This window comes from Aedes albopictus, chromosome 3 (assembly GCF_035046485.1).
Source record: "Aedes albopictus strain Foshan chromosome 3, AalbF5, whole genome shotgun sequence".
Lineage (NCBI taxonomy): Eukaryota > Metazoa > Arthropoda > Insecta > Diptera > Culicidae > Aedes > Aedes albopictus.
The window spans coordinates 268,038,566-268,182,744 of NC_085138.1; the positions used below are offsets into that span (position 1 = coordinate 268,038,566).

The 144,179-nt window shown below is 39.5% G+C and overlaps 9 protein-coding genes across 9 annotated transcripts in view; 3 read left to right on the forward strand and 6 right to left on the reverse strand.

Annotated features, from left to right (window-relative positions):
- The window catches only part of LOC115257573 (general odorant-binding protein 56d-like), a 19,452-nt gene extending 1,847 nt beyond the window's left edge, over window positions 1-17,605 (reverse strand). Inside the window, exons 1-4 of the mRNA XM_029857348.2 lie at window positions 17,321-17,605; window positions 16,993-17,109; window positions 2,389-2,496; window positions 1-2,305 (exon numbers count right to left, since the gene is read on the reverse strand). The exon at window positions 1-2,305 is cut by the window's left edge and continues 1,847 nt beyond it. Coding sequence (XP_029713208.1) covers window positions 2,183-2,305; window positions 2,389-2,496; window positions 16,993-17,109; window positions 17,321-17,383 — 411 coding nt within the window. The 5' untranslated portion in view covers window positions 17,384-17,605 and the 3' untranslated portion in view covers window positions 1-2,182. The remainder of the gene's footprint in view (window positions 2,306-2,388; window positions 2,497-16,992; window positions 17,110-17,320) is intronic.
- An 8,307-nt stretch (window positions 17,606-25,912) lies between these two features.
- On the reverse strand, window positions 25,913-26,682 carry LOC115257738 (general odorant-binding protein 56d). The gene is made up of 3 exons (XM_029857640.2): window positions 26,455-26,682; window positions 26,271-26,387; window positions 25,913-26,205 (listed from the first exon to the last, which is right to left on the reverse strand). Exons 1-3 carry the CDS (start codon window positions 26,548-26,550, stop codon window positions 25,969-25,971), a joined length of 450 nt encoding a protein of 149 aa, XP_029713500.1. The 5' UTR covers window positions 26,551-26,682; the 3' UTR covers window positions 25,913-25,968.
- A 7,365-nt stretch (window positions 26,683-34,047) lies between these two features.
- On the reverse strand, window positions 34,048-35,212 carry LOC109416726 (general odorant-binding protein 56a-like). Its single transcript, XM_019690778.3, has 2 exons — window positions 35,128-35,212; window positions 34,048-35,069 (listed from the first exon to the last, which is right to left on the reverse strand). The coding sequence occupies exons 1-2, from the start codon at window positions 35,176-35,178 to the stop codon at window positions 34,719-34,721; spliced, it is 402 nt and encodes a 133-aa protein (XP_019546323.1). The 5' UTR covers window positions 35,179-35,212; the 3' UTR covers window positions 34,048-34,718.
- Window positions 35,213-43,694: 8,482 nt separating this feature from the next.
- Window positions 43,695-44,385, forward strand: LOC109403386 (general odorant-binding protein 56a). Its single transcript, XM_019676201.3, has 2 exons — window positions 43,695-43,817; window positions 43,880-44,385. Exons 1-2 carry the CDS (start codon window positions 43,767-43,769, stop codon window positions 44,228-44,230), a joined length of 402 nt encoding a protein of 133 aa, XP_019531746.3. The 5' UTR covers window positions 43,695-43,766; the 3' UTR covers window positions 44,231-44,385.
- A 2,122-nt stretch (window positions 44,386-46,507) lies between these two features.
- Window positions 46,508-47,141, reverse strand: LOC115257490 (general odorant-binding protein 56d). Its single transcript, XM_029857132.2, has 2 exons — window positions 46,985-47,141; window positions 46,508-46,922 (listed from the first exon to the last, which is right to left on the reverse strand). Exons 1-2 carry the CDS (start codon window positions 47,033-47,035, stop codon window positions 46,575-46,577), a joined length of 399 nt encoding a protein of 132 aa, XP_029712992.1. The 5' UTR covers window positions 47,036-47,141; the 3' UTR covers window positions 46,508-46,574.
- A 14,228-nt stretch (window positions 47,142-61,369) lies between these two features.
- On the forward strand, window positions 61,370-62,217 carry LOC109403420 (general odorant-binding protein 56d). Its single transcript, XM_019676248.3, has 3 exons — window positions 61,370-61,529; window positions 61,592-61,735; window positions 61,825-62,217. The coding sequence occupies exons 1-3, from the start codon at window positions 61,473-61,475 to the stop codon at window positions 62,035-62,037; spliced, it is 414 nt and encodes a 137-aa protein (XP_019531793.3). The 5' UTR covers window positions 61,370-61,472; the 3' UTR covers window positions 62,038-62,217.
- An 18,293-nt stretch (window positions 62,218-80,510) lies between these two features.
- LOC109416738 (general odorant-binding protein 56d) lies at window positions 80,511-81,341 on the reverse strand. Its single transcript, XM_019690788.3, has 2 exons — window positions 81,015-81,341; window positions 80,511-80,954 (listed from the first exon to the last, which is right to left on the reverse strand). The coding sequence occupies exons 1-2, from the start codon at window positions 81,063-81,065 to the stop codon at window positions 80,610-80,612; spliced, it is 396 nt and encodes a 131-aa protein (XP_019546333.1). The 5' UTR covers window positions 81,066-81,341; the 3' UTR covers window positions 80,511-80,609.
- A 43,003-nt stretch (window positions 81,342-124,344) lies between these two features.
- Window positions 124,345-126,953, forward strand: LOC109416739 (general odorant-binding protein 56d). Its single transcript, XM_019690789.3, has 3 exons — window positions 124,345-126,350; window positions 126,470-126,601; window positions 126,666-126,953. Exons 1-3 carry the CDS (start codon window positions 126,294-126,296, stop codon window positions 126,888-126,890), a joined length of 414 nt encoding a protein of 137 aa, XP_019546334.3. The 5' UTR covers window positions 124,345-126,293; the 3' UTR covers window positions 126,891-126,953.
- Window positions 126,954-133,433: 6,480 nt separating this feature from the next.
- On the reverse strand, window positions 133,434-135,133 carry LOC109416740 (general odorant-binding protein 56d). Its single transcript, XM_019690791.3, has 2 exons — window positions 134,947-135,133; window positions 133,434-134,868 (listed from the first exon to the last, which is right to left on the reverse strand). The coding sequence occupies exons 1-2, from the start codon at window positions 135,001-135,003 to the stop codon at window positions 134,527-134,529; spliced, it is 399 nt and encodes a 132-aa protein (XP_019546336.2). The 5' UTR covers window positions 135,004-135,133; the 3' UTR covers window positions 133,434-134,526.
- Window positions 135,134-144,179: the final 9,046 nt, after the last annotated feature.

Sequence of the window (144,179 nt, forward strand, 5' to 3'; positions counted from 1 at the left end):
TTCAGACGTCCATGAAACACGCAAATATAGTTTCAACTTCTTCATCACGTGAACATTGGGATGAAAAAATGTTTCAAGATAAAAAAAAAGTAAAACGGAACTAACCTATCAACTTGCGGGGGTATGTTCGATATTTTTGCTCTACAGCATTCCGCGTTCCTCATAAGACGTGTTTTAAAAATAGAGTGACTATGAATCCGTAATTTATTTTTTCCTAAATTATTGTGAACATTGGAAAAGACCTATTATCGAGGACCGATGATGCCATGGACATAAAAAACAACACATCTTCAACCATGAAATTTCTTCATATGCTGATTGATAAAGTATGGGGCTGTCCATAAACCACGTGGTCATGAGGGGGGGGGGGGGTTCGGCCAATGACCATTTTGTATGGACGAAAGAAAAAAATTGTATGGACAAATGACCACGCGGGGGGGGGGGGGGTTGAGAAGTCCCAAAAAAATGACCACGTGGTTTATGGACAGCCCCTTCCTATTTACCAGCCTTACAAAATTACCACACGTACTCTGCATGAGCTTTTTCAGTTATAAGCTAAGCGAATTGGCCAATTGACCTTTTTTGCATTAATATATCTGAGGGCCCATTTAACCAAAACGGTAAACCAGTTGGTATTTTAGAAGACCATACTCAGGATGACGGGTTCTGTTTTCTGTCGATTAGTACGGCCCCAGGTTTTTTTTCGATGAAAATTACATGCGTTTTCTTGGAACTGGGGTATCTTGGGGGCTACAACACAATATAGGAATGCAAGAATGGTCAATTTGAAAGTTTGCTGATTTTATCCAGAAATATCAGCCACCTGCATCTGTAGGGATTCAAATTATGAATTTTCCCATTAGTATAGAATTTTGTCATTGGTTCAAATCAATCTATAGTGTTATTATGGTATCAATAAATAAATAAATAAATAAATTTATAAATAATTAACTTTATAAATAAATTAATACGTATAACAAAATAAAAGTGCAGTCCTAATTACGTCCTATAGACTGTTTCAGAAATTATAAATACACTAACGATAACCTGCCATTTCATTTTGAGCACATTATCCAAAAAAGTTTCTTCTAGCTCTAATAGTGAACATGCTAACGAAGCAAATAATACCAATTTTGTTGATGTTTCTGGTAAAAGTTAAAAAATAGGGCTCTGTAAACAAGATGATCAAAATTTGAAGTTGCACAAAGTGGTCAAAAAATGTAGCATAATAGTAAAGAAAAAAATCTCACAGATAAAATATTTGATTTCCAAACACAACAAAAACTGCTGTATCGATAATAAAAGATATTTCTCGATTGGTAATAGTAAGTTTTACTGGAATACTTGATCAAGAACCACCATTACGGGCCTTCTCAAAACAAAAATTTGTGTTTCAAATTTCTCAACAACACCAGTAGCAACAAACGTTAAGCAAACGAATGTCTTAATTACTGCTTACTGCATTCGTTTTTATGGTATGACAAGCTTTGCCATCTGAAGGATCGAATGAGCTGAAAAAATAAGTTTGTTTAGATCAAATGCGTTCAGGAAAGCTCAGAAACTGTGTGGTAGTTCTTATGTTCCGTAGAAAACCTTAAAAAATGAGAAACTTGATCTCCGAAAAAATGTTGTGGAAATGCCTTTATCGATTTTTCCCAAATTTTGATCAAGGCATTCCTTAGACAACTTGTTGAGAAAGCGAATGTGATAAAAATTTAGATAATTTTTGGTATTTAGTGATAAATAATGTTGAAATCATTAAAAAACACCTTTGTGCAAATGCAAATTTGAAAAATTTAGTTATTTGTTAGAGAACTCGACTATTCTTTAAGATATCAACACAATTGAAAGGAAATATAAAAATATGGAGTATAATATGCTATACTCTAAAAGAAGTAGGTTAAAATCATTGTAACAGTTCATTTAATTTACTAAACAAAGTGTATTTATAATTTCTGAAACAGTCTATATTTGAAAATCCTCATATTTCTTGAAAACGATACGTAATTCACGAACCGCACCTAGCCTATACGCTAAACTGACACACTTAAGATCCGCAAAATCCAAAAGCTCACATTCGATGGGCAGTATCCAAAAAAAATAACACAGCCGGCATGAAACGGCACTCTTGCGCACTCGATTCTCATTGCATTGCTTACTCGGCTTATCGCTTGCTTGCTCGCTAGAAATTACTTTCGACCCATTCGGCCACCGCCGTCTCGTGTATGCACTGGTACATTTCGAATCCGGTCACGCACACCGTCGTTCCGAATTTGTCCACACAGTTATCGTACACGTACTGGGCCTGGAAGAAGCAAACGCGTGAGAGAGCGAACGGAACACAGGAGGTCAATTGGTCTGCTGCAAATTTCACCGAAGGATACTTACACCCTCGGGCTCCAGATAGCGCCCGGCAAAACCGATGATCAACGTTTTGTTGTAGCTGAAGTCATCGAACATGAAGCCGGATCGTTTCATCAAGCACTCGGTGAAGCACTGCAATGGGGAATATGGTAATGGGGTAATAAGTTGGATGTTCGACAGGTTCAATTAATAGGGGCTTCAGTTAACCAAAATGTTGGAGGTCAGCTATTCAGCAGAAGCTAGCAAAAGGTGTTGGGCGTGGGTCTATTGAAACTGATCTGCGGCTTATTGACGCAGAGAATAAAAATTGTTTGAATTTATTTCTCTACACGAATTGATCAAAATTTTCTTAGAACATTTCCATCATTTCTTAACCAATTGATTTCTATCGATTATTGCCCTTGTAAGAATGAGGTCAGCGCCGTTAATGACATTACTACACCGTGTCCAATAAGTTCTCATACAAAATACAAATTTAGAAAATATCATCCTATTTCACATCTGTGATGCACATTTTTAAAATGAATGCATATGTTGAAGGGCTACATAATACTGATTAAATTATTATTATTATCTTTATTATCGAGATTTTCAGCCAAGGTCTGGTTCATCTCCGACTTATTAAGGACAAACTTCTTGAAATCCCGCTTCAACAGTGCATCAGAACTTTATACGCACAAATCTCAAGAAGAAAGCTTCAAACAGCAGTGCATTTCTGTTCTTGCTCACTTGTAATAAGCTTAAAATAAGAAGCTCAGGTGCGCTGGTTTTGTTTACGAAGAGATTTGTGCGCTCGAAATCGTGAGTAGGTACCAAAGTCGGCCATTGTGGCGGCCATTTTGGGATTCCAACATGTCTGTCCTTAAATAAAGCATACATATGCTGTACTTGATCAGTGTTACATTTCTTTTCAATGAACAAATTTCAAAGCATAATCCTAATTACACATGTGAAATGAATTCAATTTATGAAGTATGATAACTTATTGGGTACAGTGTAAATGGGAAACTTTTGAACCGTGTCTAATCAAGGGGCTGTTGCTCTACAAATTGTGTGGTCGTCAATGCTTAAAAGTATTCATGCGTAACTTTAATTAAAATTATCAAAAAATCGAAAAAAAAACAATAAATTTAATTGATTGATTTACATACGTAGTATTCTTACATCCCTCTGATATAAAAAATGGGCAGTTCGCCAAAAATTCAACAGTTAGTACAAAATTATGTACCGTAATCCGGGGTCAAATTGATCACCTTAAAACAACTTTTGCGGATAACATCAGTGCCTGTTCAAATATTGCCAAAAGAATTTGTGTAAAACCAGTACCTAGTGGAACTCCATGGGGCTTTAGGACATTTGGTCGAATGACGTTTGGTCGAATGACATTTGGTCGAAAGTACATTTGGTCGAACGGACATTTGGTCGAATGGACATTCGGTCGAAACCCATTTTTTGGAAGAAGAAGCATATGACATTTAGTCGAATGAACAATTCGTAGAATGGACATTTGGTCGAAAGGCACTAACTGATGAAGAGTTTTGAATGGAAAATATTTTTTTGCAATTTCTCATCGTAATAGGCTGTTTTACCTCATGCAAATCTGACAGGAAAAGGCCAACTTTCCCACACCAAATTAACAGTGCTGTAATGGTTCATTACAGCACTGATTTGCGTTGCGTAATGAACCATTACAGCACTATTTTCAGTTTTGGTCAACTTTTTGATGCTTTCTGGACGCAGTATTGAAAAATTGTAACAACTGCACAGTTTAACCTATTATGATCAGATTTTCCTAAGCATTGGCTATGAACATCTGTGCGCAGTTTGATGAAAAAGTTTTGTTGGAAACTATCCTTAAGGGTAATTTATGAAATTGCAAAAAACGTTGTACGCAACTCGGTGCAGAACTCGATTTTTCCAGCACTCGTCGTAATTATCCAACTCGGCAAGCCTGTACGACTCGTGCTGTAAAAATCGTCATTCTGCACCTTGTTGCGTAAACTACTATTATAGATTTATATGTTACTGAACTTATTCGGTTGAAAGTACGTTTGGTCGAATGGACGTTAAGTCGTATAGTAATATAATTTTGTTTAATTATATCAAACATAAAAAAGCAAACATTGTAGTGCAGTGTAGGTTTCGGCTCTTCTTTCCAGTTTCACCATTTCATTGCGTTTTTGTGTATAACATACTGGCTTTTCCATCAAATATTTTCCTTCTTTTCAACATATGCTGTTCTTTCAAGTGTATAATTTGTGCTGAGAGTGAAGAGTGGTTGTGATATTTTCATCTATGATTTTTCCTTCTTTTGAACATAGGATATTCTTTCATAATTCGTATTTGTACTATGTTTGAATCTTATGGCTGCTGTCTTTTTATCATGAAATTTTCCTTCTTTGAAACATAGGCTATTCTTTCACGTTTATTTATTTCATTGCGTTTTCCTGTACCAACTACTGAATGTTTCAGAAGCAATTTCTCCATTTGAATACAAGCAGTTCTTCCTTTCGATATTTGGATGTTATAGCTGCAGACTTTTTCATCGGATATTTTTCCTTCTTTTAAGGACAGATTGGTTAGGATCCCAAAATGGCCGACTTTGGCACTTACTCGCGACTTCGAGCGTACAAATCTCTTCGTAAACAAAACCAGCGCACCTGATCTTCTTGTTTCAAGCTTATTATAAGTGAGCAAAAACAGCATTATAAAATGCACTGTTGTTTGAAGCTTGCTTCTTGAGAATTGTGCGTCTGAAGTTCTGATGCACTGTTGAAGTGTTTCAAGACGTTTGTCCTTAAACATAGGCTATTCTTTGACGCAGTGTTGCATATGAACTGAACGCGAGCCAAAATAGTTATGTATGCAACAAGTTGCAAAATGATGATTTTTTTTTCAGCACGAGTCGTACATTAATTTAACGAGGCTTGCATGTTCTATAACATATAAATAATTATGATACCGAAATCTATAATATTATTTTCCACTCACATCTCTTTTCATCAGTTAGTGCCTTTCGACTAGATGTCCATTCGACTAAATGTCATATGCTTCTTTTTCAAAAAAATGGCTTTCGACCAAATGTCCATTCGACCAAATGTCCGTTCGACCAAATGTACTTTCGACCAGATGTCATTCGACCAAACGTCATTCGTCTAAATGTCTTTCGACCAAATATCCTAGATCCACTCCATGGCACCATGTGAAAGAATTTTGTTCAACAAATTTAAACTTTAAGTTAAATAACTTCAAATATCAAAATATTAGAAATGCCACTTTGGGGCGAAATTGAAAATTTCCTTCACCGCTTAATTTTGCTCTTCTAAAACCGAATAACGAGTCTAAAATCTTACAACTAGTGAATTTAATACTTTAAATGTAAAATTAAATTTTGAAATTTCCCCTTAAACGCCTAAAGGTAGGCAATTTCATTTGAAATAAAAGATTTCTATCACAATAAATGACTATTTCTTCATAAAATGAACTTTTTATAACTATTTCATGTTCTGATTAACTGCATAACATCCCAACCAAGGCTCCACAAAAATGTTAAAACAGAGAATTTACGGCAAGTCCTATTAGCAATCGATTGTTTAGCAGTAATGATTTCAGCTAAATGAGAAATACATTGCAAAATTGAATAAAAATAAGGCAAAACTAACTTTTTTTCTAAAAAATTAAAAGTCTACACTCATCTCTAGACATCTACGAATCAGATGACGTAAAAAGTTTAAGATTATTACGACGCTTAAGAGTTCCTAGTATGGAATTACAATGTAGTACCCGAGTGATCAATTTCACCCCGCTGATCAATTTGACCCCGGTTTACGGTATTAATTTGTTTTTTCGTGCATAATTGCACGGTAGCTTTCTCTGGTGTGATAAATCTGCCTATGAGAGAAAATCCCTGAAAAAAAAAATTAAATTAATTCACGGCAGCAGAATAATATACAGTGACTAGATCCAATAATTTTATTTCTTGTTGAAGGAAGTTCAATTCCATTGAAGTTTCAGAGGCATGCCAAGACATTTCGGGTGGATTCAGAAGATTTCAGGGAATCCGAAGTGGTTTCCGGAGATTTTAGGATGCTCTCAATGAAGTTTCAGGGATGTTTCAAAGGAGTTTCAAGGTTTTCATGTGGTTGCCGAGGGATTCTAGTAAGGGACCATTCATATACCACGTAGAGTTTTTGGGGAAAGGCGGGGTCTGACCAAAGTCTACGCTCCTTGCAAATATCAAAATTTTTGTATGGACGAAAGTCAAGGGGGGGGTTCTGAGAAGGCAAAAATTTGGTCTACGTGGTTTATAAACAGCCCCTAATAGAGTTATTTATGGGGCTTTCAAGAAAGTTGCAAGGGGTTTTCCAGAAGGCTACAAGGCGTAAAAACATGAAGCATTTGAAGGCAAAATGCGTTTAATTGACGGAAAGAGAGAATTATGAAATGAAATTTTATGAAAATATTATCACTTGTTTTGGTGATAAAGTTGTGGTGAAGAAGATGATGATAAAGTTGTGAAAAACAGATCCGGTTAGGGTAGCACTTCTAATCAACTTTAACCACAGAGAACAGACGAACATGCTCGAACAAAATTGCTTGAAAATCTTGTGTAAAGAATAATCAAGCGCAGTAGCGACATCAGCGGTGACTTTCTCACCTAAAAACTCCTTCCGACACCATGATGGCGCTAAATTAAGAAATATTTCACTGGCGCATCTTTAACCTTCTTCGTGCATTAGCTTGCGCTCACCTCGCTGACTTAGTGCACTTTTAGGGGTCATAATGACCCCAATACACGACGAGGGTTAACTATTCCTACTCAGAGATTAAGCTGTATTTGCTCAAATAACAAGATGTGTATGATTATTTCACTAAGTTAGCAAATTCACACATTCTCTGGATGGAACTAAATTGGGGTGCACACTTGGCGACACTAGCGTAAAAAAGATAAAACATCGGAGAATTTGCACCGCGATTCGAAATGTGACAGCGCCACGTAATGGCCACATTGACAGTAATTTCAAAACAACCGTTGCAATTCTTTACACATCTGCACTTCATGAGCTTAGACGTCTGTTCTCTGTGCTTTAACTTTCAATTCCGCAGAATCATAACATGTTCAGTGGCTCAGTTGGTTAAAACATCGGGCTAGCGATGTGAAGAAGTGAGTTTGAATCCCTAGGACACAGAGAACAGACATTGAAGCTCGAACAAAGTTTCGTTGAAAACATGTGTAAAGAGGTTATCGCTTTCAGTGTGCTTTCAGTCTTTGGAGAAATAACTCAAAAACGGATTCTTGCAATATTGCGCCTTCTTCAAGGTATTAACTATACTCCGTTCTATCGTGATTATGAGCCCACAGCATTGGTCACATTTGTTCCAGACGTAACGTCACAGAGAACAGACGTCCAAGCTCATGAGGTGTGTTTGTGTAAAACATTGCAACGGTTGTTTTGAAATGACTGGGAATGTGGCCATTACGCGGCACTGTCGCATTTCGAATCGGAACACACATTTGCCGTTATTTTACCTTTTGGCGCTAGTGTCGCCAAGTGTGTACCCTGATTTATGTAGTTATATTATTGCTAAATTGGTGAAATTACAATACGCTTAGGGACTGTCCATAAACCACGTGGTTATTTTTTTGGGACTTCTCAACCACCACCCCCCCCCCCCCCCCCCCCCCCCCGCGTGGTCATTAATCCATACAAATTTTTTTATTCGTCCATACAAAATGGTCATTGGCCGAACCCCCCCCCCCCCCCCTCATGACCACGTGGTTTATGGACAGCCCCTTATTGTTATTTGAGCAAATACAACTCTGCCTCTGAGTAGGATAATTTATAGGTACGCTTGTGAAATAATTCATAGGTTAGCGCCATCATGGCGTCGAAACGAGTTTTAGGTGGGAAAGTCACCGTCGATGTGGCTACTGTGCTTGTTTTTACACAAGATTTTTAGGAAATTTTGTTCGAGCATGTTCGTCTATTCTCTGTGGTAACGTATCGTCTGCCGCAGGCGGCGGCGTTCCGTTGAATGAAATAACCGGAAAACTCTCCGGGACGCAGAACAACGATGCAGTTGGCCGTTTTGGTACCTTTTACTTAATTCAATCATCAACAGTCGAAATTAGAAGAATATGTGTAAAGAATTGAAGTGTATCCCACAACATTACCAACGGAGGCTGCCCAACTCAATAATTTGTTTTGACTACGCGATGGCGTTGTTATTCGTTGGAATGCATTAGCACATAAAGCGACGCCAGTGATAAAATGCCACAAACGGCAAATTCGACCATTTCTGTACTCTGTTGCATTGACGTAGTCATTTCAATCGGCAAACTAGGGGTAGAGTAAGGCCAAATACGGAAAAGAAACTTGACGGCCCCAACGCTTATCCTCGTGGAGTAGAGTAAGGTGGGGCAAAAGTTCGACCCTAGTTGTAAATTCAATTTTTTTCAAGAAATCCAAGCAGATAAATATAAATAAATACCGTGTGGTGATTCTGCCATCCATGAGCTAAAATTATGCTGAACAAAGTTACGCCAAATGTCTTTTCAATTTTGAGTTACAACACTTTATGTATGTGTGTGTCTAATTCGAACTCTTGCCCCACCAATGGGGCAAAAGTTCGAATCTAGTATTTGTGGTATTTTGCTAACCGTAGCACACTATTTCGACACTTTGGTAATTGAAATACCTAAAACCAATTAATATTTGATGTTGAAACCGGAATACACCCCAAAGTTCGATCTGGATTTTACCCAAAATCAGGGTTAAATTTACTTCACCAAAAATCAGTAGTTTTCCGCCAAATTCAGATAAAACAACATTTTTTTCCAACTTTGATCGAATTTTCTCACTAATTTCATAATTTTTAGAGATAATATGGACATTTTGTAGAATTTTAGGTTTTTACCTAAAGTTGCCACATGACTCGAACTCTTGCCCCACTATGTGTAAAATATGGTTTCCAAATATTTTTTGCAAAAAGTTATACATGCTAAAGCATCTTCAAAATATACCTAGTTACGCCCCAAAATAAAATATCGAATTCGATTTCATTACAATTCCATTCCATGCGTTGAAAGGACCATCGCATATTACAATTTTTTGATCAAAAACCAACATTTTGTCATAACTTTTCGTAATATCGATCAATTTTCATAATTTTTGGAGAGAAAGATTATTTTTCAAAAAGGCTTCGAACAACCTTGACACCAGAAAGATATAGTTTGAATTGAGCTCAAAAACTTCAAAAGAAACTCTTGCCCCACTCGAACTTTTGCCCCACTTTACTCTATCCCTGATGCACTCCTACTCAACGTGGAAGCGATACTTGTCCAAATTTCAATGAGAACTTCTTAATCTTCCAACGATCTCAAAAGTTTAATCAGGATGTCTGCCGTCATATTTTCTGTAGCACAGTGTTTCAGGTTGAATTTGCCAGATGAATACAGGTCCTTCGTGTAGTGCACTCGAGCATCGAGGTGTTTAGATTTCTGCTTTTGGTAGTCGAAACGAAGTCCAAACAGCTTCTCCTTCTAGAACAATGTTTCCCAAACTTTTAGGAGGTATCGCCCCCTTACAGCTTCAAAAAAATATTTTCGCCCCCCTAGGTGAGATTTTATTTTTTCTATAGTAGAAGGCTGAAACTGTGCTTAGCTTAAGTCTTTCAAAGCGCTACTGTGGCAAATCTAGCAGTGCCATTCAGTGTATCTAAATCTGTGTCACTCTCATTTTCATTAAATTGTTTTGTAAATGCGTTGATTTTCCGCATTTGAATCGTATTTACAAAAATATTGAAATCGTGCTTATCCCTACTTCTTAAACCGTTGTTAATTGAACATTTATTATTCGAAAAAGAACGGACTGTGAACACATATGAACACTCGATATTCCCAACCAGATGTTTTATCATTGTTCTTAAAAGGACTTTTTCAACAAATGAGATTCAATGTTTGGTCAGAAGTAGTCAAATAAGACTAGTGGAGAATTTGAAAACAATTACAAAAATATGTTATGTAAAAAAGTACATCTCAGAAAAACATCGGTATGTTGCTAAGGGCTGAAAATCTCGATAATAAAGAAATATAATAATAATAAATATCGGTGTATTTTCAAATGTAGTTACGTTTCTCCAAATCCACATTCAGATTCAAATCAACGAGCTTCGTATAAATTTGAACACTTTCTGTGTTTTGAATAAATTATCAAATCAGTAAATATGCAGCATTCATGACTAGATTTGAATGAAATTATAGGCTGAATTTTTGGAATATTTTCAAATTAACTTTCAGTAAAGTTTTGAATTCCTCCGAGAAGCTTCACTGAAATATTTTCAAACACAGTAGTTTGTAAACACTGTGACACGACTTTCATCAGAAAAGTGTTCTGAAATTCGTCTGATCCTCATCTTTTTGCTTGAAAATTCCATGAATAAGTCTGCCTACGAGTTGAAACGCAATTTTTCTCATCAAATCGCGAAAAAAACTATGATCATTTCATAATTTTGACAAAAACTAATCACGATTAACGAATGTTCATTATAGGCGTTTCCAAATATTTTTTTATTTAGATTTCCAGAATCACACAAACGCTTCAGAAATACGTGTAGCAGTCTTTTCTAGCAATTTTGCCAAAGAGTTCACATACATACCATAAATTCTATAAAATTAAGTCGATGCTTATGTTTAATAGTAACAGCATTTTTTTATTATCCTAGACAAAACTTGAACTGTAAGCTTGAATGTCAGGAGTTTTTATGATTACGTTGACATTCTCGACTTGTAATTCAATACTTTTGATGTTTGAAAAAATCGCCCCCTATTTAGTATTTTCGCCCCCCAATTTTGATTTCTCAAATTTTCGCCTGGGCCTGATTTTCGCCCCCAAGGGGGCGATTTCGCCCACATTGGGAATCACTGTTCTAGAATATCACTAGCATTGAGTTAGGAACAATGGAACAATCATAACTGCATCGACTGTTGTACAGCCTCCAACAGAGATCTGCCTCAATCGTTCACATGACAACGATTCCCTGCTTTCGACTCGTATATGATAACGTCGCTCCTTCTGAGCTGTACAGGAACCCGGAACCACAGAATCACACCAACAATTGTTCTCGCTCTTCTTTCGTTCCCAGTCTTAATCCGTCTTGGCTCCGTCCAATCTACAGTGCTCGTAATACTCGCTGTTTTTCCTGGAGATTCTTTTTGTTGGGTTTTAACTTGAAATAGTTGGTGTCCCGGGGATAATTTGAGCCTTTTGCTTATGCCTGAACCTTGTTTCGAACCTCCTGAAAAAAATCCTGAGACAGATTATATAACAGCCATAACTGTTTTGTACGATTCGCCATCTACATAGACATCAAGAATCATCCAGGCACTTCTAGAATAAACGAGTGTCAGGTTGGAACGGTTCGAAATCCAAATATTTCAAAATTGTAGTCATGGTCCTGTGCCACCCCCTTGCGGCCTATTGTGGGTCGGATGGTGATTCCGTCTTCAACGCTTTTACATCAGCAGCAACAGCACCTTCTGACAGCTAACTTCTACCAGCAACTGACATTTAACGAACTCAACAGCAGGGATGGCAAAAATACTTTTTTCTCTTTTCCGTTCATCGATACTGGCAGTAAAATAAAAACAAAACAACGGCAGCACCAATACCATCAGACGCCGCGCCGACAGCAGTCAAGCAGATGCTTGATGGTTTTCGCTTCCCCACGAAAATATTTATGAGCAGTCATGCAGAGGCGGGTGATTGCGAAAAATGTCAAATATTTTCAACTGCTAATAACTCACTTGTTTAAATCAATAATTTTAATCGATTTGCACAAATAGCTAGAGCACACTCCTAGCTTTGTGATGCATGTAAAGAAATTTGTCTAGAAGCGGTTTGAAACGCGGAAAAATGCGAAAACGGGAGAGACAGAAATTTGTGTCATCGTTGTGCTCGAGTACTGGCGCTCTCGCGCTTGGAAACCGTTTCGAGGAAGAAGGCTGCAGGAACAAAAATGTCATGACATTTATTTTTCGAACAGTTTGAGTTTGCCTGGGCCTATGATGTTCGTGTGGAAAAATGTCAAATGTACAGCCGGTAACCGTTTTTTCCAGTACATTTCTCATCCCTGCTCAACAGTCAGTTCATTGCCCGATCGTTGTTCGAGGGCCCAACGTAAGGCTCCAGTCCAGACGTAAGCCTCGATCCCGATGTCAGTAAACCGGTGAATACTGCTGTTCCTTATCGCCCCTTTCCGTTAGTTGGAGATGAGTTTCAATAAATTCACCGGCGAGCCCTTAACGTGAAAGTATTTGAGGAATGTCGATGCTTCTTTCGTCATAGTACACCGCCGCACCAAGCGCTAGACTTGGTTTCTGCTTTTGTCCATTCCTGTTGATGGACCAAGGACAGAGTAATACAAACACGCAGCGGATTCGTGCACCTCATGGCGGGCTCCAAACACATTTCACCGTTGCTTTGGTCTCCTGTATTTACGTTCTCCACGCCATTCAGGTACTTATCGAAGTGCTAATTCCACCTTCTGATCAGAAAACATCCATCTGTCATGAGGCTCTTTTTCTTATTTCTGCACATTTTGGTTTGTTTGTGACACGTAGCCGTTGCACGATGCGTTCTTCTCTTGTTTCTTGAGAACGGCACAGCTATTTCTTCTCTTCGCATGTTACTTCTTCCGCCGGCGTTTTTTTCTTGTTTCTCTGCACGTATGCTGAATATCCGGTTGCTTCAGTTTCTTTAGGTTGTACCGAGGCTGTCTCCGATAGCGTACGTTGTTGATGCTTGGGCGAAGCTTGGTCAGCACCAGGTAGTGGTCGAAGTCGAAGTTTGCACCACGATAAATCTTGACGACAGAGACGTGCCGTGCCATCCATTCATCAGAACGTGGTCAATTTGCGATTCTGTCTACTGTGGTTTTCTCTAGGTGTAGTAGGAGTGAGGTTCTACGAATATACTGGGACTCCCAGTCTGGAAGGCGCCAAAATCGTTGAGCCATAGGCTGTTTTCGTACATCAATGGACGCTGAACTCCAATCATCGGTGGAATTCAGACCGGCCTACCCGATCATTCAGGTCTTTTATGATGTAGAGTGCGTCCTTGTTGTCATCAGTGCTTCTGGAGTGTGTAGTATGTTGATTATGCTTAAGTTGCAGAATTGGCTCTTATCTTGATGGCACAAATGTCCCAAATGGAGGATAACGTGCCTCTGGAGCCGGCCTTCTGATACCTGGCTCTTGATCTTGATCATCAACCTAAACATTATTTCGTCGAATAGCTTCAACCGATCACGCCTCTCTCACACTTAGAAATTCTGAAATTTCCACGAAACGGAATTACCAAAAAACGTAAACGTTTCAAGACTGAATCACAAATAGGACTCAATTTTACGCGCATCATGTAAGTGCTGGTTGGTTGCGTTAGATGTCAACAAATCCGTTTCACTAGAAACGTAGAGTCGGTACCACATTCATCAGCCACCCCCTAACTCGGTGAAATAGCCGAGAGGTAAGAAATGTGACTCACGATCAGCAGATCCAGTGTTCGAATCCCCATGCGTGACAATATTTTACTTTTCTATGTTTTATCTGTCAAATCGGTTCTAGCGATTGCTAGACGCTAAGAAAAAATAAGTTTTATTTTGGGGTGTCTTGAAAGACGTAAATGTACATGTTAGAACCTCTAAATTTGTGTTTTTGATGATGCTCGTATATGTCAGGTTCAGGACACCTAAATTCACATGATATTTTCTAGGTGTGAGTACATATAGCCTATTACGATATAAGCTCTTCTCAGTCCGCGTAGGTATGTTGTCACAGCTGTGGTAGATGGTTCGCACCATAGAATCTGTCCAACACACCTCTTGCAGCGCTAATACGATGCCAAACGTGCGGTCCTTCAGTATACCGTCCAGTATGCAGCTGTCCTCGATGAAATTGAGGGATTCGCAGACCCACCGAGTTTCCAATTGCACGTATTTTTTGTCGTCGTTGGGTATTACTCTTCATTGCAAATGATTTTTATGCCTGGCTGATGGACTGGATACCAATATCGGACGTTGACCAGTTCCGTGAAATATTACATACGAGGTGGAAACTTTTAGTACCTACCAAAAATGTCATCCTTCGGAGAAAAAATTTACCATACAACATGGTTCTGACTAGCGGAGAAATCTTCATAAATTTCATATTTGAGGCATAAATAATCTGATAACTTTATATTGCGTAAATTTACATATATATATATCTTATAAGATTCCGTCTTCGTGTTCTTCGTATTGCATTTAAACATATTTTTTTCAGAATTTCCATCACTTTTATACTTTGTTGATGAGTTTTTTTTATTGGGCATCAATGAAAGTAAGCAAACTCTGCGTTTTGGCAGCTTCTTAAAGGAAGAATCTTCGTGCCTGCACACCTAGAAAATATCATGTAAATTTAGGTGTCCTGAACCTGACATATACGAGCATCATCAAAAACACAAATTTAGAGGTTCTAACATGTAAATGGGCCCATGTATCCGAGGCGGTAAACGCACGGGTATTCAGCATGACCATGCTGAGGGTGACGGGTTCGATTCCCGGTCGGTCCAGGATCTTTTCGTAAAAGGAAATTTCCTTGACTTCCTTGGGCATAGAGTATCTTCGTGCCTGCCACACGATATACACATGCAAAATGGTCATTGGCAGAGGAAGCTCTCAGTTAATAACTGTGGAAGTGCTCATTGAACACTAAGCTGAGAAGCAGGCTTTGTCCCAATGAGGACGTTACGCCAAGAAGAGAGAAGAGAGAGAACATGTAAATTTACGTCTTTCAAGACACCCCAAAATAAAACTTATTTTTTCTTAGCGTCTAGCAATCGCTAGAACCGATTTGACAGATAAAACATAGAAAAGTAAAATAATGTCACGCATGGGGATTCGAACACTGGATCTGCTGATCGTGAGTCACATCTCTTACCTCTCGGCTATTTCACCGAGTTAGGAGGTGGCTGATGAATGTGGTACCGATTCTACGTTTCTAGTGAAACGGATTTGTTGACATCTAACGCAACCATCCAAGGATGGAAATCTAGTGATCATGATCAGATTTCGAATGTGTCGCGGTCGAACGGCATCGCGCGATCATAGCAACAACGATAACATTTTGTCGTCAAGCGTCCTAACAAACTACGGTCCGAGAAGAATGATTCGCTCTGCATGTGCGGGCGCGATGCGATCGTTATATGAGATCGAAATGATAAATTATAGATTTCATTCAGTTTTTGAGCATTCTTGGTGATTTAACTTTCAGATATTATTTATGAATGTATTATTTCGAACCATGAATGCGGCTTTCGGGTGCATAAGTGGCATACAATATGATGAATAAAATTTATCACGACTTGTAACATGATCCGATAACGGGTCATCACGCGATAAAGCGCGCATCAGATGCTTTGATTGTTCTGTGATATGAGCACGGTGTGAGGCGTCGGCATCATGCTACTGCAAGAACAAGGCTATCTTGGATTATTCATATCCTGTATCATTTATCGCTTGAACTGATTTTCTACCATCCTTGCAACCATCCAGCACTTACATGATGCGCGTAAAATTGAGTCCTATTTGTGATTCAGTCTTGAAACGTTTACGTTTTTTGGTAATTCCGTTTCGTGGAAATTTCAGAATTTCTAAGTGTGTGCCACACGATTTACGAATACAAAATGTTCATTGGCAGAGAACATGAGAGGCTCTGCCTGGATGTGTTTATAGAACACCAAACTTAGAAGCAGGTGTTTCCCCAGGCGCAAAAGTAGAAGAATCCACAAATATATCGAAATTTTGCTGCGGGTTATGCGTATCAAGCCCGTGCACAAGGGTTAAACACCCTCCCCCGCCCCCCACCCATTATCAACGCTTCATACAGTAGGCGCCCCTCCGCCTTTTGCCGAAATTGGGTAAAACCCTCCCTTGGCGCCACTTCTGTGCACGGGCCTGGTGCGTATTAATCAGTCAGACTGTTTGAATTATAAATAGGCACCAATCTTAATGCAAAATACAGATAAGTGTTTACTTATGGATTATTCATGGAATATACGTCACGCCTAGTCAAAGTTTTTTTTTAATATCACGTAACTTTTTTTCGGTTTATCACTCCCATTACCTAACTATAAACAAACATGACGTAGGCACTTAAGAAAGATGCGTCGAAACTCGCCGGAAAGAAGCGATCAATCTAAAATTTCGGTGAGTCATTTGGTGCTATGGAAAATCCAATATCAAATATTCGAAGACTGATTCGAAAGTTTTAAATGCTCAAACTCAATCAGCCTTTCAAACACTGTGCAACGCGTGCAATTCCCAAACAAGTAGAGATGTTACTATGATCATCCTCGCTTGATGTTACCGTTTCAACCGATAAACTATGTCAGTTGAACATTTCTTTTACGCCCGCCAATTTGGAAGTTTCCATCAACACTCAAACACATGGCTAGTAGCTTCACCCACGCCGCTCCAATCACTCCAACAACCGGTTGATTTATAGATTATTACTGCTTCTGCCCATAGCCTAAGGTCAACGTCTGGGGCTGATCAATCAAGTAATTAAGCATGAAAAATGAGTTCTGGCACCTCTATCAGGGGATCACGTTCGCTGAAATCGCCGTACTTGAGCGAAACGACCACATCCATATCCATCTCGAACTCCTTCGTACACTCGTCGATGGCGCCTTTGAAATCTTGCGCGCACTGGAAAACGAACACGATTTTATAATTAGAACAGGAAGCACTTCACTCGCATATCTAATGTTAAATAGAATCCAGTCTGCCAATGTGGGCACCGGAGGCGCGTGTGAACCGATGATAATTGCTAGGCTTGAACGCCGTGGCGCGTCACACTTGGCACTTCATGTGTCTCTACACGCAATAACCTAGTAAAAAGAAGGGGCCTATCACTCACGCCTGGACCGATCGACGACGCAAGCAGTAGCAACGCAACTCCGGACGCAACAAGTGACTTCATGTTTGCTTATTTTTTTGCACTTTCACTCTTTGTCGCGCATCGACTAAACTGACCCACAAACCGCGTCTGACTAGTTCACCGAGTTTGATCGAGTACGCAGATCGTCGCCAGCAACCGGTCGGAAGCTTGTCTCCGTTCAACTGTTCACCGTGGACTGTTAGGCTCAAAATTTCATCGAATATATAAGTTTGTTTATTTGCTCTCTTTCTCTTCAGCTTCACCCCGTGAATTTTTTCTCTTTGTTTTGATCCCGCAGACCATTTCTCCTCCGGGCAGACGGACGGAGAAGTGTTTTGCTTTCGCCGGAACAGGTCCGCCGCATCGACCTGATCGGTTAGTCGGCTAGGTGAGAATGTGAATCAGGTGAAACAAAAAGTTCAACCGTTGGATGAGCTCGATCGTGAACAGATTATCTAATCAGCTACGGTCAGCCGACTGTCTGAAATTTGTGTTTTGTTTGCCCCCCCAAATGGTGCCCATGGTGCTACAACCCTGGACACTGATATTGGTTGAAAGGTGCGAGCTGCCCAAAACCGCGCCGATACTTTTTCGCTTATGATGGGTTGATGGGTTTTTGATCGGTTGAAAATAAAAAATGATAATGCGTTGTTCTTTTTTTAGTTTCAGTATGGATGAATGTTAAAAATAACGGAGCTTTTGAGGTATCAAGGAGAATGGGATAAAAAAAAACTTCTTTACAATAATTTAGTTTTTTTACATATATTTATGATCTGTAGAAATACACTGTGGGTCTATAGTAGACTAGGTCAACAAGGTCGATTTGACCCGATGAGTTCGACTCCCGGTCGGTCTGTCCAGGAACTTATCGTATTGTGAATATTCTCAACTTTCTTTAACGTGCAGCTCTAGGATCATCCGCAGGTTAAAAAAAAAGACACGGACACGTTTAGTACTTCCAGTGAGTTATTCGCCCTTTGAAGGAAGCACGACACTAGACAACGGACTAGCAGGCAACGCCCAGTGGCACAGCCGAAAACTTTTCCTTCCTGACAGCTGCGGCGGGAATCGAACCCACGCTCCTAGCACGATGCGACTGAATGCTTGGTGACACTAGTCGCACGACCACGAAGCCACAAGGTTAAACATTTGATCTGTCGTTGATCGACCCTCACGAATACTAGCCTGGTATTCGCCGACTAAGGACTCCTCAAGAGGTTTTTTTTTCTTCTAAACCATAGGGGGAAAAATCTGCTCAACAAACACCCTAACAGGAAGGTGTGGCAACGACGACGGACAGGCTGTGGAACCTCCAACCAACGCTAGGTGAGGTCAAGATAACCATTAGAGTACTGATGAACAAAAAAGTAAGATGCGTGCCTTAAAGGTTTTATCGACCGAAGTGCCTCAATAAAACTAACGCTATCCGAGAAGATGAATAAATGGTCTGCGAGTATGTTGGAAATCATCCCCAAAGCGAAGTCGATTGCTGCCAGCTCAGCAACATAAACATAAGTTTCTTATAGTTTTCAGAAGACGGTAGAATTTTCTTTGAAGACACCGAAGCCAGTGGATCCATTAATGCGAGACCCATCATCGAAGAATCTCTTACAGGAATTGACATTTTGGTACTTTTCGTTAAAAAATGCGTGGAATAGATGCACACCAAAGTTGATCTGGTATTCCATAAATAGCTTGTGTCATGGATAGATCGTTTCAACAGAGGAACTGCCATTGGTAAAGTGTTCACGAGGAGGATTAAAATCTGGGAGGCTTATGTCAGATGACATGTAGAAAAGATAGATTTTCATAAATTTCGGCTGAGGGTCAGTCTGAACATTTCTTCAAAGTTTTCAATAATTAGTGTGTTGTGCACTCTCAACTTGATGAGTAACCTAAGCGAGAGTTCCCAAAAGCGGTTCTGGAGAGGTTTCCTCCCTGCCAGCACCAGAGATAGGGTGCGACTTAAAACTCTTTGTGCACCGCAAATGCTGCTTCGAAACACCACAACAAATTAGAGGGAGGCGAGTACGTGCAATCGGTTGTGTGTTGTACACTTTCTTTGCCGTGCGCTGACGGTCTCCTGTCTCTCGCACTCTGTCGTACACAATCTCTCTGTGTTTGTCACTCGACACTTAACACAGTGTTTCGAAACGATCAAGCGATCCATCGCTTATAAGTCCATGACAAGCTTAACAACTTTGCCGAAAACACCAACTTTCTAATTATTTTATTAAGTGTTTTTTTTTCTGTATATTGAAAGTACCAAACAAATGCCAAGCACCCTCTCCATAGAGCTAGTACTGCTGTGTCTCAGGCACATTTACGAGAGATCTCACTCATACGTCTCTGTCTATCGTCAAAAACTGGAGACGAGTACTTCAGATTGTGTGAAGCACAATCCCTGGCCAGCTCCTCTAAGCTCGCATTATGCGTTGAGTGGATGCAGCCACGGGCAATATGCAAACAACGGACTTCTGGACGGAGTAAGACCGGTGGGTCACTGGATCAAGTCGGGTAAAAAAAGACCAAGTAGGATTTGCACTCCCATAACTTTATTCTTAACGAAGTATTTCAATGGGAGTTTACATTGAAAATTACCAGTTGGTTTTCAAGATGTGAACTCTATAAAACGAGAGATGGTGTCTGGGTCCACAAGATTCTACGTCCCAGGTCCTTTGAACCTGGGACGATTTTCGGCTTGGCAGTCGCAATTGCAATCAAACGATCAGATAGTCTCCTTCATCCGACGTTTCGATGTTTATTACATCTTCTTCAGGGAATTACAAGTGTTAATCGCTTTCGTTCTGAAAAGCTTTGTGAAAGCATAATCCGTCTAAAACATTTTTTTAAAACGTTGGGATCCACTTCTAGAACACTAATAATATTCGCAGAATACGGTTTGCGCTTCTAACAACAACTTTCCTTTGAATACAATTCAAATTTTATATTCCAGACACGGTGACGTTTGTTTCACTTTGCACTTCATCCCAGCAAGCTGCTTGCTTGGAAGCAGATTTTAGGATAGTATTTTCTAGTATTTCCTAGTGTCAAAGTATACCAGAAGAAGTTTAGAGTTGCAGGCCCCTTGGGAGTTTATATGATTTGTTGCCTAATGATAGTTGAAGTTGCTACAGGTTCGAATTTGAGATTTTTCGATAGATTTCTTGTGAGTTCTTGGGATATTCAACATTTCTGAACCATCCAAGTCTACATTTACGTCAGTTTTCGGAGATATCTTTAGGATATGGGTCGGTCTTGTACTACTGTTCATATTTTCTGACTACAAAACATGATTACTCGAAATATCTTCTACGCATTATTGTAAATTGTTTTTATCGATCTTATTTGCACCAATACTTAAAAATCTGCACATTGTTTGTTATATCAACGACCCAAGTAACACACATGTTATAATAAAGTTACAACAGCGCAAGTTTTGGTTATATAGAAGTTTATTTTACGTAATTCTAACACTGTGTTGAAATAACGTAAAATAAACTTCTATACAACCAAAAATTGCGCTGTCGTAACTTTATTATAACATGTGTGTTGCTTGGGGAACTGCAGAAGTCTTCTGATTGAAGTCATGCTTTGACTTCAGAACACCGGCAAGCGAAAAAAAACGATTAGCTCCAGAAACTAATACTGCATCGAACAGGAGTAAGTACATTTTTCGACAAGATTCCTGAGTACCCGGGATGGCCTGATTAAAGTCTGACCTTGAGTTCCTTGAGCTGTGGATAAACCGTAATCACATGTTTAATCTATGCGGAACCCCTGTGCACTACATAATCGCATATTCTGTCATGTGTCAATAAAAAGGTCTCTCTCGCGAATCTCCCAAGAAGATTTGATGACCTAAGCGAAGTCATGCGTTGACTTCAGAGAACCGTACATTCTGATAAAAAATGGACTGCTGACGATTGTTTGAGTTTTTTGTTTTATTTTGAAGTTGGAGACAAACGGGTTAAGTAAGTAACAAATACGAAGTCCAGTCAGTTTGGTTAGCGTCGATCGGTTATGCAGATGCTGGAGGCATGTGAATTAGATTTGGTTTTCCGCATTTCATTGTGCCATCTAGCTTAAAAGGAGAGAGTCTCCATTTCTCGCGCTTAGTATCATACGGGCGTATCTACAATGATCGATTTCTCTTCATCGATTTTCTCTTCGGTTAATAACTTGGCCGGCAACTCATTTTACGTTGTTTTTGTTATTCTAGATGCTAGTCCTAGTCGTCCTTCACCGAAATACACCGAAAGATCATCCGAAAATTGGTCGTATTTTCCGGAATAAAAGAATTTTAAAGGGCAAAATAGGCGATTTTGGGCTATTTTGACTGCTTTTTTTTTTCAACTAATCAAGGGATAAATTGATCAATTTACATCTAAATTAACGACTTATGGGAAATATTTCGTTTTAACAAATCGAATTTGATAGTTTTAAGCGATTTATGTTAGGTATGATATTTCTCATACAAGCCACCCTCCAAAAGTTGCATGCAAGTTTACATACTGGCATAAAATGCTTAAATCTATCAAATTTGATTAGGTGAAACGAAATATTTTGCATGAGTCATTAATTTAGATGTTAATTGACCAATTTATCCTTTGACTGCTTAAAAAATATATTTCCATACTCAATGGCTTGCTTTTCTTCTAGGTTAGGAAAATTCGGCTTATCAGTCCTTGCGGTAAAAAAAAAGCCCAAAATCGCATATTTTGCTTTATAAGTTGAGGTACAGCTCAAAATTGTGACGTGCTGGAGCAAATCTGAGTCCGGATTCAGATTCAGCGGCCCAAAATCTATCTGAGACACATAAGATTGCTCTTGAGACAAACAAAATATTGTGCTGTGTCATTGTAGATGCGCATGTATGATACTAAACTCGAGATTTGTTCGTGCCGTGCGTCGTCGTTTCGCGTATGCGGAGAGACAGTTTTTATGTGAGATTTGCTATATGTATACCAGATGCCACTCAGTTCCTCCTAATTTTGTTCTCCAGTGAACAAAAGGATGAATATTTATTGGTGAACTCGTTCCGTTTTCCAAATAACACTATATACTGAATTTAAAACAATATGTGTTTGTATATATCACGCTTAAAGCACCGACGAACCGACGTGACAGTGGTGCTTCAAAACTGTCCCCCCTAAATTTAACGGTCGACCAGCAAAGCGAGCGAACGCTTCTGTCAAATCAGCGCAGGCACGAACCTTTTCCTATATGAATACACAGGGGTTTGGAGTCAAGCTATCAAAACAACGCGAATCGTTATAGAGGAGGCAGTAGTGTTCGGCTATTTTTCATCATGGCGTCGGGGACAACAAATTTGAATTAATTGTTCTAGCTGTCACGTCGGTTCGTCGGTGCTTAAGGACAAACGTCTTGAAATCCCGCTTCAAGCTTGCATCTAAACTTCAGACGCACAAATCTCAAGAAGCAAGCTTCAAACAACAATGCATTTTATTATTCTGTTCTTGCTCACTTGTAATTAGCTTAAAATAAAAAGCTCAAATGCGCTGGTTTTGTTTACGAAGAGATTTGTGCCCTCAAAATCGTGAGTAGGTGCCAAAGTCGGCCATTGTGGCCGCCATTTTGGGATTCTAACAAGTCTGTCCTTAAAGTTCTTTGTACAGAGATATGCGACATGCGCGTATTTCAGAATATGCACAGGACTGTGCAAATTTTGAGCGCGATCAGCAAAGCCTACACTTTGCTTATGCAAATGATGATGCATTATCATTTCAGATCTGCAGATCCCTCGAAAAACTTTTTCGAATATTGCAAAGCGACCCACAACGAAAGTAGCAGACCGATATGTCAGCTTGTTGAACTGATTTGACGTTTGGTGGTTTAATTGGCAAAACACACACCAGTTTGATTTTACTCAAACTAATGGTGAGTGGAGCCAATGTTGGACAAACCGGGTTACACAAGCATACAGTCAGGTCTTTTTAACGCGGTTTCTATTTACGCGGCCGCTTAATTGAAAACTCCATACATTTTTTTCATCTTCTTATTTTAGCATGGGCTGCAAAACGATGAGTCGATAAGGAGAGCGTGCAACATTAGCGTGGTTCAAAAAATCGTTTTTGCTCCACACCGCTTATTCGATTCGTGACCAGATTCTATGCCTTCTCACAAAATTTGAACTCATTTGGTTGAAAATTGAGAGTGCACAAGCCCTTCAAAGTTTGTATGGGAATTACTATGGGAAAACGATGTTTTTCATTCAATCGACCGTAGTATTTTCTCAAGTGCCCTAGAGCGTTAGTTGACCCTTGTTACGTCTAGGCTACTCTATCAGCTACAACTTTGCTGAAGACTCTATTCAAATCGCATGCCTTATTAATTAGTTATCGATTTTTATCCAGAATCTAAATCTTTACTCATGATGTTTAAACTATTCGGTGGGCATCACTGCATTTTGCAGCGAAACATAGTAGCCATGATTTCAGTATGCTATCTTTGGCGCCATATGCAGCAATGTTGCCTGCTGGGAAGCTGGAGGATCACTGTTAAAGTTTGTCCAGTTGGGTACAAATCGATAACTAATTAATGAGGCGTGCGATTTGAATGCGGTCTTCGGCAAAGTTGTAGCTGATAGAGTAGCCTAGACGAAACAAGGGTCAACTAACGCTCTAGGGCACTTGGGAAAATAATACGGTCGATTGAATGAAAAACATCTTTTTCCCATAGTAATTCCCATACAAACTTTGAAGGGCTTGTGCACTCTCAATTTTCAACCAAATAAGTTCAAATTTTGTGAGAAGTCATAGAATCTGGTCACGAATCGAATAAGCGATGTGGAGCAAAAACGATTTTTTGAACCACGCTAGTGCAACATAGCTCTGGTCCTCACAAGTTCCTACCTCATGCTTCCACGCGTCAAGCGATGACAAAGACCGCCAGCCAAGAGTTGTGTGCTTAGCTGGCAGTACAGCCTGGGAACTGTTGTCCTTCTGACTTCAGTTAGATTGAGGAGGTACGTCTCGAGCGTCTGTTCACCAAGGAGGTGCAGCTCAAACAGCGTCTGTTCTGGCATCCAGCGGATGAGTATGAAATGCTCCTACACCGGAGGCTATAATTAAGGTGGCAGCCCCACCACGGTGGATAGGAGATCTTAGGCCAACAATCTACTGTTTCCGAAACTCAAAAAATCGTTACTGAAACCGGAAATAAAGGATTACGAACTTATTCAACGGCAACGAGTTTTAGCGCGAAATAACGGATAAGAATTGGAACTTGGAATGTAAACTGATACAACTAGCTAATGAGGCATGCCATATGAAGCTTGAGATCCTAGGACTGAGAGAAGTTCGTTGGCCGAACTTTGGAGAACACAGATTGAAGTCGGGTCGAATTCTGCTATACTCTGGCCTACGAGGTGAACACGCTCCTCGCCACCGTGGAATTGGTGTCCTGAGCGCTCACGCCCACGCTGCGTTCATGAAGTGGGATACCTACTACGTGGGCTTCGTGGCCGAGCTATTAGCGGTGTCAGTCGTTTTGGTGTCTCGTAAGCCTCGGAGTGTGGGTTCGATTCCCGCTCCCGTCGGGGAAAACTTTTCGTCAAACGGAACATTCTCACTGGGCCACTGGGTGTACTATGTGTTGTCCGTTGTCAAATGTTAGTAATGCTCATTCTGTAGAGGCCGCAAAGTCGAAGACGGTGTAATTGTCTTTTAATGAGAGGATGATTGTAGCCAGATTCAGAAAACGGGTTCGAAACCTTACCATGATCCAATGTTGCGCGCCAACCGATGCTGTCGAGTTGCAGGATAAAGAGAACTTTTACAGTCTACTGAATGCTGTCGTGGACAAGATTCCGAAAGGAGATATCAAGATCCTCATGGGCGATTTCAACGCGAAGGTTAGTTCCGACAACTCGGACTATGAGCACGACATGGGACGCCATGGTCTCGGAGAAATGAGCGAAAACGGAGAGCTGTTTTCAGAGTTTTGTGGCAACAATCACATGGTGATTAGGAGATCGCACTTTCCTCATCGACCAGTGCACTAAGTGACAGTGAGGTCCTTTGTCGAGGAGCTAGAGAACCGTGCTGCGAATATTCCAGAAGCAGCAAGCAGGATTCCGTACCGGACGATCCTGTGTGGAGTGTGGACCATATTGTCACGCTCCGTATCATTCTGGAGCAAATCAATGAATTCCCAAGAGTCTCTCTACCTAGTGTTCATTGATTACGAAAAAGCTTTCGACCGTCTCACACTGTCACTTTAATTTGCAGAAGAGAGAGTCGATGAAGAGTCGCTCATGTTACTTTCGCCCTTATTTAAATTCAATCTAGAACTCTACTGCTGTCACAATGCAAATGTCCGTATACAGTGGCGCCTTTGTTTACATTTAGAATAGCTAGAGAAGTTTGCTTCATTGATATACATGTTTCACGTCAGCACATTTTACCACCGTGGACGCACAGACTGCGTGGCACATTATTTGAAAATTGTTGCAGCCCTTAAAGTATCTTACTTTAAGGGTATATAATCAAAGAAAATAAAATAGTCTTGTTCTGTAAGGATTTAGAATTTCAATAATCACTTTAGACATTTGATCTGGCGAAGCACGTCGCAAAAATTTTATTCATCGAACTTATTCAGATTTATCATTTTCCATTTCGCTTAGTTCCCCACTTGGAGAGTGCGTTTTCGTAAATACACTGGTAGACATCAAATGCAGTCGCACAGAGTACTGGTGCCACATCGGCCGTGCACTGGTTATACACCGACTCTGAATCTTCTGGCTTGATGAAACGGCTCACGAACTTCACAATGACGTCCTTGTTGAAACTCAAATCATCATTCATGAATCCTGCCTTCTTCACCAGGCAATCGCCGAAGCACTGAAATTTCACATTCACAGGTATTATGCTACTGATTCGAGCGCGGATTTGTTTATCATAGTCACCTCAATAAACGGAGTTCGAATGGAAAAATCCCCATTCCTAATGGCATTGTAGGTATCCATGTCGACGTTGTACTCCGTTCGACACACGTTGTAGGCGGCCAGTAAATTTTGTCCTAGCTGGAATAAATCTCGCATCAAACCAAATTCTTAACCACGTGTTATCTTCTGGAGGTATAATTCTTACACATTCTCTCGTCACTAGGGTAACCACTAGAATCGATAAAGCCAATCTGAACATGTTCAACGAATCACAGCAACTGTCTCCAAGCGACTGACGCATCCAAATGGATCTAGCATTAGCTTATATGTTATTTTCGAAAGTCGTTTCCGCCTAGGTATCGTCTCCTTTTGGATCTGCCGCTAGCGCTTTCATCTTTCTCCACCAGTAGAGGTCTGCGGGTGGCTGCAGCCAAACGAGTAACGGCACACTAACCTGATTCGGGGTTCATTTTTAAAAATATGCATGACTGTCATTTTTTCGGCTTTTTTGTATCATGGAAGGGATTCAAGGTTAATAAGTGATTCCTCAGTTTGAATGTGATAGAAAGTGAAAGTGTTAGATGTGATATGTTAGACGAAGTGTATGGAAACATTTTTTTATCTGTATTAACGAAATTTTTAACCCTAGGCCAGTTCATCTCAGCTTTGTATGGAAACAGTTCGAATCTGAAAAAAATAATCTGACTGCATTAGTAAAAACGGTCGCATTATAAACACTACTTTAACAAAAACAAGACACTGCATCAATTAGGCAGCGATTGTGTGCTTCAAGTCAGGATACACATAATGAGTCATATATTTTTTTCCAATTTGACATGTATCTTTGAATTTGAATAATTTTAATAATCTATCGATTTATGACACTGATTGATACCACACAGAATTCAAATAACTAATCAATGCATGATGATTATTATTAATATATCATTTAACGTACATATGAAAACAAAATTAAGACATTTCAGCCCGAGTTAAAGATGCAAAAATCTATGGAACATTGAAACGCTGATGTCGGCCTATAAGAACAGGATAAACAGCAAGTCATTCCTCTTTGCACAATAATCGAAGCATCAAGAAGCCTCCAAGCGGTGCGGTGTGCCAAACAGAGCGGCAATCGGCCAGCCAATTTCCCAAAAGACCAACTTGTTACAGCCGAGGTTCTGCTGGTAAAATCTGGAGCACAACAAACACATCGCCAGATGTCAGCTGGGACCTCGTTGCTCATCCACCGAACGACGCCCAAAAATTACTTCTCCGGTACGGCTGAAAGAGCAAACGACCATTTTCACCAACTCCTTTTGTCCGTGATGACCCATAAGAATATGCACATTAGTGTAAACAGATTAGAAATTCACCGGCCGTGAAATTACTTTTTCGGATGTCTTTTTTTCCTCCTGATTTATCCGGTGCCGTCGAAAGATACCTACCTACTGGATGGCTGACCCATGAAGCGAGGAATTACTTGATCGCCTTGGCGGTTTGGTCTTCGGTTTTGGGGCCAATTATTTGATGCATGAGCTTATTTCTACTGGGATGAAAACGAAAAGCAAAGCTATTATACACTTTAGGTGCCACACGAGAGGCAACACTCAAGTCCTCAATATTATTGTGTAATGGAAATTGGACCAATGATTTTATAAAGGAAAACAAAAAAATCAAAATAATAGGTTTGATTAGCTTTGGGGACCACATATCCGTAGCGGCAAACGCGCGGGTTATCAGCAATAGCACGCTGTTGATGATGTGTTCGATTCCCGGTCGACCCAGGGAGATTTCGAAAAGGAAATTTCCTTGACTTCCTCGGGAATAGAGTATCATTGTAAATGCCAAACGATATACAATGCAAACTGGACATTTTCAGAGGCAGAATGTTGAGGTTCACCGAGGGCGAAAATGGTCTTTCGAGTAACCAGTACGGCTTCCGGAAAGGGAAGCACTCGAGCCTAAGAGAAGGGGGATTTGTTTCTGTGTGGTAGTGATTCTGTATATTAGGAATGCGTTTAAAAGCGCCAGCTGGTCTGCTATTTCCAATGCGCTCTTGTGTCTGGGGATACCCGGATACCTGTACCTACAGGATTCTGAGAAGTTATTTTCTGAATCGAGTATTAGTTTACGACACGGAGGTGGAATGGAAGTGCTTTCACATAACCTCAGGAGTCCCGCAAGGTTCCATCCTGGGTCCGGTGTTATGGAATGTCATGTACGACGAGGTGTTGAGGTTAGAGTACCCAGTGGGAGTGGAGATTGTCGGATTTGCCGATGACATTACGCTCGAAGTCTACGGTGAAACAATCGAGGAGGTGAAGTTGACTACCGACCACTCGATAAAGGTTGTGGAGGCGTGGTTGCGGTCCAGGAAACTGGAGCTGGCTCACCACAAGACTGAGGTGACGGTTGTTAACAACCGGAAGTCGGAGCAGTAGACGGAGATCAGTGTAGGAGAGTGCACTATCCTGTCAAAGCGCTCCGTCAAACACTTTGACGTGATGATTGACGATAAGCTCACCTTCGGTAGCCACGTCGATTATGCCTGTAAAAGAGCCTCCACAGCTATTGCGGCACTGTCCCGGATGATGTCCAATAGCTCTGCGGTGTACGCCAGTAAGCGCAAGCTTCTGGCTAGTGTTGCTACGTCCATACTTATGTATGGCGGCCCGGCGTGGGGCACCGCGCTAAGTACTGAATGCTACCGACGGAAGCTGGAAAGTGCTTACAGGCTTATGTGCCTGAGGGTTGCGAGCGCGTACCGTATCGTGTCACACGACGCTCTCTGCGTCATTACTGGCATGGTGCCTATCAGCATTCTTATCAGTGAGGACATGGAGTGCTTCGAAAGGCGCGGCACAAGAGGCATACGCAGGACTGCCAGGATGGCCTCTATGGCCAAATGGCAGCGCGCGTGGGACAGTTCCACCAAAGGAAGGTGGACCCATAGGTTGATACCGAGGGTAGATAAATGGATGATTAGGCGCCATGGGGAAGTTATATTCCACCTGACACAGGTCCTTACAGGTCATGGTTGCTTCCGACAGTATCTACATCGTTTCGGGCATGCGGATCCTCTCGAATGCCCAGTGTGCAATAGTTTAGAGGAAACGGCGGAACACGTTTTGTTCGTGTGCCCGCGTTTTCGCGCAATGCTTGCCACATGCGGAGAGGACACAACTCCGAACAATGTTATCCAGAGGATTTGTAGGGATGAGTTTGGCTGGAACGTCGTTTCAACGGCTATCGCCCTTATCGTCTGGGAGCTACAGAGGAGGTGTCGCGTGGACTCGGAGACGCTATACAAGAGGTGATTCAAGGGTTCGGAATCGGCTACGTAGGTCTTATCACGATTAATTGGCCGTGGGGAGAACATTCTGGTAGCGTTGCGGTCAGGGCGTTGATCTACTGGGTTGGTTCAGAGGCCGCGGTTGGAAAGGGGTCATCGGCAAGGCCCCATGTCAGCACGTCCTTCTGTGTGCTGGCTGATAAGGCCTTACTTGCGGGAAGGTCAAATCGATGTGCACGCGGTATCAGTTCTTGATACTCGCTGTGCAGTTTGAAACAGGCGTGGTGTCAACCGTGCCTGCCTTTCGAGGACAAAGGGAGTGGTGAGGACCATTCAGGAAACTGGTTAAGCGCCAGCAAATCAGGTGTGGAATTAAATGGCTCTCGCCCGGTATTTGGGAGAACTTCCTACGTTGGGCAACTCTCTGTCGAAGTAAGATAGATCCACTGCCGAGGAGTATCCGAGTAGTACGCGTGAAGCTGGAGTGCCAAATGGCATACGGGTGGTATCGAGAGAACGTCTTTCGTCGGGGAGTTCTCTGTCGGAGTAAGGCAGATCCGCCGCCGGGGACTGTCAGAGTAGAGCGAGCAAGAAGAAGCGTCGAAGCATTGTCGTCAGGGCCTATGACCCGGAATCCGTATCCAACTCAATCGCAGGACCGACCATTCCCGTTAAGTACTGGTATCGGAAGAAGTTTCAGTATCGGGGAACTCTGGGGTAGGGTAGATCCACCGTCGGGGACTATCCGAGTGGTGCGCGGAAAGATGGAGTGCCAAATGGAACACTGGCGGCACCGAGAGGGCACCGTTCTTCGGAACAAGTAAGCAGGAGCGGAAGGGCTTAGCGTGGCATTAGAATAACAAATTTGGTGAACGTTGTGCTAACTAACATAGATTTGGTCGCTAAATGGCGGAACGAAAACCAATAACAAGCTAAATAACAGGAGCCGAAGGGCTAAGCACTAGTAGATAACAAATAAGGGCTAAGCACTAGTATTAACTCATTAACGCACACACTCATACATATACATACATTCAGATATCCTCTCAAGTCGTCGAGCTGAGTCGATTGGTTTAAAAGACGACTTGACCCCTCCGAAGACTCTATGCTACTTTCGTTTTTGGGACACCTTGGTGGGGTCTTCAGTTAGCCTAGGAGTTAAGGCTATGGATCGCCAATCCGGAGACGGCGGGTTCAATTCCCGTTCCGATCGGAAACTTTCTCGACTCCCTGGGCATAGTGTATCATTGTGCTTGCCTCACAATATACTAATTCATGCAATGGCTGGCAAAGAAAGCCCTCCAATTAATAACTGTGAAAGTGCTTAAAGAACACCAAGTTGGAGAGAGGCTGGCCAAGTTTCAGAAGAAGAAGAAGAAGAAGAAGAATAAGGTGTCCAGTTAGCCTAGTGGTTAAGGCTATGGGTCGCTAATCCGGAGACGGCGGGTTCGATTCCCGTTCCGGTGGGAGAAATTTTCTCGACTCCCTGGGCATAGTGTATCTATGTCCTTGCCTTACAATGTACAATTTCATACAATGGCAGGCAAAGAAAGCCCCTCAATTAATAACTCTGAAAGTGCTCAAAGAACACTAACTTGAAGCGAGGCAGGCCAAGTCCCAGTGGGGACGTCGTGCCATTAAGAAGAAGAAGCAGAAGAAGAAGAAGAAGAAGGAGAATAAGGTGTACGAGAAAAAACGACTTCACGCGATTTCATCTTATTGTGGAGGTTTTCATTAGATGCAAGCAAACTAGAACTCAAACTGAGCAGGTTAAGCCCAAGAACGGCTGCTATTGTCGAAAGAAAAGCGTGAAAAACGACAATTTTCCACATTTGGAAAGATTCCCTAGTTTCCCAGAAATTAAGACATTGCGTGCTGATTACACTAGTTTACAAAATAAAACGAAAGTCGTGAACTTCTGTCAACGACCAAAATTTTTGAAGCATAATATAGCGCAGATTTCGAAACCGTGCTTCAAAAAATTTAAAGTAGAACAGTTTTCGAGCTTTAGCTCAATATCGAGTTTTACAACTTTTTAAAATATTATTAAAAGCTGAATATAATAGCATTCGATCGTCTGAACACAGGTTTTGCGTCAGATTGATGAAATTCAAGATATTGGCGAGTTTTGGGGACGATCTCCATAAATTTGAGCAAAATTTCCAAAATTATATGAAGAAATGTATTTTTTACAATAAGAAAAAAATAATTGAAAATTTTTTTCTCAACGTTTATTTGACATATCATATGTAGGTGATTTACAGTAAAAAATTCAGCTCAATCGGAGCATTGATTATGGAAAATGAGATGTGTGAAGTGAGCGACTTTGCTTAAAAATAGAACAAAAATCGATTTCAAATCATCACCCTTGTATGGAAAGTCGAAAAAATTTCCGCTCTACTGTAATTTTTTTCCTTAGCGCTCTCGAACTCAGGGCATGATTCTACACCAAAACAATCATCAGCTTACCGAGTTCAAAAATGCTGTAAACTAGTGTTATATGGAATCAATCCATGAAAATGCCACGCGCCTCCTACTCCTTCATTCGCTGCTGGGAAGAGTTCGATGGAGCCCCTTGGTATTTCACAACAAGGCAAAGCGGGAAATGTCAGCGGGCGTTTTGTCTCACCTAAAAAGGCGTTTTGCCTCCTGCAGTTTTCCGGCATCTAAAGTGTAACACTTTTTTGAATTGTTTATTTGAATGGGAAATTTTGTAGGCACGCGGGCCAGAAGTTAAAGTCTCTTAGGTAAAGGAGTAAACTGCTCTCCAAGGTAGAATACGACCTTAAAATAAGCATCATTTGAGGTTTATGACCACATATGCTTAGCCGGGGCGTTATGCCCCTCTTTCCCCTACATGGCACTCTTCAAGTAGTCAGGTTTGATATCGCCAATGTGACCACTCTGGTAATGATGTCATAATAACCATAATGGCATTTGGTCTTTGGGCCTCAACAGTTCTGAAACCAATGCGACTGTTCAAGACATGTTAGTAAATTATATTATAGTAAACAATAAATAACAAGATTTTACTCTCCTGGAATCCGTCCCCCAAACCCCATTATCGTTCAATGAATTTGAATTAAAAGTTTTATTTGTTGTTTCAAGAGTCACTATTTTTTGTGCAATTTCAGCTACCAATATTTAATACTTCGAGGCGTTTTGGAAGCCAGAAACGTCTGAAATACCCTTCCCCCTGAATATTCCCTTCCAATTTCGGCAGGGTCATGATTGGTGAAGCCTTTCTAAGGCCGGGCCCGCCCGGTTTCAATAAAAGTAAATTTGAAATCAAAGAACCCTAATGAACTTTGGCCTGCATACCTCCTCTCTGACAGCCAGCGTCCGAGGATAAGCAGCTTTTCGCGGGAAATGTTTGATATCCGCTTTGAAAAGAGCCGGGCGCAGGGAAATAAAACTTTTCCCCTTGATGAGTTTGATTCAGGCAGGTGGCGTCTGTTCGCCAAACAGACCCATCAAATTACCGCTCACGCGAGAGTATGACTTCTGTGTGCAGATTTCGATGCTTTTGCTCCGGTTTGGCCAGGTGCGGTAGAATGGGAATAGCAATTTGTGTTTGCAGCAGGTTTTCCAGCTTTTCCGACGGAAGCAGGGCTGTTTGAACCGAAACTCGAAGCTGCGGGTCGGACCCAAAAGGTAAAGATCGTAGGATTTAAATGAAATGAAAACTTTCGGCGAGAAACCAACCGGCACTGATTCAGTTGGAGAGGCATGGCGGCGAAGTTTTTTTTCTTCTTAGGTCGACTATACCTTCCCGAAACTTTCATCACCCATTTGAAGATGTTGAAGAGAGTGGCAAGTTTCTAAGTAGATCAAACGATTTAAAGTTTACAGGCAAATTGAATTTTGCAGCGTTAGTGGAAGATACTTTGGTTTGTTGTTGTAAAAAGCAATATTCTTGACTCAAATTGAATCAACTTGGGGTCATTGAGTTAGAATGTTGAGATCAGTACCGAAGTTGCCAGTAATAAATCACTGTTTGGTGTTTGAATCACTGTAATGTAAACGAATTCAGAAATACTGAGTGTGATCTGAATGTTTCCTTTTATGCATGAAAACAAAAGACAGAAGGAAAGAACATTTTTTCTCGACGTTCAACTGTTTCGATAAATTTAAATAGGGAATAGGGTAATTCATGTATTTTGGACAGGCTGAAGACAACGTTGGAAAAATCTTCCCCTCGCTTCCTTAGAAAACAATTGATTATTTTGCAAAGTTACTAATACGCTTATAATATAATTGTACTTTGCGTTCCTGATGACAAAAACCTCAATGAAAGCATTTTAAGCTGAGAAAAACACAATTTCCTATCATCTGTTAGAATTGCATTTTGGACACCGAATATATGTTTTGGACACCGTCAGGTATATATAACTTGGACAGGGCAGTTATCTCAATGTTTAGCCATGAATACTGCTAAACCATGGAAGTAGTATAAATAAACAAATATTTTCTTGCAAATACTCAAATTTCTCCGCTTAACAGGCATCTATTTTTATAACTATTACAGTTTTTGTTAAAATCGTGGAAATATCACCAGACCCACAGAATACGCCTCCAGGTATGCAATCGCACAGCATCTCCATGTAGTTCATCAGATGACCAAAATATATTTACAGTAGAAAACTTGTTATGTATTTTGGACACCACCTATTTTAAGCGTTCTAGATGAATGTTAAGAGATTGGCTGCCTAATACTTCTTTATTGTACATTTTTCATTGCAAAAAAGCTTCAAAATTTCTTACATTTATTAATTCAACGATTTTCAGATGAATATTGTATGTGACTGTGTATGTCGTCTTGCATACCTGTGCATTTGAGGGGTTTTAGTGAAACAATTTACATTTTCGATAATTTTGAAGTAAATTTTCAATTGTTAAGCGTATTTTCAACGTAAGTCATCAGAATGGGGTCTGTTTGATTCAATAATCGATATTGTGAAGTATCTACTTTTATTAGCTCTCCGGAACAAGACATACATCGCCGTGCATGTCCGAATTACACACATGTCCAAATTATATTTTTTACCCTAGTTTTGGCCTAATTGAAAGAAATTTATTTTTATTGTGCCTATTTGAGTTACAAAACCTAATCAGATTGAAATACGCCTTTTGAAAAGAGGATCGAATCTCCTAAAAACTTATGCGAAATTTGCTCACATCAAACTAGCACGGTTGGCGACGTAGCATTGGAACAGTGTGAACGAACGCTCGCAAGCATTGGGGCCACTGTTATTTCTACACTTCTGGACCACTTCCTCGGCCTTGGCTTGACCGTACTCGTTGGCCAGCTTTTCCGTCACAAACGCTTCCTGCATGTTTCCTTCGCCATCGACGACTCCAGCACCCTGGAAGAAACACTGCACGAAACACTTGGTGTTGTCATCGGCACCGGATGTATCGCCGTTGCGAAGACGCTGCACAGATTCTTCCGAGGTCCCCGTCTGTTGCATACATTTTCCGGCCAGTTGACGTGCGGCGTCCTTCTGTTCGTCGGTGACGGCAGCCTGAAAAGTGCTCAAAATTGATATTCGTCCTTGAAGAACACAAGCGCATTAAACAAACCATGCACCCAGCGACCAGGGCAAACAGAATAATGGCAGCAAAGGATTTCATTTTCAATAGCTTCAACTCAATTAGTAGACTAGTTACAAAAAGCCTCGTAGGAATTGCTTTTATAGTAACCAGTAGGTAGAGCGTACAGTACTGATTTGATGATAGGCGCAGTAATTAATCAATGAGGCTAATACATTGTCTGTTAAAATTATTGATATGTAATTCAATTCATTTTGCTTAATTAATTAAGACACTCGGAGCAAGTGAAAACTGGTTTGTTTACTTGCTGTGAGTTAAGCTACAATCAGTCCTGCCGAATCTACATCGAACCCTTTTTCTACTGGACCTTGTCCTGGGTCAACTCCCACAAGAAACTTAAGCGCCCGTGAATGATGCCTAACTGCAAACAGCAAGCTACTGAGTAATATATTCGTCGTTCTTCCAGCATCCATATGACGTAGCCAGCCCAACAAAGCCTGCTGCTTCATAAGCCTAATACAAAGAGGTTGCTGACAGCTAGGCATAGGCTGAATAACAGATCAGCCTTCTTTCGTCAACTTTTCGTAGAGAAAATTTCCATGACTTCCTTGGGCACATACTATTTTCGTTTCTGCCATACGATATGCACTCTCTGAAGCATCGTCGATTTTAGATTTTTGGCCACCTGAATCCCCTTAGTGCACCGGTCGAAAGGACTAAATACTACGATTCCTTGAATTACCAGAACCCATATTCCAAAATTGAAAAATAGGACGAAACTAGGTTTCGGTTGGGTAGATCACGGATACAGTATCGGACAATAAAAATGCACCAAAGCCGTTTTCCCATACATAATAGTCAACTTTGTATTGTCATATCTCAGTTATTTCTCAACCGATTGTTTTCATTTTTCTGTGACAAACTACAAAACATTTCAATTTTCAAAAACTATTGAAAAAGTTCGGGGATAACTATTGATACAAAAATTACAGATAGGTTGAATTTTGACAATAAAAATGCACCAAGACAAAAAGTTGTATAGCAAAAAATACTGAAGTCATATCAAGTTCGTCTCTTCAGCAAAAGTATTCGTCTTCACACAAGAAACATATTTACCGAAGACACCAAAATGATATGACCTAACCATTTTTTGCTATGAAACTTTTTGTCTTGGTGCATTTTTATTGTCAAAATTCAACATATCTGTAACTTTTGTATCAATAGTTATCACCAAACTTTTTCAATAGTTTTTGAAAATTGAAATGTTTTGTAGTTCGTCACAGAAAAATTAAAACAATCGGTTAAGAAATAACTGAGATATGGCAATACAAAGTTGACTATTTTGTATGGGAAAACGGCTTTGATGCATTTTTATTGTCCGATACTGTATGATATCCCACGCTCCAATTATGTGCATCATATGTCACAGAATGTTACACTCTTTTTTCGATCTGTGATCTTACTCCGTAACGCAACCCATGTAGGTGATCTACCCACGTTACGGGCTCCGTTGAAGATTGAGCATCTTTAAAACCCCCTCAACCATTCATCCATCAGCCCGGGTCGCCTAACACGTTGGATTGGAGTCCCCTGTTTGGTGGACTTTTACACCCGGAACAGGGGGTCCGTAGAGCTATTCTAAGACGGCAGCTACACGGGCAAAACGTTATCTTAATGGGGTATTGCTGTGTGCGTTCAAGATGCAAACGGTGCCCAAATGCGCTTCAAACGCGGTAACACATGTTACCAAAGGCAACGTAGCAACCATAGCCAATATCACCGCCAACCTAGGATTCGAAAGCTCCCACTGACATCGGGTTACTTGTCAGAAAATCTTACCGCATTTGGTGCTCCCGCATTTGATATTTGCATTTTGAATGCACACAGCAATACCTAAAAAGATTTTACAAAAATGGAAGTTCCAATGCATTGAAAAAAAAATCATCGACAGTTCACAGTGGTCCAGGAACCAGATTTACGAGGAAAGATGCATTCAACGCCTTCAAATGAGTTGTTAGGCAAATATGGTCTTCTACAAAGTTGTCCCTAATAATAAGGCCCTCTTTCCAAAGTGCATGAAAAAAGAGTGGTCCATAATTTCAAAGAATTTGGTAACCAAACTTTTTTATTTGCAAGAATTACTATACACATTCTTCGAGAAAGTTGTAGATCTATCAATTTTGAGCAAGTTTGTTGAAGACACTTTTTATATAGCTTTAAAACTGACCGATCTAGAGGTATTTTTCTGAATAAGCTTAAGGTGATTCAAGAAAAAACGGTTTTCTGTTTTTCAGTTTCGATTTTTCATCAAAGTTGCCCAAGAAACACTTGTAGAGCATTTGAAGACGCGTTGTTTCGTGCGCTGAGATGGTCGTTTTTCTTGGTTCAAAAGTTACAGGAATTTTTCTTAAAAAATCATAGTTTTTTTAAAAAGGTGTTATGACGGGTTGGGGCAAATATAAAAAATATCTTTTGCCCGCATTCAAAAGAAGAAATGTTGTTATAAAACATATAAAAAAAATAGAGGGGTGTTATTTTTGAAACTCAAGTGAAAAATACTTGAAAAGTGCTTATTTTTTCTAGAAAATCATCAATATCTTTTGAACGAAATGACGTAGCAACATTCTCAGCGCACGAAAATGGTTTTTGGAAGCTCTAAAAGTGGTTCCTAGGCGACTTTGACGAGAAATTTGAAACAAAAAAGATAAAGCAATATAACGATTTGTTCTAGCGTCACCCTATGAAAACTATGGAAAAATGCTCCAAATTTGGTCAAAACAGTTTAAACGCTTTATCTTTTTTGTTTCAAATTTCTCATCAAAGTTGTCGAAGAACTATTTTTAGAGCTTTGAAAAACGCACATTTCCGTGTGCTGAGAATGTTGCTACGTCATTCCGTTCAAAATATATTGATGATTTTCTAGAAAAAATAGGCACTTTTCAAGTATTTTTCACTTAAGTTACAAAAATAACACCCCTCTAATTTTTTGATATGTTTTATAACAATATTTCATCTTTTGAATGCGGGCAAAATATATTTTTTATGTTTGCCCCAACCCGTCATAACACCTTTTTAAAAAACTATGATTTTTCAAGAAAAACTCCTGTAACTTTTGAACCAAAAGATATAACGACCATCTCAGCGCACGAAACGACGCGTCTTCAAATTCTCTACAAGTGTTTCTGGGGCGACTTTGATGAAAAATCGAAACTGAAAAAGTTAACGCCACAAAACCGTTTTTTTCTTGAACCACCCTAAGCTTATTCAGAATAATACCTCTTGATCGGTCAATTTTAAAGCTACATAATAAGTGTCTTCAGCAAACTTGCTCAAAATTGATAGATTTACAACATTCTCGAAGAATGTACACAGTGTCCAATAAGTTCTCATACAAAATCAAATTCAATTCATTTCACATCTGTAATTAGGATTTTCAAAGTAAATTTATTTATTGAAAGGCCAACTAACATACAGCATATGATGCGGAGCTAAATATCGTTTATCCTTCTCTGCTGATCGCTTATGTGTCGTATGTAAGTACATTTCAGCTGGCACGCACACCATTTTATTGGTATTTCATTGTATTTTAACGAGTAATGGTTTATGGCTAGTTTCCACTTCGTACGTACTGTGTAAAAAGATAGGACAAGTAATGGTCAAGTAATGATTCGGCTTCAAAATTACTTGAGCAGTTCGCAGATGGCAAGTAAGGAAAAAAGTGTAACACTAGTAACGCCTCCCGTGCGAATCAAATGGAGCTGTCACTTTTCCTTGCGGATAAATAGTCTGCGCTATTATTCCGTAAGGAAAAGTAACGTTTTTCCCCATACTGGAGCAGTTGTCAAAATTACTTGCGGAAAAAAGTGGAATTTTACTTGAGCGCTCTACTTGGCAACAAGAAACTAAGCTTTAAAGTTGAAGCAAATAAGGTTCCTGTCCTCCCCATTGCTAGTAGCAACTATGACCAGAAGAGAAAAAATATGAGATCCTGTATGGAGCCATTTTATTTTGTACTAAATAAAACGCAAATTTAACAAAAATGTCCATTTACCTGTTTCAATGAAATTTGTTGTGTTAAAGAAGCATGGGTGCATCTTATCTGGTTGCTTCACACCATTTTCACTTATAAAACATGCTTGTATTCCTATTGTGGTAAATTTTGCCCAAAATATGCGTTTTATGATGTTTATCTTTGATATAACGGTTATTTTCATGAAAATCTGCCCAAGTTGAGGTTACTTGCAAATTTCTTACCATATCACCACCAAAACTGTATTGTTTTAGCCTTAGTATATCCATTTGGTACATAACTTGGGATACAAACTCAAAATGTATCCTTATGGACTCTGTTTCGCTACCGTAGAATGAAAAACTTTTCGGATATTTTTCTTGCGTGCCGGAGCAAACGGATTTCAGAAAACAGAAGTGTACTGCTAGGCTTATAAAAACAGATAGAAAATAAAGTGATTCTAAACCGTATGCTTTATTTAATCAGTATTATGTGGCCTTTCAATACATGTATTCATTTTGAAAATATGAATCACATATGTGAAATAAAATGATATTTTCTAAATATGGATTTTGTATGAGAACTTATTGGACACGGTGTATATAGTTATTCTTGCAAATAAAAAAGTTTGATTCCCAATTTCTTTGAAAATATGGACCACCCTAATTTTCATGTATAATGAAAAGAGGGCCTTATTTTTAGGAACAACTTTGTAGAAGGCCATATTAATCTAGAAAATCATTTTAAGGCGCTGAATGCATCTTTCCTCGTAAATCTGTTTCGTGGACCATTGTGCAGTTATTATTAGGGCCTGATTTCGTAAAAGAAAAATCTTTCCGATTGATAAAAATAGCACTGTTGCTGGCTGTTGCATACAGAGCTTCTCTGAGAAGCAATTAGGATCAATCTGTTCTCCATTACCACCCGTATTTGATAATTGCATTGAAATTACTGGTTCTGGTCTGAACTTGGCTGTATTGGATGCTTGAATGAAAGTGATCTGATATTTTTTGAGAATGTACATTTACATAAGAAATTTTTCTAGAAGCCTGGCAGGTAATTCTTTTGTATTATCTATGTAAATTAACAACTTCCGGTTCTTGTGCACTTAAAATTTCTTTTTGTTTTGTTATCATCCATGTTTTTCAAACGGAATGGAGATACATATGGAGGCCCACGGTTGTTCAATTTTGGTGCATTTGCAACCCTTGTTGTTATCCTATACAGTCGAGTCTCTTACTAAACGAATCCCTATTAAACGGACTCCTATTAACCCTCTAATACCCAATCCCGCCTTTAGACGGGGTATAGTTTGAGCATTTTTGTAATTTTTGTTTCGTGGAAAATCAATTTTTTAATATTTTTGACTGATATTTAGGACTGTTCTGTATATCTCAAAATAATTTTTGGTGTATTTTAAAGCGTATTTACATTTTTGAAAAATAATTGAAAAAATGATGTTTTAGTCACCTTTTAGAAGTCATTGTTTATTTAGTATTGAATCACTACAATTAACATATTTAAAATTTTTCCCAAATCATTCTATCCTTGTTTAATGGTTTAAGCGAATTGAATACACTCTAAAATTATTTTCCTTAAAATTACACGGAAAATAAAACTTTCTGTGAAAAAAATTTAAAATAATAATATTTCAACAATAATCATAAAATCTCAAAATGTTTTCATCTCAAAAAATCCGTTCCCCAAATTGGCTTCCAGGAAAAATATAAAAGTGTGGGGATGTTCAAAAATAAAAATTAAAAAAATCAAAAACTGAAATTCACAAAATCAAGAATTAAAAAGAATCATCTTCCAAAACATGTTTGAATCGATTTTAGATGACGAAAAATGATATTTAAATCAAAATCAAAAATTTGGGTATTAGAGGGTTAAACGAACTCCTACTAGACAAAGGTGAGCGTTATAGGAGACTAGGAGCTTATGGGATTTCGGCTTTTTGGGGGTGTGGCCTATTATCTCGGGTGCGTTAAGAGTTAGCGCAATACTTTCTTCGGCAAAGTTTTATTGCTTGATAAGATCTACCTTTTAGAACTTTGGTTCATATGATTAGTTGGCAACTTGGCCGCTAGAGGGACCATCAACAGTTTGATGCTAAATTGCCCTACAGGAATAATATCAGGTTGTCAAGCAAATGTTACGATATGCGACAGCTCAATACTCTGATAATTTGGAAGAATAGTGTCTTCGGGAAAGTTGTTGGGTACGCCAATAACTTACTGACGATGAGTAGCGAAGTTCGGAATTCCTCCACTAGGCGGCGCTAGTGAGCAAGTAAATTTTCAAAACCTCATATCTCAGAATCCCGATAACTTAGAAAGTTGGTGTCTTTGGCGAAGTTGATCAGTATGACATAAACTTACATAAAATAAACACTTGTTTCGCAATTCTGCCACTAGGCGGCGCTAGTGAACATACAAATTTTAGAAACCTCATGGCTCAGAATCCTGATAACTTAGAAAGTTGATGTCTTCGGCAAAGTTGATCAGTATGACATAAACTTACATAAGAATAAACACTTGTTTCGCCATTCTGCTACTAGGCGGCGCCAGTGAATATACAAAATTTAGAAATCTTTTAGGTCAGAATCCTGATAACTTAGGAAGTTGGTGTCTTTGACAAAGTTGATCAGTATGACATAAACTTACATAAAAATAAATACTTGTTTCGCAATTCTTCCACTAGGTGGCATTTACCGGGTTTTTTCGTCTTTTTTCGACATTTTTTGGGATTTTTCGGCTTGGCAAAACTAGTGTCGCTCCCCCCGATAGCTTAGAAAGTTGGTGTCTTTGGAAAAGTTGATCAGAATGACATAAACTTACATAAAAATAAACACTTGTTTCAAAATTTTGCCACTAGGAGGCGCTAGTGAACTTGCAAATTTTAGAAATCTCATAGTTCAGAATCCTGATAACTTACGAAGTTGGTGTCTTCGACAAAGTTGATCAGTATGACATAAACTTACATTAAAATAAACACTTGTTTCAAAATTCTGCCACTAGGTGGCGTTTACCGGGTTTTTCAGTCTTTTTTCGATATTTTTTGGGGTTTTTCGGCTTAGCAAAACTAGTGTCGCTCCCCTCAATAATTTAGAAAGTAATTCCATAAAAGATGGCGTTTTATACCTCTGCCGTTGCAATTTAGAAAATCACAAAAAAATCAATGAAAATGTTTTGGTTTTGTATATGTTTCTGCGAAAGTTTCAAACATATCGGCACCAACATTTCAAAAGGGCGTAACTGCTTTTGTAACCAACGCCTTCTCACAGAGCTGTGGGTCATATTTCATTCATCTCACGCAATTCACATCCATTAATCGAAAGAGGAGGATTTTATCTTTCTATTTGTGCTAGTGGATTGCTCGGGAGGGATGGGATACGCTCCACAGCTTTGTGAGAAGGCATTGGTTGTAAATGCAGTTACGCCCTTTTGAAATGTTGGTGTCGATATATAGTATTGCCCACTCTTTGTTGTGTATTTAGGAGAATTTTTGAAAAAAAAAAGAAAAGCTGCTTGTTGGTGTTGTTAAAAATCTTTTCTATGAGAAAGTGGAAATCAAACCGATTAAAATGTGATGTACATTTTTACATTTGTAAACTACAAAAACAGCTATCTTTAGATAACAAGTGAATTTTGTGTCAGCTTCTTTAGATAAATTTGTAAAAACTCTCGAAAAAAGAGCAATTCTTCATACTAACTGTCCAATAATTAGTCAATACTTCTTGATAAACAGCAATGAAGAAGACAATCCAGATGAGATGTAACACCAATGAGAAAAAGAAACAGAGAATCGTTATAGGACACAAACAATGTGGTACTATATTTGTAGTAATGAGCTAAACTTTTGTATAATAAGAAGCTAAATTCTCCATTTTTGCAAGGAAATCGTGCAAAAAGCGTGGGTATTATGATTCCTTGTCTAATTTGATGCAGTTTGAACAAAACATTGGAAAACTGTGTTGTTGTTTTCTCAATTTCTTGTCTTTTCAACAGCACAGTTTTCCAAAGTTTTGTTCAAACAGCATCAAATTAGACATCGAATTATAATACGCTTTTTTTTCACCATTTCATTGCAGAAACGGAAAATTTTCCTTCTCGCCATACGAACATTCAGTTCATTATTACAATTCTAGTACTAATCCGATCGTACCCTATTAATAGATATTAGGTTTCAATATAGTTTTACTTTAGAACTTTCCAAAGTTTTCAAATTTATTTATGATTATTTCAAACATTTGTTAATTAGATTACGTTAGATGAGATAAGGTGTGCAAATTAAAATACATCGTGAGATAAAGCAAGCTCAATTAAATCCAACACATTGTTATTTGAGAGGTATGGTATGATACGATATGGTAAATACGACATAAATTGTTTGAGGAAGTTAATCATTCTAAATGATGAAGACTTCTTTTACAATAGAACACTTGTAATGATAACCACAAACACTTAAATTAATCGAAAAGTTTTAGTTTAATTACCACTTGCGAATAATGAACATACAATTATCTCCTTTATGATTGCGGACAGGTGACAATTATAAAACAATTAATAAACGGTTTATGGCATTATAAAAGTGTTCTCTGCGAACCGTTTTGTCATCAGTTGACTTGAACCGCTGAAGCGTGAAAACATAACAGAAAATGAAAACCTTTGTGACCATTATTTCGCTTGCCCTGGTCGCCGGATGCATGGTTTGTTGCTGAACTAGCATCGCCCAAGAACAAACGTGTCATCATTTCCGAACACTTTTCAGGCTGCCGTCACCGACGAACAGAAGGACGCCGCACGCCAACTGGCCGGAAAATGCATGCAACAGACGGGGACCTCGGAAGAATCCGTGCAGCGTCTTCGCAACGGCGATACATCCGGTGCCGATGATAACACCAAGTGTTTCGTGCAGTGTTTCTTCCAGGGTGCTGGAGTCGTCGATGGCGAAGGAAACATGCAGGAAGCGTTTGTGACGGAAAAGCTGGCCAACGAGTACGGTCAAGCCAAGGCCGAGGAAGTGGTCCAGAAGTGTAGAAACAACAGTGGCCCCAATGCTTGCGAGCGTTCGTTCACACTGTTCCAGTGCTATGTCGCCAACCGTGCTAGTTTGATGTGAAGTGTGAATTTTGGGGGAAATGATCTATACAACGAAATCGATGATTCATGAGATCCATCAATGGCCATTGCAACTAACTCAGTCTGTCTAGGTAGACGTTCTTTGCAGATATTTGGTTCCTAATAAAATGATAAATCTGTTCTAAAAGCTGTGAACACGGATTTTTTTTTTGCTGGAATCGCATTCTTTACATTGCAGAAGGTCCTAAGTTCAATTCCTGGCCCTTTCTTTTTATCTTATTATTCTAAATCATGGGGGGGATAATCTGCTCAATGGACACCCTTACAGAAGGTTCAGGTAGTGTGGGATTAAGGACCGTCTTCTACAAAAAAAAAGTAAAAGCCAGACTACTCTTTCCTCGACTCAATAAACAACATTCCCATGGTCGCCAAACCCTTTGTCTCTCCGGAACCATCAAGAAGGCATGAACATCGCACCCTCAAGGTTAGCTGCGTAGCCTGCAGCAACGAATATCGATGACTGGCTTTGCCTTCTTTTAACCTTGCTTCACAGTAATCGTTATCCACTATCTATCATAAAACGGCATCCACGTACCAACGTGAACCTCTGTCATACTGCTATTTTGCAAAACACTAAAACATTCCAGCATGATCCTGTTCAGATGCAGTGGTATGTACAATCCACCGTCGTCGACCAGACTGTGACTACAATTTCCCCCTTCCCCACATTGATCAGCAAATATGGGACTGTCCATAAACCACGTGGTCATTTTTTGCGAGATTCTGGGCCTTTTTCGGTCTGCGAAACCAGTTTTATACGGCCATGAATCGTGGACGTTGGGAGAAGCTGATCGGAGAGCCTTTGGAGTCTTCGAACGTAATCTGCCGTGAATCGCATATCTGTCCCATTTGCATAGGAAATCCAGCAAGGATGGGACTGATATGCCATTCACGGCAGTAATGTACTGCGAACAATACTCGGTGGTAAACTGGAGAACGGTGTCTGGCGGCGTTGCATGAACCACGAATTGTACCAAGTATATAAAGAGATGAATATAGTGAAGCGAATAAACACGGCAGACTGCGGTGCACTGGGCACGTAGCTCGTATGCCGGAGGAACGACAAACTAAAACCATATTCAGCAGAGAACCAGGAAGGGGCCGTCGGCTTCGTGGTAGGCCGCGCACACGGTGGCTTTTTGCAGTTGAGGAGGACCTAAGGGCTCTAAACGTTCAGGGTGACTGCAAGCGATTGGCCCAGGACCGAGACTAGTGGAGGCGAATGCTTCATTCGACGTAGACTCACCGCTACGAGTTGTAGCCCATCAAGTATTAAGTAAGAGAAAGTAAATTTTTCGTTTCTGCGTTTCGTGCAAAAAGCGTGGGTATTATGATTCCATGTATAATTTGAGGCTGTTTGAGCAAAACATTGGAAAAGTGTGTTGTTGTTTTCTCAATTTTTTTGTCTTTTCAATAACACTGATTTCCAAAATGATGCTAAAACAGCATCAAATTTGACAATGAATCATAATACCCACGCATTTTGCACCATTTACTTGCGGAAACGGAGAATTCACCTTCTCATCATACAGAAGTTCAACACATTACTACAAATCTTGTTTCAAGCATGTTTCTCCTTTGATAAAAAAAATGCTTGACCGATACTTTGCCATTGATCTCAAAATGCACGTATTTATATGACACATTCTACCGTAGCGTTACAACGTTTTGACGCCATTTTTGTCAGATTTTCCAATGCAACACACAAATACGTCCGTAAACCTCAAATATTTTTGCATATTCGGATTTCTTGTGAAATTTGGAATAAGTATGAACTGATAGAAATTTAGTTTTCAATAGAAAAGCTAGTTCAAAATACGAATTAGTAGCGTGACGTTACAACTTTGTAACGTAACGCTACTAATTTGCATTTTCAACATACTTCTCCAATGAAAACTAAATGCTCAACAGTTCATACTTATCCAAAACTTTACAAAGAATCCGAATATGCGAAATTTTTTGAGATTGACGGTCATATTTGTGAGTTACAGTGGAAAATCTGACAGAAAAGGCGTCAAAACGTTGTAACATCTCGGTAGAATGTGTCATATATGTAGTAAATATTATTGAATATTAGCAAATATGCGTGGAATATAGTAAAGCCCAGAGATTCAAAAATGAACACTAACATATAAAACAAGAATTTGGTAACCAGCAACCCTTATACACATAGTTCTGGATAAGCACATCCCGTGTAAAACCACTATCACTTTTTCCAAATGAATTCTTCTCAAACAATCATAAAAGCTTCAATATATCAATTTGTTCATTGTCACTTTATTATTCACACAGGATTATCACATTGTTTTGCACTCCAATCACATTTACAGTAACGAAGCTTTTCCATTGTAGTAGCACTCGAAGGCACGGAAAGCAGTTTCACATGGATCATCCTTCTGGACGCTGCACATCATAACCAGAGCTTCCACTTTGCTCTTCTCACGATCCAAAGACAATCGTTCGATTGCGTAATCCGAGACCAGATTTCCATCGGTGCCCATGAAGCCGGCCTGTTCCAGGAAACACTTAACGAAACACTTCAGATCCTGATCTACGTTGGCAAAGTCTCCCGTGCGTAGCTTGGACACAGATTCCTTCGACACACCGTTCGCCTTTTCCAGGCACGTGGCAGCATAACCATCGGCTTTCTTGAGCTGTTCCTCGGTTAGAGCCTATAATTTGATTTGATGATTAATTGTTCTGTTTTACTTCGGAACACCAGTTTGATACTTACATTGACTCCGACCAGGGCGGCGACTAGAACCACACAGACGAACGATTTCATTTCTGTTCTGGATTAATGCTGTTTGTAGAATGTTGGCCTTGTTCCATCCCAACCGCAATTTATATCGTTCTGGACGATTTAATGACTTTGCAAAAAAGTTAAACTAGAAACCACCATCAGATGCTGCAATGGATGGCTAATTAAGCCGGTGTGTATGAATGTGTACACATAATCAAACCTTGAAAGCCAAAAAAGCAACGCACATCACACCCGTGCATCATTTTTCATTCGTACCTCCAAAAGCAAAGAAAGGAATGAAGAACTGACGAAGATAAAGCAAAAGTAGGTATCCGAGATCAGGTTTTCGGATTTCGAACCCACGGGATACCATGCTCATTAGCTTTGTGGGGTTCGTCATAACAAACGCGCTTTGTATCCAATCAATGATTGGGCTTCATACAATGTATACAAAGAGCGTTTCAACTTTTTAAAATGTAATCCTAACTCAAATGAAAAAAAAATTTTGAAATACCTATTTGAAGATAAACCATTTTGTAAAGCTTTACTGTTTCAATGATTTGGGTTGACATTGCTATGTTCACAAAACAAACAGACCGACTCATTAGATAAGGTAATGGGTTTTTAATTTTACTTTATGATAGTGTTAATAGCATAGTCATAAACTTTTCGATTTTGATCAATTGCTATCAATTTGGTAGAGTTTCTGTTTTGATACAAAAATCATGCCACAAAATCATGCTGCGATTTTAGTAAAGAGGTCGAAGAAGCATTTCTGCTGGTCAGCCGGGCCTGTTCAGTCGTGAATTTCATGCGCATCGCAGCATCCATCGTCGTTCCTCTAAAGTGATTAGAGATATCGCACCGCTTCGTGAGCCGCCCTTTAGCTTCCATTCCACATCCATTCAGCATGCTTTATTTTAGTTTTGTTATACCTCACCTTTTTTTGTTGGGGGGGGGGGGGGGGGGGGGGCAAGATGTCATTTTTAAAACTTTCATCGTTTTTAATGATAATTAGCCTCATTTATTAGGCTTTCAAAGTGGTAACAGAAACTAGACAATATGCTCGATGCTACAGCAAAAATATTCACTAAACTATTGCATTTCTTCGATTTTTTTTGCGATTTTAAAAACTGATTCGTAAAACGGAAGTAGTTCGGAAAGGCCATGGGGTAAGATGCCACTTCATGAAAACATTCTAAAATTACGTCCATCAGCTTTCGGGCATTTCCGACTCTGTTTCCCCCCTCTATCCCGCATTTTTCGTATACTCAATAAATGGAGTGTCCTCCCGCTACCCGCAAAACGTTGGTCGTCATATTTGTATGACCCCTGCCCTGGATAGCGTAGACATCAACAACCATGCGCCTCCATGTGTGCCTCAATTTCGTTGGAAGCACTTGGCTGGTAATGAAATCACCAGAAAACCCTAATCCAAAGATCGTCCTAAGCACGAAAAACCGTAAGTTGCCATTTTTCATTGGAATATCAAAAGATTGTTCGTGTGTTTGGCGGCCTAGCTTCTAGAAGAATGTTTTACATATCTTGACACCATTCACCTATATAGGGTAAGAAATCAAACTTTGAACTAGTCAAATTGTAATCTTAATTTGAACCATTTCGAAATACATAAAAACGACGTACTTTTTAGGCAAATATTGTCCCGAAAAAGATGTTAAACAGTTTTCCGTAATATAACCTGATAACATGGACTTCAAAATCATTGGAAAAGGCGTTTTTGTCATGGAAAACAGGCAATTGAAAAATCACTGCGATTTCATCCATTCCCCCCAGAGAAAGCACATTTTCGGTGCACTCGTACTGCTCATGCATTGTATCACACGCAATATGTGAACACGTCAAATGAAAGCTTATTTATCGTAGAATCGACCAACCAAATAATATTACGCATTATTTGTCATAAAATTATCAAATATAAGTAATTCTTACTTGGAGAATGTTATCTTAAGTTGAACCATTTGTAATCTAAATTTGAACTAGTAAACTGGGGCGAGCTTCCAGTGTTGGCCTGCAGACTGCGCCTGTGGTTGTTTTGTTTACTCTTGGGGGATGAAAAATTCCAAATTTAGTTTCCAAGTTCACGAAGAGTTTAGAACATTATTAGTTGAAATTCCACTGTCTAATGAAACCTAGTTATGGGAATTAGCAGATCCATGTGTTTTTCTATTGTTTAGCACAAAACTGGCTGTTGTGGGAGATGCTCGAGCTGCTGCCGCCAGTAGTTCAGATTAAGATTAAAATTGGTTCAAATTATGATTACGATGGTTCAAATTAAGATTAAAATCATTGTTGACGAATATTCGAATTTTTCAATGAAATTCGGTGCAAATACAAACTTTTTACCACTTAACAGAAAGCTTATACCCGTGGCTTTCATGTACATAAGAATTTGCTCCTCCTCTCCTCTTCTTGGCGTAACGTCCTCACTGGGACAAAGCCTGCTTCTCAGCTTAGTGTTCTATGAGCACTTCCACAGTTTTTAACTGAGAGCTTCCTCTGCCAATGACAATTTTGCATGTGTATATCGTTTGGCAGGCACGAAGATACTCTATGCCCAAGGAAGTCAAGGAAATTTCCATTACGAAAAGATCCTGGACTGACCGGGAATCGAACCCGTCACCCTCAGCATGGTCATGCTGAATACCCGTGCGTTTACCGCCTCGGCTATATGGGCAATATAGCCAATAGGCAATATATATAAGAATTTGCAGTAGTAATTTATTTCCATGGGGGAGAAAAAATCAGTCAAAATTTGCGATACTTCGGAAAGCCGCAATTTGGTTCAACTTTTGATTACCTACCCTAGTAATGATCAAGTGCCATTCAGGAATGTTTTTCCGAGTTGGGCCATTTTTCCCCATCTTGGCATTTTGGGCTTTGTTCCCCTATGCACTCTGTTTTCATGACCACTACCGTGTCGATTTCATAGTATTTCTGTACACCCGATTATTTTTTTTTCATGGGTCGCTTTCGCTTCAACTCAATCAATTTTGAACCAATTTACATGAAAATTTGTATACAAGGAGACATCAGTACTATTCTTGTATAAAAAATCAAGTCAAAGGATTTGAAAAGCAGTTGAGTGAAAATAAAAATAAGACCCGAACAAGAAAAGAACCGGGTGTAGTTCTCTCTGTTACAGAATCATGTGTTCCGTTATGTTGTGATTATATCCAAGGATGCTTTCGTTCACCTAACAACCGTTTAACTCGGTTATCCATAACTCTGGTTAGAATCCCAATACCAACATAATTAGATGTTCGGAAAATTTGTAGAATAGTGTTTTCCCTCAATTTTCACCTATGATACCATATTTATCATAATAATTATCTTAATTTTCATATTTATGGCATTAAAGCGTTAGTACTTACGACCTACTGAACCGAGTTAAGGCCAAATGAGTTAAACGTCCTTATTATCGCGTGGTCCAATCATACATTTATTTGATCAACATCACATTTAAGATTAGACATATTCAACAATATAGTACCGCCAGTCGGGGTGACATTGGGCCTGGGGGGTAACTTTGGGCCAAAAACCAAGAAAGATGTTTCGCTCAAAATACTAAAATTTATCAAAGTGATTATCAAAAAGTGGATGGTATACGGTAAATATAACTTGCGTTGACCATCCGATGTAGAAAAAAGTCACATTTAGTCAATTTTCTATTAAGAAAACTTGATGTGAATTTTATGGTTAGGCGTACTGTACAATATCGTTGTTTTAAAATGCCCAGCAGAAAACAGCTGAAAACCGAACATGTAATGCATTACTTTTTTCTCGGTGTGTTGGGTAGTTGTTTTGAAAAATATAATAAGTTTTCTTGGTTTTGTATGCTATTTTGCATGAAAAACTTATTTACTCAAGCTGTAGTACAAATACTTCGTTTTGGGGGTGACTTTGGGCCATATAAAAACAATGCAATCAGTACGAGAACCTTACAAATGTGAATTAAAACGACTGAGAGTATTCACATTATTTTATGCATAATGCGGTGTAAAATTTTGGAAATAAATGTTAGATTCATGCAAAATTAAATTTCACGCATATCAGTTGCTAGGCAGATGATAAAGAAATATTACTTTCGTCTTTTGAGAATGTTAGTTGGAGTTATATTTATGGGATAGCGGATATATTGTGTAGGAACGTTGATCGTTTACAATGAATGTGGTTAAATTGTCACGTTTATTTGTCTGTGATGTTATTTTGAAGTGACTAGACACTGAGAGGTTGTGGGCAAGTATCTATATATTTGATAGTTTCGATTTTCAAGCGATATTATCTCACATTGAACTGTTTTGTTTGAATTTTAGTGTTTGGCCCAATGTCACCCCCTAGAAGGGGTGGAATTGGGCCAATTTCATTTAAGCTATATCATTGTTAAAATTAAAGTTAAAGCATTTTCACTTTAAACAATCCTAAACAGTATAAAAATGAACGTGTCTACCGAATACAACATTGATTTAGAGCTAAAATATTGTTGTAACGACCTACAAAGAGATGTACTATGCAATTTTGGCCCAATGACACCCCCACTGACGGTACGCCACAATACTCGGTTTTTGTGGCTGCCACTCTCCATTGTCGGTCACGTTCAATGCTCGCCAAGTCACGCTCCACCTGGTCCGTCCATCGTGCTCTCTACTCTCCACGACTTCTTGTGCCAACCGGATCAGTCGCAAACACAAACTTTGCAGGGTTATGGCATTCTTGCAACGTGCCCTGCCCGTATCCTTCCGGCTTTGGTCACCTTCTGGATGCTGGGTTTGCCGTAGAGTACAGCGAGCTCATGGTTCATCTTTCTCCGCCACGCACCATTCTCCTGCACACCGCCAAAGATCGTCCTAAGCACACGTCGCTCGAAAACTCCGAGTGCTTGCAGGTCCTCCTCGAGCATGGTCCATGTTTCGTGTTCGTAGAGGGTGAATCTTTTTGGACCGCAGCTTCTTCTGGAGCCCGTAGTAGGCACGATCGCATCACACCTTCCAGCGCGATGTTGAAGAGTAGACATGAGAGTCCGTCACCTTGTCGCAGTCCCCGGCGAGATACGAATGAACTGGATAGTTCACCCGAAACTCTTACGCAGTTTTGCACACCGTCCATCGTTGCTTTAATCAGTCTAGTCAGCTTCCCTGGAAAGCCGTTTTCGTCCATGATTCTCCATAGCTCTGCGCGGTCGATACTATCGTATGCCGCTTTGAAGTCGATGAACAGGTGGTGCGTTGGGACCTGGTATTCACGGCATTTCTGGAGGATTTGCCGTACGGTAAAGATCTGGTCCGTTGTCGACCGGCCGTCGATGAAGCCGGCTTGATAACTTCCCACGAACTCATTTGTTTTAGGTGACAGACGACGGAAGATGATCTGGGATAGCACTTTGTAGGCAGCATTCAAAATAGTGATCGCCCTGAAGTTCTCACTGTAGAGTTATGTAAAGAGATATGAGAGTGGCATTTGGTCGAGTGTAGCGGTGCGGATGACAGCAACGTCAATAACAAACGAAAAGGACACGAAACATATAATCAGAGTGGTTACACATTGGAAGCGGAGCGGATATGGGGAATCTAATGGAGTAGAGAAATTCGAGCAAAGAGGAGTGGACGTGTCCAAAGGATTGAATGGAACCAAAGCTTCCCGGGGACGACTCTACAATTTGGCGCAGCCGGTATGTATTTTCAATGGTCTAGTTTTTTTTCCTGAGCAGGAGGAAGGAGAACGGAAGACGAGTAAGAGGTGACGATTGCGAGTCCGGATGTATTCCGAAGCGCACCAAGGCAAGTCCGGCTAAAATCGTAGTGCCATAAAGAGCGAGTCCGGACTTTTCCGAAGCGCTAGAAAAGATGCGAGTCCGGTATAAACCGAAGCGCCATAAGAAAAATAAATGAGCGAGTCCGGATTTGTTCCGAAGCGCTAAAAAAAGATGCGAGTCCGGTGAAAACCGAAGCGCCACGAAAAAACAATGAGCGAGTCCGGATGTGTTCCGAAGCGCTAGAAAAGAAGCGAGTCCGGTGTAAACCGAAGCGCTATGATGAAAACAATGAGAGATCTTGTATGTGTTTCGAAGCTCCAGAAAAGATGCGAGTCCGGATGTGTTCCGAAGCGCCAACTTAGACAAGGGTAAAACGAGTCCGGATAGCTCCGTAGCGTTGTAAACATAGTGTGACGGGATGGTTTCGCAGCATTGCGAATGCGAGGATTTCAGTCGGGGGGAAGTGTGATTTTCCCAGCGGATCTGCTAAGAGAAAGTTTTTCCAACAGAGGCAGCAAATTCGGAAGTGCGCAGACTTCCGGACCGCCGCAAGTACTTTTCACCGATTCTGGAATGATGGATGATGATGGTGGTGATGATGGTGATGATGATGATGGATGATGATGATGATGATGATGAGGATTATGATGATGAGGATTATGATGATGATGGTGATGATAATGATGATGGATGATGATGATGATGATGGTGATGATGATGGTGATAATGAAGATGATGATGATGATGGATGATGATGATGACGATGATGATGATGATGATGATGATAGGGATGATGATGGTGATGATGATGCTGTGATGGTGATAATGATGATGGTGGTGATGATGATGATGGTGATGAGGATTATGATGATGATGGTGATGATAATGATGATGGTGATTATGATGATGATGATGGATGATGATAATCATGATGATGATGATGATGATGATGATGATAATGATGATGATGATGATGATAATCATGGTGATGATGATAGGGATGATGATGATGGTGATAATGATGATGGTGGTGATGATGATGATGATGATGGTGATGATGATGATAGTGATGATGATGCATGATAACGGTGACCTTCCGGATATTAGCTTTCGTTGGTAGAAATGTGCATTGATTGTATTTTTTGATAAACCCCATTTCCACATCGTGTATCATCTCTTCGGTGTTACCAGCGGCGTCATGGTAGCGATTTTTCCGCAGTCGAGTTCGCAGATTAAGAACAATCCTCTTTACCCAATTACGTAATTTATAATTAGTCCTTTACTGTCAGATTGATATAATACGCTAAATATAATTTACATAAAAGGCAATTTACACAAAACAAATACACGGAAATGAATATGGTTGGGTACCGGACTAGACACACACAATTTAATGATTTTCTTTGGTACATCGAGGTCTTAAAATTAGTCTATGTTTTTGCCAGTATATTTCGAGCGGTCCGTGCAATATCCTCGGCTATCAAAAGAGCTAAAGATTGATCCCAACATGGCACTGGAACAATAAAAGTGCTACCGTCCACGTCTACGTGGATTTTCTGAGAGCTCGTTTCCAAGTATCTGGACATAGGTGAAGATCTGAATGTATCCGATAACTTCTTGCAAAGCGAGAGACAGAGTTGCATGTGGTGGCACCACCTGGTCGCCGGGATTGTATCTCGGAAGTTTACGGCGCCCCTTGATCGTGAAAGATGTTCCTGCAGCTGCAGTTAAGGTGTCTTGATGCATCACTAAGCTTTCAAACGAATCATTGACTTTTTGATGTTCAATGATTGTTTGCCTCGCGTTTTTGAAGTGATAAAAAACTGTCAGTTCTGCAGCAACGCACCAGAAAAAGTATCATTGCAATTACCGCGAGTGATCAAATAGGATGATACTTTTTCATAAGAATATTCGCTTTGGTGGCAGAAAATTATCACTTTTAAATTTCGAGCCACATATCCAACATGGCTGCCGATGTTGATGATGCCGTAAAAAAGCCTTAACCACACAGCGAATCTCAGACTGTCTGCAGTATGCTGATGGAGGAAGGAAAGGAAGAGGAGATTGCGCTTCAAATGTAACAGGAAATGTATTTATGAGATATAGAGGTATGCGCGGATGGTGTGATAAAATTAAAACAAGGCTGTACTACCCAAGTAACCATTAAGCCGTAAAAATGGCATTAAGTCGGCTCTATAGTCGAATGTAGAACTTGGCTAACAGAGCTAATTGGTTCTATATCCTCTTATAGAGCTGCTCAAAAGCCACTTTTGGCGAATTATTCGGCTGATATACGGCCAACTTTAAAATATCGTACCAAGTCTCTGGAGTGAAAGTTGTCAAAAGTGAGACAAAGAAAAAAGAAAAAAAATATTTTGTTTATCTCCTGTTCTTTTCTAACTTCCTTCGCCTCCATTGAAGTTGCTTTTTTGCTACTACATCCAGATTCTAGCTGTTGTCCTCCGGGTTCCTGATCAAGTCCAAGTCTGTTGCCTTTCTCATCTGCTCCACCAATGCACTATGGGAATGGTGTGATCAAACTAGTATTTAAACCATGAAAAACAAAACAGTTTGGACATTTCGAGGGTTGAAAATGATATGGGATGAGGATGATTCAGTGGTAAGCTTGGTGGTGACGAACGCAGGAAATGAAGCAGTAGAAGCAATGTTTATATAAATTTTCGGGAAACGTTTCAGAAGAATAGGGAAACGAGTTGGAGTTTGTCTTGATTGAAAAAATGGAATAATTAACATAACCAGATTCCATTATCTATTTAACAACACCATTCCGATAAACATTCCAACAACAAAAATAATCCCGTTTCGCCAATCCCGTCCGACATGGATGTTTAAAATGTATTGATCATGACCGACTCGAGTCTGTTTTGGTCGAAATCTATTTTGATTGATATAAACGTCATGTGCTCCAAGTCCTGTGACAGCACTTACAAACTTCTTTACAGCTTGTAGGCTTTATATAGGCTTACAGGGCTTAATTTAGTTCTTACTGGTTATAGTGCCCATAAGCATTAGGAATGCTTATATAGAGCTATTTAGCATTGAAAAGCTGTTTAATGGCTGTTATAATGCTCAGAACAGTGCTTAGTGGTTACCTGGGTAGGTTTCAGGGACACTTCGCTTAACGTCGATGGAAAGATCGTAGGTACATATTTGACGAGAAAGGTAGCGTCACCACTAGATGCATAAATAAGGATTTTTTTTCAGTTCCTGAAATTTTCTGGACGAGGAGAAGGATGTAGAGTTATGTAAAGAGATATGAGAGTGGCATTTGGTCGAGTGTAGCGGTGCGGATGACAGCAACGTCAATAACAAACGAAAAGGACACGAAACATATAATCAGAGTGGTTACACATTGGAAGCGGAGCGGATATGGGGAATCTAATGAAGGAGAGAAATTCGAGCAAAGAGGAGTGGACGTGTCCAAAGGATTGAATGGAACCAAAGCTTCCCGGGGACGACTCTACACTCACATTCCAAATGGTCGCCTTTCTTGTGAATGGGGCAGATTACCCCTTCCTTCCACTCCTCCGGTAGCTGTTCGGTTTCCCAGATCCTGACTATCAGCCGATGCAGACAGGTGGCCAACTTTTCTGGGCCCATCTTGATGAGTTCAGCTGCGATACCATCCTTACCAGCTGCTTTGTTGGTTTTGAGCTGGTGAATGGCATCTTTAACTTCCCTCAGCGTGGGAGTTGGTTCATTTCCGTCATCCGCTGCACTGGCGACGTCGTTTCTTCCGTTGCCGTGGGCTCCCGTGCCTACGTTCTCCACGCCGTTCAGGTGCTGATCGAAGTGCTGCTTCCACCTTTCGATCACCTCACGTCCGTCCGTCAAGAGGCCTCCGTCTTTATCCCTGCATATTTCGGCTCGCGGCACGAAGCCGTTGCGGGATGCGTTGATCTTCTGATAGAACTTACGTGTTTCTTGGGAACGGCACAGCAGTTCCATTTCTTCACACTCCGCTTCTTCCAGGCGGCGCTTTTTCTCCCGAAAGAGGCGGGTCTGCTGTTTCCGCTTCTGTTTGTAACGTTCCACGTTCTGTCGTGTCCCTTGCTGCAGCATTACCGCCCTCGCTGCGTTCTTCTCCTCCAAAACCGTTCTGCACTCTTCGTCGAACCATTCGTTCCGTCGATTCCGTTCCACGTACCCGATGGTGCTCTCGGCTGCGTCGTTGATGGCTGCTTTCACTGTACTCCAGCAGTCCTCTAGAGGGGCCTCATCGAGCTCGCCCTCGTCTGGCAACGCGGCTTCGAGATTCTGCGCGTATGCTGAGGCGACATCCGGTTGCTTCAGTCGCTCTAGGTTGTACCGTGGCGGTCGCCGGTACCGTACATTGTTGATGACGGAGAGTTTTGGGCGCAGTTTGACCATCACCAGATAGTGGTCGGAGTCGATGTTGGCGCCACGATAGGTCCTGACGTCGATAATGTCAGAGAAGTGCCGTCCGTCAATCAGAACGTGGTCGATTTGAGATTCCGTCTGCTGAGGTGATCTCCAGGTGTAACGATAAGGGAGGCTGTGTTGGAAAAAGGTGCTACGTATGGCCATATTTTTGGAGGCGGCGAAATCAATGAGTCGTAGGCCGTTTTCGTTCGTTTGCTGGTGGGCGCTGAACTTACCAATCGTCGGTCTGAATTCCTCCTCCTGGCCTACCTGAGCGTTCAAATCTCCTATGATGATCTTGACGTCGTGGCTTGGGCAGCGATCGTACTCGCGTTCGAGCTGCGCGTAAAATGCGTCCTTGTCATCATCAGTGCTTCCGGAGTGTGGGCTGTGCACGTTTATTATGCTGAAGTTGAAGAATCGGCCCTTGATCCTCAACCTGCACATTCTTTCGTCGATCGGCCACCAACCGATCACGCGCCTCTGCATATCACCCATCACGATGAAAGCTGTTCCCAGCTCGCGTGTGTTGCCGCAGCTCTGGTATATGGTATGATTACCTCTAAACGTTCGCATTAATCAGTCTAATTAGCTTCCCAGGAAAGCCATTTTCGTCCATGATTTTCCATAGCTCTGTGCGGTCGATACTGTCGTATGCCGTCTTGAAGTCGATGAACAGGTAGTGCGTTGGGACCTGGTATTCACGGCATTAATGGAGGATTTTCCGTACGGTTAAGATCTGGTTCGTTTTCGATCGGCCGTCGATGAAGCCGGCCTGATAACTTCCTACGAACTCATTTGTTTTAGGTGACAGACGACGCAAGATCATCTGGGATAGCACTTTGTAGGCAGCATTCAAAATGGTGATCTCTCTGAAGTGCTCACACTCAAAATGGTTGCCTTTCCTGTGAATGAGGCAGATTACCCCTTCCTTCCACTCCTCCGGTAGCTGTTCGGTTTCCCAGATCCTGACTATCAACCGGTGCAGACAGTGGCCAACTTTTCTGGGCCCATCTTGATGAGTTCAGCTTCGATACCATCCTTACCAGCTGCTTTGTTACTTTGAAGCTGGTGAATGGCATAACTTCCCGCAGCGTGGGAGTTGGTTCATTTCCGTCCTGCGCTGTACTGGTGTCGTCGTTTCCTCCGTTGTCGTGGTCTCCTGTGCCTACGTCCTCCACGCCATTTAGGTGCTCTTCGAAGTGCTGCTTTCACCTTTCGATCACCTCACGTCCGTCCGTCCTTATCTCTGCATGTTTCGGCTGGCGGCACGAATCCGTTACGGGATGCGTTGAGCTTCTTGTTCAACTTCCGTGTTTCATGGGAACGACACAGCAGTTCCGTTTCCCCGCCCTCCGCCTCTTCCAGGCGTCGCTTTTGCCCCTGATAAAGGCGGGTCTGCTGTTTCCGCTTTTGTTTGTAACATTCCACGTTCTGATGAGCTCCTTACTGCGCATTACTGCCCGCCCATGCTGCGTTCTTCTCTTCCAAAACCGCTTGTAGCCGTCACTGGCCGATCCGGGAATAAATCATGCGGCTTAAGCGCCACTCCGTTAGGAGACCGCACGACAACTTCTAAATTTGTTGCCGGTCATGAAATACGTGCGCACGTTTCGGATTAAAGCAACCACCCAACCTCACATTTGCGGACGCTGTTTCAGACTAGACGTCCAAGAATATCCACGACCTTATGGTCTGGAAAAAAACTTCTCCGAGGCGTCCTCACCGGACGCCCCACTCCAAAAAAAAGGTGCAAAAAGGAAACGACTCACCGAGCAGCTACGTGGTTTTCGCTGACCTGCTGATTGTTTCTGCGCTCCTGGTGTGTCGCGCCGGTGGATCGACCGCTTGGACCACGTGTACGGGGTGGTCTGTCACGTGGGGGGGGTGTTGTTGCGAAACCTTGAACGACCTTCAAGACGGGCCTGACAAGTGGCAGTAGACGACCACAGAAGTTCGCTAAGCGGCGTGTTGACGTTCCTCTTCTTCGGCAGTATTCGTTCGCCGGAAGTTCCGAGTCGATCGGCAGAGAAGCGTCGCTGTGGAAGAATCTAGCCAGTGGGCTATTCACGTACAATTAGCACATGCACGGGTTCTTAAGACGAGCACAAAGAGCACATTACCTGGTAATCTGTCGAGGTAAAAGCACAAACCCTACGCACTTCTTTCCTAACTTGGACTGAAAACTAGGAACTAACAAAAAGAACAATTAAACTAAAGAAATATCACCACGTTACTTTCACTCACATTCAACGGCTATTTCTACAAGGTTAACAACGCCACTTCTACACTAATCTGCGGATCGAACGAAAGTAAAATGAAACCGTGATCCTCAGATTAGGGAAGGTGCCATCGACCGAACTTAACGGAAATTCGATATTTCCCCCGAGCTTCTTCGAAATGGTTCGGCAGTGTAACGGCTTACGTTGAAGGCTCGCTCAATTTTGGGCTCGGTCGCAACTTTTTCTTCCCCGACTTTCTCCGGAAATTCCAAACGTACTTGACCTTCGGATATCCCATTCGCGGCCGATTGAAGGCCGATTAAAGCTTTACATAGCGAGAAATTTGCCTAACTGTTCGGCGCAATGTAATTAATTGATCTATAGTGGGCATTGATGTACTGATTGAAGGTCAGTTTTATATTGATATTTGAATCTGTTGATGAAATTATATCTGGCATATTAATGGAAATGGAGCAAAGGCTACACGCTTTACAATCCCCTTCCTGCCGTTCATTTTGCCGACATCTTTCTACGTACCCAATATTACTCGCGGCTGCGTCGTTGTTGGCTGCTTTTACTGTTCTCCAGTGGAGCCACATCGAGCTCACCCTCTTCTGGCAATGCTGCCTCGAGGTTCTGGTCATATGCTGAGGCGACATCCGGTTGTTTTAGTCGCTCTAGGTTGTACCGTGGCGGTGCCGGTACCGTACATTGTTGATGACAGAGAGTTTTTGGCACAGCTTGACCATCACTAGGAAGTGGTTAGAGTCAATGTTACCGGTACGATAGGTCCCGGCGTCGATAATGTCGGAGAAGTGCCGTCCGTCAATCTGAACGTGTCATCATCAGTGTTTCCGGAGTGAGAGCTGTACGTTTATTATGCTGAAGTTGAAGAATCGGCCCTTGATCCTCAACCTGCGCATTCTTTCGTCGATCGGCCACCAACCGAACACGTGCCTCTGCATGACGCCCATCACGATAAAAGCTGTTTGCAGCTCTCGTGTGTTGCCGTAACTTGTGCACAATGCAGTGTTTCGTGAAACATGTTCACAAGGAGGTGGTAGTGTGAACTGGACGAAAATTGTTCTAAATGATACTTCTGTTTGTCTATGGCATTATATTTATCTATTCGTTGTTTGGCTGAATCCACCATATGTGAAGAAAATTGTGAAATGATTGAATGTTGGTACAAAGTTTACATATGATTGATTGATTGATTTAGCTATATTATAGAGACTTTCAGCCCTTGGCTGAGTTTACATATGGAAATTTGTGCTATTTTCGGCAGTTTAGTTCTCTAATTAAGATAAGGTATTTTCTAAAACCTATTGGCCTCAAAGTCACCTCAAAATTTTCCGTACCAAACAGTATTTTACAGTCAATTTTCAATTTATTTGGCCAATAGCAAACCCCATGACGAAGGAACGAAATTGGAGGAAATACCCGAAGTATCGATATCATGATTTTCAGCTCTATTTTTTTTACTGAACTTTGATATCAATTTAGTTTTCAATAAAGCTTACTTACCTTATTTAGAACTCCAACACATCTTATCATACAAACTATACTTATATGAATATCATTTTCAACATTCAAAAGAATGACGCAATCCAGCCAATAACAATAGCTTTTGCGTCATTTATGAGAATTGTGGCCCTCGAATCTGATGCTCGTTTCCTCACTGATAAAAAAAACTCACGTGTGGGATGATGAGACACCTAATCAACTTGTTGACTTCCGAAATTTCTACGTATAGATCAGGCACCCACCTGCCCAGCCATAGCTCAAGCACACTAATCGTGGGAATTAATTGCGACAGGCAAACAATAAACCTTTCACTTGCTATAATGGTCACGCCCGATCGAATTCATCTCGGCAGATGCATCCACTGGAAATCCCCCATTCATGGCGGGAGATGAACGTTATTTGATGCGGTCTGCTATAAAATGTTTGCATTGTATTATAATCTTATGAATATCTGATTAGGTATAAAACTGATGAGCTAATCATTGTAGAACATCATTCTAGTGCCAGCACTCTAGGGGTTCGAGGCGTTGAAGTTTAGATATTCTCAGTAGTCAAAATGAGACTTTCGGTTTTCATTGCGTCAGTGACTTTTGTTGGAGCTGTTCTGGCAGTTGTGAGTAGATCAAACTTTGGTGATTTTTTTTAATAAGCTCTGTATCCGTTTCCTCATTACAGCCCCAACAACAAACTTTTGATGACATTGGAAAAATTCCCAATGGAGAAACATACGCTCTTGAGTGCTTGTTGGCTAGTGGATTAGATGTTAGTTCTTTGAAGTCGCTACAAACCGGAGATTTTTCAAATGGTGACCGAGTCAAGGTGAGAGCATGTGTCCTATGTTAATGGATGCGCTTATGGTGCATGCAGTCTAGCTGAAACTTTTCCTATCTCTCTTTCTCGAAATGTAGTGTCTGGTGAAGTGCTTTTTCGAGAAAACCGGTTTCATGGATGCAGCAGGAAATTTGAATGAGGAAGCAATCGTGACGCAGCTGAGCCAGTTTATGCCCAGAGACCAGGTCGAAAAATTGGCAAAGAACTGCAAAATAGAGGGAACCGACCCATGTGATACGGCCTACCAGGCAACCGACTGCTACTTCAAAAACAAAGCTGGATTGTTTTAGCCGGATGGAGAATAGGATGTTCTACTAGGATTTGAGATGTGAATTCACAGATGAAATCACACATCGAAACCCTCTATTGACTGAACCCGGTGGTGATGATTGCGCATCATTAGTACTTAATGTGCAGCCAAGTTCCCAGTGATCGTGTAAATAAAATGTTGCGTTGTATATACTTCTAAATCGCTTACATTCTTTCCATTGCGAAACACACAATTGAGCATCAATGGCAGTGGAAAAGTTCCATTGAAAGATTTGCGTGTTGATAGTTAATTAGACTTCACGAGAAAAGTGCTCACAAGATAGGTGGCATGTGATTTCGTAACCGAGATTGATCAATTGCAGATCATCCCATCAAGTGAAGTGCGAAGAAATCATTATTTGTATATGCTGTGAAAAAAGTACCACATCATTGCACAACTACATCCTAAAGTGCCGGGGCATGAATCAATATGCTTTTTGGGAAAACAACTGCAAGAAGGTTGTTGAAATTCAAACATATTTTTTCATTACTTTTCAACCTAAACAAAATAACAAAATCATTGGTGCAACCGAAACATGTTAGTGCAAAAATTCATATTATTTTATGTTTTGCGGACCTTGTACAGTGATTAGTGGCAGAGGAATTGCAGAGACCTTCGAGCTTAGTTACAAGGCAAGAGCATACTGGAAGCGGGTGTTCGGAATTTTTGATAATAGGTAAATTGATAAAAATCACCCAGAATAAATGTAACAAAAGATCGAATATAAATTTGCAAACAATACCCAAGTAACCACGAAGCCGTATATAAGTGCATCAATTTTGCCATATATTGATAATTAAAAATATGAATATAATGCTGCATTACTTTAAACACCTCATTAAAGCAATATTAAAGTCGAAAAGGGCCCCACTAAAATCAAATTAGCGCTACATATTGCAGCACGCTGACAACCATTGATAATAGTAGTTTACGCAACAAGGTGCAGAATGACGATTTTTACAGCACGAGTCGTACATTTATCCAACGAGGCTTGCCGAGTTGGATAATTACGACGAGTGCTGGAAAAATCGAGTTCTGCACCGAGTTGCGTACAACGTTTTTTGCAATTTCATAAATTGCCCTTGAGGATAGTTTTTAACAAAACTTTTTCATCAAACTGCACACTGATGTTCATAGCCATGTTTAAGAAAATCTGATCATAACAGGTTATACTGTGCAGTTGTTACAATTTTCCATAACTGCGTCCAGAAAGCATCAAGAAGTTGACCAAAACTGAAAACAGTGCTCTCAGTTAATAACTGTGGAAGTGCTCATAGAACACTAAGCTGAGAAGCAGGCTTAGTCCCAGTGAGGACGTTACGCCAAGAAGAGGAGAGGAGAGGATGAAGGATTAGATCACCGGAATACCAGAATCTTCTCGTTCCGTGTGTATTCCACATTTTTTTGCAAGTAATTTCGGGCATGTTGGCGGGGACAGACAGTTCTTCACAGACGGTTCGAAAACTGACAATTCGACTGGTTTCGGTGTCTACAACGAATTTTATAGCGCCATCTTCATGCTTCAAAAGCCATGTTCGGTATACATTGCTGAGCTAGCGGCTATATACTACACCTTAGAGTACATTCGCACTTTTCCAGCTGAGCACTACTTCATTTTTAACGACAGTCTCTGGAGGCTGTTCGGTCAATGAAACCGATGAAGCACTCAGCGTACTTCCTGAAAGGAATACGCCAAGTCTTGAGTGCTTTGTCCAAACGCTCATACATCATCACCATAGCTTGGATGCTTCACATTGCTCAATTACGGGTAATGAGAAAGCGGACTGTCTGGCTAAGGTGGGCGCTAACGAAGGCGTTATTTACGAACGTCAAATCGCCTTTGACGATTTTTTTTTGCGTTGGCCCGTCAGGAGACCTTGATAAGATGGCAGCAGTGTTGTTTCTATGTTTATTGTTCAGCTACACTGTTAAAACGGTTTGCTCATTCTATGCCATAAAAACAAGTATGAAAATCGTGCTTTACCTCTCTCTTATGGTAAGTGCGATAAGTCTGATGACCTTGCTTGCAGTTAGGGTACCTAATAGTAAGCTTAGCTGAACGATTTAAGTTTGATAAACTTATAGACTGAGTAATGTAAAAAATCATAATCATATTCGACAACGACTATGGGGTAACTTGCAACAGTTGAAGTTAATAAAACTTTCTAAAATTTATTTTCGTTTCACAATATTTCGGATAGAAATAATCGAAATGAATCATTTATTAATTACGTGACGTGTTTATTTCCAAATGTCAACTCAATTTTACCATTTTTTCGCACGTGACTTTCAAACATTGTTAAAGACTTCCATATTATGAAACTTCATTCATGTTTCACCTTGATGAAAGTTTAATTCAGTTAATGAACGTTCTAAAACAATCACCAACGTCCATTCTGAACCTAGATGGAGTAAACTATTTCAATAGAATGCCCAAATTGACAGCTTTAAACTTTGTAAATAGATGAATGGGTATTTCAATCATGTTATTTTAGCCAAACACCACTACATACTGAAAATTACCTAAAGATGACTGACTCACTTTACCTTTCCAACAAATTACATTAAACATTGTTGAAATTTTGTAACTAGTGACTCAGATCCATAAATATTTTATATTGAGGGACGTAAGACCTACTGTAAAACGATATACTCTCGCTTATAATAAATACCAACCCTATAATGAAAAATCATATTTCAATTGGTTAGTGTACATCTTTTCAAAGCTTATTTCATGCGTTACATCAAAAACTTTTAATATAATTAAGAACTGGAGTGTTAGTGCAGTTTAATAGTAGCTAACTTAGCTGCTAACCTCCTGTTTAGGTGGCAACGTATTTTGGTAAATGAAGTTCTGCATAGTATTCTACTCGTGGTAATTAGTGTACACGATGCTTTACATTATGTTTGAAATGTTTAGATTTTCAATGATATTGCTTCAAAGTCAAAAAGTGTTGCAAGTTACCCCATTGACGGTACTCTCATGTCAAACACGATGTTATTTATGATTCCTATGAAACAAAGCCGAAACTTAACGATATTCGGAGTTACAGTGCAACTCAACTGACAAGATGGAACTTGCGTATGCTTTTATTGCAACTCTTTTAGACCAAAACAAAGAAAAACAAATTTTGGATGATGTTGCAGGTGCTGCTTGGGTAGATAGATAAGGATTAAAAAAACAATAAAATTTAAAAAAGTGTCTTGTATGAAATATAGTGAAAAATCATATCCCAAAAAAAGATAAAAACATACATCTCTAATTTATTGAAATGTTACGCCAAATTTCCTGCGTTTTCTGATAGAAATATAATATCAGGGTACCGTTTTGGTCCCGGGACCATGAAAACATTAAACAACTAATATATTTGCATTTTTTTTTGTACAAATCACAATTTGACGCTTTGAACGATTTTTTTTTCTGTAAACTTAAATATAATTGCTTTTAAACAAAACAAGGTTTGAAATCGGTCGACTGGTTCGAAAGTTATGATTTTTTGAAAAAAAAATAGTTTGGAAAAATCTTGATTTTATGGACCACTCTAAGGGCTGTTCGGACTCGTTGGAAGATGACCATCAATGCACATTGGGCAAAATCAAGCCCAAAGTTGGAAAAAATTAATAACTTTCTTAATACAAGATCCTATGTGACCATCGATGGCTTATTCGAAAGCAAATTTTCCCAAGAATTGGTTGGTGGATGATTCATGTACGGGCAACTACCCTGAAGCGATTTAAAGAGCCCGTTTTACCCCAGTTCCCCCTAGAATTTGAGAATGTCTGCTATTTTACGGCATTTGTTATGATTTTTTTGCTGGGATATCATCGCCCCTACTCCATTGAGTAACGTTACATAGAAATAGTTATTAAAATGTTGGAATTTTAGGGTATTGTGGGGTCAATTAAGCAATGGTATACAGTCGACTCTCCACATGTCGATATTCTACATCTCGGTATCTCTCCCTATCTCGATGGATTGATCGGTCCCTTCAATCTGCATACATTTTACCTCTCTATATGTCGATATCTCCTTATCTCGATATCTCCTCATCTCGATGCGATCTGATTCGTTTTTGTTCTAGATTTGCTCTCCATATGTCGATATGCCCATATTAGCAGGTTACTTGATCTCGTTTCGTAGGTGCAAAACATTCTGGGAACGCAAAGTGACATCTGTTTGTTGACGGTTTTTCCCAGTTACGCAGGGTTTTTCAATCTAGTGTGCATTACAGATTGATTCTTCACTTCGATCTCTCCTTATCTCGATGGTCCCTTCAATATCGAGATGTAGAGAGTCGACTGTATTTTCGAGGTAAAAATTCATTTTTTATTTTTATTAATGATTTTTTACGTGACAATAACTAAATAAATGATCGAATACACATGGATTATTTCTGAAGAAACCATTTTTGGAGAGTTTGATCCCAAAGTATTGCTAATATTTGAGTTTTCATGCATACAAATATGAGTATTTCTCATCCTAATACCACCGATTCCAAACTTTTCCAAACGATGAGCCATTGCTTATGGTTCTGTCACATTCGCCCGAAAACCATTCGCCCGAATTCCAAATGCCCGAATGACAAACGCCCGAATGTAACAAACGCCCGAAAGTCATCCGCCCGAATAGACCATTCGCCCGAAAAGACCATTCGCCCGAAATACCATTCGCCCGAAAATACCATTCATCCGAAAGACCACTCGCCCGAAAACCATAATAATCATAATAATACTTTTCTGAAATCAATTAAGGCGTCGTCCACGCATATTGCTTTCTTTGAACACAGTCTGATATAAGACTTATACTGCTATAAACATTTTCAGCAATATAGCTGTGGAAACATTTATTGGAATTGTCCCTTCTTTTGTTAATAGGCTTTTTTTCTAGTTCTATCTTCAAGGAAATTAAATTCAATTTGATGTCATTTTTACCAGAAATTCTCCCTTCTTTCAATCGTGGGCTGTTCTTTTAAGTTTTTATTTTATGGGGAACCTTGACGTTTTATTTTTCACAACTTCTGGATTCAAAACATGGATTCAAAAGAACAGCTTATTCAAATAAGAATGCTGCATTCTCGCCATTTTGATGCTTTTTTCTGCATCCGTTAGCTCACACGTTTTAATTTTTATGAACTATTGTTCGTTTTAACGAAACGTAGTTATTCCGAGTAGATCAGTTGTGAACACTATTAACTTAAAAGTGCTGACTACTCTGCGCTGAACTTTTGCGTTATCCTCTTGATCAACCATGCTATAACAATTATTGACCTATTATGTAATATTTTCACAAGAAATTAGGCCTTCTTCAAAACATAGGCTGTTCTTCCAAACTAAGCTAATACGATTATTATTGGCACTAATCCAGCTGTTCTTGCGATTGGTCGGATACTAAGTACACCATGCGTCTGTCCTTAAACTTTCATCATGACAAACCAGAAAAAAACTTGTTCAAAGAAATTGCATGGAATTGGCGGATGACTTTCGGGCGAATGGTCTTTCGGGCGAATGGTCATTCGGGTGAATGGTCTTTTCGGGCGAATGATCTTTTCGGGCGAATGGTCTATTCGGGCGATTGGAATTCGGGCGTTTGTCATTCGGGCGTTTGTGATTCGGGCGAATGGTTTTCGGGCGAATGTGACAGAATCATTGCTTATATACTCCAAAAACATCCTAAATGCTGTTTGTGCATAGCCTCATAGACGGGAGGTGGCGGCAGCATATAGTTTCAGAGTTTAGTTTACCCAAACTCCCCTATGAACTTATTTTTATATTGTTTTTCAATTAAAACAATTCTAACTTGAAATTTCTATGCATGATGTAAGTTAATATTGATGAAGATCCAACCAGTAATATTTCTGCATCTTATGGAATTTGGAAATTTAGGGTACAATGGAGTTAAATTAAAAAAAAATAACCCAAAAGCTTGGATGACCATATAAGTTGACAAATAACTTGCTTGAAAGATCATACCTACACGAATTCTGATGATGCACAGGTAGAACAAAACCATGCTGAGGGTGATGGGTTCAATTCTTGGTCAATCCGGGAATTTTGCGATTTTATTGTGGGAAATTCCCTTGACATAATGCAAAATGAACGATAGCATTTCCTCAAAATTGCTGTGTGTATCAACATACTGGCTTGATTTTTCGGTACAGGGATAGTACTAACCGTGTCTCCCTGTGTACATTTTTTTGTGGTTTTTATCTCTGTGTATTTTAACTAAAGCTAATTCTACACTTACCCTGTGTACACAATTTTCCCTGTGTACAAATTTTAATGTGGATTGGTTAAAAATTGACTAAATTATGGCAAAAATCAACCCGAGCAAAAGAAGAATTGGGTATATGCAATGTAGGGTGCAAGCCCTTTGGACAGGGTGTCCGATTTTGCCCACTTTCTGCTATAACTCATTCAGTTTGATACAAATCAAGTAAGTTTTTGTACACAGTGCATACTGTAAACTATCTAGCCGAATACAAAAAATAAGTCAATATAAACGTCTTAAGGAATTTATATCTAACCTGAAGAGTTTTGTCATTAGTTCAATTGAACCTGATTAATTACCAAGACACATTCTACCGTGACCTTACAACGTTTTGACGCCTTTTTTATCAGAGTTTTCACTATAACTCGTGAATTCGACCGTAAACCCTCAAATATTTTTGCATATTCGGATTCCTTGTAAAATTTCCATTAGGATCTGTTGAACAGCTCGTTTTCATCGATAAAGTATGTTAAAAATGGGAATGAGTAGCGTGACGTTACAACGTTCTAACGTCACGCTACTAATGCACACGGCAGTATGTCTCTATAAAAACGATGAAACTGTACTACCGCCACAAACGGGAAGATTCTGCTTTAATGAACGCAACGCCAGATGAGGGTGACTCCGATTATGATCAGATGTACTCAGGAAATCTAGTATCGAGTAATAGTAAATGACATACATACATGGCTAAGCGGAATAAGACTGTCAAATTATTAGAATATAGCAAAACAAATTAATTTCCTATTTGATATTTAAGCTGATGCTGTTTCGTTTACAAAAAATATAACGAATGCATTTTGGAGATTTTTTTACTACAGTGTGTTACTACAACCCCCATAAAGTCTATCAGCAAGCAGCAGTTTGGATATTCTGTTCATCATAAAATGCTTGGAATGGTGAATAATGGAAGTGTGCGACATGGATTATTAATATTATTTCACTAATTGATTCTAAATTTGCTCATCTTTAATATCAACATTACGAGAAATAAGCAGCAGCATATTTTGCTCCATTATCCCCCAAACATCGCATTTTCAACATCTTTTATGTATACTTATTGAAATCAGATTGTTGTAATCTGAGTGACATATTATATTCACTGCAATGGAACAACTTGACTAAACTTTAAGGGAAATTGGGGTGAAACAGGCTTTACACCCCACCGAAAAGCTGTCGTAAGCGTAAGCTTCGTAAAATCATTCGTTTGGAAATTATCTATCAAACAAGCTATTGGTCAAGTTATCTGGTCATCCAAGCTTTTGGGTTGTTTTTTTTTATCTAACCCCATTGTACTCTTAATTTCCAAATTTCATAAGATGCAGAAATATTACTGGTTGGCTCTTCATCAATATTAACTCACATCATGCATAGAAATTTCAAGTTAAAAGATTTGCAAAGGAATGCTGTGTAAAAATAACAAGAGGTTGAAACCACTAAATTGCGAAATTGCTTCAGAGAGACTTACCCAAGTAACCACAAGCATTATAACATTGCACGAATTAGACTGAATATCAACCTTTGCAATGCGAAATGCAGTAATTCCACACTTGTCATGCAATAATCCTTTAGATTGGCATTATCAATGTGATGATGCATTGAATTTTTCTTTACATTCGGGTTTATTAAAAGGTGATATAAGATAATTCAATAATTCAACACTGCAAACACTGAATAAATGCAATGTACAAACTAGCAAAGTTTGCTCTAACAATACAATTATAAAAGCTTGACTCTAATGGTAAACAAATGAAATCAAGAAGATTGAACAACTTTACGGTCAACTCTAACGGTCTTCAACATTTCTGGTTCGACTCCCGACCAACTTAATCCCCATTTGAGCCACCGATCGACGACAGCAAAACCTATTTAAAGATGAACTTTTCTCTTTTTTGTAGGCTGCTATCACATGCCAATAATGATGGAAATCACAATTAGCATATGAGCAGTGTGCGAAGGGTGTTTTAATCGAGGTTTTAATTTTCTTATGTTGATTAAATATCTTCTCAAATGCATTAATGAAATATCTGTTGTTATCACTGCAGCAAAAACGATCCAAGGCACCAGCGCAATGGCACTCATCTAGCGGTCTTCATCACTTCTGGTTCGACTCCCGACCCGGCGATAAAAAAATAATAGTTAAAACATTCACGTGTTTTAATAAAAAGGGCATCAGTACCGTCGATAACGAAACGGTGCTAAAAATAGATTTTTGTTTTGGTTTTTCGTGTTGCACGTATCAAGCATGTCAAATGCAAATGTACAGCACATGCATTTATATTACTTTTTGCAATTTCTCTTCGTAATAGGCTGTTTTACCTCACACAAATCTGACAGTAAAAGGCCTACTTTCCCACATCAAATTAACAGTGCTGTAATGGTTCATTACGCAACGCAAATCAGTGCTGTAATGAACCATTACAGCACTGTTAATTTGATGTGGGAAAGTAGGCCTTTTCCTGTCAGATTTGTGTGAGGTAAAACAGCCTATTACGAAGAGAAATTGCAAAAAGTAATATAAATGCATGTGCTGTACATTTGCATTTGACATGCTTGATACGTGCAACACGAAAAACCAAAACAAAAATCTATTTTTAGCACCGTTTCGTTATCGACGGTACTGATGCCCTTTTTATTAAAACACGTGAATGTTTTAACTATTATTTTTTTATCGCCGGGTCGGGAGTCGAACCAGAAGTGATGAAGACCGCTAGATGAGTGCCATTGCGCTGGTGCCTTGGACCGTTTTTGCTGCAGTGATAACAACAGATATTTCATTAATGCATTTGAGAAGATATTTAATCAACATAAGAAAATTAAAACCTCGATTAAAACACCCTTCGCACACTGCTCATATGCTAATTGTGATTTCCATCATTATTGGCATGTGATAGCAGCCTACAAAAAAGAGAAAAGTTCATCTTTAAATAGGTTTTGCTGTCGTCGATCGGTGGCTCAAATGGGGATTAAGTTGGTCGGGAGTCGAACCAGAAATGTTGAAGACCGTTAGAGTTGACCGTAAAGTTGTTCAATCTTCTTGATTTCATTTGTTTACCATTAGAGTCAAGCTTTTATAATTGTATTGTTAGAGCAAACTTTGCTAGTTTGTACATTGCATTTATTCAGTGTTTGCAGTGTTGAATTATTGAATTATCTTATATCACCTTTTAATAAACCCGAATGTAAAGAAAAATTCAATGCATCATCACATTGATAATGCCAATCTAAAGGATTATTGCATGACAAGTGTGGAATTACTACATTTCGCATTGCAAAGGTTGATATTCAGTCTAATTCGTGCAATGTTATAATGCTTGTGGTTACTTGGGTAAGTCTCTCTGAAGCAATTTCGCAATTTAGTGGTTTCAACCTCTTGTTATTTTTACACAGCATTCCTTTGCAAATCTTTTAACTTGAAATTTCTATGCATGATGTGAGTTAATATTGATGAAGAGCCAACCAGTAATATTTCTGCATCTTATGAAATTTGGAAATTAAGAGTACAATGGGGTTAGATAAAAAAAAAACAACCCAAAAGCTTGGATGACCAGATAACTTGACCAATAGCTTGTTTGATAGATAATTTCCAAACGAATGATTTTACGAAGCTTACGCTTACGACAGCTTTTCGGTGGGGTGTAAAGCCTGTTTCACCCCAATTTCCCTTAAAGTTTAGTCAAGTTGTTCCATTGCAGTGAATATAATATGTCACTCAGATTACAACAATCTGATTTCAATAAGTATACATAAAAGATGTTGAAAATGCGATGTTTGGGGGATAATGGAGCAAAATATGCTGCTGCTTATTTCTCGTAATGTTGATATTAAAGATGAGCAAATTTAGAATCAATTAGTGAAATAATATTAATAATCCATGTCGCACACTTCCATTATTCACCATTCCAAGCATTTTATGATGAACAGAATATCCAAACTGCTGCTTGCTGATAGACTTTATGGGGGTTGTAGTAACACACTGTAGTAAAAAAATCTCCAAAATGCATTCGTTATATTTTTTGTAAACGAAACAGCATCAGCTTAAATATCAAATAGGAAATTAATTTGTTTTGCTATATTCTAATAATTTGACAGTCTTATTCCGCTTAGCCATGTATGTATGTCATTTACTATTACTCGATACTAGATTTCCTGAGTACATCTGATCATAATCGGAGTCACCCTCATCTGGCGTTGCGTTCATTAAAGCAGAATCTTCCCGTTTGTGGCGGTAGTACAGTTTCATCGTTTTTATAGAGACATACTGCCGTGTGCATTAGTAGCGTGACGTTAGAACGTTGTAACGTCACGCTACTCATTCCCATTTTTAACATACTTTATCGATGAAAACGAGCTGTTCAACAGATCCTAATGGAAATTTTACAAGGAATCCGAATATGCAAAAATATTTGAGGGTTTACGGTCGAATTCACGAGTTATAGTGAAAACTCTGATAAAAAAGGCGTCAAAACGTTGTAAGGTCACGGTAGAATGTGTCTTGGTAATTAATCAGGTTCAATTGAACTAATGACAAAACTCTTCAGGTTAGATATAAATTCCTTAAGACGTTTATATTGACTTATTTTTTGTATTCGGCTAGATAGTTTACAGTATGCACTGTGTACAAAAACTTACTTGATTTGTATCAAACTGAATGAGTTATAGCAGAAAGTGGGCAAAATCGGACACCCTGTCCAAAGGGCTTGCACCCTACATTGCATATACCCAATTCTTCTTTTGCTCGGGTTGATTTTTGCCATAATTTAGTCAATTTTTAACCAATCCACATTAAAATTTGTACACAGGGAAAATTGTGTACACAGGGTAAGTGTAGAATTAGCTTTAGTTAAAATACACAGAGATAAAAACCACAAAAAAATGTACACAGGGAGACACGGTTAGTACTATCCCTGTACCGAAAAATCAAGCCAGTATGTTGATACACACAGCAATTTTGAGGAAATGCTATCGTTCATTTTGCATTATGTCAAGGGAATTTCCCACAATAAAATCGCAAAATTCCCGGATTGACCAAGAATTGAACCCATCACCCTCAGCATGGTTTTGTTCTACCTGTGCATCATCAGAATTCGTGTAGGTATGATCTTTCAAGCAAGTTATTTGTCAACTTATATGGTCATCCAAGCTTTTGGGTTATTTTTTTTTAATTTAACTCCATTGTACCCTAAATTTCCAAATTCCATAAGATGCAGAAATATTACTGGTTGGATCTTCATCAATATTAACTTACATCATGCATAGAAATTTCAAGTTAGAATTGTTTTAATTGAAAAACAATATAAAAATAAGTTCATAGGGGAGTTTGGGTAAACTAAACTCTGAAACTATATGCTGCCGCCACCTCCCGTCTATGAGGCTATGCACAAACAGCATTTAGGATGTTTTTGGAGTATATAAGCAATGATTCTGTCACATTCGCCCGAAAACCATTCGCCCGAATCACAAACGCCCGAATGACAAACGCCCGAATTCCAATCGCCCGAATAGACCATTCGCCCGAAAAGATCATTCGCCCGAAAAGACCATTCACCCGAATGACCATTCGCCCGAAAGACCATTCGCCCGAAAGTCATCCGCCAATTCCATGCAATTTCTTTGAACAAGTTTTTTTCTGGTTTGTCATGATGAAAGTTTAAGGACAGACGCATGGTGTACTTAGTATCCGACCAATCGCAAGAACAGCTGGATTAGTGCCAATAATAATCGTATTAGCTTAGTTTGGAAGAACAGCCTATGTTTTGAAGAAGGCCTAATTTCTTGTGAAAATATTACATAATAGGTCAATAATTGTTATAGCATGGTTGATCAAGAGGATAACGCAAAAGTTCAGCGCAGAGTAGTCAGCACTTTTAAGTTAATAGTGTTCACAACTGATCTACTCGGAATAACTACGTTTCGTTAAAACGAACAATAGTTCATAAAAATTAAAACGTGTGAGCTAACGGATGCAGAAAAAAGCATCAAAATGGCGAGAATGCAGCATTCTTATTTGAATAAGCTGTTCTTTTGAATCCATGTTTTGAATCCAGAAGTTGTGAAAAATAAAACGTCAAGGTTCCCCATAAAATAAAAACTTAAAAGAACAGCCCACGATTGAAAGAAGGGAGAATTTCTGGTAAAAATGACATCAAATTGAATTTAATTTCCTTGAAGATAGAACTAGAAAAAAAGCCTATTAACAAAAGAAGGGACAATTCCAATAAATGTTTCCACAGCTATATTGCTGAAAATGTTTATAGCAGTATAAGTCTTATATCAGACTGTGTTCAAAGAAAGCAATATGCGTGGACGACGCCTTAATTGATTTCAGAAAAGTATTATTATGATTATTATGGTTTTCGGGCGAGTGGTCTTTCGGATGAATGGTATTTTCGGGCGAATGGTATTTCGGGCGAATGGTCTTTTCGGGCGAATGGTCTATTCGGGCGGATGACTTTCGGGCGTTTGTTACATTCGGGCGTTTGTCATTCGGGCATTTGGAATTCGGGCGAATGGTTTTCGGGCGAATGTGACAGAACCATAAGCAATGGCTCATCGTTTGGAAAAGTTTGGAATCGGTGGTATTAGGATGAGAAATACTCATATTTGTATGCATGAAAACTCAAATATTAGCAATACTTTGGGATCAAACTCTCCAAAAATGGTTTCTTCAGAAATAATCCATGTGTATTCGATCATTTATTTAGTTATTGTCACGTAAAAAATCATTAATAAAAATAAAAAATGAATTTTTACCTCGAAAATACAGTCGACTCTCTACATCTCGATATTGAAGGGACCATCGAGATAAGGAGAGATCGAAGTGAAGAATCAATCTGTAATGCACACTAGATTGAAAAACCCTGCGTAACTGGGAAAAACCGTCAACAAACAGATGTCACTTTGCGTTCCCAGAATGTTTTGCACCTACGAAACGAGATCAAGTAACCTGCTAATATGGGCATATCGACATATGGAGAGCAAATCTAGAACAAAAACGAATCAGATCGCATCGAGATGAGGAGATATCGAGATAAGGAGATATCGACATATAGAGAGGTAAAATGTATGCAGATTGAAGGGACCGATCAATCCATCGAGATAGGGAGAGATACCGAGATGTAGAATATCGACATGTGGAGAGTCGACTGTATACCATTGCTTAATTGACCCCACAATACCCTAAAATTCCAACATTTTAATAACTATTTCTATGTAACGTTACTCAATGGAGTAGGGGCGATGATATCCCAGCAAAAAAATCATAACAAATGCCGTAAAATAGCAGACATTCTCAAATTCTAGGGGGAACTGGGGTAAAACGGGCTCTTTAAATCGCTTCAGGGTAGTTGCCCGTACATGAATCATCCACCAACCAATTCTTGGGAAAATTTGCTTTCGAATAAGCCATCGATGGTCACATAGGATCTTGTATTAAGAAAGTTATTAATTTTTTCCAACTTTGGGCTTGATTTTGCCCAATGTGCATTGATGGTCATCTTCCAACGAGTCCGAACAGCCCTTAGAGTGGTCCATAAAATCAAGATTTTTCCAAACTATTTTTTTTTTCAAAAAATCATAACTTTCGAACCAGTCGACCGATTTCAAACCTTGTTTTGTTTAAAAGCAATTATATTTAAGTTTACAGAAAAAAAATCGTTCAAAGCGTCAAATTGTGATTTGTACAAAAAAAAATGCAAATATATTAGTTGTTTAATGTTTTCATGGTCCCGGGACCAAAACGGTACCCTGATATTATATTTCTATCAGAAAACGCAGGAAATTTGGCGTAACATTTCAATAAATTAGAGATGTATGTTTTTATCTTTTTTTGGGATATGATTTTTCACTATATTTCATACAAGACACTTTTTTAAATTTTATTGTTTTTTTTAATCCTTATCTATCTACCCAAGCAGCACCTGCAACATTATCCAAAATTTGTTTTTCTTTGTTTTGGTCTAAAAGAGTTGCAATAAAAGCATACGCAAGTTCCATCTTGTCAGTTGAGTTGCACTGTAACTCCGAATATCGTTAAGTTTCGGCTTTGTTTCATAGGAATCATAAATAACATCGTGTTTGACATGAGAGTACCGTCAATGGGGTAACTTGCAACACTTTTTGACTTTGAAGCAATATCATTGAAAATCTAAACATTTCAAACATAATGTAAAGCATCGTGTACACTAATTACCACGAGTAGAATACTATGCAGAACTTCATTTACCAAAATACGTTGCCACCTAAACAGGAGGTGTGAAATACATGCTTGTTGCAAGTTACCCCATCTGTGGGGTAACTTGCAACACATGACATGAAGCTAAGTTAGCTACTATTAAACTGCACTAACACTCCAGTTCTTAATTATATTAAAAGTTTTTGATGTAACGCATGAAATAAGCTTTGAAAAGATGTACACTAACCAATTGAAATATGATTTTTCATTATAGGGTTGGTATTTATTATAAGCGAGAGTATATCGTTTTACAGTAGGTCTTACGTCCCTCAATATAAAATATTTATGGATCTGAGTCACTAGTTACAAAATTTCAACAATGTTTAATGTAATTTGTTGGAAAGGTAAAGTGAGTCAGTCATCTTTAGGTAATTTTCAGTATGTAGTGGTGTTTGGCTAAAATAACATGATTGAAATACCCATTCATCTATTTACAAAGTTTAAAGCTGTCAATTTGGGCATTCTATTGAAATAGTTTACTCCATCTAGGTTCAGAATGGACGTTGGTGATTGTTTTAGAACGTTCATTAACTGAATTAAACTTTCATCAAGGTGAAACATGAATGAAGTTTCATAATATGGAAGTCTTTAACAATGTTTGAAAGTCACGTGCGAAAAAATGGTAAAATTGAGTTGACATTTGGAAATAAACACGTCACGTAATTAATAAATGATTCATTTCGATTATTTCTATCCGAAATATTGTGAAACGAAAATAAATTTTAGAAAGTTTTATTAACTTCAACTGTTGCAAGTTACCCCATAGTCGTTGTCGAATATGATTATGATTTTTTACATTACTCAGTCTATAAGTTTATCAAACTTAAATCGTTCAGCTAAGCTTACTATTAGGTACCCTAACTGCAAGCAAGGTCATCAGACTTATCGCACTTACCATAAGAGAGAGGTAAAGCACGATTTTCATACTTGTTTTTATGGCATAGAATGAGCAAACCGTTTTAACAGTGTAGCTGAACAATAAACATAGAAACAACACTGCTGCCATCTTATCAAGGTCTCCTGACGGGCCAACGCAAAAAAAAATCGTCAAAGGCGATTTGACGTTCGTAAATAACGCCTTCGTTAGCGCCCACCTTAGCCAGACAGTCCGCTTTCTCATTACCCGTAATTGAGCAATGTGAAGCATCCAAGCTATGGTGATGATGTATGAGCGTTTGGACAAAGCACTCAAGACTTGGCGTATTCCTTTCAGGAAGTACGCTGAGTGCTTCATCGGTTTCATTGACCGAACAGCCTCCAGAGACTGTCGTTAAAAATGAAGTAGTGCTCAGCTGGAAAAGTGCGAATGTACTCTAAGGTGTAGTATATAGCCGCTAGCTCAGCAATGTATACCGAACATGGCTTTTGAAGCATGAAGATGGCGCTATAAAATTCGTTGTAGACACCGAAACCAGTCGAATTGTCAGTTTTCGAACCGTCTGTGAAGAACTGTCTGTCCCCGCCAACATGCCCGAAATTACTTGCAAAAAAATGTGGAATACACACGGAACGAGAAGATTCTGGTATTCCGGTGATCTAATCCTTCATCCTCTCCTCTCCTCTTCTTGGCGTAACGTCCTCACTGGGACTAAGCCTGCTTCTCAGCTTAGTGTTCTATGAGCACTTCCACAGTTATTAACTGAGAGCTTCCTCTGCCAATGACCATTTTGCATGTGTATATCGTGTGGCAGGCACGAAGATACTCTATGCCCAAGGAAGTCCAGGAAATTTCCTTTACGAAAAGATCCTGGACTGACCGGGAATCGAACCCGTCACCCTCAGCATGGTCATGCTGAATACCCGTGCGTTTACCGCCTCGGCTATATGGGCCCTAATCCTTCATGGACAGATCAAAATCCACAGAGCAACTGTCGAAGTTTGATAAGTTGTCACGATTGGTGTTAACCGGAAATGGGCTTACCTCCAGCGTCATGTACCAGTAGTACACAGTCATAGAACGAGTTTAAGGGTTCTGTACGAGCAGCTTTTCGAAATTTTCTATGACCATCGGATGAGGAACCGGAACGATAACTCCGCAAAGCGGTCTGTCAGAGGCTGTACACCAACGAGTACCTCTCAACTTATAGTGTGAGTTGAGTTCATGCAAACTAACGCGATCCGAAGGCAACGGTAGTGAACCCGTTGAAGCTTCAGCAAGTGTGTTTCCGCCGCACAGAATGGTTGTTTGGTACAGCCTAATCAGATCTTCCAGATGCGCTCCCCACCATGTTCGGGTAATAGTTCGCATAAAGTTGATTCGCTTTTGGCATTTCTGTATCAGATACACAAGGTGCTTCCCCCAGGTGCATTTGGAGTCGAACCAGACGCCGAGATATTGAGAAGACATGCTATGAGAGATTGTCTTACTCATCAGATAGAGCGGAATTTTTCCGGTTTGTGTTTTTTTTAGAAAAGACAACCATCTCAGTTTTCTCCGGAGCGAATTCGATACCCAGCTTGAGAGCCCAAGTAGACAAATTGTCCAAAGTATCCTGTAGTGGTTCTTGTAGATCAACTGCTATTGATCCCATTACTGAAACATCACAGTTATTCGCAAGCTGTCTTAACGTGCAATTTTCCATGAGACAATCATCTATGTCTGTGACATAAAAATTGTAAAGAAGGGGGCTTCGACATGAACTCTGGGAGAGACCCATGTAGCTAATTCGTGAATCTGTCAAGTCGCCATGAGCAAAACTCATCTGCTTCTCAAACAGCAAATTATACAAAAAGTTGTTCAAAATTGGTGATAGGCCACTTCCGTGTAGTTTGTCGGAAAGAACATCGACACAAACGGAATCAAAAGCTCCCTTAATATCCAAAAACACTGAACCCATTTGCTGCTTTTGAGCAAAGGCAAGCTGAATTGCTGAAGCAAGCAACGCAAGACTGTCGTTCGTTCTTTTACCGCTGCGGAAACCAAATCTGTATCGGAGGCGTTTCTAAAACTCTTTTAACGCAGCGGATTTCTTGCGATAGATTTGTGTACACTGTATTAAAATATGACTCTAAATTTTCAAAAAATCATATCTCAAAAACTGAAAAAAAACAGCTTTATTTTTTTATGTGTTACGCAAAATTTGGTCACGAGACCATGAAAACGTGGAAAACGAATATGTTTGCATACTGTTTGCTTAAACACACAGTTTAGCTCCTTTGACGTATTTTTTCTGAAAAAAAGTTTCAGCCTTCAGATAGTCTGATGGTGCTTAACATTTTACATATAAAGGAATGACATCTATTATTATATTTTAACTTTTTGGTCCAAGTTACCAAGCGTATAACTTTTTTCAGAAGCGTCGGATCACTTTTCGTTCTTCACAATTATTTGTAACATGCAAAAATGTGTACTGATAACACTAGTTGACAACATTGTTGTACTCGGTTAGTTGAGAGCATTTTCAGTGTAGAATCATGCCCTGAGTATGACAACGTAAAGGAAAAAAGTACAGTAGAGCAAAATTTGTTTCGACTTGCAAAGCTGATGATTTGACATCGTCCCCTAGAGCACTACGTGAGCTATTACAAATTGACAGCTGCAGTACTTTTTCTTCAGCGCCCACATGCATTTTATTCTACTGTATCGAAATGGTTTCTGTTGTACTGTTGTAATTGTTCTACTCTGTTCATGGTAGAATGATAAGCGCGATGATGTTGATGTGTGGCTTTTATTCCTTTTCCTGTCCGTTTGAGGGTCCATTGAAAGCTGCAGTTCGCCGATATCCAATTATCCGGGTCGGTTAGAGATATGAGCTCAGAAGAAGGTCACTGTCAGCTGCTCTCGAGTAGAAGAGGAGCTGACAAAAAAAAAATGCAAAAGCCAGGGCTGGAATCGAACCCATGACCATCCGCTTAACGAGTGAGCATGTGACCAACGCACCACGGGCCCCGGCGCTGAAAGCTTTTGGTGTGTATGATTCCACATTTTTTCTTTCAAATAAATTACTTTCACTTAGAGGACGTATTTTTTGTTTTAATAAATAATTTTCAAATTAATCACACTCAAAACGTACCCAAACGTACAAAGCATATCACAGCACAGAACCCCCACTTAGACCAGTCCGGCCTTGGTGTTGTAGAAGCACTCGGTCATCTTGAAGGCGGTATCGCAAGCGTTGGCTCCCTTCTGGTTGCACTTCTTCAGAGTAGCTTCCACCTTGGCCTTATCGTGATCGACCGACAGTTTGTCGATGACGGTCTTTTCCTGGATCTCACCCTTCTCGTTCATGAAGCCGGCCTTCTCCAGCACACACTTGGAGAAGCACTTGGTCTTGTCATCGGCTCCAGCGAACTCACCCTTCTTCAACTTGACTGGGGTGTCCGGGGCGACTCCAGTGGATTTGACACATTCAGCGGCGTAAGCTTCGGCCTTCTTTTGTTGATCGATGGTCAAGGCCTGTGGGAGACACGTGTGTTAAGTAGAGCAGTTGTTTTATTTTCAAGAAAGTGATCTTACCCAAGCTCCAGCGGCCAAAGCAACAACAGCGATAGCAACGAAGAACTTCATTTTAAGTCTGTGAGGTACTTAAGTTTTTGCTAGAACACCAGATGCTGTGAATGCTGCACACTGAATGATATCTTCCAGCCACTCAGCATGGGTTTATATAAGAACAATCTTCCAGCTTCTGCGTTCTAGATATCCTTCTAATTGCTCATTTCGCTCACTCACAGATTCAAGGAATGTTAGTTTTTCTACTCCTCTCCACTTAAACAGTATCTAATTGTCTAAACAGACAGACATCGATTTCCTGGTGATCTTGATTGTTCCAGAGAAAATTGAACTGCTACCTGTTACGTCGTGACAAAATGTCAATAATTATTCTGCCAAGTCGACGACGAACGCGCGGAAATGGCAGCATCACCCACCCGAGGAAAACATGTCAGGAACTGCAGCAAACCGCAAGGTGACCGTGAACTTGAAACCTATTACAAGTTGCATAGACAATCGTCGCGAAGTGTATTAAACTTTGTCTCGGCCCCCGGTCAGCTACTCATTAGTCGCGGTTAACCACAGTTTAGCCATTCGGGGCCCGATTGCAGGTTCGTCGCATGAACGCGGCCGGGTTAGAAATAATAAATCATGCATGCAGTTTTCGCGAGATACGAACTAGCCTCCTCGGTGCCGCCGTGGGCAATTCTGTAGGGTGCGTGATAAGCGCCACTGGCTACGAATGATTTCCATGCAGCAGATGCAGTTCAACCCTAGATGCGATAGTATCAGGTAATTCGTTAAGCGGTTCTAACTGATTCAACACAGCAAAAATTAATTAATTTTAAATGACATGTAAAACATGATAGCTGTAAAATTAAACGACTTGAAACCAAAATTTAATTTAAATTTGAGTAGAAATACATGCACATAGTAAGAGCATGGAAAAAGATTCAAAGTTACATCGAAATACAAAGTATTTTACTACGCATTGATTTTTCAATTGAATAAACTGTAAATTCCAATCGGCATGTCAACTACCGCGTCAGTTAGTTGAGACAAGTATGGCCGTCGCGCTGGATCGTGTGCCTTTGCTGAATTGTTTCTCGAGGATATTTATTCCTGTACCACACGTCGGATAGTTTAACTCGTACCAGCGAGTGTATAAAAGATCACCAATGTATCTGCAGGTAAGAGCTGTATTCATATTCGACTGTGATACCGAAAAGTATGATCCAGAATGATGCTTTCTCCCAGATACCACGATTATCCATCACGTCCAGCAAGCAGCAGAACGCGCCTGAGATGGTACACGTTAGTTTGCTGCGTTCTGCGCTTTATCAACCAACTTATATAGTATAAATGTTGTGTTTTATTTATGTTAAAATGTAAAACAGTTTTTTTATCTTTCAAATAAAAACATTACTACCATTCCATTGACTCAAACTGCTGCTTCCGAATGCCGGGGAGAGGTCCGTACGTCACGGGAACAAACGAAAACGGAACGCAGACGAGCCGCGCGTGAGCCAAATTGAAATTTCAACGACGTTTAGATTTACACGTTTGGTCGACGTTCTTGACTCGTGTAGGTTTCAATCTCGATGTAATTTCGTGTTTATTTTCATGCTCCAAATATGTGCATGAAAATAAATTTAAAATTACATTTTTGTTTTAACTGTGAATTTATCAGCGCTGCAAATCAGATCGCTGAGGTTCTCAATAGTAAAGTGAAAGCATTATAAAGCAACTGAATATAATCATTTTAACCCTTATGTTGTCGACAGGGTACCCGGGTACCCAGCGCCCATTTAAAAAGCACGGTGTAGAAAAAGCAAAAAGTTTGTCGGGCACATAACGGTTAACATTACGATACGTCAAACAAAGGTTTAAGAAATGCGCTATTATGGAGGTTGAATGGAGTTAGCGGCGTAATCGAATGGCAAAAGGTTATTACGGCCATAGCACCTTATTTTTTGTTGAAATAATAGATCCAGGTCTACACAGTTAAAACAAAAATGTAATTTTAAATTTATTTTCATGCACATATTTGGAGCATGAAAATAAACACGAAATTACATCGAGATTGAAACCTACACGAGTCAAGAACGTCGACCAAACGTGTAAATCTAAACGTCGTTGAAATTTCAATTTGGCTCACGCGCGGCTCGTCTGCGTTCCGTTTTCGTTTGTTCCCGTGACGTACGGACCTCTCCCCGGCATTCGGAAGCAGCAGTTTGAGTCAATGGAATGGTAGTAATGTTTTTATTTGAAAGATAAAAAAACTGTTTTACATTTTAACATAAATAAAACACAACATTTATACTATATAAGTTGGTTGATAAAGCGCAGAACGCAGCAAACTAACGTGTACCATCTCAGGCGCGTTCTGCTGCTTGCTGGACGTGATGGATAATCGTGGTATCTGGGAGAAAGCATCATTCTGGATCATACTTTTCGGTATCACAGTCGAATATGAATACAGCTCTTACCTGCAGATACATTGGTGATCTTTTATACACTCGCTGGTACGAGTTAAACTATCCGACGTGTGGTACAGGAATAAATATCCTCGAGAAACAATTCAGCAAAGGCACACGATCCAGCGCGACGGCCATACTTGTCTCAACTAACTGACGCGGTAGTTGACATGCCGATTGGAATTTACAGTTTATTCAATTGAAAAATCAATGCGTAGTAAAATACTTTGTATTTCGATGTAACTTTGAATCTTTTTCCATGCTCTTACTATGTGCATGTATTTCTACTCAAATTTAAATTAAATTTTGGTTTCAAGTCGTTTAATTTTACAGCTATCATGTTTTACATGTCATTTAAAATTAATTAATTTTTGCTGTGTAGTTTGATGGTATTGCAAAAATGGGGTCAATATGTTATAACAAACCTGTTTACTATTATTCCAAAGTTGCATGGGGTCTAAATGGACCACAGGTTTTCATTAGAGGGTTAGACTTCTACACCACAATGCAATGTAGTGCAATGAAAAACAGTGCTAAATTTAAAGCTTAATTTAAATTATGTCGATATGCTAATCTATAAAACATTTTCATTTTTTTATGAAGCAATTCATTTTATATATGGTGCAGTTTTTTTGAACAGTTATAAAATATTTTTCTATTTTCTATGGTGTTATTTTATTTATTTATTTTTTTTGGTGCAATTAAGTTTTAATATGGAACAATATTCAATTTACTATGGGTTCAATAACCATTATGTTTGAAAATATTCTAGCCTGGGGCCTACCAAGCGGTAAGTTTGCTGTCATTTCCGCCTCCCACGCAGTGTACTACACTGACTGCTTAGATCCCTATACCCCTTCCATATAAAAACCATGGGTTCAGTTGCTTTGTTGCCATTTGCGCATATACTTTGACCTTGACTGCACGTGGCAATTGTATTGCGATTGAATTTCGACCATCATTGGAGGCCTTGGAAAATTGTCGCCATAATTTTGCTTTTCGTGCAATGCACAATACATTCAAATTTGTGTCCTAAGGTGACTTGGTGCATCACAGAATTTTCATAGGAATCCTTGACTTTTCAAATTTCAATGGTTGTTTGCCTCGCGTTTTTTGAAGTGATAAAAAACGGGCAATTCTGCAGCCACGCAGCAGAAAAAGTATCATCACACTCACCACGAGTGAGCATATGGGATGATACATTTTCATACAAATATGCACTCTGGTGACTGAGTTTTATCACTTTGAAATTACGAGCGAGTTTTCAATGATGCTGATGACGCGCTACGGGTAACTAAGGTGCGCTAGCAGCACAGAGTTGTATGTATTATTATTCTCTCAGCCATAGCCTGTGGGCTTCGTGGCCGTACGGTTAGCGGCGTCAGTCGTCTAGGCGTTTCGTAAGCCTCGGAGTGCGGGTTCGATTCCCGCTCCAGTCTGGGAAAACTTTTCGTCTAACGGAAAATTCTCCATTGGGCCACTGGGTGTTATGTGTGTTGTCTCGTGTATGTAATGTTCAGTCTGTGCAGCCTCTGGCTGAAGACGGTGTAGTGTCTTTTTTTTAACTTGGATTGGAGGACACTGGCTGACACCGTTGCTCCACAGCAACACGGTCTCAAAACGACCATCTTTTTGCTGTACTTTAGTGGTTTCAACGGCGTAGCCAGGTTTTTCTATTTTCTTGCTCACTCACCTAAACAAATATGAGAAAGAGCGAGTTGAAATCAGAAGCGAATGCCCCCTCTCTTCATCCCTCTCTTTCTCGTGTTTGTTTTGTGTTAGTCGCAGAGTTCAGCCTAGTCTTGTCAACAGGCCTGTAGCGCCAGAGCAAGACAATTGAATAAGTCATTAGGGAAAATAAGTAGTTTGGTCGAATAGATCATTAAGCCGAATAGGCCGAAAGGTTATTAGGCCCAACAGGACGAATAGGTCGGTCATAAGATCGTATAGCTTGCAAGGTCGACTAGATCGTTAGACCGAATAAGTGATTAGGTTGAACAAGTCATAAGATCGAAAATGTCATAAAGTAGAATAGGTCATTTGGCCGAAAAGGTAATATATAAGATTAGACGGTGACCTTAACTCCCTCAAAACCGATAAGTAATGTCTTTTTCCAGCTTATGACCTCAATGGGCACGAAACATGGACCCTACGTGCAGAGGAACAACGCGCCATTGGAGTTTTCGAACGGTAAGTATTGCGTACCATCTACGGCGGAGTGCAGATGGAAGACGGAACTTGGAGAAGGCGAATGAACCACGAGCTGCATCAGCTGCTGAGAGAACCAACCATCATCCACACCGCGAAAATCGGGAGGCTACGGTGGATGGGTCACATCATCAGGATATCGGATAGCAACCCGACTAAAATGGTTCCCGAGAGTCATCCGATCGGTACAAGAAGACGTGGAGCGCAGCGAGATAAGTGGGTCGACCAAATGGAGCACAATCTGCGGACCCTACGCAGAGTGCGGAACTGGAGACAAACAGCCATGGACCGAGTGGAATGGAGACGGCTACTATGTACAGCAGAGGCCACCCCGGCCTTAGCCTGATCGGTAGGGTAAGGTAACCTCTTCGGCCTAATGACTTTTTCGGCCTAATGACCTATTTAGCCTAAGGCCTAATGGCCTATTTGGCCTAATAGCCTATACAGCCTAGTGACTTATTTGACCTAATAACATATTCGGCCCAATAGCCTGTTTGGCCTAATGACCTATTCGGTCTAATGACCTGTTTGGCCTATGAACCTTTTTCGGCCTAATTGCATTTTTGGTCTAATGACCTTTTTTACCAAATGGGCTATAGCTTCCGCTCAACTGTAAAGGGAAGGAATATTAGTTCGACAACCGTTTCTATTAAAAATGGTGCAATCCGCAGCATTTCCACAATTCTCATGATGCGACAGACATTATTCTATTCTTTTTGGATGATAATCGTCAAAACTGATACAAATGTATCGAAAGTCGCCGCCCGGACGAAGCGGAGTACGAGGAAATGTAACTGCTGTGCTGTTCCCAAGAAACAAGGAGGTTCTACGAGAAGCTGAACGCATTCCGCAACGGCTTCGTGCTGCGAGTCGGCTTCTTGACGGACGGATGTCAGGTGATCGAAAGATGGAAGCAGCACTTTGCTGAGCACCTGAATGGCGTGGAAGACGTAGGCATGGGAGGCCACGACAACGGAGGGAACGACTACGCCAATACAGCAGACAGAAATCAGCCAACCCCCACGCTAAGGGAAGTTAAGGATGGCATTCACCAGCTCACAACCAACAAAGCGGCTGTTAAGGATGATATCGCAGCTGAACTCCTCAATATAGGCCCTAAAAAGTTGGCCACCTGTCTGCACCGGTTGATAGTCAGAATCTAGAACAGCTACCGGAGGAGTGGAAGTAAGGGGTAATTTGCCTCATTCACAAAAAAGGCGACCATTTGGAATGTGAGAACTTCAGAGCGATCACCATTTTGAATGCTACCTACAAAGTGCTATCCCAGATCATCTTCCGTCGTCTGTCACCTAACACGAATGAGTTCGTGGGAAGTTATCAAGCCGGATTAATCGACGGCCGGTCAACAACGGACCAGATCTTCACTGTACGGCAAATCCTCCAGAAATGCCGTGCATATCAGGTCCCAACGCATCACGTTTTCAGCGGCTTCAAAGTAGCGTACGACAGTATCGACCGCACAGAACTATGGAAAACCACGAAAATGGCTCTTCTGCGAAGCTGACTAAGTAACTGACTAGACTGATTAAAGCAACGATGGACGGTGTGCAAAACTGCGTAACAGGGTTTCAGGTGAACTAGTCAGTTCGTTCGAATCCGAAGACTGCGACAAGGTGACGGACTCTCAAGCTTACTCCTCAACATCGCTTTGGAAGGTGTAATGCGACAAGCCGGGCTCAACAGCTGAAGTACTTACGATTTTCGGTCAATTTATGTGCTTTTCGGCGACTTGGACATTATTGCCAGAACAATTTGTAACGGTGACAGAACTGTACACCCGCCTGAAACGCGAAACAGCAAAGGCCGGACTGATGGTGGATGCCTCAAAAACAAAGTACATGCTGGCAGGCGGAACCCAACACGACCGGAACCGTCTATATGTAGTAATGTGACTATAGACGGGGATACCTTCGAGGTGGTGAAAGAATTCGTCTACCTCAGATCCTTACTGACGGTTGACAACAATGCTAGCCGTGAAATACGGAGGCGCATCATCAGTGGAAGTCTAGGTGGAAGTCGTGTCTACTACGGGCGTGTGGCGAAGAAGGATGAACCATTATCTCGCTGCACTTTACAGTGAACCCAGCATCCAGAAGGTGGCCAAAGCCGGAACGATACGGAGGGCAGGGCATGTTGCAAGTATGCCGGATAACAACCCTGCAAAGTTGGTGTTCGCGACAGATCTGATTGACACAAAAAGGTTTGGAACGCAGAGAGCACGATGGGCGGAAAAAGCTGGAGCGTGACTTGGCGAGCATTGGGCGTGACCGAGGATGGAGAGCGGTAGCCACAAACCGAGTATTGTGGTATTGTTGATTATGTCTTATCTTAATGTGATGTTGAGCAAATTATAACATGTATATATGTAGCCATGTATGAAACCAACCCTTTCCAAAAAAAATCCAAACCAAAATAAATGAAGTTGAGGATAATATGAAATCGTTTAGGTATTCCGACCAATTAACGCATAATTCAAATTCTTCAAAAAATAAACTTCATGTTAAGTTTCTTTACCAGAAGCTTTAGCGGTCATTAGAATGTACTTAAAGCATTTGCCACAACCGCGGTTCAAATGAAGCAATAAATTCAGTATCCTGACAGGCAACTGCCGCATTTTGATTGATTACGTAGCACCATTTCGTGCTGCTGCTCTGCTACCTTCAAGTAGAAATCGGGCCAGACCTCTCGAAACCAACCAACGACCACAGCATAATCACTCACGCACTCTCGCTGGCTAAACAATGACGACGACGGTGCGAATCACTCAATTCATCATGAACATGCATCTCTCTAAATCCACACACGCGTTCGAACATTGCTCACCACACGCCAGCACTAAATCATCGCCACTGCACGTTCGTTCGTTCGTCGTGTGTACAAAGGTCAGATCCAGCCCCGGCCGGTGCATGTCGTCCAGACTTCACCGTGCTTCACCGACCATCGACCGACCGTTTAGTAGTGCATATAGATGTAATATGCAAATTTCATATCGACGTCTGTCTGGCAATTAGCCGCTATGCAAGCGTTTTTTCGCCGTTCGTTATTATTACCTGAAGTGCGATAGAACGGCTGACTATATGTACTAGAAGTCACGGGGCCCATGCGAGTCGATATGGCAAGTTTCTAACTACCAGCAGTTTATGATGATAAAGACGCCATCCGTGCCATGTGAGGTGATTCACACTGGTAAGTAAGTGACGTGCAAAGTTTAGTTGTTCGAGTTAATGGCCATTCGGAACTATAAACCGAGATCAGTGTACGTAACAAGTACGGCCGGAACAGTCAAACTCAACGACTGACGCAAACAAATTCGGCAAGTAAAGTGTGTATTCCCTAATAAACTTTGCTTTTGTTTTGAAAGCACATAATTACCGTGAAAGCGCAATTGGATGATATGACAAAAATAGAGTCGTGCTTGAACTTTGAACAGATTCGTAATTCAAACAAATTTGGTACATGAGACCATTCAACAAGCAGAAGCGCAATTTTTTATAATCCCATTTAAGAGATTCTGGTGGTTTGATTGATGCATTGTTTAACACATAACACAGATTCGGTTGCTTGTCGGTTTCCACCAAATAACTCGCTTCATCGGATTCCTGATCAGTATAAAATAAATCCAAGCTCTGCCCTATCGCCGTCGATGTAGTGGATATGGTATTGGATTGAAGTATCAGACATGGAATCCACCCCCCGGAATTCAAGTTCTTCAGTTTTTGGCCAGTATATCTTCTGGATAGTTTTTTTTTGTATTTAATAACGAGTATTTTAACTAAAATGCTAATTCTACACTTATTCTGGATAGTTGTTCAGCTCGACTTTCTGCAGTTCACGAACCAGGCACCCAACACAAGCGAGTGATTTCAAAGTTCTCACGTTCCAAGATTACTGTTGTCCTTAGCTTAAGGACAAACGTCTTGAAATTCCGGTTCAACAGTGCATCAAAACTTCAGACGCACAAATCTCAAGAAGCAACCCTGATAAAAAAGATCATAGAGATACAACAGAATGGATTGTTACAACACGCTGAATTGAATGGTACTTACCATTAATTCAATTGTTTAAAACGATAGAGTAACAACATATCTTATGGTTTTCAACCATAGCATGTATTGTAAATGTCACTTTTACAATAGAAAATGGGGGTTGTTATGTATCTTTACCATAAAAAAATCCAAATTTTCTGGAAAAAAAATTAAGTCAACTACCATTCAACTTATGGCGTTTTTATTATTGAAATCTTTAGTGCCATTGATTTTATTGTACACGTATTGTAGTTCCAATACACAATTTTCAGCAGGAAAATACGTATACAATATAATTTGTTGTTAAATATACAAATATATCATTATTCAATGGTAGTTTATGGTGATTTTATTGAAAATTTTTATCAGGGAAGCTTCAAACAACAATGCATTTTATTATTCTGTTCTTGCTCACTTGTAATAAGCTTAAAATAAGACGCTCAGGTGCGCTGGTTTTGTTTATTAAGAAAATTGTGCCATCAAAATCGTGAGTAGGTGCCAAAGTCGGCCATTGTAACGGCCATATTGGGATACAAGTCTGTCATTAAGCCTGGCCTGTTTCCGTTGAGTAAATTCATTTGCTCTATTTTCGCTTTTCTTGGTAATGGTTAACTTAACCCCTAAAGGATGTGGACAACTTTTTTGCAAAGTTTTACCAATAGCTTTTGCCCCAGTGGGTGGATTTTCATAACTAAAATGATTTCTTCAAGGGGATTAGTTGTGCTATCATATGCATGTATGGAGATTATGTTATGCTAGAACATTTTGGAGATATAGCTGCAAATGTAGTGTACACCACTTGTTCTTCACTCGATTCTGCGTTTTTTTTCTGTGTACATGTGATATATTTCAAAGGAAATTGCACAATATTCTTTGTTTGGGTTGGGGCTGTGAGACAGAAATGTCTTATGTCCTTTTACAGCTGTAACATAGATCTCCTAATTATCCAAAACGTTCAAAAGTTTTGAACTTTGTCTACTGAATATAAATAGTTGTGTTTACTTTTTAAATCACTTGAACTTGATGAATTACACTCAAACATACATTTTGAAACATGAAATGATGGTAGTCATGACCTGGTGATGAACTAGGCAACTTAAAATATCTCTGAAGTTCTGATTGTAAGGCGTTTACCTGTTATAGTATATCAAACTAATGTATGAATGTCAGAACTGATTTCATTAGATCCATACATATAAATCAGAGTATGAAAGACTAACTGCACATCAATGGCGATACCTTAGGCAATCCAAATCATTTTGGAGTGAAGGCCTTTATATCTACACCCGTAATAACGCATCGGGTGTATTTCAAACTTTGGTAAAGTGCGTTTTGGTAGTCATAGATGATCAGTTGAATCATGTGATACTTGTATACACATCCTAGAGACATCCTGGATCATCCGAACTATTCTGAAGTTGAAAAATATGCTTTGAATTTTAAATGGTATATCAACAGAAGTGCACAAACATCAGAGTTTGCCCATTTGATTCATACACATAGTGCAATCCATGGGAGAGAAGTTTCCAGAGCATCAGAGATATCTGAGGTCACCTTTCAGTATTATGAGGTTAAGATCTTCAGATCTACACTCGAAACAAAGCATCCTGTATGTTCAAAACTTGATGTAGTGTGTTTTAGTAGACATAGTTCGACCATGTATCATATAAATTAAAGATTTTCTAGATCAGTATTTATCTCATTTGATTTAAACATAATAAATTCTAATGGTAAATTTTGGTAAAAGATTTCTCTTGGAATTTTTCTAAATATTTTTTAATAAATCTTTGTAGAAACTCTACCAAGGGTTTCTGAGGGAGAGTTTCCAGAAATTTCTTTAGCAAATATTTCTAGAATTATTTCAGAAAATTCCTTGGGAATCTTCCACATAATCTTCAGGAATTAGATAAACATTTTATTCAAAAACTCCTCCAAGGATTCTTTCAGAAATTCCCCCATGGATTCCATTTAAAGCTTACTACAAATACTAAAGATTTCCTTATGAAATATCACTTAAGACTCCTTCGGTAGTTTAAGTATTTTTCATGAATGTCAGTAAGAGATTACCTTTAACATTTTTCCATGATTTTTTTCATTTTCAGAATACTTCCACGGATTCCCGTTTAAAATATCGTCAGGGATTATCGAATAAATGCCTAGAAGGTTTCTCTTTGGAATCCCTTCTGCGGTTCTTTCGGAAATATTTTCAGGTATTCCTTTAGAGATTCGTCCGGGAATTCTTTGAGATATTACTCCACAGATATTTACAGAAGTATTTTATAAAATCACATAAAAGATGTAGGAGTTATTCATCAAAAGAAATAATTTCTATAGAAATGTTTAAAGATTTCCTGATGAGTTTTAATTTTATTCAAACAATTTCAGAAACAGCTTCTGGAGGAGCTTCTGGAAAAGTCCCTGGGGGGCTCCTGAGATTTACCACAAAAGTTCAGTCAATTGTACGCAGTGGTTTAATTTCCCCAACAGAGGGGTGAAAAAAAAACTCCTGAAATGGCTTTGGAGGAATTTGTAGAAGAATTTTATGGGTTTTTTTTTTGGAAAATTTAGGGAAAAAGCGTGGAGAAGTTTCGGATGAATTCCCTGCAGGAATTTTTAAAGAAAATTCTTGTGGAATTTCTGAACTGAATCATGAAGATGTTTCTGATGCAATCCTTGAAAACAACTCATCGTAAATTCGTGCAGAAATTGCAGAACAGAATTATTGAATATTTCCCCTAATGAATTGTTGAAGGGTGATTTGGAACAAACCCTGGCAGAACTCCTGGAGATATTCTGGATTCTTGAAAGAATTTCTTGCTCAATGTCTGCAGTAGTAGAAAAACTCTCTGATACAATTTCTTTAGAAGAACTTGTGAAGTATTCTTAAAGGAATCGAAAAAGAAATATACTGGGAAACTGGAGAATGCTGTACAGTTATTCTAAGAAGAAATATTCCTGGAGAAAAGTCAAGAAATGAATCCTGAAGTAATTTCTAAAGGAACTCCTGAAAGAATCTTTGAAGGTATTTTGTGAGGGTCATCGAAAAAAAAATTAAAACAATCCTTGAAGGAAGGTTCAGGAAGGACTTCCAGAAGAATCTATTGAGAATTTTCTGGAGGAATTCCTGAAAAAAACGCATGACAGAATCCCTCGAGGAATTCCTGAGAAGAACCCTAACAGAACTAAAAAAAGATCATATTTTACCATGACAGCACTACTGGTTTAAACAGAGTTTTACAAAAGAATATCCTTAGAAGAGACATGCGACTTTGTGAATTTCTATCGAGAGGAATCCTTTATAAATTTTCTGGTAAACGTCCTTAAGGGTTCACTCTGAAATTTATAGAATAACTCTTGCAAGGATAGTTTTTATTGTAATTTCTGATTAACATAAGTTTAAAACTTTCACATAAAATAGATGAAAATTGTACTTAAGTACAGGAAACAAATTATTCTATACTGACGTTTTTTAGCATTTCACTAAAAATAAGGTCACGCCGATTACGGCAAACGGCGTGGCGCCGGCGTCGCCGCCGCCGCTGCCTCAAATTACTATGAGCGCCGCCGCCGGTGAAAACTGCTTCGACGCACACGTCTAAACGCGATATAGTTTTTCATACTCAGCCATTCAGCCATCAACCCAACTTCTTGGTGAACTCGGGACGCACCTCTTCAATCTAGCTGAAGCCAGAATAACAGCAGTATCTAGGTTGCGCAGCTCTTAACTCTTAACTGGTAGACTGATCCATTGACGCCCAAGATTAACTCTAAAATTATAAAACTACAAACAATAATGAAGCCAAAATTTGTAGATATAAAAAAACTCATAACTGTCTCAAATTTATCCCATCAATTACGAAACGCATGCTTAAAGAAGTGGAAGGGCTCCAATGCAACGACAATATAATACGAAACGCTACAGCAAAGGATAAGGAATTCCGAAATTTGCCTAATTCAATACAACGTAACTTATACACCAAGCGTTACTTGGGTCCCGAGACACTTGTTAACTCCATGCCTACCTCTCACTTTCGCGGATTGTGATCAATAAAGCTTTTATAGGGCGTCACACGCATTTCACTCCGATCGAACAGTAACCTATAGCTTCCGTGCAACTGAATGTTCCTTCTTCGCAGCGATGAGACACTTTTCCCGGCCAAAGAGCTCTCAGTCAATTGTTCGTCTACATTTTTGTCACGTTCGGTGCGCCATCCAGAGCGGAACAGTAAAGCAGCTTTACGACTAGTAGGTACTTTTGGTAAAACAATTTTACAGGCCATAAATAAGGACGATTTCCGTTCCGGTCGGAAAGTTGATGACAGAATTTGGTACGTCGTAAATACTTACTGCGAGCATTCATGGAACGAAAGGAAAGAAAGACATTCTGGGAAATAAAAGGATCTTAGAAGTGCTTTTGCCAATTAAATTAGAAAGGAACACACTGATAGATTGTTGTAGGATCACAAGAGAAGCTTAAAAGAAACGATTGATTTTTAAGCAAAAGCCATATAAGCGATATGTTCAACTAGTAGGGGTAGGCGGGGCATTATGGACACCCGGGGCAGAATGGACACCCTCAATATTTTGAAATATGCGAACTTTTTTGAACTTTTAATGAATGGAGAATATAGTCCATTTGTCTAAAACGTAGTTTCAGGAAATAAACATTCAAAATTAAAATTATACTTGATTTTACACGAAAAAGTTGCGTCCTCCGTTTTTTGTGCATGGAAATTATAATTTTCAAACCATCTAAAATAAGATTTAGTGAATAATTTATTGCAGGTCGATTAAAACCTGATATTTCTAGAACACATGCAAGTAGTTTTGCTGTATCTACATGCTTAACATGTTTATATTTTCTTCTTTATTATATCAAAAATCAAGTTTGGAAATATCTTTTGCTGCCGGGGCAAAATGGACACTCATCTTTTTGAAAGAAGCGGCAAGGGAAAAATCTAATTTAAATCACAAACCAATCAAATTCTTCGATTTCAGTATATTTTCGGTTAAATGTTCACTATAGTAGACATAGGGTGAAATAAATTGGATCAAAAAACGACAGAAGTGGAAAATAGTTGTTCTAGGCACAGCTATACATGCCGACAAAAACGAAGCTTTATCCAAAACAGCCTGAATTTAAATTAACTGAACAAAAATGAACTTCTTCAGCGTATCATTCATTCATAATAGTTGTTTTGTATTGAAATAACTTTATAGGTGTAAATAATGTACGAAATTCGTAAAAGTCTCATGGTGTCCATATTGCCCCATGGGGGTGTCCATTCTGCCCCGTATGCTTGAAGACGGTAATGAAAAACAACATTTTTCAAAACATTTTTTCAAGTGGATAAATCATTTTTCTTCGTGAGCATTCTTATGCAATGGATGCTAAATAGACTTCCTTTTAAAGTGTGTGTACATGTACATGTGTCAAAAAACTAAACTTTTTTGACCTCTTCTTCTTCTTCTTAGCGTAACGTCCTCACTGGGACAAAGCCTGCTTCTCAGCTTAGTGTTCTATGAGCACTTCCACAGTTATTAACTGAGAGCTTCCTCTGCCAATGACCATTTTGCATGTGTATATCGTGTGGCAGGCACGAAGATTACTCTATGCCCAAGGAAGTCAAGGGGGGGAAAATATATGGGAAAATACAAAAAAATGGAAAAACTTCAACTCCTGTATACTTTTGGAGTTCCTCTTTGGTCCCATATCAACTGTGCAAAATTTCAGATCGATCGGAAAAACTATATTTTAGCGCCCGCCATTCTTAGTTTTTCATACGATTTACTATGGGGAAATTTTACATCTGCCAAGAAAAATCGCTAGGAGTCACCCCTAGTTCCCAAAAAATAAGTCGATGAATGATTTCTGTAGAAAACCTCACTAGAAATCAGACCTTCGAAGACCACAAACCGATGCGACGTTCGTGGAAAAAGTTATTAAGCCTCACCCGATTGATAAAATGACGAGATTTTATTATTTATTGTTATTCCTTACATGTTAAACAGCATTGGCATGCCATTCGGTTTTCAGTTAATAACTTTTTCCACATGCCTTAGATCGCTTTGCGGTCTTCGGAGAGTTGGTTCCTTAAAATGGCTGGCGCTAAAATATAGTTTCTCCGATCGAGCTGAAATTTTGCACAGTTGATGTGAGACCAAAAAGAAACTCAAAAAGTGTACAGGAGTAAAATGTCTTTCGGTGTCCCACTCTAGTGTCCATATTGCCCCGCCTACCCCTATATATTTCTTTTGATTGAAGATTATAAATAATGACATAAACTAACAATCACCTAACTTTGAACTACCATCAGTGTTATTCATTGTTGCTAATTTGATGATAACTAAAACACGATGTTAATAATGCTGAATTTGTTTTGTTTTATGAATTCAGTAACTCATCATGAATCACATTAAATTTAGCACAATATTCAACGACAATGTATTCCCTACTCAATAGGAATATATTAAAGCTGTGAAACCGTCTGATTGCTGATAAATGCCGACAAATGTCTACGATTAAGTCTGGTTTGTGCTTTTCTTCCACTATAATTAGAAGGCAATGAAGAACGATACACAGCACATGCACATGCGATGAAAGGTGGATATAATTACGTATTTATCGGCTAATTAAATGTGTTGCAACAAAGCACGATTACGCGTTGATGAGTTACAGGGGTAACAACACGATTCAATATAGGCCGATTTCTCAGTGCGTTATGTCACATAATACAATTTTCAGAGTATTAAGAATATTTCTTTATATAACCTTCATGTACAATGTACATCTCATTCACCATTATATCATATTCTAATACAGAAAGCATAAAATTTATTATTAGGGGGATTCACTTACAGAACCGTGGTTCCATTGCGCCCTTGACAAGCATCTAGATTGGCACCCACGACAATTGGACATTGTTAATTAACAACACTTTGTAATTTATGTTTATAAATTTCTTGAAAAGATTGATATCGGTGGTTCGAAGACACAAATTCACGCCATTTTTTTTACAGTGTTTTTCTTTGGGAATTTCAATGAGAGTTGCCCAGAAATTTTCCAAAATTTATTTCTCTTATACGAGTAGAAGTACGAATACATTTTGCATTCCAAGAATCTATCACTAAGATGAGCACAATAATTGGAAATGATAATTCAGATTTCAAACAAAAATGATGCATTAATTTCTTCAAGAAAACTTACAGTATTTTTCTTTTCCTTTTTTTTTTAATTTTTGTTCATCTAAATTTTGTTTTCAATTGGTTCTGCCAAAATATTTTCCAGAAGATCTGCAAGAACATGTTTAGTAATCAGAACCAGCTCCAGCAGGGGTTCCCTTCTCGGGCGATCTCATTCTTTGGTTTCTTTTTTTTTTTATCTAGCTCATTTATTTGAGGCTCAATCGCGTATAACGCTTTGCGGAACCGAAGATCTTGTTTTGTACTTAATAGTATACATTATACAGAGTAATAATTTTTTCATGATGTCTGTTAGTAATGGGTGGAAGCCAGGGTACTCGTGGCAGCTCGAGGTTATATGGTCACATTTTGAGGGATGGACAGGGTAAGGATTGGGCCAAAGGTTTCACTGCAGCTCATCCGGGGGTGAATCGCATCTTGCTAGCGTATTCGGTGTCTTGTGGTGTTGGTACCAACTTGTTGTGGGACTTGGTCTTCCTGATGGCCAGGAGCAGCTTGGTAACACAAAGAGGACAAAACAGAGAAAAAGAAACTGGAGAAGAAAACACAAGCGAATTAAACTTTTATACCAGCAGAGCGAAGAAAGTCGAAAATACATCCCATATATGTGACATCGCGGGTCCCCAACACATCTCTCACAAGAACAAAGGATTGTCTACCTCGGGCCTCAACTCAAACTACGTGGTCGATGTCATCATGACCGGAACCGCACTTAGTACAAACATTGCTCAACGCGAGGTTAATCCTGTGTAAATGCGCGTCTAGCGAGTAATGGTTGGCCATAAGTCTTGACATCACGCGAATGAAATTGCGACTTACATCCAGACCATACCACCACACTCGCAAAGAAACATTAGGAATAATGGAATGTAACCACCGTCCCAGCTGGCCATCTCGCCAATCATTTTGCCAACTTTGAAGAGAACTCTGGCGAACAAAGTGGAAAAATTCATCATGTGAAATTCTTCTATCATAGATCTCACCTTCCTGTGCGCCCACCTTTGCGAGAGAGTCCGCCTTCTCATTGCCATAAATTGAGCAGTGCGAGGGGACCCATACAAAGGTAATCTTGTATGATCTTTCGACCAGTGCACCCATCTGCTCCCTTATTTTTGTAAGAAATTCTTTGGTTTCGTCTCGTCCTTGTCTCCATGTTGGGTGTGCTTGTAGAAGCTATGGGTTAGCAATCTACTCAGGGTACAGTGCCAAATATCTTGGCTCAAGCGACCGGTTTCGGTACCCGTTACAATCACTCCTGCTAAGTGAATCGCTGTTTCGATTCCAGAATCGTCGGCTAATTGCCTATCGCTGATTTCACCATCAGTGCCGCGTACCGTGGTAATGCATTCTACATTCTCACGATATCTCGTTCGCTGCAGAGGATAGGATCGCCGAACAGGCCCCAGCGAGTTGCATTTGATTTTTCCACTGTCGTACTTTACCATTACTGCTCTGCTGGGAACGTAGACTCCTATCAGCAGCATCCACCAATTCTTCCTCCATCAGACGTAATTTATCTTCCTCGCCATCCTGTTATATTTCCAGCTTTCTGCTTTACAATTCTCCGTTCTTCTGCATATGGGCGAGTTCAATCCTTGTTTTCGAGCCTCTCTAGATTTAGAGCTCTCTAGAGCTTGACCTCTCGCATTTGAAATCGACGACCTTCTAAACAACAACGGACATGGTATCGGTGGGTGGCAACTGCAAATCCTCACTTAAGTACCCTGGCTTAAGCGTTAAACAAGGTTGCGTAAGCCAAGGTGCAGAAATCGGCACTTAGGAAAGAAAACGAGCTATGTACTATCCAAGGCAAAATACACCTTTGAAATCAGCACAGTTTCAGGTTTACGATCGCATATGCTTAGATGGGGCGTTACGGAGATCGTTGTTGTCTTCAAGCTTCAGAGACTATCTTCAACGGTACAATAACACCGGCGCTTGTAAGAGAGGAGGTAATGTTAGTACCGTGATTTCGGGTGAAATTGATCACTTTTCACAGTTTTTGGCTTCTAATTTTTGAATAGTTATCGATATGGTCAAACTCAATGCTTTAACCCTTTGGAGCAGGAGGGGTCATGTATGACCCCACACTCCTAAAAAATTAGGAACGTGACGTAAACCATCAACGTACGTAAACATTTCATGACTTAATGGCAAATTTGACTCAACTTTACATCCATCAGTTGGTTGCATAATATGTCAACAAACTTATCTGACCAGGTAGGTAGAAACAGTTTAACATTTATCGTTCATCTCACAACTTGCTGATATGGCCGAGAGGTAAAGACTGTGCTTCTCGATCAGCGGACCAGTGTTCGAATCCAGTTCAATATTTTACATTCATATGTTTTATCTGTCGATTCGGCTCTAGCGATTGCTAGCTCGACATTATTTGTGATAAAAGATGTAAACTTGTGTCAAACGGGCCGCTCCTTTTATGTGCATCCAAGGGAACTTAAATTTACATGATTTTTTTTAAGAGTGCAACATAGAAATGGCTGTATAAATTTACCCATTCGATAAAACATAATACTGTCTTCGGTAAAGTTGCTGCAAATTGAGTCCTCTATCAGGAAAAAATGGGCATATTTCTATTTGGGGTTTCATTGACAACCTAGAACATCCTGAACACCATGAAATTTGGAGAAACGAAATAATTGACATATCAGTGGATCTAAAAGCTGAACTTGGATGTGGGTTACGTTTATATTTATTCATTTAACCTTTGCCAAGAATATCAAAAAGTGTGTTATATTCTGGGATGTTCTAGGTACAGTCCGGATTCGCTGGTTGGGTCACGACTGCGCCCTGATTAGCGAATCGTGTTCGTTCGTTGCACTCTTAAAAAAAATCATGTAAATTTAAGTTCCCTTGGATGCACATAAAAGGAGCGGCCCGTTTGACACAAGTTTACATCTTTTATCACAAATAATGTCGAGCTAGCAATCGCTAGAGCCGAATCGACAGATAAAACATATGAATGTAAAATATTGAACTGGATTCGAACACTGGTCCGCTGATCGAGAAGCACAGTCTTTACCTCTCGGCCATATCAGCAAGTTGTGAGATGCACGATAAATGTTAAACTGTTTCTACCTACCTGGTCAGATAAGTTTGTTGACATCTTATGCAACCAATTGATGGATGTAAAGTTGAGTCAAATTTGCCATTAAGTCATGAAATGTTTACGTATGTTGATGGTTTACGCCACGTGTAAATTCCTAATTTTTTAAGAGTGATAGTATTGCATAATATCCACGATAAATAATAGTATTCCATAATCCACGAAGCTCTTGAAATCTTAAATATCATTTAGAGACACTACAGGGATATTCCACACTCTTAAAAAATTAGGAATTTACACGTGACGTAAACCATCAACGTACGTAAACATTTCATGACTGAATGGCAAATTTGACTCAATTTTACATCCATCATGTAAGTTCGAGTTGGTTGCACAAGATGTCAACAAACCTATCTGACCAGATAGGTAGAAACAGTTTTACATTTATCGTTTGTCTCACAACTCGGTGATACAGTCGAGAGGTATAGTGCGTGCCTCTCAATCAGCGTACCAGAGTTCGAATCCCGTTCATTATTTTACAGAGATATGTTTTATCTCTCGCTTCGGCTCTAGCGATTGCTAGCACGACTTTATTTGTGATAGAAGACGTAAATTTGTGTCAAACGGGCCGCTCCTTTTATGTGCATCTAAGTGTACTTAAATTTACATGATTTTTTCTAAGAGTGCAGGTCAGCCAAATTACCTTGGAGTTCAGGACTTCAGGTTTAGACTCGTAACAACAGCCGTATTTGCTATACTGAGTAGGCCTGTTCAGCTTTTCAAAAATGTTCTCCGATTCTCAAGTCCACCCCCATATTTCGATTGGCATCCTAAAAGAAGTAACTGGTCAAAATTTCAGCCAAATCCGTTGAAATTAAGAGGTGCATCAAATCAATTTTGTGTTTTTCTACTATTTTTGAACTTCAAAAAATCATAACTACTTTAAAACATGTCAAAACTTAATTCTTCCGGCAGAAATTGAAAGCTATACTTGTCTGCTACAACTTCTCCGAACAACGTGTGCCAATAAAATTGAAGGAAACATGTGTAATTATCACATTTGTAGTCAGAAAAACCTTAAAAAGTTGATTTTTTGATAGATTTCGTTCTGGAACACCCTAATATACTTAATAAGTTGGATTTTTCAAAACGGCATCATATTCTCCAATGTTTTTTAGTTATTTGCTTCTTTGGCACCAATGCTGTAGGAGTTGATCAAAAATTACTAAAATTCGTGAAAGCCAAATGTGGCCTAAAAACTAGCTTTTCGGGTGCAATCACGCTTTGGCGCGCAAAAAGTGGCATCGCGTCAGCACTGATATGATAGCCAACACCTGTCATCGCGCTTGTTTGTTATCACCCGTGGTAGGGGGTAGCCAAGGCAAACTACTAGGAAGCAAAGCTACTACGTTCAGTACAATTTCGCGCTACAACGTGATTGCCTCCAAAAAGCTAGTTTTTAGGCCACATTTGACTTTCACGAATTTTAGTAATTTTTGCTCAACTCCTACAGCATTGGCGTCAAAGAAGCAAATAACCAAAAAACATTGGAGAATATGATGCCGTTTTGAAAAATCCAATTTATTAAGTATATTAGGGTGTTCCAGAACGAAATCTATCAAAAAATCAACTTTTAAGGTTTTTCTGATTACAAATGTGATAATTACACATGTTTCCTTCAATTTTATTGGCACACGTTGTTCGGAGAAGTTGTAGCAGACAAGTATAGCTTTCAATTTCTGCCAAAAGAATTAAGTTTTGACATGTTTTAGAGTAGTTATGATTTTTTGAAGTTCAAAAATAGCCGAAAAACACAAAATTGATTTGATGCACCTCTTAATTTCAACGGATTTGGCTGAAATTTTGACCAGTTACTTCTTTTAGGATGCCAATCAAAATATGGGGGTGGACTTGAGAATCAGAGAACATTTTTGAAAAGCTGGACAGGCCTAATACTGAGTAACGTTGCATATTTATCCGGACCAATCTCAAGTCCACTTGTTTATAGGGCACTGCACTGTTTTGATTTTGTATGGGATTTTGACGTTTCGTGGCCTTGTTGTTTACAAAATTTCTGTAAGAGTGAAAGAGAAGGAGATAATTTCATGCACTGCCCTATTATAAATCGGCACCAACATTTCAAAAGGGCGTAACTGCATTTACAACAAATGCCTTCTCACAAAGCTGTGGAGCGTATCCCATCCCTCTCGAGCAATCCACTAGCACAAATAGAAAGATAAAAGCCTCCTCTTTCGATTGATGGATGTGAATTGCGTGAGATGAATGAAATACGACCCACAGCTCTGTGAGAAGGCATTGGTTGCAAAAGCAGTTACGCCCTTTTGAAATGTTGGTGCCGAAATCTTTGGAACATTCAGGTTCGTCCAAATTGTTCTATAATGAAATCCTTAAAATCTAAAAGAAAAACTTTATGTGTTTCACCATAAATAATAGCATAGCATAATCTGCTGAGATCCTTGAAACTCTTGGAATCTCAAATGTCATTTAGAGACGCTATGGGAATGTTTCAGGTCAGCCAAACTATCTTGGAGTTCAGAACTTCAGGTCTACACTCGTAACATCAGCTATATATATCATACTAAGTAACGTTTCATAATCAATCGCGGTGACTGAACCAAACTGAAGTCTACTATATATTATTACGAACCTTTGGAACATTGGGAGTCATCCAAACTATCCCGAAGTTCATCTCTTGATAGTAACAGTAGTTATTCTCACAATAAACTTTAAACCGTAATCTGTAATTGGCCTGGCATAACATAAATCATTTCAAGATAGTTTTGAGATATTCCAGGTCAACAACACTACTCTGGAGACTTCAGGTCTACACTTGTGATAATAGCTTTTTCCACAACGTTTAGTAGTGTTACATAATCCAATGTACTTACAAAAATGGTTGGAGGAACAATAAGCGTTGTTATATATGTTTGTGATATTATGGGCTTCCTTACTGTTATGAAGCTTAGATGATAAAAACAACCACTGTGACATGAGGCGATTTCGTTTCAGATTGTAATGTTACACATTATTTTTTTTTTTTTTGATAATTTAGCTATATCTTAGTCTCTGGTTGTATTCTGTGAGCTACAGTAAGTATAACAGATTATGCAACATTACTCTATATAGCCAAAACAGAAATTCAAATTGCTATAGATGCTAGATATCAAACATTATAATAGTTTGGATGACCCCGGCTGATCTTATGATGTCCATTGAACATTCAAAAGATTTATTGAACATGATAGATTACAAATCGTAGCTTTGAATAATGAAGGAAGCTACCGTTGCACCCGCAAACTTTAGAGTGTAATCTCGAGAACGGTTTGGATGTCCTAGGATATCTCAACAGATCCAGCAGTCTATTGAATTTGCAGAAGACTTTCTGGACAAGAAGATTACAAATAGTAGCTTTGTGTAATGGAAGAAGTTACCATAACACCCGTAGATTTAAGGATCTAAACTCAAGAACAGTTTGGATGACCTATGATATCCCGACTGATCTGATACTGTCTATTGAACTTTCAGAAGACTTACTGGACATGATAGATTACAAATAATAGATTTGTATAATGAAAGAAGTTACCGTTACACCCGTAGACTTTAGGATCTAAACTCAAGAACAGTTTGGATGACCTAGGATATCCCGACTGATCTGATACTGTCTATTGAACTTTCAGAAAACTAACTGGACATGATAGATTACAAATAGTAGCTTTGAATAATGAAAGAAGTTGCCGTTACACCCGTAGACTTTAGAGTGTAATCTTAAGAACGGTTTGGATGACCTAGGATATCCCAACAGATCCGATACAGTCTATTGAATTTGCAGAAGACCTACTGGACATGATAGATTACAAATAATAGATTTGTATAATGAAAGAAGTTACCGTTACACCCGCAGACTTTAGGATCTATACTCAAGAACAGTTTGGATGACCTAGGATATCCCGACTGATCTGATACGGTCTATTGAACTTTCAGAAGACTGCTTGGACATCAAAGATTACAAATCGTAGATCTGTATACTGAAAAAAGTTTCGCCCGTAGACTTTAGGATCTAAGCTCAAGAATAGTTTGGATGATCTAGTATATCCCAACAATTGTACTTTGTATTGAATTTTCAGAACACTCACTGGACATGATAGATTACAAATCGTAGCTTTGCATAATAAAAAAAGTTACCGTTACACCCGTAGACTTTGGGATCTATACTCAAGAACAGTTTGGATGACCTGGGATATCTCAACTGATCTTATACTGTCTATTGAACTTTCAGAAGACTTACTGGACAAGTCTCTCCGGTTTTAAATTTAATATTGTGGAATTAACATTTAGCTAATTAGTGATACGTCTTGATTTGCAAATATTAGGATTTTTTGCATTTTGGAAAAAGTGTTTTTGACATTGTTGAAAAAGTGATATACAATTGAGTAGTGGAAAATGATATTCGAATTCGGTTACGACTCGAGAATTGAGATAGCAGCATTGAAAAATAAACAAGAATAAACAAAACAATGCAGATTCCGGCGAAGTTGTCAACCAGGCAAACCTAATTGTATAATTTGGAAGATCGATTAGTGAAACTGGGTGAGAGAGTTCCTTTATTTTTTTTCGTAGTCTTGTAAAATGTGTTATATAGGGGCAAAATTAAGCAAATGGGCATTGATGTAAACATTTTGTTTTTGTTGTACGTACAAGTTGTAGGTAAATTTTGTGGCTATGTGTCACTGCTGTTTGGTGCTCGTTACCATGGAGATGACGATAGCGTTGCAATTGTGGTTCGTTGCGGTAATCGTCAGATCCAACATAGATTCAGGAAGAAATTAATTTTAGTAAATAATGAAATAACATTTTGAAATTATTATTTCAAATTTCTTTAAAAAAATGGCATATTTGTAGTAATTTCCTATTTTTGTTGTGCTTTTTATATGGGATTATGTTTCTGTACATTCGGGGAAGGGATTATCATACTTTTTTCTCTTTTCAGAGAGCAAGTAATGGGCCTAGGCTTTGAAGCCAGGACACAAGGAGAAATGCCTGTGCCCCATCCCAGGAGAAGAGACACCAACTATAACGGAGTGCGCATTAACCTTCTTAGCAACACAACTCCCAACGATTTTATATTCATACACCACTCCGCTAAAACGAAACGGTTGGTACGGTTGTCCCCGTTTCTTTCTCCAATGAATTCAAAAAGGTTTGTCAATCATGTTACAGTAAAACCTCCATGAGTCGATATTGAAGGGACCATCGGCTCATGGAAATATCGAGTAGTGGAATAGGAATCGTTTGGAAAGCATTTTGGAGGGACCATCATAGTAACCCAGAAATAATTTTTCACTATGGAAAAAATTACCTCCATGAGTCGATATCGAGTCAAGGAGCATCGACTCATGGAGGTTCGACTGTATTCATAAGTGGATTACCTGATTGCCTTAAGTTTTTGAATTATCTTCCAACCCATTAGTCTGCACAGTGGGCCTGGCCGTTTTAATATTTGTATCACATCTCTGATATGCTGCAAATATTAATGCTGACAAGAAAATATCAGAAGAAATTTTGGTATTTCCAGGATGCTTTTCAACACTGGCTGTGTAAGCACTAGAATAGAATATAGAAAAGAATAAATATCATTTAAAATAAAAAATCAGATTTTTGTGAAATTGATCAGTCAGTGAAATGTCTTTGTAAGTGCTGAAAATAAATTTTCCATCTGAATTAACCACCCCAGAGTGCGAAAAGCTTTGTAAAGTTTAGGAAATTCTTAATTATTTGAGATTAAAGTTTATTAAATCTAAAGAAAACGCCTAAAAGTATGCAATGTACATACTAAACAAGTCACTACTTTAGCAAAAGTATAATTTTGTGCATAAATATCAATATTTATGGAACTTTTGATGACGATATCAGGTTTAGCGAACACTTGGCAGATATAAACATTCATTCGAATATTTATTCCATGTGCGATACAGTAACAAAAGTTTGAAAGTGTCTTTGAATTTCGCCAAATACGCAGTTTCGGAAAATATTAAATTTAATACAGAAACATGTGACTAATTAGCTGTAAAACATGTAATTTCATCATTTAATAACCCTTGAGCCAGATGATGGTCATTTTCTACAAATTGTTTAAAGTTCAAAGCTTTATTTTTGACAAATAAAAGTTGCTTTCACGTCGATCAATTTCACCCGAAACCACGGTCAGTGTTGGTAAAATCACACTCAAAGCAGACTCGTGAACCACTCCTGCGTGAGAAAACTCGCGCGCGATTCTGAATCATTTTCTCACGCGCGAGATTTTCATGCAAAATATCGCTCTCACGAGTCAAGCGCCGAAATCTCATTTGCTACAAGCAAATTCAAATCAATTTGAACGGCATTCAATGTTCTTGTACGCTAGATTTGCTTTTGTTCTATCATATAATCCTAAAAACTTTGATGAAAATAACACTAGTTTACAGCATTTTTGAACTCGGTAAGCTTATGATTATTTTCAGTGTAGAATCATACCCTGAGTTCGAAAACGCGAAAGAAAAAAAATTACAGTAGAGCGGAAATTTTTTCGACTTTCCATACAAGGTTGATGATTTAAAATCGATTTTTGTTCTATTTTTAAGAAAAGTCGCTCACTTCAAACATCTCATTCTCCGTAGTCAATGCTCCGATTGATCTGAAATTTTTACTGTAACTCGCCTACATATGATATTTCAAATAAACGTCGAGAGAGAATTTTTAAGTTGGTTTTTTCTTATTGAAAAAAAATACATTTCTTCAAAAAATTTTGGGAATTTTGCTAAAATTTTAGGAGATCGTCCCTAAAACTCGCCAATATCTTGAATTTCATCAATCTGACGCAAAACCTCTAATAAGATGATCGAATGGTATTGTATTCAGCTTTAAATTTATGGGAAAAGATTTAAAATGGGTTGAACAAAACGCAATATATTTGAATTTTAGTAAATTACATATTTTGAAAAGTTGCAAAACTCGATATTCAGCTAAAACTCAAAAACTGTTCTACTTAATTTTTTTGAAGGTCGGTTTCGCAATCAGCACTAAATTGTGCTTCAAAAATGTTGGTTGTTGACAGAAGTTCACGAATTTCGTTTTATTTTGTTAACTTGTGTAATAAGTACAACAAGAATTAAAGCAATGAGTGAAATCGCGAGTCAACTCATGCATGATTTTTTCGGCGGTGAGTTTGGCGAGTCAAGAATCACGCGTGAAACAACTCAACCATGAGATTTGAGAATTTGAGTTTTTACCAACACTGACCACGGTACCAATCTTTGTTCAATTCATCCTACAACTTATTGGGCGATTATTTTCTTCACATTCTAAGTCACTTAAAATATTGTAACAAAACAAGTTCAACCAAAAAGAGTTTTTGTATCACTAGAAATGAAGTAGTTAATTGTTTTTACAAAAACTGAGGATTGTATAAAAAAAGTAGAAGTCTAAGTTAAAAATCTGCCCTTGCAGTTAGTTTATGCAACTAACAGCTTGTAACATTGGACATGTAACTTGTACTTGTGGTTTATTTACGCAACAGGAAACTACAAGTTCCAATCTGAGTAGATGGAAAAATCTAATGAATAGCATATTTAGTTATTACTGATTGATTTACTGAAGAACAAAATCTGATATTGGTTTGATCAAGAAATAAAAATAGAAAGATCAGAAACTATAGCAAAATCTATTATGGTAAATTGCTCAATTATAGGTCGTTAAGATATTACAAGATCGAAATAATATCAGACAAGATTTGTTGATTTTTTTTCTTGGAAAAATAAAAAAAAAGTTGCGAACATCCAGCATTGAATCTACGGCGAGATTTACACGCGGCGATGCTTACCACTTAACTGTGGCTCACTGTTCTGAATATTGTGGGAATAAGAGCATAAGGTTCTTGGTTTCCAAAGCTCAGAAAGAGGCTCATGGCATTTCACTAGCATTGAGCCATCTTCATAGGTGTATACATTCCATTTCGTGAAGAGCTAATTTTGTTCTCATGTAGACATTTTCAGATATTTCGATATGGGTAGTATGCAGATCGCAAGAATTTTTTTGGTCTATCTCGATGCGTGGAAAATTCAGGCAAGGAATCGTTCAAGAAATAATAAAGCGTCGCTTTATTTCGGATCCTAGTACGGCGCTGAAACGAAACGTCAAATCAAATGGGGCTTGCTGTGTTAAGTTTTTTGACCATTCCGGTCACGAAAAAATAATGCACTGAACAAAGTGCTGTTTGAAGTGCATACCTAGCAATACGAACAAAAATTGATATCTTATCACTTTGAGTTATTCATGCAAAGTTTATCAAATTAAATAAATAAATTGAATAACACATTAAAATCACATTGAGCTATGACAGCACATTTTTTTCGATTTTAGATATGTTTTAGATATTCTCGTCTACCCGGGAAGCTACAATTGTTATTTACAATTAGTATTACAATTAGTATTTACTAATATTATAAGTATTTTTATGCTACACGGCCCTGGGCAATAATTGTATGAAACCACTTCGCTACAAGGCTACATGTTTTTCGATTTTCGTGTTCTCGAATCATAAATCTGAAATGAATTAATGGCAAGTCAAACTTTTTTCCAGGTGATTCAAAACACTTCACATTAAACATCATTTCCAGGTCTTCTCCTTAGAGCATCCAGCAAATATTTGAGTAAAGCTCTACTTGTACACTTGTTTAGTAGCACAACAACAAATTCCACATAAAGAAAAAGCTTTGCACTGTGATCGCCATCATAAACTTCTGCACACTTGTGCGCCTGAATGTAGGTAACTTAATAACGGCTTCAACTCCTGCCCGAGAAGCACGGTGTATTGTTAGTCGAGTAAAAATTTCAACACCCATTCTACCGCTCCACTCGGTTGCAATAAGCAACAAATTCACCTTTCCAGTAGCAGTACCTAGGTGATTTTCAATAAAGTTTAACTCGTTGCTTCCCTTCGACCAGCTGGTGCTGCTGCTCTGGAGGAGATTGGTTGCCCCAGTTCGATTTATTGTCCTTCAGGAATTTGCATTATTAGCTAACGAGAATAGCTGGCCTGGATGTTCCCTGTGGCGGTCGTTCATACATCACGTAAAGCTGTAGTAGGGATGGAAGGGGATCTCTAAATTGTATAACATCATCACATTTATTATTATTAATTGGTGGAGGGAGTCTACGTTTTCAAGTTCTGTGATATGTAATATTTGGATGACCTCATGCAGATGCAACAACGATCCCCAGATGAGTTCGTTCATGGTGGTGGACGATATCTTTGATGTTTCAATCTTGTGGAGGGATGTGCGGAACAAATATCGTTCGGTTGGTTACAATTTTTCTCTTCTTTCGGTTCAAAATGAAACCGAGTGAAGTTTGACAATTTTTAGATATTATTAGCGGAGGTTCTTATACTGAATGTTTGCTGACAAACTCGAGCAATACGTTACTACTTCTCGATAATTCACCAGAACTATCAAAATTTCAAACCGAATGAGAATAAGCTACTACTTCTTTTGATAAACCTATAAGATGATCAATCAAAACAGTAGATAAGTTTTCAGATCCAAAATTAATGTATCATTTAAATCAGCATTTCTCAAACTTCTTCACCGACACGTGTTTTTCTTATGGGGCTGGTGGGTCACGACCCATAGTTTTAGAAAGGCGGATTTAAATTGTTGCTTAGAATGTATGCTACTATGAAAAAGTGTCAATATAGTTTGGTCGTCTTTTTAATCGAATAACGCAATATATGCCGATTACTCCTCCTTACGCCGAATTGCTGCTTCCGGAGATATAAATTTCAAGAAGCATAAATATTTTGTCATAGAATATTAGTTCGATATTGTTCACCAACATTATACATAAATATCGTCACATATTGAGTTCGAAGCTTTCGCCTTGGATACCGTAAACCGATAGACCACCGGCACCATCGTTGTTCCAAAAATTGCGCTAGCAAATATCCCAACCGTTTTCACATCCCCTTCCATTCCGGACATAAATCTGTCACAGGGTGGCAACAACGCACCACATGAATTCCGAAAAGTGGCCCCAAAGGTTCACAGCCGTATCGTGCACAGCTTTGCAACATCTCATTTGCGCAAATGTGTCTCACACACAATAGGCAGTAGGTACACCACACCGTTGTTACTGCTGCTACTGGTGCCATCGCTGTGATGATGATCTCTGACGTTATTGGCCATTCGGTGTCTGTTAGTGAAGTCCCCAAAAAGCTCTTAGAGGTTGCAACATTCACATAATGTTTAGGAATTTACAGCATGGCAAAGAATAATGGAATTTGCCAAAGCTTTCCAGCTTTTATGCAAACGAAATCACATTGTTCACATTGGGAGTGAAACAGTTCATACAGGATGGCAGTGAGCAGGGGTTTTCAGATTGTGATCCGAAAAGCGTAGTGGTTCGAGAGTTTCAAAAATTAGCTTAGCTTAGATTGACTGCATAGTGCATATATCTATGGTTGCTCTTCCGAAATTGACCCAAACCAAACGACCATTGCACAGTGGCTGATTTCGTCATTTTAGCGCGCTTAATTAACTACTTTTTAACTATGACGTTTAGCGTCATGGTGTCTTCGAGAAAGTTTTTCGCTATAATACGGAGCTTTTTTTAACTATTGTAAAAAATGATCAATCCCCCTAAAAGTGAGATAGAAATTTTATATTTGCATTTTTCAAGATACAAGGTTGGTGTCTTCACAAAAGTTGTAGAAAATGTTATTTGGAGCAACTTTGTCATGGACGCCAAGTTTGTAACTCCGTTACTTTTTAAGATACGTTACGTTTTTTATCATCAGCCCCTTGAAAAGGGTTTTTGCGCAATAACTTTCGAAGGATTGATTCTACATTTTTCTGATGTTCTACAAAGTTATGGATCATAGTAAAACACATAACTTTGCCGAACACGACATCCTTCTAATTTCTTGAATAAAATAGTTATAACGGTTTTTGTAGTTTTTTGGGCCATATTTCAAGCATATTGAACCTAGCTATAGGCAATTATATGCAAATTTTCTTTTAAGCATGTGAATATACAAGTAATTGCCTCTCTAAGAAAGCCAAAACCATCAAACTGTAAGAGACTGTAAGATGGTTTTTGTACAGTAACTTTCAACCATCTATGTTACCTTTATATGGGATTTATTCTTATCTTCAACATATTTATTTGACAGTTCAAGGCAGCTTGCATTTTTATTGTTATTGTACATGTGTGTGAATATATGGAATGGATTGTGGTGCATTCTGGAGCATTCATGAAGTACGTTACACGAAAACTTACCATCTATTTATATTTTCTCACCAACTCACAGTGCTGCATGTAGTCCACGAAAAGAGCGAACGAAGTGCCATTTTTTCTCAAATTCTAAACTTGCGCGTGACATATTTAGCGAATGCTCCCTCTAGTACATGTCTACAATAGTTATAGCTAATTATAAATCTTATTGTTCTTTACAGTAAGGTGCTGTTTAATCGTGATCTGACAAAACAGTAACACTTAATGCGTTCTTTTCGTGGACTACGTGCAGCACTGTCAGTTAGTCAGAAAATAGAAGTAGATGGTAAGTTTTCATGTAACGTACTTCATGAATGTTGCAGAATGCACCGCAATCCTTTCTATATATTCACACACTTACAATAAAAATAAAAATGCTTACAGCTTGCATTTGAATGAACTCTCAAAAAATATGTAGAAGATAAGAATAAATCCCATATAAAAGTAACATAGATGGTTGAAAGTTTCTGTACAAAAACCATCTTACAGTCTCTTACAGTTTGATGGTTTTGGCTTTCTAAGAGAAGCAATTACTTGTATATTTACATGCGTAAAAGGAAATTTGAATATAATTGCCTATAGCTAGGTTCTATATGCTTGAAATATGGCCCAAAAAACTACAAAAACCGTTATAACTATTTTATTTTTGAAATTAGCGGGATGTCGTGTTCGGCAAAGTTATGAATTCTACCATTATCTATAACTTTGTAGAACTTGAGAAAAATGTAGAATCAATTCTTCGAAAGTTATTGCGCAAAAACCCTTTTCAAGGGGCTGATGTTAAAAAACGTAACGTATCTTGAAAAGTAACGGAGTTACAAACTTGGCGTCTATGACAAAGTTGCTCCAAATAATATTTTCTACAACTTTTGTGAAGACACCAACCTTGTATCTTGAAAAATGCAAAAAATAAATTTTCTATCTAACTTTTAGGGGGATTGATCATTTTTTACAATAGTTCAAAAGAAGCTCCTTATTATAGCGAAAAACTTTCTCAAAGACACCATGACGCTCAACGTCTTAGTTAAAAAGTTATTAATTAAGCGCGTTAAAATGACGAAATCAGCCACTGTGCATTGTAGGGAAAGTTGGGGTAAAATCCACCCCCTAAGCAAACCTGGCCAAATAATTAAAATAAGGGCGTATTTTGAAATATAGTTTACTATTTTCACTAAGAGACGCCAAAAATAATTTTAAAAAGTGTTACATTTTATGTACTGAAAAACTGTTTGAGGGGCAAATCGACCTCTGGCATTTCTCGCTTTGAAATCAAATGCAATACACTAGCGTGCGCAGCCTTTTCTTTTTCCTCGCTCATTCTGTTTGATATGAACAAAAAAGAGCGAGATAGAAGAGAGGTTAAGTATCCCCTCTATTATCTTTCTCTTTCACGTTTTTGTTTACGAGAGTGAGTGAGAAATAAGAAAATGCTGAGCACGCTTGAGATAAAATACCATACGGCCCCAGCCCCATCTTTGACATGCCATTATCGCCATGCTTGCCTTTCTGCCTATCTGTCTGTCTGTCAGCCTGTGTGACTCTTATGGATTCGGAAACTGCCGAACCGATCGGCGTGAAATTTTGTATGTAGGTACTTTTGGGGCCGGGGAAGTGCGAGACTCATCCGATCGCTGGAAAGGGATGCATATGGAGGCCATATGCGTGCATGCCTCCATTTAGGCGCATATAAAATCGTCCCCTTAATGCTAGAACTAGGTAACTCGAAAATCATAGTTTCGAGAAAAACGACTTTGAAAATTTTACAATTTTTCATGCAGTTGTTCCAAAGGTATGGAGCCATTAAAATAATATTTTTTTAGCATTGATTGCTCATTCAGCTTCTTCTCTTTCTGCTACAAGAAAAAGTTTTGAACTATTTTGGTTTAAACTTTTGATAAAAATAATAAATGGTTGAAAAATTGTCGAGTTACCTAGTTATAGCACTCAAAATGCAACATAAATAATGGAGGAGATGTTCTGAGATACCTAGTTTTTACCACTATTGATATCATTCTTTTCAGTTTTCTTGTTGCAGTATGCAAATTTAAAAAGATTCACATATTGAAATTAACGTGTAATTACTGAATTTGCTAGGATACCTGCTATATCACCACATGACACCTCCAAATGTTCATAAAATTATCGTCTACGAACAATCACAGTTTTTAGCTAAATCAATACAAATAAAATATTTCAAGTTTTTAGACCTAAAATGAAAAACAGTAGTAGATTTTCAATCTACTAACAACAGAATGACTAGAAACATCTCCACGGTCAAGCGTCCGATAGCTTTTAGCCTGTGCGATTGGAAATAGATATGATTTTCTCAGTTACCTAGTTATAGCACTCAGTTCGTGTATTCTACACTGAGATACCTAGTTTTGAAAATGGTGAATATTTTCGTCGTTTATAATCGTATTTCATTGGTCTTTGGATATATTATAGAGCTCAAAAAGCTCGATATAATGGTATATTTAACTCAAAAACGTCAAATTTCGAGTTACCTAGTTCTAGCATTAAGGGGACGAAATGTACATACGCATATCGCCTCCACTTTAACATCTTACACGATCACTAGTTACTGGGTGCGCTGTATGACTCTTTGGCAAGCCTATGGATCGCCAATCCGGAGATGGCGGGTTCGATTCCCGTTCCGATCGCGAATATTTTCACGACTCCCTGGGTATAGCAATTAATAACTGTGGAAATGCTGGAAAACGGTGAGTCGATAAGGAGAGCGTTCAACATAGCTGTGGTCCTCACAAGTCCCTACCCTACGCCCAGCTAGGTGATAGTCCCATCAGCGTGGTCGTCCCAGTGTTGGTTGGGACGTTAAACAGAACTGGCACGATGGCCCTCCGGCGAGACAGGAGTGTTGGCGTAGGCCCAATAAGCCACCCGTAAAAATCCCCATTGCGAATAACATAGGAGATAATACGACTCGATACAATCGGCAAAGACCCACGCAACGTAATAAGGACTACGATTGGAAACTTGGAACATGGAATTGCAAGTCACTTGGTTTCGCAGGATGTGACAGGATAATCTACGACGAACTACAGGGGGTGGCCAAAATGTTTCGGATAGGCAACTTTTTTTTCTCCCACAAAAAAGTTCAACATGCTATAACTTTTCATAGAGTGCACCAAAAAATCTCAAATGTTGAGTGTTTGTCAACCTATTATATGTGCATCATTGGTACAAATTTTGGCTCGATTGATTAATCTTTCGCGAAGTTAGAACCGATCCGGTAAAACACTATTTTTAAGACAACTAATTTTTGAGGTGTCATATCTCGGAAACCAGTAAACCGAATTGAATGAAATTTTGAACAAACGTTATCAGTATATAATATATTATAGCTTCACAAATTTTTATAACATAGGTACTTTTGAAACGCTGAAAAAAGTTATCATAGATTGACACTTTTTGGATTTTTCGCGAAAAAATGTAAATTTTTAACATACATGTCAATAAATTGTTGTGTTGATATCCAGAGATTTTCCACTTCTGTTCTCAAGATATCTCTAAGCAGATATGTTAGAGCCTATTTAGAATAAAGGAAGAACACATTTAGTAATTTTTGTATGGTGTTGTAAATTAGACTTATTTTCCTCTATATGGGTAAAAATTTCAACCCGGTATAACATAATTCGTCGTGAGGAAATATTACATTTTATAACGTCATATCAAGCATCAAGTGATAAATTTCATTCAATTCAGTTCACTGGTTTCCGAGATATGACAGTTCAAAAATTAGTTGTCTAAATAATATATAACACAACGGTTCTAACTTCGCGAAAAATTAATCAATCGAGTCCAAATTTGTACCAATGATGCACATATAATAGATTGACAAACAGACAAAGTTTGAGATTTTTAGATGCATTCTATGAAAAGTTACAGCACGTTGATTTTTTTTGTGGGAAAAAAAATTGCTTATCCCAAACATTTTGCAACCCCCCCCCCCCCCCTACCCCCATCTGTACATCCCCGCAACTTCGACATCGTGGCGTTACAGGAGCTTCGTTGGATTGGACTGAAAGTGTGGAAAAGCGGGCATCGAGCGTCTACCTTTTACCAAAGCTGTGGCACCACCAATGAACTGGGAACAGGATTTATAGTGTTGGACAAGATGCGACAGCGTATCTTGTGCCAGCCGGTCAACGCAAGGATCTGCATGTTGAGAGTAAAGGGCCGTTCTTTCAACTAAACCATCATCAACGTGCACTGCCCAAACGAAGGGAGACCTGATGACGAGAAAAAAGCGTTCTACGCGCAGTTAGAGCAAACATACGATGGTTGCTCGCCGCGTGACGTGAAAATCGTTTTCGGCGACATGAACGCGCAGGTAGGAAGGGAGGAAATGTACAGACCGGTAATCGGGCGAAACAGCCTGCACGTCATATCGAATGATAACAGTCAGCGATGCGTAAACTTTGCAACCTTCCGTGGTATGGTAGCACCTTCTTCCCCAGCAAAGATATTCACAAACAGAAAACCAAATCGACCACGTACTAATCGAAGGTAAATTCTTCTCGGATATAATCAGTGTCCGCACGTACCGCAGTTCGAATATAGATTCGGATCACTACGTAGAAGTAGTAACGTAGAAGTGGCTCAAGACTACGCTCAGCAGCTAGCAGTGGCCCTACCAACGGAAGAGCAGCTTGACGCAGCTACACTTGAAGGTGGCTGGAGGAACATCCGATCCGCCATAGGTTGTACCTCGGCTACATCACTAGGCTTCGCGACTCGAATCACAGAAACGACTGGTACGATGGCGAATGTGAACATGATGATTAACCTGGGCTTGTTAGGGGAATATCTGTAAATAAAAGAAAATCGCGTTAAGTACTGTTCCTTTGAATTCCACTAAGAATTTGCATCCTTTGACAGATACGTATTTCGACCTCTTAGTGGAATTCAAAGGAACAGTACTGAATGCGAACAGTTGAAAAACGAGAAGAATGCAGCATGGGCTAGAATGCTGCAACACCGTACGAGAGCGAATGAGGCACGTTATAGACAGGCGTGGAACAGGCAGAACTCAGTCCTCTGGAGGGAGAAGCGCTAGCAGGAAGAACGAGATCGCGAAGCGATGGAAGAGCTGTTCCGAGCTATGAACACACGAAAGTTCTACGAGAAGCTGACCAGCTCGTGCAGAAGCTTTGTGCCACATGCCGACATGTGCCGAGATAATCACGGCAATATTGTCACGAGCGAGCGTGAGGTGGTCGAGAGGTGGCGGCAGCATCACGATGAGCACCTCAATGGCGACGATGCAAGCACTGAAGGTAGCGTGGTAACAGATCTAGGAGTACGTGCGTAGGACGAAAGATTTCTAGCCCCAAACCTCCAAGAGATTGAAGAGGAGGTTAGCCGCTGGAGCAGATCAATTACCAAGCGAGTTACTAAAGCACTGGTGAGAGCACTACACTGGGTCATTACCAAGATTTGGGAGGAGGAAGTATTACCGGAGGAGTGGATGGAAGGTATCGTGTGTCCATAGGCGAAACTACCGGGGGTGCCGGGGTTGCCAGGCACCCCCTAGAATTTGAATGTATTGCTGGTAAGATATGGGGCGACTAATGATGAATGGATGAGCTAATGAATTTTGTCTGTAGTGCACCCCCTGGCAAAAAATCGTAGTTTTGCCCATGCGTGTGTCCCATCTACAAAAAGGGCGACAAGCTGGATTGCGGGAACTATCGCGGGACTATTTGCGGGAACTAACACTACTGAAGGCTGCCTACAAGGCACTCTCTTAAATTTTATGCCGCAGTCTATCACCGATTGCAAGAGAGTTCGTGAGGCAATACCAGGCTGGATTCATGGGTGAACGCGCGACAGCCAACCAGATGTTCGCCATCCGCCAGGTGTTGCAGAAATGCCGAGAATACTACGTGCCCACACATCACTTGTTCATTGATTTCAAATCGGCGTATGATACAATCGATTGAGAACAGCTATGACAGATTATGCACGAATACGGATTCCCGGATAAACTGATACGATTGGTCAAGGCGAGGATGGATCGAGTGATGTGCGTAGTTCGAGTATCTGGGACACTCTCGAGTCCCTTCGAATCTCGCAGAGGGTTACGGCAAGGTGATGGTCTTTCGTGCTTGCTTTTCAACATTGCGTTAGAGGGTGTAATAAGGAGAACGGGGATAAACACGAGTGGGACGATTTACATGAAGTCCGTTCAGCTGCTTGGTTTCGCTGATGATATTGAGCTCATAAATTTGAGACGATGGCGGAAACGTACATACGACTTAAGAGTGAAGCCAGGCGAATCGGAGTAGCCATTAATGTGTTTAAGACAAAGTACATGATGACAAAGGGCTCCAGGGAGGAATCACAGCGCCCGCCACCCAGAATTTCTATGGACGGTGATGAAATCGAGGCGGTTGAAGAATTGGTTTAGGGTAGCGAACCACTTGGGCAGCGGCCGGTATTTTGGGCACTCTTCCCTATAACTCAGTCAATTTCAAACCAATTGACTTGAAATTTTGTACACGGCTAGATACTATACGTATCTCATCGCGTTCCAAAAATTGTGTCAATTGGTTCAGAATTGGCTGAGTTATAGCAGAAAAGTGCCCAAAATAGGACCCCTGCCGAGATGGTTCCACTTCCCTACTTGGGCTCACTGGTGACCGCCGACAACGACACCAGCAGAGAAATTCAGAGACGCATTGTGGCAGGAAATCGGACTCCGCAGAACTCTACGATCGAATAAAGTTCGCCGTAACACGAAGTTAACTACCCTTCTCAACTGTCTCAACTGCGAGGCTTAATAAGGATGGGATTATTAGTATGGGGGCGTCCATAAATGACGTAGCTTTTTTTGGGCGATTTTTAATACCCCCCTCCCCCCTCGTAGCATTTCGTCACAAATTCAGACACCCCCCTGTATAAATGACGTAGCTTGTTAAACACCCCCCCCCCCCTCTTAACAAAATTTTCATGAAAAAGTTCGAACTTAGCTCTGATTTTAATTTTAACTGGTATGCTGATAGAATATTATGAAAAAAAAAAACAACAATAGCAAGAAACATTGCCGACTGCCAGGTTAACATCGCCGACATCAAGACCATAGGTGCAACCAGTGGAGATTATCACCAAAGCTAATGACTCAATAAACCACCCATCGTTCTGCTACCATATTAGCCTAGAAGCTATTCCGAAGATATTAGTTTGTTCATTAATAAATCTATTAAGAATATCAAATTGATTTCGTTTGAATAAAATTCACCACGACATTCGAAGGACCCCGCAGCAGTTTCTTCTGAAATTCTTACAGTAGTTCATTTTGGAATTCCTAAAGAAGATTATTTTGGGATTCCCATTTTTTTAGAACGACTCCCTTTTTAGTTCCTCCAGCACTTCCTTCTGGGATTTCTCCAAGGATTTTTTTTTGGTATTCCATTAGAAAATTCCACCTTATTGTATTCCTTCAGGGGTTCCTTCAAAGATCCCTCCAATAATTCATTCCGGAGTTCCTTCGGAGATTTCTCCAGAAGTTTTTTTTCTAAGGTTTTTTTTTTAAGTTTATCCATGATTTCCTTCAGGAGTTCTTTCAAGGTTTTTTCTCTTCTCTTCCACCAGCAGTTTCTTTAGACATCTCTACAGGGATTTTAACCGGAATTTCTTTTGAGATTCCATCAGAACTTCTTTCTGTGTTTCCTAAAAAAGTTCCTTTCGGGATTCCTCCAGGAGTTCCTTCTCGGCTTCCTTCAGGAATTGACTCAGATATACATTCCAAAATCTCGTTAGGTAACCCCTCCGGTATTTTTTCAAAACCCTCCCAGAAGTTATTTCTGTGATTCCTTCAGGAATTCAGGAATACTTCTGGGATTCCTCGAGGACTACCTTCTAGGATTTATCCAGGATTTTTTTTTCCCCGGGACTCCTTCAGTAACTTTTTCCAGCATCCCTCCATTCACTCCATCCAGGATTCCTCCAGGATATCTAAGAATTCTGCGAGGAATCCCTTTACGGATTCCTCCCATAGTTGCTTCTGGAATTCCTCCAGGATTTTTTTCTTAGATTTCACCAGGAGTTAAATTCAGATAATCTTTTGTGATTCCCCAAAAGTTATTTTCGGGATTGCTTCAGAAATTCCTTACGGGATTCTTTTAATTTTTTCTTCCGTGCTTTCTTCAGAAATTGAACCAGCTGTTCCTTCTGACAATCTACAAATATCTCCATCTAAAATTCTTCCAGAAGTTTATTCAAGGTTTCTCCTCCAAGGTTTCAGCTTCATCTAAATTGGTCCAGATACTCCTCACGGAATTTCTTTTCAAATTTCTCTGCTTCCTTTCATGATTGTTCCAGGAGTTCCTTCTGAAATTCTTCTGGAAGTTCCTTCAAGGATTCCTTCTGAGATTCCTCCACATCCTTTTGAAATGTTTCAGAAGTTTTTTTTTTTGTGGGATTCCCAGTATGAATTTCTGTGGAAATGTGGAAACCTATGAAGAACACAATGAGAAATTCCTTACAAATTTGCTTGAGGAGTTCCTTAAAAAAATGTTGGATGAATTCTTCGAGGAATTCCTGTAGAAACTATATAAGGAACTCTTGGAATCTTGCCGTTATGCCAAAAGCTTAGAACAATTTTGCTTTGTAACCTTAGCGGCGTGCATTGCCCTCTATATCAAGCAGCAAACTATTGGTCTTGAGAAGTATTTCAGCGAAATTGATTTTTGTCTGCAAACACAATACATTATTCTTTACGGAGGATTTCAAAACCACTTTCTCAGATACAATTGTTGCGTCCGATAGCTGCATGTCTTATGAAATGAAGCCGGCATTTATTTCCATTATTTGTTTGGAAGTGGAAAAAAAATCATGCATTTTTTTTATTTACTGGATAATATTACTTAATGCAAGTAAAAAGTTTATTGATTATGTAATATTTTATTCTATAGGCCTAGTAGAAAGCTACGTAGCATATCACAAACCCCTACCCCCCTATCGTCACACTTCGTCACAAAATCACAAACACCCCCCTCCCCCCTAAAAAGCTACGTCATTTATGGACGACCCCTATGTTGTTTATTAGCTTTAATTATTACCTATATGGCTTTTCGCATTATGCGTTTTACACAGTGTGTATCAGTGTGTTTTACCTCTGTGTTACTTCGCCTCTGGCGTTCTTCAATCGATACTGCATTGTTTTTTATTGCTGCTGTTATTTTCTTGTGTTGTGATTGTAAGAGTTTGATCTTGCCTAGTTTGCAGTCCTGTCGTCCTCCTTAGTCACGGTTAGTCGACGACTAAGGAGCTTTATTTTTAAGTCAAAAAAGATTTTTTTCAAAATAATCATGTAAAATGGTTAATGTGATTATTACCACCACCCACGTGGTGCACATTTTCAAAAAAAATCGCTTCACTTCACTTCATGACCACCCCCTCAGGAAGCAAAATTTAACCCGTATCCGCCCGACAGAAAGAAAAAAAATCAAATGGCTGCCATTTCGTCAATTTTCAACCGATTTGTTACATTTTTTCACCATTGCATTGTTTTGATGCCTAGTTTTAGGAAACCTATTGGTTATTTTTGAATTGTCTGGCTATCCGGAGTTATTCCGGTGAGTCACTGGGTCACATCCGGTAAAAATGACCCCAACTTCCTTTCGCCACTCAATTTCTTAGAGTAACTGCTGAAAATCTAGTTTCATTTTAACAAATTTTCATAATCTAAACCACAGTGATATTTTTAGAAGCAAATTAGGCGATGTAACCAGTTCCAGGCTGGATCCCTGCTTGGAATCTACTCCAGGGACCCTCAGGGAACCGGCCCAAGAGCGGTCAAATATTATTTTTCGTTCAAGTTTAGCAATATGGGTATCAAACTTCAACATTTTCTAATACCAGTTAGAAAACGGTCACTAGAAGATGTTTTGCGCACATTGGCCACCGGGAGGACTGATCCGGTGATCCCACGCGGAACAAGATGTCGGCCATTTTGAAAACTGTTTGCATCCCACACTGGGCGGAACGCTAGTGCTCTGGATAACCATCCTAGAGGTTTCGTATCTTCAGAGAAATGTCTTGTAACAGTTTTTACTATAATCTGGTTTTCTAATACTATAGGCATCGAAACAATGCAATGGTCAAAAAATGAAAGAAACCGGTTGAAAATTGACGAAATGGCAGCCATTTGATTTTTTTCTTTCTGTTGGGCGGATACGGGTTAATAAAACGTTATTTTTGACCATTTTGGGTGTTCAGTGTTAACGCCCTGACCGTACCAGATTGAGTGTAAATGGGATTTGGCAAAAGTTTAGACCAATCTTCAGCATAAAAGAACAGCTCTGTTGGTAACTTAGCTTTAATTAACACCTATATGGTTTCGCAATGAAATGGCAATCTCGCGTGTCATGCCTCGAACGGCGTGGAATACTTACTCGATACACACTTGGCCGAATGTGTGGATATTACATTTTCGGATGAACTTGATAGTTATCGATTGAACTTGCACTTAATCGCTTTGCTACTTTTAACCAGTGTTGATAAACTCACACTCAAAGCACACTCATGAACCGCTCCTGGGTGAGCAAAATCGCGCGCGATTCTAAATAATTTTCTCACGCGCAAGATTTTCATACAAAATCTCGCTCTCACGAGTCAAGCACCGAAATCTCATTCGCTTGTAAAACGAATTCAAATCAATTTGAACGGCATTCATTGTTGTTGTACGCTAGATTTGTTGTTGTTCTATCATACAATCCTAAAAACTTTGGTGTAAATAATAAGAACACCAAGAAATAAAGCAATGAGTAAAATCACGAGTCAACTCATGCATGATTTTTCCTGCGGTGAGTTTGGCGAGTCAAGAATCGCACGCGAAACAACTCAACCATGAGATTTGAGAATTTGAGTTTTTTACCAAAACTGCTTTTAACTCTCCAAATTTTGAATACTTTAAAATTGTTTTGATAAAACTACTTGCAGCCTTACTGATTCCAAATATTGGTGGGATTATACTCTTTTGTGTGGCAAGGCGTTCAAAATGTGCAAAAGTGATCGGACAGCAGCACGCGTGTAAATCAGAGGGGTACCGCTGTCCGGTCACTTTTGCACATTTTGATCGCCTTACCACACCCAAACCTGTGAACGAAAACATTTTGTACTTCTTATACGTAAAATTCAGCATATTAGTAGTTTCTTGTCAAAAATAGAGATCAATCCATCAACGCAAACCAAAGTTACAGACTTCCGAAGTTGGCTATTTCGTATGAAAATTGGCGTTTTGTCCGATCAACTATGTACCACACTGTACATACTAGCTGTTCACCGAAACAGCCCATAGTTGAACACCACTACTGAGGCGCAGTCTGAGCTTCTACCTATTTCTAAAGGGGGTTCTGTAGCCAGCTTGAATGACAGGACTGAAGGGAGGCTAATACTACAACACAATAGACAGTGATGATAACAGTGAGACAGCACAAACATTGTTGTTTACATGCAGGATAGTAATTAAACCTTATTGCTAGTTTTGATATTTTCGCTTAACCGTAAGTTGTATTGCTGCCTTAATAATTAATTGAAATATATAAAACTTAAGAACTAAAATTACAGGCTAAATCTTAACGCTAGATTACTCTGTTGTGAATCGGTAAGAGTACTTAACGGAGACTAAATTGTAAGTAGAGTGAATGAACTAGATTTTCGAAGCCTTTCCTAATTAAATTGAATTTCAGCTTGAGCTGATTACCACCTAAATCGGGATAAGTTTTTGCTGAGAGAACTCCGGAAATACCTTTCGCAACACTAGCTGTCCCGCCAACTTAATCTTGTCAAGTTGTGCTGGTTTGACAACTGTTGAGGTTATTGCAGCACCGCCTTCTAAATTGATTTCATTTCCATCATGCTGAATTTCTTCCCGGCACATAAAAATAAGTAATTTAACAATTTTTCTACATTTCTAGTTAATTTTCTTAAATTTTTTACTTATAAACACAGCCACTCAAAGGGACTTAAAACTCATTATTATTATTAACATAGATATAGACCAAGATTAAGACAGATATAGATTTCATTAACTTTGGAAAAATCAATAATTTTGAAAATTCTGTATTATTTATTTATTGGAATGCTAAACGGGAAAGTTACGCCACTGAAGAAACTTTTCTGTATCTTTGGGTTAAATCAAATTTGAAAAATAATAACGAGCTGTCATACTTTTTGTTGAAAGTAAAACACAACAGCTAGTTTTATATGGTTTTCAACCCAACTGCTTTTGGGATTGTCCATTAATTACGTTAGGGTTCATGGGGGAAGGGGGGTTTGAAAAATCTTACGCGCCATACAACAATATTTGGGTTCTCATATAAAAAAAAATCTTACAAGGGCGGAAGGGGGTGTCGATGGGCCCATATAGCCGAGGCGGTAAACGCACGGGTATTCAGCATGACCATGCTGAGGGTGACGGGTTCGATTCCCGGTCGGTCCAGGATCTTTTCGTAAAGGAAATTTCCTTGACTTCCTTGGGCATAGAGTATCTTCGTGCCTGCCACACGATATACGCATGCAAAATGGTCATTGGCAGAGGAAGCTCTCAGTTAATAACTGTGGAAGTGCTCATAGAACACTAAACTGAGAAGTAGGCTTTGTCCCAATGAGGACGTTACGCCAAGAAGAGAGAGAGAGAGAGGGGGTGTCGAAAAATCGTGAAAATTCCCTTACGTAATAAATGAACACCACCTTTAGAGTGTGATAAAAATAAAATGTGTTTTGAAACAGTTTTATTGCAAAACCTCTCCGAATCCATTAGCGGGAATATATTTCTAGGAAGATTTTCAAGAGGTTTTGGTGTATGAACCAGTTTTATTGGAAGTTCTATTAAATTATTCACGAAAATTTCTTGTAGTGTAGAACAGATTCTTGCTTGAATTAGCATAGACACTCACAATAAATAACTTTGCGCTCTGTTACAAATGAAACGCTATGCCAAATAGTAAAACAAGAAGAAGAAAAACCTTAACCCACAATAGTGATCGGCATATTCTAACGGATTACGTACTATAAAACAAATTGCCCAAAGAAGTATAGATACCTACTTGCTAATCACTCCTCTGGCAGCCTGGCCGGAATGACGGGGCTACTTCGTAGGAAATTGGAAAATTAATTCAATTTTATTCAATTTGTGAACCGTCACATCATTTGTCATCAGAAACATTTGCTATCGGTTCAGACGGACCTAACTAGTCATAGGCTAGGCAAATGCATGCCCAAGCGGTGGTGGCAGTCAATGATGCTGGTTGGCGCCGTTGACATCGATGGGATACCCATTCATAACCAGCCACCGTAACGGCACCGGCTGGTCGGCCGGCCAGGCCAACCGAACGGGGTGAACCGGATTGAGTTAGGATTGTCGTGTTCCGTTTAATTTACCTTACACTCGGAATAGATTAATTACGTCCTCTGTGCAAGTGTTTCGGTCACCGAGGGCACTACTCGGGGCGCTACTGATGGGAGTCCGTCTTCCGTGGCATGGACATGCTAAAAGCAGATGTCGCCGCCATGTTCGAAACAGTTGCTTTGCTTTGTACAGCTTTGTACGGAACAAGGCCCCGAACGACATCGACGACGACGACGGTAGGTACCTATACCATTTACACGGTCCAACGTGAAACTGACACATCTCATCAAGATAGATTGTAAGGCTTGACTGCTCAGTTCATGGTACTGTGTTATCGGCGCTTGTCATGTTTATGCAAAGCTAAGGGCAGTAGTAGTGTGAGGGTGGAAGTGGTAGATCCTTGCACTGTTGAGAGGAGCTAGAACCTGAACGAATGACAGTTTTAGTTTGCAGGGCCAGGACCAAGAGCAGACCATCGAAGTTATTTAAATATTTAAATTACCCTGATGAGTTGTCATGCCGTTAATGGGATATGGTCGGGGTATGGGTATAAGGTTATCGTTTCACTGCAACAGATGCTTCTGACAGCGTGAGCACTATGTAATCTTTCTTCAGGTTACAAATTCGTATTACTATAGAAGGGTTTATGAATTAAATTTGTATGAGCATTAGGTTCTGAAAGTTTTGTGTCGGTTCCTTTTAGAATTCACCTAGCAATAAAATTGAAGTCTTCAAAATATTGTGCACGAGTGATGTACATACAAATCCCGGAATGCAACTGAGGAAATTTTCAAAAATGGATTACTAATTTAACATTTTTTCTAAAGAAATTTTCAACTTAATTACAGAAAAAGTAAATCTTAAAGGTCAAATGAACTCCTGGCAGATGGTTTTGAAAATGTATCACGAGTTTCTAGGAGAACTTGAAGATAGAACGTCAGCTCAATTTTGTAAAAAAAAACAATTTTATTGTTTGAGGCCTAATCTACGTTCCAGAACTAACTGTATTGGAAGTAAGATAACTAAGAAGTCGCGGTGGGCGTAAAGTGGGTAGCATCATGTTATAGTAGTTCCGACTGTATTCCTTCGAGTAACTTATTTTTATTCCGTTATTTATAAGCATGATTTGCTCAAACATTAAGATGGATTCATGTTACTAGAGCTACCGAAATCCATAAAAAAAACTTTTCCACATTAGTTTCCCGCAAAACTTCCCGAAGTACCGAGCGAGCAGCGCAACACCACCGGTTCTTACTTGATTGAGTTATTTCCTGTTGTGAATTCTCACGTGCCTCAGCGAACGTTATCAGAACCGTTAGCCCGGACGGCGGATTGTGCAGCAGCGTCGCGGCGTAACCTTAACCCACAGCAGAGCGTTCGGGTGTTTTGTAAACTTTCGTCTAGTTGGAGCATTCCGCCGTGTTTCGACGCCAAAATAGATGCGAATCAACAACCCGTCGCCCATGCAAGTCTATAAAAGTAGGTTGGTGCACAGAAGTTTCGCTTATAATTAATTCACTTTCTTCGTACCGTGTGTAACGTCGACGTCAATTTCCCCACTGCAACGCCCAACTTGAGTAGAGTTCAAGTTTATTGCCATTGTTCTCAATGAAATACAGCGGAGCTATAGCATGTTGTTTGTTGATTGCTATCGTAGCAGTTAATGTAAGTTTAAATTCTGGCAAATGAGAGGTTAATTGCGAATGTTGTGGAAGCAATTGCGAGCTACTGTGGAGGTAACTTCTCTCCGCTGGTGTTAACGATTACGTTTTAATCAATTGCAGGCTTGGCCCAACAATAAGAGGGCAGAGGTTCGTGCTCACGTTCGCAACTGTGTGAAGAAAACCGGAGTACCTGGCAAGAATGCTCTGCGGGTGCTGAAAGGAAATTTCAACGACGACAGCGATGAAGTCAAAGTATAGTGTGTGATATTGAGAAGCTTAAGCGATATCTGATTTATTCATTTAATTCCAAAACTAGAAATTCATGAAGTGCATGTTCCAAGAAGTGGGTTTCATCAATGAGGCGGACGAGCTACTGGACAATTTACTGATAGCGAAAATAAAAGAAAACTTGGATGACGATGAAGCAGATGAGCTGATCGAAAAGTGTTCTATTGTCGGAGATGACATCAATGATACGGCGTTCCAGATCTACAAGTGCTATTACGAAAACCATGATCTACCTCCAGATATGCTAGTGTGATAATAAAAAACGTTTCTAAAATGGTCTTTTTCTTTAAGTCAGCCTCTTTTGCTGATTCTGGTATGGGGCTGTCCATAAATAAACCACGTGGTCATGTTTTTGGGACTTTTCAACCCCCCCCCCCGCGTGGTCATTAGTCCATACAATTTTTTTTATTTGTCCATACAAAATGGTCATTGGCCGAACCCCCCCCCCCCCCTCATGACCACGTGGTTTATGGACAGCCCCTATCAAATCACTGAAAAGGAAGGTTACGATGCTGTCTCTCCGGGATTTCAACCGAACTTTTTTTAATGGATTCATTACTTTTTGAAATAGCATAGCATGACATACTTGACAGAGCAAAGGCGTGGGTATTCAGGATGACCATGCTGAGGGTGATGGGTTCGATTTCCGGTTGGTCCAGGAACTTTTCGTAATGGAGATTTCCTTGACTTCCTTGGGCATACCTTCGTACCTGTCACACGATATACACATGCAAAATGGCCCTTGGCAGAGCAAGCTATGAGTTTAAAGCTGTGGAAGTGCTCAAAGAACACTAACCTAATCTAACAACTTCCAGCGGGACAGCCGGGAACACTATCGATAGTCTCAAATGTGGTCTAAGTCTATTTCCCAGCAACTGTTCATTAGGTTAGCGACAAAGCCACGGTTTAATGTGACGCATGCATGGCTTTGGTTACTTTTACATTTGACCACTTCTGACGGGACACCCAGAACCGGTCCCTACCAGGGCGGGACACTACCACTACCGTCATCTGGGGGGAAGTTGATCAGTGTGCATGGGATGCTTCAACCACTGAAAATACTAGAATAATGTATTAAAGGGAGAATTTTTGACGTTGATCAGTTTCGTGATTATGTTGAAGATTTTATAATAATTTTCATACCAATGACTTAAGGTTTAACATTCATTTCATTTATTTAGTATTACATCAAATTCAAGATAAAACTGAATCAACAATATTTCTCCATAATACACGGTTCGTGGCTGCCGCTCTCCATCCTCGGTCGCGCCCGATGCCCGTCAATTCCCCCTGGTCCGCCCATCGTGCTCTCTGCGCTCCACGCTTTCTTGTGCCAACCGGATCAGTTGCAAACACCAGCTTTGCAGGGTTGTTCTCCGGCATTCTTGCAGCATGCCCTGCCCACCGTATCCTTCCGGCTTTGGCCACCTTCTGGATGCTGGGTTCGCCGTAAACTGCAGCGAGCTCGTGGTTCATTCTTCTCCGCCACACACCGTCCTCCTGCACACCGCCGAAGATCGTCCTTAGCACGCGTCGCTCGAAAACTCCGAGTGCTTGCAGGTCCTCCTCGAGCATGGTCCATGTCTCGTGCCCGTAGAGCATTACCGGTCTTATTAGCGTTTTGTACATGGTGCATTTAATGCGTGGGTGAATCTTTTTCGACCGCAGTTTCTTCTGGAGTCCGTAGTAGGCCCGACTTCCGCTGATGATGCGCCTCCGAATTTCACGGCTCACGTTGTTGTCAGCCGTCAGTAAGGATCCGAGGTAGACGAATTCCTGCACCACCTCGAAAGTATCCCCGTCTATCGTAACATTACTACCCAGACGGATCCGGTCGTGTTCGGTTCCGCCTACCAGCATGTACTTTGTTTTAGAGGCATTCACCACCAGTCCGACCTTTGCTGCTTCGCGTTTCAGGCGGGTGTACAGCTCTGCCACCGTTCCAAATATTCTGGCAATAATGTCCATGTCGTCCGCAAAGCACACAAATTGTCCGGATTTTGTGAAAATCGTTCCCCGGCTGTTGAGCCCGGCTCGTCGCATCACACCTTCCAGAGCGATGTTGAAGAGTAGGCATGAGAGTCCATCACCTTGTCGCAGTCCCCGGCGAGATTCGAATGAACTAGATAGTTCACCCAAAACCCTTACGCAGTTTTGCACACCGTCCATCGTTGCTTTAATCAGTCTAGTCAGCTTCCCAGGAAAGCCGTTTTCGTCCATGAATCTCCATAGCTCTGCGCGGTCGATACTGTCGTATGCCGCTCTGAAGTCGATGAACAGGTGATGCGTTGGGACCTGGTATTCACGGCATTTCTGGAGGATGTGCCGTACGGTAAAGATCTGGTCCGTTGTCGACCGGCCGTCGATGAAGCCGGCTTGATAACTTCCCACGAACTCGTTTGTTTTAGGTGACAGACGACGGAAGATGATCTGAGATAGCACTTTGTAGGCAGCATTCAAAATAGTGATCGCTCTGAAGTTCTCACATTCCAAATGGTCGCCTTTCTTGTGAATGGGGCAGATTACCCCTTCCTTCCACTCCTCCGGTAGCTGTTCGGTTTCCCAGATCCTGACTATCAGCCGATGCAGACAGGTGGCCAACTTTTCTGGGCCCATCTTGATGAGTTCAGCTGCGATACCATCCTTACCAGCTGCTTTGTTGGTTTTGAGATGGTGAATGTCATCCTTAACTTCCCTCAGCGTGGGAGTTGGTTCATTTCCGTCCTCCGCTGCACTGGCGTCGTCGTTTCTTCCGTTGCCGTGGGCTCCGGTGCCTACGTTCTCCACGCCGTTCTGCTGCTGATCGAAGTGCTGCTTCCACCTTTCGATCACCTCACGTCCGTCCGTCAAGAGGCCTTTATCTTTATCCCTGCATATTTCGGCTCGCGGCACGAAGCCGTTGCGGGATGCGTTGAGCTTCTGATAGAACTTCCGTGTTTCTTGGGATCGGCACAGCAGTTTCATTTCTTCACACTCCGCTTCTTCCAGGCGGCGCTTTTTCTCCCGAAAGAGGCGGGTCTGCTGTTTCCGCTTCTGTTTGTTACGTTCCACGTTCTGTCGAGTCCCTTGCTGCAGCATTACCGCCCTCGCTGCATTCTTCTCCTCCAAAACCGTTCTGCACTCTTCGTCGAACCTTCCACGTACCCGATGGTGCTCTTGGCTGCGTCGTTGATGGCTGCTTTCACTGTACTCCAGGCTAGAGGGGCCTCATCGAGCTCGCCCTCGTCTGGCAACGTGGCCTCGAGATTCTGCGCGTATGCTGGGGCGACATCCGGTTGCTTCAGTCGCTCTAGGTTGTGCCGTGGCGATCGCCGGTACCGTACATTGTTGATGACAGAGAGTTTTGGGCGCACTTGGCCATCACCAGACAGTGGTCGGAGTCGATGTTGGCGCCACGATAGGTCCTGACGTCGATAATGTCGGAGAAGTGCCGCCCGTCAATCAGAACGTGGTCGATTTGAGATTCCGTCTGCTGTGGTGATCTCCAGGTGTAACGATAAGGGAGGCTGTGTTGGAAAAAGGTGCTACGTATTGCCATATTTTTGGAGGTGGCGAAATCAATGAGTCGTAGGCCGTTTTCGTTCGTCTGCTGGTGGGCGCTGAACATACCAATCGTCGGTCTGAATTCCTCCTCCTGGCCTACTTGAGCGTTCAAATCACCTATGATGATCTTGACGTCGTGGCTTGGGCAGCGATCGTACTCGCGTTCAAGCTGCGCGTAAAATGCGTCCTTGTCATCATCAGTACTTCCGGAGTGTGGGCTGTGCACGTTAATTATGCTGAAGTTGAAGAATCGGCCTTTGATCCTCAACCTGCACATTATTTCGTCGATCGGCCACCAACCGATCACGCGCCTCTGCATATCACCCTTCACGATGAAAGCTGTTCCCAGCTCGCGTGTGTTGCCGCAGCTCTGGTAGATGATATGATTACCTCTAAACGTTCGCACCATGGATCCTGTCCAACACACCTCCTGCAGCGCTACGATGCCGAACCCGCGGTCCTTCAGTAGATCGGCGAGTATGCGGGTGCTCCCAATGAAGTTGAGAGATCGGCAGTTCCACGTACCGAGTTTCCAATCCCAAGTCCTTTTTGTTCGCTGGGGTCGTTGCCGTTGGTCTCGGTTCGTATTATTATGTTGCTGATTTTCCGTTACAATGGTTTTTTACGGCTGGCTCGTAGGGCCTGAGCCAGCGATGCCAGATGAATTTCTGTATCGCACGTTCAAAAATCTGTATCCCATACAAAATTTGGGTGGAAAATCTGTATCCTATACAAATGAAAAATCTGTATTCCATATAAACGCAATCTGTATAGAGGTTCAAAAATCTGTATAATACAGATAAATCTGTATATATGGTATCCCTGGGCCTGACACCAACCCCCTACTTTCCGGGGGACCATAGTGCACAGTTGAGCTTAGAGTCCTTCCCTGGCACTCGGACGTAGATCAGCCGCCCCTAACATGGGGATCAGACGCTGTTGTGAGCCGCTCCTCCTGGAGAACAGGTTTAATATAAAAATTTCGATTTTTCTGGATATGTGAAAAATCTCGATGAACGACTGCCATTCATAGTATCGTGTCCCATCAACGTCTTGTATACCAGAACACTTCTATTCTCTGATTTATTGTTACACACTTGGTTCACTAACTAGACTATACTTACGGCGTGATCGATCGAGGAGACGCATGGTCCTTCTTAGCTGGCATAACAAACGCATTGTTTTTTGTAAGACGGAGAGTGTGTAGTAGAAGATGTCAAGGCCATTACTTGCGTACAGCTACAAAACAGCTACTACCTAACAATAAGATGGATTCTTCAGTTTTAAAAGGGTTATTAACACTTACCAGATTCAACTTCATTAAATTTATTGTGTTCAGTAAATCTGACACAAAAATTTCGATTTTCTCTTATTTTTTCGTCGGAATTCAACATTTCGAAAGAAGACACATATAAATTATTTAAGAAATTTAACAATTTTACAGTGAAATAAGAGTCGTCGATAAAGTTTCGTAATAAATCTGATGAGTTTGACGAATTTAATTAATTGTTTGGGTATTTTTTCATCAAATACATTTATTATTTATCACCCCTCCCCCTTAACGAGTCAACGAGCAACAAAAGAAGAAAATGAGAATTGTTCCGGCCTTACTAATTTTCCGCCAAGAGCTCGACGCATTACCCGTGTGAACACCGAAGCTCCATCATTGCAGAAGATAGAAACAGCCATCCATAGCACTAGTTTACAGCATTTTTGAACTCGGTTAGCTGATGATCATTTTTGGTGTAGAATCATGCCCTGAGTTCGAAAACGCGAAACAAAAAAAAATTACAGTAAAGCAGATTTATTTTTCAATTTTCCATACAAGGATGATGATTTGAAATTGATTTTTGTTCTATTTCACTAGTTTACAAAATAAAACGAAAGTCGTGAACTTCTATCAACGACCAAAATTTTTGAAGTATAATTTAGCACTGATTTCGAAACCGTGCTTCAAAAAATTTTAAGTAGAGCAGTTTTTGAATTTTAGTTCAATATTGAGTTTTACAATTTATAAAAATGTGAAATTTATCAAAATTCAAATATCTTGCGTTTTGTTCAACCAATTTCAAATCTTTTTCCATAAATTAAAAGCTGAGTACCATACCATTCGATCATCTGAATGCAGGTTTTGTGTCAGATTGATGAAATTCAAGATATTGGCGAGTTATAGGGACGATCTCCTTAAATTTTAGCCAAATTTCCAAAAATATATGAAGAAATGTATTTTTTTTCAATAAGAAAAAAACAATCTAAAAATTCTTTCTTGACGTTAATTTGACATATTATATGTAGGCGAGTTACAGTAAAAAAATCAGCCCAATCGGAGCATTCATTACGGAGAATGAGATGTGTGAAGTGAGCGACGTTGCTTAAAAATAGAACAAAAATCGATTTCAAATCAACAACCTTGTATGGAAAGTCGAAAAAATTTCAGCTCTACTGTAATTTTTTTCCTTCGCGTTTTCGAGCTCAGGGCATGATTCTACACCAAAAGTGATCATCAGCTTACCGAGTTCAAAAATGCTGTAAACTAGTGTTTTAAGCAAAGTCGCTCACTTCACACATCTCATTCTTCGTAATCAATGCTCCGATTGAGCTGATTTTTTTATTGTAACTCGCCTACATATGATATGTCTAATGAACGTTGCGAAAGAATTGATTTTTTCTCATTGAAAAAAAAAAATACATGTCTTCATATATTTTTGGTAATTTTGCTAAAATTTAAGGAGATTGCCCCTAAAACTCGTCAATATCTTGAATTTCATCAATCTGAAGCAAAACCTGCATTCAGATAATCGGATGGTATTATATTCAGCTTTTAATTTATGGAAAAGATTTAAAATTGGTTCAACAAAACGCAAGATATTTGAATTTTAACAAATTGCATATTTTAAAAACTTGTAGCTCAATATTGAGCTAAAACTGTTCCACTTTAAATTTTTTGAGGCGCGGTTTAGAAATCAGCGCTAATTTGTGCTTCAAAAATGTTGGTCGTTGACAGAAGTTCACGACTTTCGTTTTATTTTGTAAACGGAATTCAAAGAGTGCTTTGAATTAGCTTTCAACCGTATAAACCATATGTGAGGAGCCGAAAATCCTGAGAAGATCCTCAGGTTGTCCTCAACGGGTTGCATCATAAACTTCTCTTGAGATTTCCTCAGGGATTCTTTCAGAATGTTTTCCCTTCAGTAATCCCTTATTAGATTATTTTATGAATTTCTTCAGAAAACAGTTCAGGATTGGGGTCTCTGATCACGGCAAAAGTTTTTTTGTTGAACAGTGTTATAACAGTTGCTGGTGTTTTGAGCACTTTTTCGCTATAACTCAGTCAACTCCAAAACAATTGGCTTGAAATGTTGTACACGACTAGACACACATATCTGTTCATATGTATCTCACCAAGTTTCAAAAATTGTGTCAATTGTTTCAACATTGAATGAGTTACAGCAGAAAAGTGCCCAAAATATAAGCCTTGTCGAGATGGTTCCATTTCCCTAAATGTCTATTACAACCTTGTTTCGATATTTCTAGACCTCTTAGAATTCAGCAAACTAATTAGTTAGTTCGGAAAAAGCATATTTTACCCGGCGCAACACATATTGCAAATTACTGCTCAACAAAGCTAAAAATACATCGGCATAAATTCTAACGGACGTTCATTCGTTAGACGTCACACCTTTTTGCATGTTCACAACTCCAACGTGATTAACTCGAACTGCAAGAAAGCTAAAAACCGCTCGTAGCATTACTGGTATGGTGGTAACAATAGCTATGCCATAAGTGAATTTATAAATATCGCCTCCTCACAAGGCAGGCTTGTTTTTCTTCAGTTTCGTTACAGGTCTAAGGTTCTCTCAAACTGGTGCGATCGAAATTGTACGTTATCGCATGACTACTTTTCAGGTTGAGCCCGGTATGACACTAAAACGGCATTGCTACACATTGTTTATGACCAGTATGATAAATCCTTAAATGATAGTTTACCTGCATGCCACTGGCATTGCGTGACGTTGTTAACCACACACTGCTGTCGCTGGAAGAACCTACATATGGGTAAAATTTAAATATGGCCGGCTCGTATCAGGAGTAAACACGCGTCAAAAGAACCAATAAATCCTGCCAACAACATAAACATGGGTTGACCTATACAGCCCTAGGGCAGCTTTAAATGGATACTGCGCAGACCATGAGAATTCTCATTAATTAGGGCTATCAAAAGAACGATTCCCGCTTGATTGCATGCTTTGTTATGACGGTAATTGAGTTGTATTTCGATGTGAGCACTTTCACGAATTCACGCCACAAATGAGGAGCTATAGATTTGAATATTCACACCACACTACTCATAGATTTTCGCGATGATTGTAGAAACACTCGTACATATGGAAAGCTGTGTCACATGCATTTTTCTCCTTCGTGGAACAATTCGAAAGCACCATTTCAACCTTCTCCCGATCGAAATCACCGGACAGGGTATCGGCGATTTTCTCCATGTGCAGATTTCCCTTGCTGTCCATAAATCCTTCCTTTTCGAAGAAACACCGAATGAAGCACTTTGATCGTTTGTCGTTTGCCGAAAAGTCTCCCACTCGCAACTGGGCCACCGATGCTGGATTGACTCCAGTTTCAGCGACGCACTCGATGGCGTAGATATCTCCCTGGTGGCGCTGTTGCAGTGTAAAAGCCTGTGCGGGAAACAGATGATTGGCTTGCGTTAGGCAACGGTTCTAATGGGGTTTCAGCACTTTAAAACGGCTAAATACCTTGATTTGCATAACAGCAATTGTTACGCTGAGAATAGCAACCGCAAATTTCAACATTGTTCTGTAAGATAACTTCTTATTGAAGACGATTTGAGGAGAACTGTATATTGACTGGCAGATTCAACTTTCCGGTTGGCTATATTTATAATCATCAGTTGTGGGTGGTACGGGAAATTTGATGCAAATTTTGACCTTTGCTCCAGCGGTTGCGTGAAATGCTTAAAGCGTTGATATAATTGTTTCCGTAGATTATTTCCGGTTTAAGATGTATAGTGTACACAGATGTAAGCGTAAACTAGATGAACTTAGGGAGATACATTGTGAAGCCTAATTTTAAATTTGTATGCAGTTTTGAGAGACTCAAATCTTGGAAAGAATCTTGGAATAATTGGATCGAATCTTGATATTACAGTGCCTAGCAATAATCAAAACATCAGATGCGTTAGTTCAGTGAGATTAGTACTATTGAACACCTGAGTTATGTGGAATACTGTGAAGGTTACCCAAGCATCAAGTCACATAGCGCAGTTTTTTGGTTGCACATGAGCTATTAGTTATGTTATGCTAACCTTATGTTAGAATTACTTGACTTTGCCTCGTGTGTAACCAAAAAACTGAGCTGCGTGACTCTTTTGAAATATGTGCCCAAGCAACGTACGATGATTCGCCAAATACTGGACAGATCCTTAACGGCAAAATGTTATTGCGACCATAACAAATTACAAATGCTCCATAGAAAATCAAAAAGCGCTCCCTAAAGAATGAACATATGTTCCATGAAAATATGCAATGTATGGGTAAACATAATTGAAAACGTTCCATACTTTATAGAATATGTATCGGTGAAACATGAAATTTTCTCATTAAAAGTGCAATTTTGTACCAATAAATAATACTGAAATGCTCCATACTAAAACACAAATGCTCCATAATAAAATGCAAATGCTCCATAGAAAATTAAAATTGTATCCATAGTAAATTGAATATTGCTCCATAGAAAAATTCAATTGCACCATAAAAAATCGAAATTGCACCATAGAAAATAGATTAATGCTCCATAAGTATCAACAAACGCACCATATAAAATATGATTTGCTCCATAAAAAATTGAAAATTCTCCATAACTTTAAACATCTGCACCACTAAAGTAGTGCTACGTAAAGCAGTTCACCACTGCCGAATTTAAATTACGACAATATGCTATCTATGGAGAGTTTTCAATTTTTCATGGAGCAATTCATATTTTGTATGGTGCAATTTGATAATACTTATGGAGCATTTATCTATTTTCTATGGTGCAATTTCAACTTTTTATGGAGCAATTTAATTTTTCTATGGAGCAATATTCAATTTACTATGGGTACAATATTAATTTTCCATGGAGCATTTGCATTTTATTATGGAGCATTTGTGTTTTAGTATGGAGCATTTCAGTATTATTTATTGGTACAAAATTGCACTTTTAATGAGAAAATTTTATGTTTTACCGGTACATTTTCTATAAAGTATGGGACGTTTTCAATTATTTATGGGTAACATTGTACATTTTCATGGAACATATGTTTTTTGTCTATGGAGCGCTTTTTGATTTTCTATGGAGCGTTTCTGTTTGTTTATGGGTGCAATAAATAGGCTGCCATCCTTAACTGCATAGTTAGTGGCAGATTTGTTTGTAGCTTTTACTTACAGTGGATAAGCGATTGATAAGGGTGTTCCAGTGTCACCCTTTGAAAACTACGGGAAAAGGCTTCGAATCTGGTCAAAACAGCTTTTTCGCTTTATCTTATTTGTTTCAATTTTCTCATCAAAGTCGACAATGAATAACTTTTAGAGCTTCTAAGAACGCACATTTTCGTTGCTTCGTCATTCCGTTCAAAAGATATTTATGATTTTCTAAAAAAAAATGCATTGCACTCAACATTTTTATAGGGTATCTCAAGTAACAATTCCATCGCTGATTTGTTTGATTTTTATTAGGGTTTTATCACAGCGATAATCAAAATTCACAGTTGTATGACTACTTTTATGAAAACCATTGGTGAAATATTTTATAGTACACTTTAAGATATTCATAAAGCCAGAATATAAGAGTAAACAAAACTCTCCGACATGTAAATCTTCTGGCATTCATTATTACCACAATTAAACTGTTCAAACTCTCAACAGATGGCGATCCGTTCGATTAGTAACGACATCTGTTGGTGGAAATGCATAAACAACGACACTGCTAGGTTTATCGCGGTCAGCATAAAAGTAAACTTGCTTTCGTTTTATTTTAGCTACTTTTGGTCGTTGCCATATTGAAGAATTTTTTTATGCTTCAATCACTTAATCTAATTTACAGCTCTTTTGTCCACTAGGGCACTGCGTGAGCGAATCTAATTGGAAGCTGTACTTACAATTTGTACAGCGCCCAAATGTATTCTGTTCTAATTCTACTACATCCAACTGGTGGCCGTTGCGCTGCTTTCACTGTCTACCCTATCATGGTAGAATGCTGAGCACGAGCAAGCTGATGTGTTTCCAGTCCAATTGGAGGTCCATTATGAGTTGCCGTTCGCCGTTGTCCAAGTATCCGGGTCCATATGAGCCATTGGCTCAGAAGGGGGTCAGTGTCAGCTGCTTTCAGGGGGAAAGAGCAACTGATGAATGTGCCGGAGCTGGAATAGAACCCATGACCATCTGCTTATGAAGCAAACGTGTAACCACCACGCCACGGGCCCCGGCATATTGAAGAATTAGTTGACGTGAATTGAAAAGAGTTAATTTTGCTCAAATAAGGAATGAATTGATAGTTTGCTGCCGTTTCCATAACATGCTCACATAAATAAACTCTTTCAGCTGAGTTTTCTTGCGATTCGAGATAGTTTTACTAATTGACAAATTGATTTATTTCATTCCAAGATGATAATATGCATTATTTTTGAAGCGCGTTATTTTTATGTTTCTGCAACTCCAATATTCATGGTAAAACTGAATGCGCATAAACCTACCACCACAATAACTACTAAAATATTACTTTGAAATGATCGGTTTTTACTTACGAATGATGTGTGCTCCTGAACTTTACGTGCCATCGAAGAAACTTTTCTGCATCTTGAGGTGTCATAGTTTTTGTTAAAAAAAAACAACAACAATCATCATAACCTGTTTTCGCGTATGAAAAATTTTTGAATAAAGTTTTAAAACAGTTTTATTACTACTCTTATTGTGGTTTGTAAAACCTCTCCGAAAGTGGTCCACTTAGCCGGAAGATGCTCTTAAAGAGGTTATCAAGAGGTTTTGATGTATAAATCAGTTGTATTGCAAGTTTTACAAAACTGGTCATGAAGGTCTCTTATAGAGCAGAACAAAACTTAAAATGTTTTTGGGAAATGTACCATACCTTGGCCTAACATGCAAGCCGCATTGAAAATTTTGACCACAACTCGTCAATTAATAGCACTATAAATGATATGTTGACCCTATCACGGACTCTCGGCAATGCATGTTTTACCAATTGGAAGTTAACTAACGTAAAGTTTCAAGAACTTACTTAATTACGTTAAAAAATTCGATGGGATGGAATGCAACATTAGTCTACACGGTACAAAAATTGACCTATTCGTGGATACAACGTTAGCCCATCGCTTTCCAAGCGCTAGAACCACTTACCGTATTACCCCGCTAATACGACACCGACTGTTGTCGTATAACCGGGGTAAACTTTTAATTCGACAAACTGATCACCCTACACTACCATGCTCATTAAAATTTGGCAACTCTATTTTTGTTTTGTTTTGATTTCCGGATTTGTTATGAACCATAATTTCATTAAATATTGCGGTGGCGCAAATGAAAAGCTCTTTCTTTCTACGATTGTTACCATCCTCAGTTCATTCCGGTTGGTCTCCAGGTGGTTTGGGTGTTGAATAGCACCAACTCAGAACTTCCGAAATTTGCGGCTGCAAGAGGAGTTGCTGCGGGTGCGAGTATAAGTACAATATCAAACTGTTTTGCATTTACAGTGTACATTGCTGTGACATTTAAACACTTTTTAATTCGACATGTGTCGTATAAGCGGGGTACGAATTAAAAAGTGTCGTATTAAAACGTGTCGAACCAGAGGGGTAAGACGGTATTATATCATTTTTTCAATATTTCTGCTGAAGTTTTATCACTATTTGTTCACCAACCTTACTTTCAAATTACATTTTTAAGGCAAATTTTCAAAAAAAAATAACCTATAAAAAAAATCACTCAATTTAAGTACTTTTTAAATTTGGTAACGAAAACAACGCTTATTGTGTTAGATTTTTACAGTCATCGCACACAAAATCTTTTTTCCTGTTTGCCATTTCTGGTTCATACTCAAGCAATGTTGTTGATGTCACTTTTACTGATGGGCCAAGATTTGGGTACACTTTATTTGTAAAATAGTTATTATTCGTTGAAAACAAATATACAAGTTCAAAATAGCGTCTTGTCTTTGACCGTCGCATCAAATGTTCAGTGCTACAGCGCATATTTCGATTTGTAATCAATAGCAGTTACACTATCTACACTCGATTGAAGCATTCCTATATAAGTTTAAACTATGCGCCGCGTTCAGTGTATTTTTGTGTGGAATAGATGTCCTCCCTAGTGGGGTGGAGACGCGCGATAGAATTTTATTTTTTTAGCATGTTTTCGCGAGGAAAACGGCGGTTTTTGAAAATTGATCTTTTAGTAATTTGAGGCAGCGGCGGCGGCGACGCCGGTGTCACTCCGTTTGCCCTATTCGGCGGCGGCGGCGGCGGCGTAATCGGCGTGAGCTTGTTTTTTAGTCGTTAAAAAACCGTCAATACAAAATAATTTGCTTTCTGTAATCAAAAACAACTTTCTTCTACTTTACAAGATTTTCGCAATAGAATTTTTAGAGAATCCTTTATTGAAAAAATCCTTTAGGTAAATAGCAATTCATAAAGTCGCACGTCTCTTCAAAGGATATTATTTTCTAAAAATCATTTTAGACCTGTGTTGCCATGGCAAAATCTGAGCTGGTTACTCAATTAAGATTTTCATATTCCAGTGCCCCATATACTGGTATGCCCCTAAGGAAATTTCTTTATAACTGTACCGTATTTACATTGTTTGGATGATTTTTCCTAATCAGGACGATAATTCTTTAAATTAGAATTTCTTCAACTCCTTGAGAAATTCAGATTTCTGATTTTTTTTTGGAGTTCCTCGAGAGGTTCTAAATAATTTTCTCAATATGTTCCAATTAGCCTCTCTTCATGAATTCCTTCAGGGATTGTTTTAGGCGTTCTTCAGGAATTTCTCCAGAAAACTTTCAAGAGATTAGATCATAAACGTCTCTTGGAATTTATAACCTTTCTTCAGAAATTCTTTCAGAAGTTTTCCGGGAAACGTTCAGAGATTCTTTCTAGGAGCTCCTTCAGAAATCACTTCATTTATTTCTTGGAGTTTCTCTAGGAATATTCCAAGAATTCACATCATTGTCGAGTTGTAATGGTATTGCCTCAGGGATTCCTGAAAAAATATATTTTACGAAATTTCTTTTGATGTTTGCTTCAAGAATTTTGCCATTTGATTAAAGTTTGCTCCGAAAATTCTTCTAGGGCCATTTCATTATGGCTTTTTATCCACTAATACCTTTCAGGCATTTTGCAAGAAATTTTTCCAAGAATTCCTCCAGAAGTATCTCCAGGAGCTCTTTTAGAGTTTGTTCCAAATCATCATCCAAGAATCCTTGCAGAAATTTATTGAGATTATTTTTTTCAAGAATTCTTCCAGTACCTTTGTTTGCAGTTCTCGGATTCTCGAAGATATTTTTTCAGAAACTTCTTCATCATTTAATTCAAAAATTCTTCAAGTTCAGACTCTAGTTTAATTTAAAAATACTTCACTAATACTTCACTTTTGCAAAAGAAAATAAAAAATGAATAACTCTTTTAAAGAAAAACTAGAAAGGACGAGCAAATTCCTTTTAATTCTACTACTGTGCTTATCTTCGGACAGATAGGCCTATTTCGTCTGTGACTTACAGACTTCTTCAGTGTCAAGTGCTCGACTGACACGAGCACTTGACACTGAAGAAGTCTGTAAGTCACAGACGAAATAGGCCTATCTGTCCGAAGATAAGCACAGTAGTAGAATTAAAAGGAATTTGCTCGTCCTTTCTAGTTTTTCTTTAAAAGAGTTATTCATTTTTTATTTTCTTTTGCAAAAGTGAAGTATTAGTGAAGTATTTTTAAATTAAACTAGAGTCTGAAGTAACAAGTTCTACTAAAAGCTCTAAAGTAATAGTAAAATTCTTCAAGGTTGTCTTTAAAAAAAATCTTCATAGATTGTCTAAGAAACTTCTCCAGGATTTTTTTTCCAAAAATTTCTCCAAAAGTTTATCATAAAATTCTTCTGGATATTCCTCTGAAGTTATCTCAAAGAGTTCCTCGAGATTTTCCCAAACAAGGTTTTTTATGAAGGATTCCTTGAACGACTGAAGGAGTGTTAATTTGGCGACATTTCTGATGGAATTTCTGAGTAAGGTACCCCGGGGCAAGTGAGAATCGGGGGCAAGTGAGACCTATAGCTGGTATTTTTTTATAAGACTAACATTCTTTATGGAAAACATAGGTATCACACCTGCGGATACTTTAAATACAAAAAATGTTATTGTTTCAACCATAAAGAGACCATATACGTTATTGTTGTTTATATGTAATTTTCAATTCACTAGGTGAGATTGACGTGTTCTACTACATTCGTCGTTTAAAAATAGATTTGTAATTCTACAAATACTTTTTCGGTTTCAGGATAGTATTTGGAGTTCTTGCAAATGATTTCAAGCGAAAAAGCTGTATTTTATTTATTACATTTAGTTTACTGCTCTCACTTGCCCCAGTGCAATTCGCTATCTGGGGTAAGTGGGACCTATGAGAATAAACAAACACAATTTTATGGGTCCATCTCGCCTTGTCCAGCCTAAGATGAAATTAGCGCGAAAGTCAATAAAAATTGACGTGTTAAGTAATCTACTGTTGAATTATACTTTATTATCTCTATTTAGATGATAAAATTCTTGTTAAAAATGGTAAAACCTTGGGTAAAAGGAGAAAAAACCAATCCAGCTTTTTACGCTCGCCTGCCATAAAATTTGAATCACCCCTCTTAGACAATTCTTGCCGACACTATAAATCATGTTATAGTTTGATCAAAGTATGCTGAGTAACTATTTTGTTGATGCTGAAACGTCAACAATTTTCACGTCTGTATAACCGTGTGAAATTTATAGGATACTGCATGATGACGTCATCGAAAGTGATTTGACAGTTCAGCGAGCTTGTTTACAAGGTGTTAGAATTTTTCGCAGCAGTTCTGTTTGTTCAGGTTTTAAGAAATTATTTAAGTTATTGCGATGTTTCCACAAGTGATTGGACCTCGGAACGGACCGACGATTGGACAACTTTCCACGTATGCGAATGCCTTGCCGGCAGAAAGCAGGAATCGTTACGTGAAAAAAATTATTCCCATCGGTTTCGTCGACCCCTACGTTGTAAGCATGAGTGGTGAAGATTTCCCGACGACGGTAACAACGGGGCACATCGTCGATTATCTGGTGAACCATGTATCACCAATTTCTGGAGTGGAGTTCCGGAAGGATAAAAGTTTCCAAGCCTACCGGAAGTTTGAAGCGGGCTTCGTAACAACGGTTCATGGAACAGTTTTGAAGCAATTGCATGTAGTCCGGGGGAAGGTAGTGTATTCATTACCTTCGGTGATTTTATGTTTACTGATTACGTTTACTTCGGCAGGTTTCACATTCGATGAAGTTGAACCTCCCGCCGCTGACGGCATGGGTCATTGTGGAAAGGAACGGTAAGGTTCAATCAGCACACTGTAACTGTGCCGCTGGGTTAAGCGAAGCATGCTCACATGTGTCCACGCTCCTTTTCGCATTGGCTAATTTGCACACCTTGGTATCAACGTACAAGGTAAACTGCACATCTTATTGAAATTCATCTTGTTACCTGTTTGGTTACCATATTTAAAAAGTTTTTTTTTTTTTACTTTTTACAGCTCAGCGTTACAGAACTGCCCTGCTACTGGGCAAGACCGTCGAAAAAAATTAAGGAGGATCTGAATCATCCCGTACAGGTGATTGACTACGGATTCAAGATCACGAGAATGGATGAACTCAACGTGAACTGCAGCCGCGATCGATTCGTCAATTTTGTTAAAAATTTGAAAGAATCAGCTGTTATTCGCAAGTTCTGCGACGGAAAAGACGTGGTTTGTGCAGCCTGTGAGGAAGATTTGGTTCCAGACTTCGTCTTTCAACAGAAAAATATTCTACTACAAAATTTATTCGAGCCGGCTTTGGAAGGAGAACCACTTCAAAAAATCGGGTCAGAAATCCCTCGGATTGTTAGGACCATAACAATCAGCCACGAAGAAATTTCAGCGGTGGAAAAACTCACAAGGAAGCAGGCAGACTCCGATTTATGGAAGAAAGTTCGTATTGGTCGAATCACTGCTTCCATAATGAAAGAATGCATCCGTGCATCGCTGGATGTTGTGCCTTCTAAAATGTCGCTTTTGAAGAAGATTTGTTTTCCCGATGCAGTGATGTTCACAAACGAAGCAACAACATACGGCCGTTGTCACGAAAAGGATGCTAAAAAAGCTCTTATCAAGGAATTGGCATGCCATGGAGCTGTGGAGTTTCACGAGTGTGGTGTTTACATCTGCAAAGATCAACCATACCTAGCTGCTACGCCGGACTTGATAATGACGTGCAACTGCCACGGTAAAATCAGTATAGAAATCAAATGTCCATACCGCCTGCGGGAAAACAACACCTTCAATCAGCAGCTGCCAATGGGCTCACTGATCGGAACATCTGATCCGTTTCTCGAAATGAAAAACGGAGAATATTGTGTAGTGGAGAAGCATGCCTATTATGCACAGATCCAAGCCCAAATATTCATCACAGATTCCAATTATGGCATGCTGTACGTGTGGAGTAAGAAGGACAAGTTGTGTTTGCTCGTTGAGAAGAATCCAACATTCTGGGAGGAAGCATGTGAACGATCGAAGCAGTATTTCGAAAAAAATGTTTTAGTCGAGCTGGTTTCCAATCATTTTTCTAATAAATTAAGCAACAATACTTTGTAATAAATTAAGTGTATTAAAACCTTTTTTAAAACGTATTTTACACAGGCAACTTGACATGTTTTTCCTTGGTTTTT

Bases quoted from the DNA above. Each gene is read 5' to 3' on its own strand.
- LOC115257738 (XM_029857640.2), bottom strand. From the start codon at position 26,550: ATGCGTCAGTCGCTTGGAGACAGTTGCTGTGATTCGTTGAACATGTTC. The intron at 26,388-26,454 runs GTAAGAATTATA...GATTTATTCCAG, and splicing joins CCCTAGTGACGAGAGAATGT to CTAGGACAAAATTTACTGGC. The intron at 26,206-26,270 runs GTGACTATGATA...GTGAAATTTCAG, and splicing joins TTCGAACTCCGTTTATTGAG to TGCTTCGGCGATTGCCTGGT.
- LOC109416726 (XM_019690778.3), bottom strand. From the start codon at position 35,178: ATGAAATCCTTTGCTGCCATTATTCTGTTTGCCCTGGTCGCTGGGTGC. The intron at 35,070-35,127 runs GTTTGTTTAATG...AGCACTTTTCAG, and splicing joins CCCTGGTCGCTGGGTGCATG to GCTGCCGTCACCGACGAACA.
- LOC109403386 (XM_019676201.3), top strand. From the start codon at position 43,767: ATGAAAACCTTTGTGACCATTATTTCGCTTGCCCTGGTCGCCGGATGC. The intron at 43,818-43,879 runs GTTTGTTGCTGA...AACACTTTTCAG, and splicing joins CCCTGGTCGCCGGATGCATG to GCTGCCGTCACCGACGAACA.
- LOC115257490 (XM_029857132.2), bottom strand. From the start codon at position 47,035: ATGAAATCGTTCGTCTGTGTGGTTCTAGTCGCCGCCCTGGTCGGAGTC. The intron at 46,923-46,984 runs GTAAGTATCAAA...ATCAAATTATAG, and splicing joins CCGCCCTGGTCGGAGTCAAT to GCTCTAACCGAGGAACAGCT.
- LOC109403420 (XM_019676248.3), top strand. From the start codon at position 61,473: ATGAGACTTTCGGTTTTCATTGCGTCAGTGACTTTTGTTGGAGCTGTT. The intron at 61,530-61,591 runs GTGAGTAGATCA...TCCTCATTACAG, and splicing joins TTGGAGCTGTTCTGGCAGTT to CCCCAACAACAAACTTTTGA. The intron at 61,736-61,824 runs GTGAGAGCATGT...CTCGAAATGTAG, and splicing joins CAAATGGTGACCGAGTCAAG to TGTCTGGTGAAGTGCTTTTT.
- LOC109416738 (XM_019690788.3), bottom strand. From the start codon at position 81,065: ATGAAGTTCTTCGTTGCTATCGCTGTTGTTGCTTTGGCCGCTGGAGCT. The intron at 80,955-81,014 runs GTAAGATCACTT...TGTCTCCCACAG, and splicing joins CTTTGGCCGCTGGAGCTTGG to GCCTTGACCATCGATCAACA.
- LOC109416739 (XM_019690789.3), top strand. From the start codon at position 126,294: ATGAAATACAGCGGAGCTATAGCATGTTGTTTGTTGATTGCTATCGTA. The intron at 126,351-126,469 runs GTAAGTTTAAAT...AATCAATTGCAG, and splicing joins TTGCTATCGTAGCAGTTAAT to GCTTGGCCCAACAATAAGAG. The intron at 126,602-126,665 runs GTATAGTGTGTG...TTCCAAAACTAG, and splicing joins ACGACAGCGATGAAGTCAAA to AAATTCATGAAGTGCATGTT.
- LOC109416740 (XM_019690791.3), bottom strand. From the start codon at position 135,003: ATGTTGAAATTTGCGGTTGCTATTCTCAGCGTAACAATTGCTGTTATG. The intron at 134,869-134,946 runs GTATTTAGCCGT...TTTCCCGCACAG, and splicing joins TTGCTGTTATGCAAATCAAG to GCTTTTACACTGCAACAGCG.